This window comes from Schistocerca serialis, chromosome 2 (assembly GCF_023864345.2).
Source record: "Schistocerca serialis cubense isolate TAMUIC-IGC-003099 chromosome 2, iqSchSeri2.2, whole genome shotgun sequence".
NCBI lineage: Eukaryota > Metazoa > Arthropoda > Insecta > Orthoptera > Acrididae > Schistocerca > Schistocerca serialis.
The window spans coordinates 626,532,474-626,676,652 of record NC_064639.1 but is presented as its reverse complement, the minus strand read 5'-3'; positions in this window follow the sequence as shown (position 1 = coordinate 626,676,652).

Sequence of the window (144,179 nt, the reverse complement as noted above, 5' to 3'; positions counted from 1 at the left end):
TGCTGGTGACGTGTGGCGCCACCCTGGGAGGCTGGCGCTCATTGAATTAGCCCGAGATCAAAGCGGCCAGGCCGCCTACCTGCAAAGGACGCTCCCCCCCCCCCCCTGCACCCCCCAACATGCCGTCAAAGTTAGCCGCGGCGCTGCGCCTGGCCACTGGCCGCTACCTGTACGGCGAGGCGCCTAAAAACTTGGCCGCTCCTGCTTGTCCCGCGGCAGCAGCGGCAGCAACGCGTCGAGCGCAAGGAGACAGGACAGAGCTGTTAAGGTACGTCCCTATCAGCTGCAGGCGCTCGTTTGACATAAAAGGACCTCTTTAGGCGGTCGCCGTGATGAAAGGAAGCCCGAAATCACGCGATTGAAGCACAAGACAACATGCTGGTAGAACAAGTGGATCAATGCTTCATCTCAGTAAGGCGACTGTAAAGCTGTAACTTTTTTTTTAATTGCTTCGACAGAGTTTATCTTACCATAACTCCCTCACGGTTCCGTGATCGCACCCCAGTGGTTATGTTTCAAGCTTCCGAAAATAGGCCTAGTTCCAGACAGAATCTTTCACTTTTCAGTGGCGTGTGCGCCGTGTGGAAGCTTCCTAACAGATTAAAACTGTGTGCCACAATCTGTGAGGGCGCATCTTTAGTCGACACTATCCATACTGTGGACTAGTAAGCGAGATACTATCGTATAGAGGATCTTTGCAAATATCTGTCTCGATGAATATCTAATACATTCCAATACTTTTCTCTTTTTCACAACCATAGAGCTTAGCTTTTATAACGATTTCAAGTGTGCGGCATAGCCTGTCAAGCGGACGTACAGAAGTTTTGAATGCCGCACAAATATATTTCCAAACGGGTACACGGTCGGAATCGTGCAGAAGTGAAAAGGACAAAATAAAGGGATATTCTGGTCAAAGTTACGACAAGCAATGCGGGAGGTCATAGTCATTAAAAGTCGGCTGCTATGCCCTTTGCAATATTAGAACCCACTACACTGTACTAGATGAAGAATGTCACAGAGAAACGAAAGCAACTTCAAGTGTGTCCCGAGAAACATCTCTAACGTTCTCAGTACATACGAGGACTTGAAAAGTAACGTCTCAGAGTTTTTTTATGCGAAAACTCTTCATTGTTGCGCATTACTGTTATTAACATTCTACGTCTTTATTCTTTGTGTATATATATTTGAACCCCTCACCGCTAGAGGGCATGGCAGTGTGTAATGTTACTATCTGGGTGCGATAGACACAACGCAATATAATAGAATTTCGAGTATTAAGAGTTTGTCCATACGTGGAGCACGCTCTCCTTCAGCATTACAACGCCAGAGCACAAGTGAGCGCTGCGACATATCCAGCAATCCGACGCCTTGGTTGACTGTCATCGATCATCCTTCTTACAGTCCGAACTTGGCCCCATCCTATTTTCATCTCTTTGCAGAACTTGATCACCTTCGAGGACTTCACTTTTATAGTGATGGAGCGTTCCAAGCAGGGGTGAGGAGGTAGAAAAGCAACTACAATCGTTTAGTAGTGGAAACGCATCAGGACCAAATGAGATACCTATAAGGTTCTACAAAGATTATGCGAGAGAACTTGCTCCCCTTCAAGCAGCAGTTTATCGTACGTCGCTGGAGCAACGGAAGGTATCTAGCGTCTGGAAAAAAGAGCAGATCATTCCTGTTCTCAAGAAAGGCCATATGACAGATGCACACAATTACAGACCTTTATCATTAACGTAAAAGTGTCGTAGAAATATGGAAAATGTTTTCTGCTCAAGAATTATGGCGTTTTTGGCGAACGAAAACTCCTGCATAAAAATCAACATGTTTTCCACAAAGACAGCTTGCAAAGTTCAGCTCGCTCTGTTCGTCCCTGAGACTCACAGTGCTGTAGACAACGGTGCACAGGTTGATGCCGTACACCCTGACTTCAGGAAGGCATTTGACACGGTCCTGCGCTGTCGTTTAGTGAAAAAATAAGAGCTTATCGCAAATCGGACCCCGTTCATGACTGGATTCAAGACTTCCTTGCGGATAAATCTCAACATGTCGCCCTTAACAGAACAAAATCGACAGATGTAAAGTAATTCCCGGAGTATCCCAAGGAAGAGTGATAGGATCTTTATTGTCTAAGTGTATATAAATGATCTAGTAGTAAACGCCGCATACTCTTTAAGACTGTGAGCAGATGATATTATTGTCTGTACGTAAGTAGCGACGGCAAAAGATACTATCGGTTTGCAGAATGCCTTGCAAAGAATTGATGAACGGTGCAGGCTGTAGCAATTTGCCCTGACCGTAAATAAATTAAACATATGGCATGTTCACAAGAAAGAAAACAACTGCTCTACAATTTCACTATTGATAAGAAACTGCTGAAAACAGTATCTACGTAAAATATCTAGGAGTAACTATCGAGAGCGGCGTTAAGTGGAATGACTTCATAAAACAAATACAAAGTAGGGAAAGCAGGTGCCAATCAGATTCATAGGAAGGCTGTTAAGGAAATATTACCAATCCATGAAGGAAGTGGCTTATAGGCGCTTGCTGGACGTATTCTTGAAGACTGTTCATCAATATGGGATCCTTCCGGGTAGAACTGATAAAAGAGATAGACAAGATGCATCGAAGAGCGGTGCGTTTCGTCACGGGATGGTGTAGTCGGCGCGAGGGTGTTGCCGAGGTGTTCAGTAAACTCCACTGGCAGACGTTGCAAGGGAGGCGTTGTGCATCACAGAGAGATTTGCTATTGAAAATTCGAGAGGGCTCTTTCCGGGAAAAGTCGGACAATATATTAGTTCCTCCCTTATAAATTTCGCGTAATGAATACGACGAGAAAATTCGAGAAATTAGAGTCAATACTGAGGCTTACTGACAGTCAATCTTCCGACAGGCTATTCGTGAGTGCGACAGGTTCAAATGGCTCTGAGTACTATGGGACTTAACATTTGAGGTCATCAGTCCCCTAGACTTAGAACTACGTAACGTAACTAACCTGAGGACATCACACACATCCATGCCCGACGCAGGATTCGAACCTGCGAACGTAGCAGCCGCATGGTTCCAGACTTAAGCGCCTAGAACCGCTCGGCGAGTGGGACAGGGTATCGGAGATAAGTTAGTGGTACTAGAAAAACCCTCCGCCGCACATCATGAGGTGGCTTGCGAAGTATGGTGTAGTTGTTGTAGATAAAGAGGTTGTGGCTCCTGCGACGAAGTCAAACATTCTACAGTGACGGTATCCACAAATTGGTCTCTCGTTGGGAGAAATGTGTTCGTTGCCAGGGAGACTATATTGAGAAATAAGTATGTGGACAGGAGGGATAAAGAGTTTCACATAAGATATTTGAAGACATTCCTTTTCAGCAAGCCTTCGTAGAAACGATTTATCAGACACTATCAGCAGCACTATGACATTGTTCCTTGACAATCTTGTTGCATGTAAGACCATGTCATCATTGGATGATCAAGAAAAATTACAGAAAATCTCTGACAGTAATTCCGCTTTGTGTAGATATTGCCAGCTTCTTTAAATGTGAGTAGAACTTAAGATAATGCCCATAATAAAAATACAGAACACTTTCGTATCCGATTACAAGATTAAGGCTGCTCCAGCACTGTGCTCTTTTTGTAGAGGTACCACAGATCACCACCTGTCCTACTTTACAGAAGGGACAAGCCTCAGAATCCCGCGTTCTGTGAAGAGTCGTGGACGTCCAACCATTTAGCGACTAGTGGTACTTTCACCATCATTCTACCGTTTTCGGTAGATGCTCACGACAGTGGCACCTGAGCACATGAGCATTCAACAAGTTTCGCGTTTTCGAGATACTCGTTCACATACTCTGTGTAATAATAATCTGCGCTTTGTCAAAGTCGATTATCTCAATGGATTTATCCATTTGAAGTCAATATCTTCGCTGAGTGATCCCCCGTCCGTGTCTGTTATGCGTACATATTTTGCGAGGGCGCACAGGTTGCCCGAACTCTTACGGGAATCGTCAACTTAAGTTGGCGCGAGCAACGAGTGGATGGGCAAAGTATCTATTAGGAACATTACGTATGTAGATTGTGGACAGTTGGGAATGTGGGTCTCATGCGAAGTGTGCAAGGTATAAGTCCCTGCAGTGTCGCTATTCATCTGTGTCCTCGGTGGCTCAGATGGATAGCGCGTCTGCCATGTAAGCAGGAGATCCCGGGTTCGAGTCCCGGTCGGGGCACAAATTGTCAGCTGTCCCCATCTAGGTATGTCAACAACACCTGTCGGCAGCTGATGGTTTCAATTAACTATCATTTACATATTTTTGTTACCGGTACCGCATCACGTGACCGCAACGGCACCGGGCAGCATCCAACGTCACGGTAGGCAGTGGTCATAACAATTTGGCTTATCAGTGTATGTCGGAGGAGCTTTCGTTATTGATTCACGTCACTATTAGATACCTTCTGTAGTCAAGAATACGCGCTCCACTCACCACGGAACGCCGGTCGATGTGGCCGAGCGGTTCTAGGCCTTCAGTCTGGAACCGCGCGACTGCTACGGTCGCAAGTTCGAATCCTGCCTCGGGCATGGATGTGTGTGATGTCATTAGGTTGGTTAGGTTTAAGAAGTTCTAAGTTCTAGGGGACTGATGACCTCAGATATTAAGTCCCATAGTGCTCAGAGCCATTTGAACCATTTTTTCACCGCGGAACTCAAGAACCGTAATGTTTAATTATTTACAATTGACCTTTATAACCTAAATTAATGAACGTTTGAAATGAACTGTGTTATAATTACCAAGAGTGTGAAATTTGATTGTCAGCGGAGGGAACTATTGTTGGACTCAGTGATCCTTGTGACTGACTCACTTAAATGTACCGCCTAAGTACAGTCATCTTAAAGAAATTCGTAAGGACCGTGCTAATTGTGAACTGTGTCATTTTCAGATAAATGTGAACATTGATTGTGTGCCACAAATGAACATTCAGCTTCACCACTAGACAGTGACTGAAACGTTGTGAGTTCAGGCCAACAAAATTACGCTAATAATTTTTCGTGGTGGAAAGACAGGTCCCAGTGCTTAATAAGTGAACTTGGCATGGAACAAAATGCATGTTTTACGCTCATGTAAAATACGGTGTTGTGTACATCTTTCAGCAAATACCATCTCGCACTCATTTGAATTTTCAGCTTTGATGTGATCAAGGTTGGTGCTAAAGAGAACGAGACTACGAAATGCAGGTCAGTTTCGTCTCACGTCGTGCAGTGCTACCCAAAAAGGTAAAAGTGAATGGTCGTGCTGTACGTGATCCTGCCAATGTGTCAAGCAGTAAGAACGCAAAATTCAAAACCTGCATCTTATATGGCGCATCAGTGAAAGAGGTAGGAGGTCAATAAGAGTTAAAGTAGGGCATTAGTTATAAGAATAGGAATACGGGCTATTGATGCGGCTTTCCTTGGGCACGCGGTACACCTGTCACGCATTACCAACTGCTCCTACCAAGTTTGCAGTTTATGAACATATCACGCCTGTTGAAAGACCACGTATAACTCTCGAAACTTCGTTCTTCGCTGGTGCATTTGTCCGAATGTTAAACGCAGGATAATACACTATGTCTTACATACATCCTGAGAGCACATGTTTAGTGCCCTGTTCATTGACTCGACATTTCGTAATGCGGTTAGTGTACTCCCAAGGGTGCTTCGGTAATATGCAGTAGCCCTGTCTTCCCTAACAAAATGTAGAACTAGAGCCATAGTTTGCCAGAGAACCCTATGAGTCTTAAACCTTCTGCTACACATATTTTAAAATTAAGTTCATCTTGGAGGTATTGGAGAAAGACAAGCAATACGAAGCAAATCAACGTTTGAAGCTAATGAAGATAAAATTTCCTTTCTTCTTTAGCTTATATCGTCCATTATAGCGTAAAAATTACGGTAGCAGCATTTCGTAATAAACAGACTAGTAAGGAAAGAGATGGCAGAAGGAAGTGCGAAAGCGCAGTATGAATCTTGTAAAGGTACTGTCAAGCTCAATAGACGTCATTATGACAGACACTTATTACGTTTTCAAAGAGACGCACTAAAAGGCTCCTGTGAATAGCGCAGACCATTCTTCGGTATCCGACTGTACGCGGTAATGTTAATGCCGAAGCATTGTGTGTTTGTGTATTGTTTCGTCACCAGCTCTTGTGAGGAAAACACTGCAGGGCTCTCTATAGACAGTCCGAACAATAGTCACCGGTAGTCTATTAAATAACAGCTGTTAGCTCCCAGAACATTCGTGTTAATTATATATTGAGAGACACGTAAATAAACACCACCCTATTGTTAACGAAGATGCCATTAATTTTTGAGTTCAGTGTTATGACTAACTGAAGCAAAAACAGTAAGAAGAGAGAACGGATAAATCCTGCAGACTGCTGGTTAAATTACTGCGAGTGGAAGAGACTATTCAAAAGGTCCTCTGGTACGTCAGACGCCCCATGATTGTATTGTTTCTGTGGCAGCACATAGAACGTCAGTTATTTCTCCTTATGCCCATTTTTGTGCACTGCATCCAAGCGCGGTAACTGACGAAAAGCTGTAAGCTGTGTATCTACATGTGGTAATGATAATACAAAACAACTCTACTTTTCTTCACTGATGTATTGTAAGAACTTTTTATGAAGCTAAAAGACGTAGCCTTTAAATGTACGTTGATTTCAGAGTATGCCTAGAAATGATATCTCTCATGTAGAACAACTTGTCGAAAACTCCATCCTTACAACACAGATATCTGCATGTACATTTGTAGTATCTTCTCGTAGTGCCGTTGCCTTTCAAGTTCTTCACCCAAAGAACGTATAACATACCGGCATATCAAATCGAATGCAATGTGTTACAGCCTCCTCTTTAACATTCGAAACGCAACATTAAACTGTTTCTCTAGGACAGTCAACAATATGTTCCAGGAGTACTGGTCAATTGTAATAGTGTTGATCATTCACGTTATGAGCCATCGATTGCATTCCTTTCCTTCTGCGGCATTACATCCAGCAAAATAGGCAGAGTCCTGGGAAGACGAGACGTCAGGTCTGTTTTCCGACCTACTGAGAAGACAAAGCAGCTGCTACGCCCTATTAAGGACAGTCTCGGCCTCAGGATTTCTGGATTTTACAACATCCCATGCGAAAGAAATTACAGCAGTCAGTCCATCCGCATCGTTTCCGACCGCTGTGGGGAACATCAACGGCAAATTAAAAATCGTGAGCTGGAGAAATCTGCAGTTACTGGTCACATCCTCACAAACAAATATGAAATACTGTTTGAGGAAACAAAATTTTTGTCCCAGGCTAGCACATACTGGCACTCTATAATTAAAGAGGCTGTATAAACAAGAATGTGTGAGAAAACATGCAACCGTGACGGCGGATATAATCTTAGCACTGCATGGAAGCGAGCTCTTAATGCAGTGAAGAGCTGTAGATACCTGTCGCAATGTTTACGCTACGTCGGGAGCGGTGACGCAACCAGCGCAGACGTGGACCCCATCCGCGGCAGCTTGACGTAACTAGCGACCGATCAGAAGCCGTCTCTGGGCTACATAAGGCCATCACAGCAGAGACTTTGACAGTCAGTTGTTCCTGACGACGACGACGGTGGAAATCGTCGAAAGCTGGAGGTTTTATCCTGAAATAACGCGCCAAGAAGTCGGAGAATGTTTTGTGCAACAGTGCCGTCGCGAAAGACTTCGTTCTCAGGAACGGTCAATATTCAGTAATATAATATGAACGAGCATTCGAAGCAAAAAAGTAAACATGGGCTCTAAAATGCATACCTTAAGAGCAATGAGCACTTGTTCAATACGGGGTGTTTCACGATTCATATTATACACTTCCAGCGACTGTAGAAGGGACTTAATAGATCAAGTTTTACGCATGAAGCCATGTCCGAAACGACATCTAACTACGCTACAGAGCGTCGACCTTTTAGGGGCCGGCGCCTCTAAATGTGTGTACATTAAGGGTGACACCGTGATCATGTTGCAAACTTTCTGGGACGATGGAAAAGATGTGTGTATCAATTAGAGGTAAGGGTCCTTGTACCGGAAACGAATGAGTCGCAAGTTATAAGGGAAAACCGTTCTGGTACCTCTGACAGTGGAATACATGTATTAGCTCTGTCGTTGCTAATATTATAGGGTAGATAAATTTCAGAGGTTCTAGTATGGGCCAAACCAAGGAAAAATATGTCCAGTAAACAAGGGCTTTAAAATGCATACCTGAGGAGCTATGAGCACTTCTTCACCTTCGCTACTATGAAACACATCTATTGAACAAGTGCTCATAGCTATTAAGGTATGCACTTTAGACCCAATGTTTACTGGTCACTTTTTCTTGTTTTGGTCCATACTGCCATCTCTGGAAGTTCCTACCCTACAATCTTAGCAACAACAGTACTGGTACACGTATTCCACTGTCAGAGGTACCACCGGCATCTACGTGGATACTCCGCAAATGACACTTAAGAGCCTGGAAGAGGATTCATCGAACCACCTTCACAACAAATCTCTATTATTCCAATCGTTAACAGCGCGCGGAAAAAAACTAACACCTATATCTTGCGTGAGCTCCGACTTCCCTTAATTTATTGCCGGCCGCAGTGGCCGTGCGGTTCTTGGCGCTTCAGTCCGGAACCGCGTGACTGCTACGGACGCAGGTTCTAATCCTGCCTCGGGCATGGATGTGTGTGATGTGCTTAGGTTAGTTAGGTTTAAGTAGTTCTAAGTTCTAGGGGACTGATGACCTAAGAAGTTAAGTCCCATAGTGCTCAGAGCCATTTGAACCAACCTTAATTTATTATGATCATCGTTTCTTCCTGTGTAGGTCGTAGGTCGACGTCAACAAAATATTTTTGCATTCAGAAGAGGAATGCAAGACTTCTGCAAGAAGGAAGTCAGTACCAAGACTAAGTTATCTGTGCAACGTTCAATCTTTCGACCAACTTTGTTGTATGGGAGCGAAAGCTGGGTGGATTCAGGTTACTTTATCAACAAGGTTGAGGTTACGGATATGAAAGTAGCTACGATGATTGCAGGTACTAGTAGATGGGAACAATGGCAGGAGGGTGTCCACAATGAGGAAATCAAAGAAAAACTGGGAATGAACTCTATAGATGTAGCAGTCAGGGCGAACAGGCTTAGATGGTGGGGTCATGTTACACGCATGGGAGAAGCAAGGTTACCCAAGAGACTCATGGATTCAGCACTAGAGGGTAAGAGGAGTCGGGGCAGACCGAGGAGAAGGTACCTGGATTCGGTTAAGAATGATTTTGAAGTAATAGGTTTAACATCAGAAGAGGCACCAATGTTAGCACTGAATAGGGGATCATGGAGGAACTGTATAAGTGGGGCTATGCTCCAGACTGAACGCTGATAGGCATAATCAGTCTTAAATGATGATGATGATGATTATGATGATGATGATCAGAAGAGGAAGCTAGTGTTTGAACTTTCGTGAGAAGCTTCCGCCGCAACGAAAAACGCCTTTGTCTTAATGATGTTCACCCCAAATCATGTACTCGTATCATGTCAGTGACACATGACGTTAATACAACGTGTTGTTCTTCTTTTAACTTTCTCAATGCACGTCGTTAATCCTACCTGGTAAGGATCCCAGACCGAGCAGCAGCATTCCAAAAGAGGACGGACAAGCGTACTGTAGGCAGTGTCTTTAGTACACCTGTTACACTTTCTAACAGTTCTACCGGTAAAACGCAGTCTTTGGTTTGCCTTCCCCAAAACATTTTGTATGTGTTCTTTCCAAAAAATGTTCAAATGTGTGTGAAATCTTATGGGACTTAACTGCTAAGGTCATCAGTCCCTAAGCTTACACACTAAGGACAAACACACACATCCATGCCCGAGAGAGGACTCGAACCTCCGCCGGGACCAGCCGCACAGTCCATGACTGGAGCGCCTAAGACCACTCGGCTAGTCCCGCGCGGCGTGTTCTTTCCAATTTAAGTTGTTTGTAATTGTAATTCCTACATATTTAGTTGAATATACGGCCTTTAGATTTCAATGATTTATCGTGTAACCGAAAAAAATCGCTCTGAGCACTATGGGACTCAACTTCTGGGGTCATTAGTCCCCTAGAACTTAGAACTAGTTAAACCTAACTAACCTAAGGACATCACACACATCCATGCCCGAGGCAGGATTCGAACCTGCGACCGCAGCGGTCTCGCGGTTCCAGACTGCCGCGCCTTTAACCGCACGGCCACTTCGGCCGGCCGTGTAACCGAAGTTTAACGGATTGCTTTTAGCACTCATGCCCATGACCACACACGTGTCATTATTTAGGGTCGACGGCCAATATTCGCATCATAGCAGGTATCTTTTCTGAACCATTTTGCAATTTTTTTGATCTTCTGATGATTTTACTACACAATAAACTACAGCATCATCTGCAAACAACCTTAGACGGCTGCTCAGATTGTCTCCTAAATCATTTATATACATAAGGAACAGCAGAGGGCCTATAATACTACTTTGGAGAACGCCAGAAATCACTTCTGTTGTACTCGATGACTTTCTGTCAATTACTACGAACAGTTACCTCTCTCACAGGAAATCACGAATCAGTCACATTACTGAGACGATATTTCACGAGCACACAATTTCACTACAAGCTGCTTGTGTGATACAATGTCAAAAGCCTTATGGAAATCTAAAAATACGGAATGAATTTGAAATCCATTGTCAACAGCACTAAATACTTCGTGTGTGTAAAGAGCTAGTTGTGTTTCACAAGAACGATATTTTCTAAATTAGTTTTGACTATGTGTCAATAGACCGTTCTGTTCGAGGTAATTCATAATGTTCAAATACAAGATTGGAATGGTTTTCTCTTATAACTCTCGAATCGGGACCCTTACCTCAAATTGATACATTTATACTTCTTCATCATTCTAGAAAGTTTGCAACATCATCACGGAATCACCCTATATACACTCCTGGAAATGGAAAAAAGAACACATTGACACCGGTGTGTCAGACCCACCATACTTGCTCCGGACACTGCGAGAGGGCTGTACAAGCAATGATCACACGCACGGCACAGCGGACACACCAGGAACCGCGGTGTTGGCCGTCGAATGGCGCTAGCTGCGCAGCATTTGTGCACCGCCGCCGTCAGTGTCAGCCAGTTTGCCGTGGCATACGGAGCTCCATCGCAGTCTTTAACACTGGTAGCATGCCGCGACAGCGTGGACGTGAACCGTATGTGCAATTGACGGACTTTGAGCGAGGGCGTATTGTGGGCATGCGGGAGGCCGGGTGGACGTACCGCCGAATTGCTCAACACGTGGGGCGTGAGGTCTCCACAGTACATCGATGTTGTCGCCAGTGGTCGGCGGAAGGTGCACGTGCCCGTCGACCTGGGACCGGACCGCAGCGACGCACGGATGCACGCCAAGACCGTAGGATCCTACGCAGTGCCGTAGGGGACCGCACCGCCACTTCCCAGCAAATTAGGGACACTGTTGCTCCTGGGGTATCGGCGAGGACCATTCGCAACCGTCTCCATGAAGCTGGGCTACGGTCCCGCACACCGTTAGGCCGTCTTCCGCTCACGCCCCAACATCGTGCAGCCCGCCTCCAGTGGTGTCGCGACAGGCGTGAATGGAGGGACGAATGGGGACGTGTCGTCTTCAGCGATGAGAGTCGCTTCTGCCTTGGTGCCAATGATGGTCGTATGCGTGTTTGGCGCCGTGCAGGTGAGCGCCGCAATCAGGACTGCATACGACCGAGGCACACAGGGCTATGGTGTGGCATCATGGTGTGGGGAGCGATCTCCTACACTGGCCGTACACCACTGGTGACCGTCGAGGGGACACTGAATAGTGCACGGTACATCCAAACCGTCATCGAACCCATCGTTCTACCATTCCTAGACCGGCAAGGGAACTTGCTGTTCCAACAGGACAATGCACGTCCGCATGTATCCCGTGCCACCCAACGTGCTCTAGAAGGTGTAAGTCAACTACCCTGGCCAGCAAGATCTCCGGATCTGTCCCCCATTGAGCATGTTTGGGACTGGATGAAGCGTCGTCTCACGCGGTCTGCACGTCCCGCACGAACGCTGGTCCAACTGAGGCGCCAGGTGGAAATGGCATGGGAACCCGTTCCACAGGACTACATCCAGCATCTCTACGATCGTCTCCATGGGAGAATAGCAGCCTGCATTGCTGCGAAAGGTGGATATACACTGTACTAGTGGCGACATTGTGCATGCTCTGTTGCCTGTGTCTATGTGCCTGTGGTTCTGTCAGTGTGATCATGTGATGTATCTGACCCCAGGAATGTGTCAGTAAAGTTTCCCCTTCCTGGGACAATGAATTCACGGTGTTCTTATTTCAATTTCCAGGAGCGTATAAATATATTTGCAGGCGCCGACGCATACAACGTTAGCGTTATGTAGCGCCGTTGGATGCGTTTTCAGGTATGGGTTCCTAAGTAAAATATGTGCTACTAAGTCCCGTCTACAGCCTCTAGAAGTGTGTAACATGAATTGTTAAACATCCTGCAGAAGAGATGTTTTCACAATAGCGAAAATGAACCAATTCCGATTGCTTATAAGGTACGCATTTTAGAGACCGTGTTTACTGGAGGTTTTTGCTTCGAATGATCGTTTCTGTTATATCCCTGAATATCGACCATTTCTCCTGGGACAACTTGCAGAACCACAGGTTTAATGATGAACTCAAACGATGGTTTTGCTTATTCGCATTACCTCCGAACAGAAAATGTGCGCCGTAAAGACTAAGAATTCCAGAACTTGACTCATGAACTGACTTGAGTTGGACAAAACGACACGCAAGTATTCAACCAGGCAAAGTGCTTCCACTCCCAACTCCCACCCTTGCGCCCCTAAATTATCCTTTTCTGGAGCCCCGTTCCTTGGGAACAATCAGTTGTTATTTTCTTTACAACTGTACTAAAAGACTTAACTCATCTAAGAACTGTAATACGATGAGGAATTTCCACAGTGACACAACATTAAAATCGCGGTCAGGAAAGGACTGCGCAGTAGCAATGACAACGTTATTCCTGAAGAATTACCTGATACCATTTTCTATGCTCGTATGGGCCTTAAATACGAAACAACATACGAGTAGCCTTCTACATTCCTCACCAGTAATCTACCTCTCAAACAAGCGACCTCATAATTCTGTGAGAATGTCAACTGCTGGCAGTTTTCAGACATACCGTAGACACATCAATAGTAGGACCTCCATAAACGTCATTAAGTGGCTTGATGTACATTATACAGGGTTTCCGGAAATTCCCGCTAAAAACTTCTAGGACTTGTAGAAGGGGCTGAGTAGATACTATTTTGAACTATAATTCATGTCCAGAAAAGTACCATTTCCGTACTACAACCATTTGAAAACATGTTGGTAATGCGACCACTTTTACAAGTAATTTACTAGGCATGACCCCGTGCATCACTTGTTCTACAGTTCCAGTCACTGGTAACGAAAGAAACAAAAACTTAATCAGTTTTTGTGAAAAATGTTGTCTACAGTATGGCCTGTTCCATTTCGTGTGTGCTGTGTCTCCTTGGAGTACCACAGCCACGCCTGTTGACGGTGAAGTTACCCCTTGGTTGAAGGCGTTGCATAATTGCGGCGAAAAGGGTATGCGATGGAGTCAGATGTTGTGGATGGCGACCTTGAAATGGCGACGAGCAGCTTTTCCACTACTGTGAGCTTCGCCTTACTGAAGCATCATGATGGTGTATTCTGCAAATGTGTACTCAACCACGTTGCTCAAACACTCACATACACGTGAATGAAGCTCGCCCACGTCAGAGAAATAGGACAGACGTCAAATGACATCAGCGGATCCGACGTAAGCATCCTCCGTTACCCTGTTGCAGACATACCTAGCAAACATGTTTTCAAACGGCTGTAGCGCGGAGACGGTACGGTTCTGGACTTAGGTTCCAGATCGAAATATTGTCTTCTCAGTCCCCTCTGCAAGTCCTACAAGTTTGTAACTGGAATTTGCGAATACCCTGTACTCGTATCATTAGGACTCCATTTGGATGTACCGCTAGAACGGATACATAAGGATTTACCGACAGGAACAGACACAAAAAATGGTTCAAATGGCTCTAAGAACTATGGGACTTAACATCGGACGTCATCAGTCCCCTAGACTTAGAAACTACTTAAACTTAACTAACCTAAGGACATCACACACATCCATGCCCGAGGCAGGATTCGAACCTGCGACCGTAGCAGCAGCGCGGTTCCAGACTGAAGTGCCTAGAACCGCTCGGCCACAACGACCGGCGAACAGATGCAAAACCTTTCCCTGATAGGTCCATGTAATTGCAGAAAACACAACATGAATTGTATAAGACGAAACATCACGGAGTGGTATGCAGTCGAGGGCAGATCACTAGTGTGTGTTGCCTTTATTAACATGTAAAAAAGAAAATCACAATTTTGGTGTGAAGATTCCTTAAATAAATGTAAAATCAACAAATGATATACGATCTTCCAAAATTGTATACTTTCTCACGGATCATAAGATACCATCGATAAACATTATTAATACAATGAGACATTGAAACAAACACTACATGTTCGTTGGTTGCTTGATTTGGATGAGGGGATCAAACAGTGAGGTCATCGGTCCCATCGGGTTAGCGAAGAATGAGGCCAAAAGTCGGCCGTACCCTTTCAAAGAGAACCATGCCGGCATTTGCTTGAAGTGATTTAGGGAAATCACCGAAAACCTAAATCGGGAAGTCCGGACGCGGGTTTGAACCATCGTCCTCCCGAATGCATGCCCAGTGAGCCATCGACTGCGCCACCTCACTCGGTAAACATCGTACGTACCGAATGATAGATAACATTTCTACGTTTTCTTATTTTTTGGGTGTCCCAGAAACTGCCGACTATGTGTCAGTCACGTCGCTATATAGTCCTCAAACTTACTGCGTTTCTTTATATCTGCTTCACTCTTAAGCGACATAAATTTCGTGCTCTCTAATAATTGCTTGACTGTGTTACTGTTTTGACAAATGTGACTGTGAAAGATTCTAATTCGAAAATTTAACTGTACGTAATATTTTCACATGATTCACGCCAAAATTGCCTTTTGGGAAGCTATTTTCTGGTTTTAAACTTCAGAATATCCCAACATGTGAACCCCTCATTTGCCAATAAGAATGTGATGGAGGAAATATTAGATTATTTGTATATTCAGCAGGGAAATTGCTAGCACCAAGGCTGCACAGTAAGAGCATAAAACCCTATCTTCTCGGAAATGACGTCGTTCATTGTCCCTCGGAGCCATTTTATAAAAGCTCAATATACGATGTCCTGCCGTTAACCTACATTGACCAGAACAGCTAGTCGATCGTCGGGTTACCCGGCGTTTCGTCGCTGCTGGAATTACGCCAGTTCGCATCCTCAACTGGGTTTTCATGTAAATCATACACCCCACAGTTCCCACGAGCAACTGGTGATGAATTTGTTCCATTGATAACACAATATACTTTTCGTAACGTTCATTGTACATAATGTATTTTACACAGGCTTCCTTATTCAACCGTTGCCGCTTTATCCATTAAAATACTACGGTAGTATTCTCTTTCAACGGGCACTGTCACTGAAGGCTCAGAAGTGTTCTAGTTTAACAGGCGGCGTTTGTACAAATTAGGAAGTTTAATTTATGCTTTTACGTCGTTAATTGTAGTGTTTTCTTCAGGCGCACTAGTGGACTAATGATTGGATTTGAAGGATGAGGATACAATGATTCATTCCTTAATGTCATAATATAGGAATTTTATGCATAAACTGCGATTTATACACCCACAGCACGAATCGTGAAAATAATTTCCTTGTCGAAGTTGTTTCCTCATTATCCAGAGCAAAATGCGGTCCATACGAAAACGTCGTTAAGAAAGTTATTCAACTTACAAGGCAAGATATTATCACTTCAGAGAAAAGGTTAAAATCATTTTAATATTCATACGATTCAGATTTTTCGTGTGATAAGTGTCAGTGCACATTTATACATGGGCCTACCATCTTACAGCATGTAAATGAATGGTATCCTCTGATAATAGGTAAGTGCGCGCACAAAAAATTACTAAGCAAGCTGTAATAAATAAACAGCAGTTATGTAACATTTTTAGGAAAGAAACATCTGTTTTTTTTTTAACGTGGCTTTTTTTCTGTTAATTTTACTCAGTTATGTAATATTTTTAGGAATGAAACAATTGGTTTTTTAACTTGGCCTTTTTTCTGTTAATTTTACTGTGGCGATTTGTGCCAGCTGAAAGATAATGATAGCACATAAAACTAATTCTGTTTAGTTGGAAATGCCACTCTTAAGCTAATTTACTGTGTTCGACTGCCTTGTACCACTCTAGCTAGCATCTCCCAATTATTCTATGATCGCGTTGTTCCAGAATACGATGCGTGTGGCCTTTTTCTTGTTGACACAGCTCAGCCTGTTCGTCACTTATCAGTTGATTAGAATAACAGCACTTTTGCCACTCATGTCTGTACTTCCTGAGTAATTAAATGTGTGAGCCACTTCTGGACACTGTGTTCAAGGGATATCTGTGAACAATACGTCTCTTTGAGTCTGCAGTCGATTCTTTTTGAGTAGAGATGTGCTGTCCACTCCTGTCCTTAATTTTAATCACGTCTGACCACCATTACTGTGGACAAGAGTGACGTCAAGATTACGTAAGAAGAGGTGGATGTTTTTGGCAACGACCAGGACAGCCAGCAGGAATACTCACCGTTCCGTCACACCGGTCAGCAACGTCAGCAGTCGTTTTCACAAACGGACCGAGAATCCAACCTGCCGCATACAAGCCCAGTGTTTTGTTTTCTTCCACAGCTCTAAAGGTTATTGTTCATAATGGATCTAACAGAGTAAGACGAATAAATACACAAATGCTTAGTTAAAACCCTCGAACAAAACAAGCACATCTCTGTGTTCAAAAATGGGTCAATCAGCACCGACCGAACGCCGTATCATCTTTTGCCGCCGGCGTCATGCGGATGAAGTATGGAGCGACATGGTACTAGCACACCGCACTCTCGTCTGTTTCCTTGACTTTGGAGCCGCTGATTCTCACTGAAGCTAATATCTAATATTCACCTAGCACTCCGGTCCAGTCTTCCCAACAACCTAACATCCCTCCCACTACCGGGAACTGAACCCGAGTCTTCCGAGCTGTAGCCACAGTTTATGAGAAAGAAAATGAAGCACCCAGAACGGCAGGGCTTGAGAGCGCGTGCGGTGTCATTTCGGTGATCAAACTTACAATGAACTTGGCAGTAAAAGCCCAGTTATCAGTATGACGTTGCAACACCCCTGGAGTGGACACACACAAAGTTTTGGATCGGAAGGATATCGTAAGGCCGTTGAATCCTTTCTTAACATCTGAGGTCATCAGTCCCCTAGAACTTAGAAGTACTTAAACCTAACTAACCTAAGGATATCACACACATCCATGCCCGAGGCAGGATTCGAACTTGCGACAGTAGTGGTTACGCGGTGCCAGACTGAAGCGCCTAGAACCGCTCGTCCATAGAGGCCGGCCTGCCACGGAACTACCTCAATATCAAGCAGACAGTTCATAGAAACGTCTGCCACGTGTGGGCGATCACTGTCCTGTTGCAAAATAGCATCGCGATACTGTCGCGTGGGAGGTAATGCGGGGGGTCTTGGAATGTTCGTAACATACCGTTGTACCGTCAGCAGTCGTGACCTGAAGTTTGTACCTGAGAGCTTCACACCATGACGCTAGGAGCCTCTCCACGTAACTCGAGGAACGTAATGTCTCCCAGGGTCGCTTCCGTACTGCCCACGTTGATCATCGCCCACGTTGGTCGTCCCGACTACTGCATAACAAGAATACAACGACGAACACAGTGTGAAATCATTCTTCAACAATTCGTGCTTCCTCATCATAGCACCACTGCAAATGCAGCAGTTGTGTTCTGGTGTCAACAGCAGCCTACGCACGGCTCGGTAATTCCTCAATCTGGCTGCTGTTGGCATCTGTTCAATGGTCCAGGATGACACAGAGCGTTGCACGGAATCCGTTACTTGTTGTCGGCTGGCAGGAGAAGAAGTGAAGGGGTCGCGATCTGTTTAGTGCGCAGTACGGCGATTCTCTCTAATGGTGGTCAGACGTGGTCGAACACAACCTTGAAGATGAGTATGTCTGTCCTCGCGTTCACATGCATTCGCAATATCGGGCCACTGTCTTACGTGAATGCCCCACAAATCTGGGTGTTACACCATTAGACCAGCCAGCCCAAAAGGAGATCCACACAGTGAGGGTCCTTGCAAACCATGTTAGGTGCTAATGACGCTGTCTCACACACATACAGAGCAATCTCCGTGTCTCTGACAGTGATCATTGAACATATGACGCCCATATATACACTACCAAGCATCGTAACAACACGATGAGAAAACCACTCCACTCTGGTGGATGCTCTGTCACTGAGAATTCTAATTATTTACACTACTAGCCATTAAAATTACTGCACCACGAAGATGACCTGCTACAGACGCGAAATTTAACCGACAGGAAGAAGATGACCAGCGTTGCCTGGTGAAACGTTGTTGTAATGCCTCTTGTAAGGAGGAGAAATGCGTACCATCACGTTTTCGACTAGAATAACGGTCGAAGTGTAGCCTATCGCGATTGCGGTTTATCGTATCGTGACATTACTACTCGCGTTGGTCGAGATCCAATGACTGTTAGCAGAATATGGAATCGGTGGGTTCAGGAGGGTAATACGGAACGCCATGCTGGATCCCAACGGCCTCGTATCACTAGCAGTCGAGATGACAGGCATCTTATCCGCATGGCTGTAACGGATCGTGCAGCCACGCCTCGATCGCTGAGTCAACAGATGGGGACGTTTGCAAGAGAACAAACATCTGCACGAACAGTTCGACGAAGTTTGCAGCAGCATGGACTATCAGCTCGGAGACCATGGCTGCGGTTGCCCTTCACGCTCCATCACAGACAGGAGCGCCTGCGGTGGTGTACTCAACGACGAACCTGGATGCACGAATGGCAAAAAGTCATTTTTTCGGATGAATCCAGGTTCTGTTTACAGCATCATGATGGTCACATCCGTGTTTGGCGACATCGCGGTGAACGCACATTGGAAGCGTGTATTCGTCATCGCCATACTGGCGTATCACCCGGCGTGATGGTACGGGGTGCCATTGGTTACACGTCTCGGTCACCTCTTGTTCGCATTGACGGTACTTTGAAGAGTGGACGTTACATTTAACATTTGTTACGACACGTGCCTCTACCCTTCATTCGATCTCTGCGAAACGCTACATTTCAGCAGGATAATGCACGACCGCATGTTGCAGGTCCTGTACGGGCCTTTCTGGATACATGAAATGTTCGACTGCTGCCCTGGCCAGCACATTCTCCAGATCTCTCACCAATTGAAAATGTCTGGTCAATGTTGGCCGAGCAACTGGCTCGTCACAATACGCTAGCCACTATTCTTGATGAACTGTGGTATCGTGTTGAAGCTGCATGGGCAGCTGTACCTGCACACGCCATTCAAGTTCTGCTTGACTCAATGCCCTGGAGTATCAAGGCCGTTATTACGGGCAGAGGTGGTTGTTCTGGGTACTGATGTATCAGGATCTATGCCCCCAAATTACGTGAAAATGTAATCACATATCAGTTCTAGTATAATATATTTGTGCAATGAAAACCCGTTTATCATCGGCATTTTTTTTTTTTTGGTGTAGCAATTGTAATGGCCAGTAGTGTAAATACCCGCCGATGACGCATGCGCACACGAAGTTACATCGACATTCGCCCATGTTTTCTGTGTGCTTCACCTGCTTGTCGTACAATGTATTTCGATCACCGTCGCATGCTGTCGCACTTCCTGCGCCGTCTCTGTCCGTCATTCGCCCCCGTCCACATGTGGCACCAGCAAGTGCAGAGGCAGAAATGGCCACACCGCCCGCCGGAAGAAACGGCAGCGCGCCTGCTGTGCGCGGTCGGTGGAGGCGGCGGCAGCGGCAGCTGGCCGCGGCGGCCAGATGAATGTGGGACATGTACGGCGGCGCGGCCGAGGCCCACAAATCACAGGCGCCGCGTCACGGCCAGCCTCCTGGCGCTTGTCCACGCTAACACACGCCCTCATCCTGCTAGCGCTGCCACGCGACGGGTTGCAAATGCACCGCCGCCGGCCAGCGGGCTGCTCATCCGAGGTGTTCGGCACTTCTCGTTAACCGCCGCGGGACACAGAGTGAACGGGACACACACAGAATTGTGTGTGTATGTGTGTGTGTGTGTCTGTGTGTGTGTACTTGCGCGAGCGTGGGCTTGAGTTTGTGTGTCTCTCCTGAGAGTCGACAGCCGCATGTTGTCTGGTGTTTACGCACATTCTTTCACTTGAGTTTGCAGCTAGAGTCACCCCAAATGTATAAAGTGCCGGTCTTTTTTTCTCATTGCAAATAAAATTATTTTTAAAGTGGAATTTTAGGTGCCCATTCGATAGACTGTTTCCAAATTAGCCTAGTTGGATCTTTTTTATCGATATTGGTCCGAGGACGGGGCTCACAACCCGAACCACACGCCACTGTTAAGCACTAATGAAGGACTTAGTCCCTTACTTCGATTGCACATAATTTATTAAGGTCAATCCAACACATTTATTACAAATAACATACATGAAGTTACATTTGAATCTGTCTGACATTAAACAGGAATTAAAAAAAAAAAAGACAATTTCAATATCAGCTGATTTAGTGCGTGAAGCGCGAGGTAGCCAGTAACCAGATAAACTAAACAATTCTCCGTAATTCAAAAGAAAGAGGAGAACAAAATTGAATCAATACACCCCACTGACAAATATCCAAAAAACCTTACAATACTACTCAAAAGAATACACGGAAGTGAGGAGCAGTCATTCACCCGACAGAACACTTCAAAATGAGTTCAATAACACAGCTGCGTGCCCCAGAAAACTGCAAGACATTAAATACACTTCATTTGACGAATAACAAATATTCATTAACATTACGCCACTCCTGTTTGAACTGCAGTGTCCCAAAGAAACAGGCGCTTATTCTGAAAGAACAATTTTTTTTCGTATGATTAAATTACAGCATTAAGGAATTCCAAAAGATGTCCAATCGAACCCCCCCCCCCCACCACCACCACTTTCAGTTGAGTCACAAATATTTCCCCTTTCTAGGCGGAGGCCGAGCCAGAAACACAGAATGCCACAAAAGCACAGTTTTGCTGTGAAATCCTACAGGACACCCGGAAGCAGTAACAGACAAGGGGTCGGCACCCACAAATAACGCAAGCTAAGAGTCAGGCTGGGAGCACATCCTACGAGAACTTGTTCACACTATGCTCACCGCAAACTATAGACATTCCGGCCGAACATCCGCTTGCGGTGGCTACCAGAAGGACGAAGCAACCGACAGGCCCACGCGGTGCTTCTCACACAGGCACCTCAATTTGTACAAACATCTACGCCAACACCAACTCCGGACTCCCTCTCACTGCGAGGCTTGGCACAGTTCATATGAAATGCCTTCCAGGCAACCAGTAACCGCCGCAGGAATTTCACGATTAGCTAACAGCCCCAGCGTAACAGACATCACACATCTGCTTACGCCCGAGCAACAACTCCGCCAGTCTCATCGGCCGCCCCAAACCGCCTCTCGCCGTCCCGCGCGCCCCAGCCGAAAACGCAAAGATCCTCATGCCCGGGGACGCCCCAAAGATAACAAGCCGATCGCTGACGATCGACCAGCGATCTGCCTCAGATATGTGCTAACATAGACAGTAAACCACGAAGCATAGCCAGTACTACAGCAGCGACTGAACAGCCCTGCTTCGCGGCGGTAGGAGACAACGCTGCCCAGTGAGGTGCCTTTTCTTACCGTTTTTCTGTCGCTGTTAATACATGTCTCTAAACTGAATATCGCACTAGACTAAATTGGGGAGGTTAAATTGCGCCTTAAAAATCATTTTGTTTGTAACTGGTAACAGATCGACGCCTTCCCGTCGTCATTGGGCGTCACATAAAAGACGTGATGAGTAGTATTTGTTTGGACACATGGAAAAATCAAAAGTGCAAATATCTACCTAAACATCAGGGGACACCCTGTGTATGGGGTGTCCCAAAGAAACACCGACAAGCTTTAGAGACAAGTTCCTTACACCAAAACAAGAAAAAAAAGGTCTAGTAAACACAGGCTGCCGGCCTCTGTGGCCGAGCGGTTCTAGGCGCTTTAGTCCGGAACCGCCTGCTGCTACGGTCGCAGACTCGAATCCTGCCTCGGGCATGGTTGTGTGTGATGTGCTTAGGTTAGTTACGTTTAAGTAGTTCTAAGTCTGCGGGACTGATGACCTCAGATGTTAAGTCCCATTGCGTTTAGAGCCATTTGAACCATTTTTTGAAACATAGGCTCTAAAACGCATGTCTTAATAACTATGAACACTCGTTCAGTAGAAGAGAAGTATTTCACACTATCGAAACTGATCAAGTGCCCATGCCCCGTGCGGTTAAAGGCGCTGCAGTCTGGAACCGCAAGACCGCTACGGTCGCTGGTTCGAATCCTGCCTCGGGCATGGATGTTTGTGATGTCCTTAGGTTAGTTAGGTTTAACTAGTTCTAAGTTCTAGGGGACTAATGACCTCAGCAGTTGAGTCCCATAGTGCTCAGAGCCATTTGAACCATTTTGAACCCATGCCCCGTAAAAGGATGTATTTTGGACCCCATGTTTACCGGAAATATTTTTATTAGTTTGGTTCGTAACATCTCCCTCCCAAAACATAAAAAGCAGAACAACTGCTTATAGCCCTTAAGGTATGCGTACTGTACATTGTTTCTTGTTTTGCTGAGGGAACGTGAACCTTAAGTTTGTCGGTTTTTGTCCAGCAGCAGAATACAAACTGAGGGATTTTAGGAGCATGATTGCCTTTCTTGTAACTTTGCTCGTTACGAAGATTTGAACTGTGGGGTACACCTTTTATAAAGAGTGCCCTACATTTTTTGTTCGGTAATCCACTTCCATTCCTCAAGACCTGTTCAGTAACTTATCGCAGCGTACCTCTTATGTAAACAAGGCCTTATTAAAAACGTAACAAAAAATTGACTTCGCCTGTCTTGTACCGGCACTCATTCCAGGTAGAGGGATAACGTAACTCATCCTCGTGCCGGAGTTGACGGTAAACAAATTGAAACACAAACAAAAGGCACACCGATCATTCACTAAGTCATCAGTTGAAGAGAAATGGACTAACGAATAGAAGGTATAAATGCTACTCGTGTATGGAGAGCAATAACTGCAATAATATTTTCTAACTTACTATACTGGTACATGTAATACAGCACTGGAGTGCTTTTAAATGATATATTGACTTAACAGAGCACTTACCGATTTGTTAACTTTTAAAAAGACGTCGTCTTGTTCCATCTTCATAATGAAAGAAATTCCGAGATCACCCTGGTAACTAAACAATATTTGCTTCATTCATTTTTATTTGCTTCTTGGCAATAAGTTATTTTGAGAGGTCAATATAAATGGGACATCTTGTATATACAGGGAGGGCAAATAAAAGTAGCCCATAGAACGTAGTTCCAGGATACAAAGAAACACAGAAAAGAAAACGAAATACAGTACTAACCTGACTATAGAAGATACTGAAAGTGACAACCAATCATGTCTTGGCACTTCTGGGCCATGGTCAGTAAGATGCTAAAGAGGGATCTCAGGTGGACTGCTGGAATTGCTACAGTCTCATTCGAAATGTTCTGCTGCAGTTATTGAAGACTGTGATAGTTGCTGCTATACACCTTGGACTTGAGGGCTCCCCAGACAAAGTAATCGCACACTGACTAATCAGGTGACCTAGGTGGCCAGCTGGGGCCGCGACTAGACTGACCTCTGCTAATAACTCTGTGAGGTATGAAGATCGTGTAAATTTGCTACAAGTTTAGGCTGGCTGTACTTCCTGTTGGAAGTAATTGTAGGTCTTCTCCTCCTCCGTTAATGCAGCGTCCAATATGATCGCCTAGTCTGGGCTAATATTATTGCCCCAACCTGTACATACGTTATGCCCTCCAAAACAGTGTCGAAAGTCAACATATAAGAAGTATACTCAGTGAACTAACACTAACATGTCCTTGTGAAAATGGCTATACGAGACTTCTAAATGAATTAAAAGCACTGAATTGAAACGAAAGGATCCATGGAAAGAAATCAGTGAAGGTGGTACGTCATGCACAGTATCAGTGAAAACCTTCAAAATACTCCAAACCTGCGACGTTATGAATATGTTGTGGCGATAGAAAATTGTTTGGCAGACCGCTGCTCCAACAAGAGTTTCCTGCGTCTTCCAGCCTCACACGAACAACAGGTGGTAACATTAGAGACAGTGGCTTGGAGGCGCGTAATGGTTAAGGCGACAGGCCGTGATAATCAGGAAATCCGGTTCGTATCTCGGTTCCGTACAAAATTTCGGTTGTAACTGCCATATACATACTAGTCTTACAAACTCTGTCGCTAGTGAAAATATAATATAAGAACTAAACATTTCATCTTTTTATCAAAAGCAAAGGTCTTCGTCTTCTGGCTAATTACCGTAGAACTTTATGGCATAAGATATTAATACGCGATAATGTGCAAAATATTCTTTTTCAGTCTCTGACTTTTAAGGATAACAACGGGTCACTTCAATTTCCCCAAACCCGTCTCCAACTGCAACCAATCTTCGATGTTACATACAGCTTCTTTTACATTTTTAAGCAATTAGAAGCACGTAGTAACGGTCTGTGTTGTCTTGATTGCGTCGTGCTACGATTCAGACAGAGAAAAAGATTTAACCTCGTAAAGGCAATTACATGTATGTAACGTGGAAGCACATACTTGATACTTGATTAAAATGCGCAGCAAATATCAAGGTGGAATGCACACTAAAAATGCCATTGCACGCTCGAAATAGTTTCGTCAAGTAAGATAGTCGATCAGATCAATGAGTGATTGCTGCCATTATTCCATTACCTATTAGAAAATTGCGAGCAAGTCTAACCGCCCGCCGTGGATAAAATTATTACTGTTTTCGCGTCTTTCATCTGCTGAGTCGTTCATGTCCACCAAAGTAATTCACTGAACGTCGATCCGACGCCTCTGACAGTTCTCTGCGCTAATGGTCCCTCGTTTCCGCAGACGTAAACTCACCTCTGTGCGGTGGACGGGTGCGAAACTGTCTGTGCCAGACGTGCACCTATTTCTTTCTACGTTTCACGACCTCAAAATTGCAACGCGCCCCTCGTTCTACACATATCCACAACTTCCAACCTAAAATGAAGAAATACGTTAAGGGCAGACGCTTTTCCTGCGTCGACGAAGTCGGACAGGTAGTTTGCTATTACTGTACAGAGCACAAAAGTAAAGGTAAACTCATTTTCGGACCTAATAAACAGCGAAATAACTTCTCAGGTTATCCTACAAATAATAATCTTCTGTTATTGTTAAGCGAATATCGGGGAACCCAGCAGTACTTCCAGGATTCCCACCTGTCTGCTTCAATGAGCAACAAAAATTTTATTTTCATTATTTGGTACAATTATTGGCGTCATTTAAAAATGTAAAATTTTATCGTAATCTACTTACTCTGAGGTGTAATATTGTGTTAAAAGTCTGCCACAATAAAAGAAATATTATAGTTGGGAATTGTGTGTTTGTCTTGAGGAAGTATAGCTGACGGCGGGCAAATACCGGGACTTCATTCATGTGAATGGGAGTACTTAGCGACAAAGTTCACACGTAGTTTCAAACCTTTGCAACCTTTTTCTTTCAGTCGTTTCCACTTCCGTTGGGAAATCCTAAGTTGTCATGCAACCTCATTTTCCAAATATTATCTGAGAAATCTGATTGACTTTATTTTACGTTGGCAGTGAGAAGGATGCTCCTCATAGTGCAACGGAATAATTCAGAGGGGAGTTTAGTGGAAGTTGCACCAAGGCAAGGATGAAACCAAAATCCTTACAAAAGATAACATGCAGCTGCTAAGTATACATGTACATGAACTACGCAAAATAGGCTGACTTCGTGAAACGCAAATGTTTTTGCACTCTGTATTCCACAGCACTTACTAAACTAAAATATAAAATTTGAGCTGTTGTGATAGTAAAATATCGCAGTCTCCGTCAGTGCAATCATGTGCGTTGTTGTTCCACTGCAAAAGAAACTTACCTGGCTACCTGAAAACTTCACTTAAAAGTAAGGGAGTCTCATCTTTGCTGCAAGCAGTTTATTTTCTGTCTACTTTAAACATGGTGAAAACGAAACGTAGTTTGTTCGAGAACATAGTTCTGAAGTGAACCCAGTCAGAGGAATAAAAAATAAGTTCTTAAGAACCCAAAATTAAATGAATGGTGAATATATATTGTTATATTGTTCGGAAACGTAATACAAAAATCTCGCATAGAAGTGCTCTTCAATGGAGCACGTGGCTTTGCCACGATTACGCTTTTACAAAAGACAAGGAAAATGAGCATCTGTTAACATTAACGCCCGTAATACCAGTTACTGAATGGAAAATCAATGACATAAGCATCTTGAAACTCCGTATGACGAAATAAAATTTAGATATTGGTTTCGACACTTTCTAAGGAAACCTCGAATTCGAACAGAGAACGAGTCGACTGCAAAATATGTCGCATAATTAAATCTGATGTGCCATAAAATAAAATTAAGCGCAAGCGAGCAACCACAGCTCCGTAACCCCGACCGATGTCGCTTCATGTGCGCCCATGTCTTGATTATAAGGTACAAACAGGCCGACACGTTCAGACGGCAGCGAGGAGGTGGCCAGAGCGTGTGGCGCCTCTTTGTCCACCGGCCATGTAGCCATCACTAAGCTATTCCGCCTGAGAAGCAATTCTATTGGGTGGCTAATCACGTCAAGGTTTAGGCGACTTACTTAAGAATGCCCTTGCTGATCCCAACGAAAGACAAGCTATTCCAGCAGACGAATAAATAACGGGAGAGTTTTGAGACAGAAAACTACTCGAATACATAGCATCAAATGTGTCTACAGCAGAGGATTTTAATTTTATGTTAAGATGCTTTATATATTTTTCTGTCAATAAATCTGAGTGTGGTATCTGCCTCGAAGATAGCTGGAGTTACGATCCTCCCTTTCGATAGCATACATCTCCACGGAGCACAATATTTCCACAGGTTTCGAGTATTGCTACCACGTAAGACGTCGCCCAGTCAACTGAGATCTAGAGAGAACAGCATCGTTCGAAACATTTGAGGGACAAAGCTCCAGAGGATCCAATAATGCGGGCGCAGACACGTCTATCCGAACAGTCAGGCCTTTATTGTGAAATTAAGATGTATCGTAAGCAACAATTTCTTTTGCGTGTCATTTCCACAAGTAAATTCATGGATTTTCAGGCACCGAATTGTATCGTGACTCGTCTGCAGGTGTCCAATGCACGATCATTCCCCATCCAGCGTCTGCAGGCGCTGCAAGCGACCGAGGTCGCGAAGTGATTAAGGGGAGGTTTACTATCTTTGGCCAGAATAAAGCATGTACTTTGAGAACTTTTTTCTCGGTATGTTTTGTAGATATCAATGTCAAATTTGGTCAAAATGTTTATTAATATTTCCTATACAACTGAAATTTTTTCGACCGGAAATGTCGAATAGCAAAGGCGGAAGTACCGTCGGAACGAAACAAAATTTCGATGTAGACCTGCACGCGCGGTATGTCACAGATCAGCTGGCTCGTCTGAAATCAAAACTGAGTTGACGTTAGCGAAGTATATAAGATTATTTAGCAGTTGTACCTCGCTTAAGTTATTTGGACCATAGGAAAAAAAATGGCAGCCATTGGAAGAAAGGGTTTTTTTTTCATCGATTTTTCGAATTCTTCGGCCAAGTAAAATTATTTATAGTTGATGGATCGGAATAAAAGTGGTACAACTCCTAGATAATTTAATTAGCTTCGTCGGAAACAAAGAATCATAATAATCATTTCAGTAGATTTGAAGGTACCATACGGCGCGTTAAAAGAAACGCCATTTCGATGAAAACGCGTTTGAAGATTTGACTGCATATAAATGCAGCTAGTAATAGCGAATCACCCTGTTCAAGAAGCACAAGAGGAGGAGGTATACTTGGAAAAGGCCTGGAGATACGGGAAGATTTCAATTAGATTACATCATGGTCAGACAGAGATTCCGAAATCAGATACTGGATTGTAAGGCGTACCCAGGAGCAGATAAAGACTCAGATCACAATATAGTAGTGATGAAGAGCAGGCTGAAGTTCAAGACATTAGTCAGGAAGAATCAATACGCAAAGAAGTGGGATACGGAAGTACTAAGGAATGACGAGATACGTCTGAAGTTCTCTAACGCTATAGATACAGCAATAAGGAATAGCAGAGTAGGCAGTACAGTTGTAGAGGAATGGACATCTCTAAAAAGGGCCATCACAGAAGTTTCGAAGAAAAACATAGGTACAAAGAAGGTAGCTGCGAAGAAACCATGGGTAACAGAAGAAATACTTCAGTTTATTGATGAAAGGAGGAAGTACAAACATGTTCCGGGAAAATCAGGAATACAGAAATACAAGTCGCTGAGGAATGAAATAAATAGGAAGTGCAGGGAAGCTAAGACAAAATGGCTGCAGGAAAAATGTGAAGACATCGAAAAAGATATGATTGTCGGAAGGACAGACTCAGCATACAGGAAAGTCAAAACAACCTTTGGTGACATTAAAAGCAACGGTGGTAACATTCAGAGTGCAACGGGAAGTCCACTGTTAAATGCAGAGGAGAGAACAGATAGGTGGAAAGAATACATTGAAAGCCTCTAGAAGGGTGAAGATTTGTCTGATGTGATAGAAGAAGAAACAGAAGTCGATTTAGAAGAGATAGGGGATCCAGTATTAGAATCGGAATTTAAAAGAGCTTTGGAAGACTTACGGTCAAATAAGGCAGAAGGGATAGATAACATTCCATCAGAATTTCTAAAATCATTGGGGGAAGTGGCAACAAAACGACTATTCACATTGGTCTCTAGAATATATGAGTCTGGCGATATACCATCTGACTTTTGGAAAAGCACCATCCACACAATTCCGAAGACGGTAAGAGCTGACAAGTGCGAGAATTATCGCACAATCAGCTTAACAGCTCATGCATCGAAGCTGCTTACAAGAATAATATACAGAAGAATGGAAAAGAAAATTGAGAATGCGCTAGGTGACGATCAGTTTGGCTTTAGGAAAAGTAAAGGGACGTGAGAAGCAATTCTGACGTTACGGCTAATAATGGAAGCAAGGCTAAAGAAAAATCAAGACACTTTCATAGGATTTGTCGACCTGGAAAACGCGTTCGACAATATAAAATGGTGCAAGCTGTTCGAGATTCTGTAAAAAGTAGGGGTAAGCTATAGGGAGAGACGGGTCATATACAATATGTACAACAACCAAGAGGGAATAATAAGAGTGGACGATCAAGAACGAAGTGCTCGTATTAATAAGGGTGTAAGACAAGGCCGTAGCCTTTCGCCCCTACTCTTCAATCTGTACATCGAGGAAGCAATGATGGAAATAAAAGAAAGGTTCAGGAGTGGAATTAAAATACAGGGTGAAAGGATATTAATGATACGATTCGCTGATGACATTGCTATCCTGAGTGAAAGTAAAGAAGAATTAAATGATCTGCTGAACGGAATGAACAGTCTAATAAGTACACAGTATGGTTTGAGAGTAAATCGGAGAAAGACGAAGGTAATGAGAAGTAGTAGAAACGAGAACAGCGAGAAACTTAACATCAGGATTGATGGTCACGAAGTCAATGAAGTTAAGGAATTCTGCTACCTAGGCAGTAAAATAACCAATGACGGACGGAGCAAGGAGGACATCAAAAGCAGACTCGCTATGGCAAAAAAGGCATTTCTGGCCAAGGGAAGTCTACTAATATCAAATACCGGCCTTAATGTGAGGAAGAAATTTCTGAGGATGTACGTCTGGAGTACAGCAATGTGTGGTAGTGAAACATGGACTGTGGGAAAACCGGAACAGAAGAGAATCGAAGCATTTGAGATGTGGTGCTATAGACGAATGTTGAAAATTAGGTGGACTGATAAGGTAAGGAATGTGATAAGGTAAGGAATGAGGAGGTTTTACGCAGAATCGGAGAGGAAAGGAATATGTGGAAAACACTGATAAGGAGAAGGGACAGGATGATAGGACATCTGCTAAAACATGAGGGAATGACTTCCATGGTACTAGAGGGAGCTGTAGAGGGCAAAAACTGTAGAGGAAGACAGCAAATAATTGAGGACGTAGGTTGCAAGTGCTACTCTGAGATGAAGAGGTTAGCACAGGAAAGGAATTCGTGGCCAGCCGCATCAAACCAGTCAGAAGACTGATGGCCGAAAAAAAAAAAAAAAAAAAAATGCAATATTATGCAACGTACGTTCAATCTGCTTTTCCGGGTCCATACACTAGCCATTCCTCTTCCTCGCAGAGGGCGTTCTGCTCGATCTGGGCCATCCTGAGCCGCTCCAGAGACGCTCGTACGGCCGGTGATAAGCGGTTTTCGGCCGCTTGAATCCCGTGGTCGTCCATCGTTGTCATGGTCTTCAGAATTGCTGAATACCCTTCGGTGAACCTGCTCACTGACAGAAAATTCGCAGTCTCCACAGTCTTCGCAGAATGCAAATGCTAGGGGGGTACCTCCCAAACACACGCGTTCAAACTTTCGTTTGAATTTTATGTGTTTCCTCCCAACACCGGTACAATAACTCGTCCTCCGAAAGAAAAAAAACTGGTGCGTGAAGAAGGCCGATTTCAGGCAGTGCATTTATTTTTGTTCAACCGCGAATAACAAACATTTCCGTTCCGTATTCGGAAGAACCGTTTCAGGGGTGGATTCTAAACACTTCTATGGATCCAAAATTGCAATTTTTTTAAAAAAATTGATGTTTTGAACCAAAAGATAGTAAACCTCCCCTGAATACAGCGGTATTCGCATTCGGGGCAAGCGGTGTTCAGATCTCTGCCCGGCAAATTGTGGCGCCAATTTCACATAGTTTTCCTTGGTCAATGAAGGCGAACGGTCCCACTGAGAAGCACCTCACTGATACCCTTCTACACCGTTTCCTCTCCGAAATTACGTATAACGACATCGTCATCGACGAGTTCGTTCAGAGCCATGTTTGCTTCCTTCCTTCTTTTCTTCATTCCTTCCATCCAGGCACACATTTATAGCACACACATACTACATTCCTACACAGATAAATACTTCATGAAAACAATAGTGAAGAAGTTATTTTCCTATTGTGGCAACGGCTTCTGTTCTACTGCCACACTGCACCGAGTTAAATTGTTGCCGCTGGCGAGCAGCAAACATGAGGTAAAGCGTCGGCTGCGGCTGAAGTTGCTTGCAGACACCCTTGGCCTGATTTCGTCGTACGTATACCGTTATTTGAAAGCGCCTCCACGGTCGATGACTTACATTGTGAGGTGCGCCAATAGCGATTGCTGCCTCACGCTCTGTTCCTCCAGTGGCTTTGGTCGTCGCATATTCCGGCAAATCGCGTCACTGCGACGCTGCACAGACTTTGCGTGCATCGAAGCGAGACGCGCGGTCCCTGGAGTTCCAACTGATCACTGCCTGACTTGCAAACCACGTAAGTAGTTGACATGTCTATGCAGGTGTAACGCTATGTCTCATTTTACTGTAGTAATAGTTAGCCGTTCAAATTTAAGCTGTACCAGGTTCTGATTCATCCCACGCCATATCAGTACTTTTTGACACATATGTTAGTTGATTGCTCCAATACAAAACCGAGACGATAAGCCTCCATAAGAGATGTGTTTCGTGCAGGTGGTGCCCCTAAGTACATGAAAAATCACACTCAAAATCAGCTAGAGTTGCTGGTGAATTATAAGAGCTACTAGATGAAAACGAGAGAGATTAAGAAAAATTAAATAAACTGTTTATTATTTAAAAAGTAATCAAATGGCTCTGAGCACTACGGGACTTAACATCTATGGTCATTAGTCCCCTAGAACTTAGAACTACTTAAACTTAACTAACCCAAGGACAGCACACAACACCCAGTCATCACGAGGCAGAGAAAATCCCTGACCCCGCCGGGAATCGAACCCGGGAACCCGGGCACGGGAAGCGAGAACGCTACCGTACGACCACGAGCTGCGGACCAAAAGTAATCGCGATGGCAATACATATGACCCACTGTGAGACAAGCCGTTCAGCGCCTTCATGGAGAAATGTTTGCAATTGCCCACGGAAGCTGGCCGGAGTGGCCGAGCGGTTCTAGGCGCTACAGTCTGGAGCTTCGCAACCACTGCGGTCGCAGGTTCGAATCCTGCCTCGGGCATGGATGTGTGTGCTATCCTTAGGTTAGTTAGGTTTAAGTAGTTCTGAGTTCTAGGGCACTGATGACCTCTGAAGTTAAGTCCCATAGTGCTCAGAGCCATTTGAACCATTTGCCTACGGATCCATAAATGCATCCAGACGTGCACCTCTTCGTTCGAAGCGAATCGACGGCCACGAAGTCTTTCTTCAGAGTTCCAAAAATATGGAAATCACACGGAGAGGGATCTGAACTGTCTGTAACACGTGTAAGGGCTTACCGGCGACACAGCCTTGAAAACGTGTGACCTGCCACCTAGTGACTAACACGTGTTTTCACAATACCAGATTGTACGAGTACTCAAAGCTAATTTGGTTTCTTAGTGTTTTGCTGAGCTGTAACTTTAAACGCCTAAAATTAACATTTCTTGTTTTAAGAAGATATGAAGGAGTGCAGATTTGTCGAGCGTCACCCAGCTGCCACTACCGATAGTATGCCAGGGGAGTACCTGACAAAAACATGAAGGAACGTTCCTGGGCAGCCACCGCCCGAACTGCTACTGCTAGCCATCGAAGTCCGAGAACCTCAACACTCAAGTATCTTGTTTCCCCATCTAGGGGCTTTGTCTGTGAGACGTCACCCAGCTCTGATGGGTCCGGGCTTCGAGCTGGATCCACGGAGGCGAGACCACCCAATATGTGTCATCGCCTGACTGTCCAGGCAGCCTCTGAAGGGCCTGGAGCGTCTGCATGTCCCTGCCAGCCGTCTTGGACCTCGTGCACTACACAGTAGTCCAGACGCGAAGTCTTCCTGTGGAGTTCATAACCGACTTTTGTCGGCAAGGGCTTCGTCAACGAGAGCCGCTGTCATGCTGCTTCGGCACCCCGCTTCCTCAGTGTAGTCGCTCGCTGCCTGCTATCTGTAGTCGGCTCCTGCACAACAACAGCACTGAATAATAAAGAATGTTGTTACTGCGTAAGCACTCTTGATTCCCCACTGGCCAAGATACTGGAGACCCTATCCCGCAGCACTTTGGAATCAGGAGTGGCCGTCCTGCAACACTGCCCCCCCCCCTTTCTCCCCACGGTCGCTGTCTTATGTCAGCCCAAACCTGTTTCTACATTTACGCCTACATCACTAGTTTGCATTTCACACTTAAGTGCCTGTCAGAAGTGTCTCCGACTCACCTTCAGACTATTTCTCTACCGTTCTGCTAACAGCGTGCTGGGAAAAATGAAACACTAATCTTTCTGTACGACTTCTGATTTTTCTTATTTGATTGTTGTTGTTGTTGTTGTTGTCCTCAGTCCTGAGACTGGTTTGATGCAGCTCTCAATGCTACTTTATCCTGTGCAAGCTTCTTCCTCTCCCAGTACTTACTGCAACCTACATCCTTCTGAATCTGCTTAGTGTATTCATCTCTTGGTCTCCCTCTACGATTTTTACCCTCCACGCTGCCCTCCAATGCTAAATTTGTGATCCCTTGATGCCTCAGAACATGTCCTACCAACCGGTCCCTTCTTCTTGTCAAGTTGTGCCACAAACTCCTCTTCTCCCCAATTCTGTTCAATACCTCCTCATTAGTTATGTGATCTACCCATCCAGTCTTCAGCAGTCTTCTGTAGCACCATATTTCGAAAGCTTCTATTCTCTTCTTGTCCAAACTATTTATCGTCCACGTTTTACTTCCATACATGGCTACACTCCATACAAATACTTTCAGAAACGACTTTCTGACACTTAAATCTATACTCGATGTTAACAAATTTCTCTTCTTCAGAAACGCTTTCCTTGCCATTGCCAGTCTACATTTTATATCCTCTCTACTTCGACCATCATCAGTTATTTTGCTCCCCAAATAGCAAAACTCATTTACTACTTTGTCTCATTTCCTAATCTAATTCCCTTAGCATCACCCCACTTATTTGGTAAGGATGCAATACCGCACCGCAGTATTCTAGCCGAGGGACGACAAGGTGTAATGTAAGCAGTATCTTTAATGGACCTGTTCAATCTAAGTGCTCTCTCAGTAAAACGCAGTATTTGGTTTGCCTTGCCCACAACATTATTTACGTGATCCTTCTGATTTAAGTTGTTCGTAATTGTAATTCCTAGGTATTTAGTTGATTTGACAGCCTCTAAATTTGTGTGATTTATCGTGTAACCGAAATTTAACGGATTTCTCTTCTTACTTATGACATCACACTTTTCCTTATTCGGAGAAAACTGCAGCTTTCCACGCCATACAGATATCGTATGTAAGTCACTTCGCAAGTCGGTTCGATATTTTAATGACTTTACTTGACGGAAAATGACAGCATCATCTGCAAACAATCTAAGAGGGCTCTTCAGATTGTTTCCTAAATCGTTTACAAGACGAGGGGGAGCAGAGGTTCTGTAACACTTCCAATGGGAACACCAGATACCACTTTTTGCTTGATGACTTTCCGTCAGTTGCTGCGAACTGTGATCTTTCTGACAGGAAATCACGAATCCAGTAGCCGAACAGAGACTATGCTGCACAGACACGCAATTTGATTAGAAGTCTCTTGCGAGGAACGGTGTCAAAAGCCTTCTGGTAACCTGGAAATCTGAGGCGGAAAGCGAAAAGGGCCCTCTTATCGAAGAAATAAATTTTTCAGGACAAGCAGAAACATTCGACAATGTCTAAAATATCCACTTTGTTTCTTTTTTTGTATATTGTAGTAATTTATTTGACTTTGTAAACGCTCGTACCGATTTGAAAGCTGTCTCAATCCATCAAGAGCCAATAAATCATTAAAAGCAGTCGCTATGAGGAAATATCATTCACCCCACGAGAGGCCACTTTTCAATCTCGCAGCTGTGCGTGCTATTCTTCCCAAAGAGTATATATTAAATTTTATAGGCATTAATGAAAGAGTAGTTTTGTGTAAAACAGGAACGTTTTGTGAATACAGTAGCGCTAAAAAAGACGTATGCTCTCTTTTATATGAGAGTTATGTCACTGCAGCAGCAAAACCTACGCATGTTAACTCTGCTTTTGCTGTAAGAAATGAAAAAGGCGAAGTTGCTGTTAATGCAACGGTCTTGAAGAACGGCGATGCCAACAAAGTACCTCACACTCCTAAATATATTTAATTTGAGTTCCTCGTTAGTGTACATTACAAACTGGACAATGATTGTAATGAATTTGCGCACTGCGTCTTTCCCGAAGAAAATGGACCCTTTGGGTTTCCTGATGCAAGAATTCCAGTAGAACTGATAAAACATTGAAAATATTATCTCTTTTAGAATACATCATAACCTGTTGCAGAAAGGAATAAAAACACACTCTCTGTCTTTAAACAGAAACAGAAACTGAACCAGAACCTCAAGTCAGTGATAATGAGGATCCTTATAAAGAAAGTTATCAGCTAGATATTCCAGAACCAAAGAAGAACAGACGAAAAGCTGTTTTTGAACGCTCTTGGACCATTTCAACACTGGAAGTTTAGATGTAGAAAATCACATGCTTTGGCCACTATGAAACATGGAATCTCAGTAAGTTTTTCGGGGTTTTGTGAACTCAAAATTTTAGTTGGTTTTGAGCCCAATAATGGCTTCATAATAAAAATTTGGTCTGAAATATTTCATAACAAAGAGAAAAAAATACCAATATTTTTAAGGGGACAGAAGGCTATGCAGGGTATGCTGATTTTTCTCAATTTGGGACCAGTTTCTTTTGTTTTGAATTTTTGTACATTGTAATGTGCTATACATCTGAAGGGATTAACCGCGTAATGTGTAATCTTTTTTAAAAAAAGACTGTACGATTTGGCAAAGGCAATTTTAAGGGTAATATATACTTGCAGAATTTGTTTCTTAAATATATTACATTAAGAAATGGTAATAAAGTAAAACTTTAAAACGCAATATCTCAAAACACCTATTTTCCATACAAATATTCAGTCTGTTATAACTTACACAAATTTAGAGATAGATTTGAATTTTTTTTATAAATTATTCACAATTTAAAGTTGAACGTAAAAATTACAATAACTCAAAATCCAAACTTTTCTGAAGGAGGCACTTTTTCGCTTCCCGCCTCACAACAACCAAGAGCTAGTTGCGTTTCACAAGAACGATATTTGCTGAATCGGTGCTATGTGTCAGAATGTTTCTCTCTCCACATTGCTGTCTCGCAGGTGATGCCACAGTAATTACGCTCAGAGACGCATGGAGCCGTGCTCACCTTTGCATCTTCCACTTATGCCCTCTCCAGTGCAGCTGCATCGCACACTTTATTAACGAAGACAGGCTAGACAGCACACAGACAGACAGCTGCAACCGTTCTTCGCGCTTCGTATAGTGGGCTGAAAGAACGCTGGATTAATTGCTTCCGTACAGAACAAGGTGAGACAAGAATCGAGTTGTTTCGCACGTGTCGTCTAGAAGCGCAACTGGAGCGCAACAGCGGGGACACGTGTGCAAACGAGCGGGTGTTCTTGAATGCTGGCAGGTAACAAGGGGACACGCCACACGTCCCGTTGATTTATCCGCGTCGCTGCCGCCCCCGCGCAAACACGCGCCGCAATTACAAGTGGGAAGCGGCAGCAGACGCGGGCGAGGTGGAGGGCGCACGGCTCGTTCGCTGAGCGTGCGCGCGCACGCACAAACACACACACACACACACACACACACACACACACACACACACACAACAGTGTGGGAAAGCGGTGCCTTCGAAACGCACTGCACTCCGCTCTGATTCGTCTCAACTAAAGGAAACAGCAAGAATGACAATTTCTAGTGTCATGAAACTTAACCAAGTGCAGCACACACGACAGGGCATAGACAAAGTACGAAAGCACGCATTCACATGTAGAATCTGTAAAACAGACACGACAGTTTTTTCAGCGCAGAGATAAAGTATGAAAGCATTTATCCAGATGTAGAATGTGTGTTCGGACGCAGGACGATTTTGAAGAAGATAGGTACGCTAGTTTCGTATAGGGCACATAACGATTCTACATCCGTCAAGTTTGATGAAATGCGCCTTTATAAAACTGGCTACGCATGTTCAAATTCAGTCGGAGCACAAGCGAAGAGACTCGTCAAAAAGCACTAAGTAGCACACACACACTAGATTGTCTCTTTCCCCCGCCGCCCCCCCCCCTTTTCACCCCCTTCCCGCTGCACCTGGTGAACGTGAAAAACTGTGTCGTGCTGATCTATGGAAAAGTGCGCAAATTATTTACATAGAAAGAAGTGTACTTCAAGAAAAAAATTCTGAGGTGTACTCCAAAAGTTTCACAATTTGCGACATGGTCGGGAATAAACCAGTTACCCGAATATAGAATAAATTTCCTATACTTTACGTCTATGATCACAATTTTTTGTCATCGGACTACCGGTTTCGGTATATAATGACCATCTCCAGATCTGCTTTATAAAAACGTGTCCTAATGTACTGCAGCCACTATGGCTACATTAGGACATGTTTTCATAAAACAGATGTGGAGATGGTCATTATAGACCGAATCCAGTAGTCTGATGACAAAAATTTGTGACCATAGACGTAAAGTAAAGGAAATTTATACTGAAAATGTAGCACCCACACAGTCTTGTATGCACCATTTTGTAAAAAATACACTGCCTGTGAGAACTGAATTTCTCCCGGCGTATAGAGTGTTAAAATAAAGTACGGGAATGCAGCCAGGTGAGATGGATAAGGATGACTGCCTTCTCTTCCTTGATGTGTTGGTCAGGAGGAAGGTTGATGTTACCTTGAGACATGCTGTTTATAGGAAACCTACTCATACTGACGCGTATCTACAGGACGACAGTTGTGACCATACGACTCGGCGTGAAGGGGTACTACGCACCCTGGTTCACAGGCCAACGTCATTTCAGAGCCTGAGAGTTTGTCAGGTGAGTTAACCCATCTTGAAGTCACTTTCAGTCAGAACTGATATAGTGAAAGACATGGCAAACATGCGTTGCGCTGCCGACCAACCTTGCTACGGGTGAGTGACCACAATGCCGAGTTAGTACCAAGGTCTTCAGCCCTTCTTCGTGTCTACATCAGGACTGGCCGTATTTTGTGGAAATAGGATTTGTAGAGTGTTTTCCGATCTCCACCTAATTAGGATCATTTTAGGTACGGTTGAGGATGACCTTGGTCTGCGTAAAGCAGGTTATCATTATATTCCTTGCATCTGTGGCATCTCATATATTGGTCAGACTATCACGACCTTGGAGGACTTCTGTAAAGAGCATCAGCATTACACACGCTTACAGTAGCCGAGCAAATCAGCTGTTGCAGAACATTGTTTCAGCGGCTCCGGCCTTCCCATAGAATATGGCAACACGGAGACTCTGGCATGCACTTCCAGCTGTTGGGTTATTGTTATTAAGGGGACACAGTCGCGAGGGAACTCCCATAAGGAACCAAGGCTAAAACGAGCAAACGTCAGGTACACTTTCTGAAGTAACTAATGGAGATAAAGACCTGAAACTTTTACAGTGTACAGCTGAAACATCATTCTCAAATCACATAAAAATGGTTAATGTATTATATATATTTCGTGAGTAATCATTTTTTAGGTCTATAAGACAAAAAATTAAAACTTTTCTAAACACCTTGGAGCTTGTAAATCTGTTTTTTTATCATTACTGGTCTATTTTTATCTAATTAATCATCGTTATATTAACAAGAGATACTGTAAGTCTGATGTCTGTAGCAGTCATAGTCTTTGAGAAAAGTGTACCAAAAATGTAGTTTTGAGAAAAATGGTATTGAAGTTTTACATACAAGAAAGTAATGTACAATGTCATACAGACATGCTTTTAAAACATTCCAGGGCTATACTGTGGCTCAGCTTCTTGATCTTTATCTTCTTTTTTTCTTTTCTTTGGTCTTCTGTCTATCCTGGCCTCCTTGGTAGCATTTCCTGCAGAAATATCAGCATAACGGATACGGTCCATGTCAATCTTTTTCAGTCTGCTTTCACTATTGATACCATCCTTTGTTCCCAAGAGTCTTAATACATCAGTCTTCTTTGACACACCAGCATTGAAGCACATCACTGCATCATGAACACCAAATTTTAGTGTTTCTTTTATAACGAAAACAGTTTTTGGTAGCCTTGTCCAAATGACAGAATTCAAAATTTCATTTGCGTTTTGAGTTTTTCCATGGAGACTCTTTTTCAAGAGCTCTTGTTGGCTAAGGTATCTGAAAATGGGTTTCACAGCTAGCAGGATTTTTTCTGGAATTGAATGTTTGTGCTTATAGTTGGAAGATGTAGCTGGGTTGTTGAATTTGCACCAGCTGTCAGGTCCCCGTGGGTAAAGGTTATGTTGTGGTTCCTCATCTGTTGAAATTTTATCAAAGAATATAGCCCAGATGGCTCTCCTCATTGCTTCTACATTGTTGCAGTTATTTCTAATGGCCATACCATAATAAGTCTGGATCCTGTCTATTTCAGCCTTTGTCAGACCCCCTCTACCACCTAACTTTTTTTCCTTACATATCTTTAGAAGAAATGACCCCATTCTTTTCTGTACATGCCCTATACATTCCAGTTTATTAATTTTGACTCTAGGCCCATAAGGTTTATCTTCTACCACTTTCTGATAAGCCTTACTGTCCCCGTCCCCAAGATAGTCTGTATAGAGGATACCTCTTGACTGCACAGACCTTTTGAAAATGTTAGCAACACCAGCCACTTTCATGCCTCCACTAGAACCATCATAGTCCATTTTGCAACATGTTGTATAGTGGGATTTTTGCTACAGATGTCACAGAACTTAGTAATAATTTCAATATCCAGAACCTTCCCAGTTCCAAAAGAAGTTGCTGACACAATGCCGTTTAGGGATGTATGCCAACGTTTCTGCCAACTGCCATCAAAACCAGCAGAAATTTGCCTTGGGTCAGATTTCGTATCATTCAACTGAACTGCTTCTTTGGCTGCTTTCAACATTGTAGATTCACTTACCTCAGCTACAACTGCACCAATAGTCTTGGAGGTGGAGGTGGAGGAATGTTCATCACTGCAAAAAGAACAGCACCTGGACTTCGCCCTTTTCCAATAGATCTAAGTGCATACACTAATCTTATATTGTTTTCATACAATCAGCTTATTGTTACGTGGGATGACATTGTATTGGCAGTACAGCTACATTCCAAACATGTCAAAACTAAATTACAAACAATTCCCTTGGTTTTCACCACATCTTCGTGGAAAGTAACGTTTCCACCACGGTTTTTACAGTTTCTGTGTTTTTCGGTAAGTTCACGTAATAACCTGATGGAGATCAGAATGTTTGTGTCAGTAACAACAGAAACACTGTCCACACCACATATTGCATTGTCACGCATTTGAGAGGCACTTGGAAAACCGGCAGCACCTAGAAGTTTCTTGCTTGAAGCACTGTCGCTCGCACTGACTTCACTTTCAATATTATTTTCTGCCCTCTGTTCAAAACTAGCAGTTTTGGGGTTTATTTATACATATTTATTTCCACGAAACTTAGGCATATATCCAAACTTCCTTATTCTACCCATTGTGTTATAACGTTTCACAAAATCATTACATTTGTATCACCAAAACGTAAACAACTAGGATGAAGAAACTGACAAACGATAGTCGACAATGCAGACAGGCTGGCAAACATCAGAATAACAATTCTCTCTTGCAACCCAAATAAAGAGTATTTATATCCGTGGAACATAAATGATTGTTGTACTATAGTCAACGCTGACTACTGCGCAAGACACAGCAAAAATGGACGTGGCGCTAGCTACGACGCTTCACGAACAAATTAATAACTCCGAATCTAATAATCAGATTTGTATGAAACAAACGGCATTTTGTAGTCAAATAATTGGAGCATAGATTAAGACTAAAAAAAATTCGATTTTTTTGAGCCTGTTCGCGACTGTGTCCCCTTAAGTAAGCACTCGAGATGAAATTAGCAAGTAACCTTGTAAATAGAGATGTAGGTTTTGCTCAAATTTTTAGCAAATTCTGTTCCTACTTTGTCAAAAAGCAGACGGTCAGAGTTAGTGCTACCTCACCCGTTGTATAGCAATTTTCACTATTGATAACTTCTGGCATCGGTCATGTTCGGTCATGCGGTGGCGCCAGCCGCTATGGCCGAGCGGTTCTAGGCACTTCAGTCTGGAACCGCGCTGCTGCTACGGTCGCAGGTTCGCGTCCTGCCTCGAGCATGGATGTGTGTGATGTCCTTAGGTTAGTTAGGTTTAAGTTGCTCTGAGTCTAGGGGACCGATTACCTCAGATGTTAAGTCCCATAGTGCTTAGAGCCCTTTGATCCATTCGCGTGGTGGCGCTAGTGTTTACTGTGCGTGTTATCGTTCCGGAAATGCAGTGCCAACCGAGGTTTTAAATTCACTTGTACAACATTACATCCTGCTGTTTTGCCTTGAAAAGGACATGATGCTCATCTGTCGACATATCTAGGGTCTTGGAACATACACTACCTATCTGGACATCTATCATTCAACATTAATAACTCCGAATCTAATAATTCCCCTTGGCCTGAATCCTGCTGGGGAAACTTTTTCGCTGAGATTTCTGAATGGGTGATCAAAATGGCTGAGTGGCAGGGCCAAGGGATCTGGACAACTATTAGTCGACATTAATAAGGGATGGGTTCACCCTTCCTTCGCCCTCATGGCGTCCTGGCCCCCTCTTGAGAAACTTTCAAGGAGATGTATCAGTGGCTGTGGGGGAGCGGCAGCCCATTTTTTCTCAAAAGCTGAAACCAGGGAAGTTAATGACATTGGACGCTGGGATGTGGAGAGATATCGATATTCTAACTCTTCCCAAACGTGTTCCATCGAGTGCACTCTGGAGTCTGGGTATGTTAGTCCATTTCAGATCCATTATTATCCACAAACAAATTCCTCACAGATACCGCTTTATGTCAGGGTGCAGCCACTGATACAACCAGTCGTCGTCTCCGAACTGTTCCTCTGCTGTACGCTGTTCTCATTGTTGTGAAATGTGCGCATATGCTTCTGCACTTGGCGTTTTCTTAAGCTCTCTGACCGCGAAAATCGCCACCTTATCGTGACAACATCTCCACTGTACTTCTCTGTTGGCATTTGGCATTACACGTAATGGCAGATAACGTTCTCCATTCGCCGAATACAAAACTTTTGATCGGATTGTCGCAGGAAGAGCGTGATTCATCGCTACAAATCACTCGTCTCCATTCATTGTCCATTGGTGTTGCTCTTGACAACACCTGTCGTAGGAAGAGAGTGATTCATCGCTACAAATCAATCGTCTACATTCATTGACCAGTGGTGTTGCTCTTGACAACACGTGAATCATCTAATACCATTGTCTACAGAAATGTGTGGTTTATGATGAGCGGCTCGACCATTGCTCCCCGTTCTCTTTAACTCCCTACGCCCAGTCACTGTGCTGGAGGGACTGATCGTAGCATTTTGAAACTCACGAATGATTCCTTCTTCTGATTTCATATGGTTTTTCCCAAGTACCCACCGCGTCGCTCGACTGTCCCTGTCCGTCAGTGCATGAGGACTGTTTGACCTCGGTTTAGCTGTGGATATTCCTCCTCGTTTCCACTTCACAACCACACCACCAACAGTCGATCCCGCCCGGTTGACCGTGCGGTCTAATGCGCGGCTTTCCGGGCGGGAAGGAACGCCTGGACCCCGGCGCGGATCCCCCTGGCGGATTTGTGTCGAGGTCCGGTGAGCCGGTCAGTCTGTGGATGGTTTTTAGGCGGTTTTCCATCTGCCACGGCGAATGCGGGCTGGTTCCCCGTATTCCGCCTCAGCTATACTATGTTGGCGATTGTTGCTCAAACAAGTTCTCCACGTACGCGTACACTACCATTACTCTACCTCGCAAACATAGGGGTTACACTCGTCTGGTGTGAGGCGTTCCCTGGAGGGGGGGGGGGGTCCACCGGGGGCCGAACCGCACTATAAACCTGGGCTTGGTGTGGGACGGCGGAGGGGTGAAGTGGACTGCGGTAGTCGTCGTGGGGTTGTGGACCACTGCGGCTGCGGCGGGGACGGAGCCTCTCCGTCGTTTCTAGGCCCCCGGTTCACATACAACAACCGTCGACTTGCAGCTTTAGAGAGGTTGTAGTGTCACTCGTGCATTTGTACTGAGGTGACATCCAATCACTAGTCCACGTTCGAAATCACTGAGATCTCCTGATCGACTCACTCTGTTGTTACCGCTTTTCTACTGAGAATACAACATTCCCCATCACCTTTTACATTGGCAAGTCCGCGTCTTGTGACATCTAGTGGTCAGTTCCGCCTTACACAGGGCTGTCTGGGTACTTTTGATTAGGTAGTACCTCAGATTGTTACCACCATAAGGGATAGTTACACCCATCTTCCCAGTGTCGACATACTTGACCATGGAATGCAAGGAAGGGAGCACTACTGTTTAAGAAAACGAAACGTCAAATTGAGAATTAGCGTACCAGGAAAAGAAGGCAGAATGGTTTTTTACGTTTCTCAGATAAAAATTAAGCTCTTTAAAAACATTATAAAAGTGTATATGACAGAAAATTATATTCACAGAATTAGTGAACGTCTGTAAAGTAAATATAAGACATCAAATTTTCTCACAAGATATGTAATCAAGTATAAAAGCACCTTTTCGTGTTTGTATAGTGTGAGCTTGCATTTAATGTAAATGTATTATTTATTCGCTACAATTACACCGTGATATGTCATGAAATGATAAATAAGTCATAGCATAGATATTAAGTTGTATAAGCTGTCTTTTATAAAATTTTATGGGACACTCAACGCTCTCCGCTGTTAATCTCGCATCCAGTGTAAGGGGCGATAGAGAAATTTACGTTTGAGGGCAAGGCAAGGTATTATTAGTGTGCCATTCGTGCCTTTTCGGCCTGCATGTCGTAAATGCGGATATGTGAAATACGGCGATGTTATTACCAAATGCGTCCAAACAGGACGAACGTGCTCTTATTGTTTTCTTGGCCGCCGAAGGGCAAGCACCAGTAGATATCCATGGAAGAATGAACAACGTGTTGGGACAGCATGTCTGTGGAACATTACCGTTGTGGAATGGTGAACCAAGTTCTGTGTTGGTCACGAGTCGACACAAGATCGATCTGGGAGGTCAGTCTTAGCAGCTACGCCAACTCGAGTGGGAGACACTCAAGCTTCGGCCCTATACTTCTGGTCTCTGTCCACGCGATTATCACGCCTTGGCTCCTTTGAAAAGAGCCTTGAAGAATCGACGATACCTGTCGGGCGAGGAAGTACAGCAGGCAGTTGCGCATTCCTTCACGCAGCAAAACCCGGTGTTTTGCCAAACGGCTGTATTCAACCTGGTGCGTCGGAGAGTGATTGCCGCAATGCTCGAGTCGATTTTGCCTGATTGGCATATCGATTCTCGAATGTACGGCCTTTTCGACTGCTTCTTGTAGATTCGACGGGAAGAGATTAAATAAAAGTATTTTTGCCTATGTAAAAATTGAATAAAATGAAAAAGAAAGATTGAGACTAAGATGACTTTGCAAGAGAACAGAACAGAAAACTTGTTTGCAACTAGTTCAGAGGTTTTCTTGTGTGTAGTGCTTTTCGTTATCTTTAACTAGTTAAGCACCCACTGATTCCCTCGCGTGGATTGTATCGTCTGCATAGATTTTACTTTTTTGTTTTTCTTTAATCGAATTTGTATGTTTTTCATAAATTGCAACATCTCAACTTTTCACGCAAATTAAAGCCATAGAAGCGCGATCTTTCTCGCATGTACTGCTGATCAAAAAGGATTTCTGGTAGCTGTAGTCGGATATCTTTATTAACCCTGCGTACCGGCCGCGGTGGTGTCGCGGTTAAGGCGCTCCGTCCGGAACCGCGCGACTGCTACGGTCGCAGGTTCAAATCCTGCCTCGGGCATGGATGTGTGTGATATCCTTAGGTTAGTTAGGTATAAGTAGTTCTAAGTTCTAGGGGACTGTTGACCACAGAAGTTAAGTCCCATAGTGCTCAGAGCCATTTGAACCATTTAACCCTGCGTTTTGAGTTCTTGTGGTGATATTTTCATAACCACTATCTTCTCGCAACACATATTACCTCTGGAATCAAATATCATTTGACACAGATTTCGATTTGAATTCGTTTTAACATAGCTAAAATATTTTCATAAAAATTTTCATTACCTATTTCAAGCCCTTAGTGTTGAATTTCCAAAGAAAAAAAATCAAAAACTAAATCACTTCTTTTTATTTCTGACAAGCCAAATACAAACTTCCAGAGATTTGGCTTTAAAAATCCTTTCATAATGAAATAGTGTCATAAAAAATTTCGTCGCCTACATCATCCTCTTAGGGGATAGCTTTCCAAAAACAGTGCTTTAGTAGTACCTTAATAATGATTTATTTTAAAAATAAACTTTGGCACACTTTTTAACCTATTAATAGGTGAATTTCCAAAAAGTCTTAAGCAAGTGCTTTGTTATATCTGACCGAGAAACCAAATACCAGTACTCGTTGCCGGCCGTGGTGGCCGAGCGGTTCTAGGCGCTTCAGTCCGGAACCGCGTGACTGCTACGGTCGCAGGTTCGAATCCTGCCTCGGGCATGGATGTGTGTGATGTCCTTAGGTTAGGTATGTTTAAGTAGTTCTAAGTTCTAGGAGACTGATGACCTCAGATGTTCAGTTCCATAGTGCTCAGAGCCATTTGAACCATTTTTGAACGAGTTCTCGTTGCTCTAGTATCAAAATTGCCTTAATAGCGGTATTTTTCAGAACACCTTTCATCCCTTATTTCGCCCGCATCTCGTGGTGGTGCGGTAGCGTTCTCGCTTCCCACACCCGGGTTCCCGGGTTCGATTCCCGGCGGGGTCAGGGATTTTCTCTGCCTCGTGATGGCTGGGTGTTGTGTGCTGTCCTTAGGTTAGTTAGGTTTAAGTAGTTCTAAGTTCTAGATGACTGATGACCATAGATGTTAAGTCCCATAGTGCTCAGAGCCATTTGAACCATTTGAATCCCCTATTTCACCCTCTAAGTGATTAAATTTCGAACTACACAGCACTAAACAACGCCTTCAGCACAAGATCAATATCCTCTCCAAATTTCAAGTTTTTTATGTTTAGCAGGTTGGACTGGGCGATGATGAGTCAGTCAGTTAGTCAGGATATTTCCTTTTACACTTAGAGATTAGGTGACTATTCTAATCAGAGTGTACTGCTCTCGTACAAAGGTAGCACCAGTCCTGTTGGTGGGGAAGGCTAGTCTGTCATTTGCAGCAATGGCGCACCTTTTACCACTAGTTGCCTGTCTGCTTACCGTAGAAGCACCTCTGCTGAAGAGATATACCTTCGAAGCCCATACAGGAAAGGAGAGAATGTTATTGGCTCCGCAGCTTGCTGCACACCAAAGAGGTATAAGAGGCAGCATAAAGTGATTATGGTGGAGGAAGAGGTGATTAGTGTTTAATATTCAGTCCACAACGAGGTCGTTAGATGGAGAAGGAAATCGCCGTGCCCTTTCACAGGCGTTTGCCTGAAGCGATTTAGGGAAATTACGGAAAATCTAAATGAGAATGGTCGAACGCGGTTTTGAACTGACGTTGTCCCGAACGCGAGTGCAGTGAGCTAATCACTGCACCACCCCGCTCGGTGCTAGTATGTAACTGCTGTACACAATACTCACAGTGGCGTTGCTGCGTTTGATTTATTACCTGTTAGGTCTTCAACAAACACGGAAGACAAGGTTTGGTGGCTGCCGCCCCCGGGAAGAATCAGGTTAAGCGAGTTTATTGCTCCGGCAAGTGGCGGTGGGCAGAGTGGGTGTGCTCGGCCCGCCACCGAGCTGGTCTGCTGCCGAACTTGGCGGAAACACCAGCGACCGGGTCGGGTAAGGTTGGGTGGGTGTGGCGCGGCGTACCCTCATTGCCCAACTCGGAAGCTGCGGTCGTGTCTCGGCTATCCTCGACAGGCGGGAATTTCCTCTGCAAACAGGCCTGCATCCTCGTCGGTTCGGTATCTCTACTCAAACCCCAAGGAAGCGGGAAACAGTCGACAAACATAGGATCGTACCGACGTCACGGTGAGACAGACAGCAGCCTAGGGCGCAGGCGCAGCGTGAACCCCACTTCCTTAAAAAGACAGACGATATAAGAATTAACCAAAGATGTAGTGAGTTCTCCTACCACTCGTGTTCTTATCCTCTGCCTGCGAGAAGCATCCTTTCCCTCAGTCCGAGACTGTAAACGTGTACTGTTCTTACAGCGTTATTTCGTCCAAGTACCAACACAAAGAAATGACTACTATCGAACAGGTGACACATGGGCTGTGGGTCAACAGTGCACTTGGTTCATACAGCTACAGCCGCGCGGTGTAGCTGCGCGGTCTCAGGGCGTCTTGTCACGGTCCGTGCGGCTCCCTCCGTCGGAGGTTCGAATCCTCCCTCGGACATGCATGTGCGTGTCTTGTCCTTAGCATAAGTTAGTTTAAGTTAGATTTACTAGTGAGTAGGCTTAGGGACCGATGACCTCAGTAGTTTGGTCCCATAAGACCTTACTTCAAATTTCCAATATTTTTGAAACAGCTGCCGTCCAAACAGTTAACTCATTTTCAGAAATGGAGTTTTTGCTGCTACTTTGCTACCGTTTTGTAGGATATCAGTTTGGCGAGTGGATGCCGAAGCAAATATACAGGGCGTTCATAAATGACGTAAGGCAAACCCGAAAAGTTTGTCGGGGCGGTGGTTGCCTTCCATATTGTGTTCGAAGGTTTCGTTGCATGTGAGTATCGGACGTCGTCTGTATGAACCAGGCCACACACTGAGCTTTCTGCTGTGTTGTCTACATCTTATAAGATTTTCATGTTGAATTCTGCGTCACTTGGAAGTCAAAAGAGGCTTTATGAGTTACCTTACCACATGCTCAAAACCATTTGTTAATATCTAATATAGTTTTGAAGTTATTAAAGTCTAACTAGAAAAGGTAATTTATGGACACCCTGTACCATTCCATATAAGACTTCTGATTTTTGCCGCTTTCTGCCAACTGAGGACTGGAGTGAAAATGTTTAGGCTCGGATGCTTCAAAGTATTTTATACAATAGTAAGTGAACGGAGAAACAGGTCTCACATAAAACAAACCATTTCATCTCACTTTAATTTACTGTTGGGAACGCCTTAAATGACAATTTTGTATCTTATTTTCAAAAATTAACTACAGATTTTGGTGCCAATTACAGCAGAAATATCGATGCGGCTGAGCTAGTTAACGAAATAGTGGGTTACAAATTTTAGTAGAAAGAGTTGACGAAGAGTACTGACGCAGCTTCCCATATGGATACCATGATTTTTTTTCTTTTAATCATGCATGACGAAGTCCTTGTACAAACATCGAAGTAGATCTGACTATATTTATGACAGTTACAGTAATTAAAGCACGTTGCCAATGCAGTTTCAACTGATTAAAGATGATAAAAACTACTTAAGTTCTACTATACATGAAGCAGACTGTTAAATTCAATTATCTTGTCAATACGAGTAGAATACGACACGGCTTTTAAATTTGATTTCAATGATGTAATCAATGTGTTTGCTTCACTCAAAGGCAGAGGAAAGTAAAATTATATTAAAAGGTCAGTTCTTGGAAAGGAACGTGGTCTCAGAACTTAATTATGGCCCTTCCTCTTTCAATTCGATTTAATAATTTGTGAGGAGGAATTAAATATGTTCTTCATTATACATCATACTAAAATACAGTAGCTGCCATAAACAATAAGACACGTATTTTGTTATGCATTGATCTTTTTTATAAAGTTTATAAAATTTGTTATTTATTAAAGTGATACAGCTCATTTTTGTGATGAATACGTTTCATTTATACAACTCATTTGAGCAGTGTTATTAATAACGCTTCATTTTTATTAAACCAGCCTATAAATTACATAATTTCTTAAGTATGCGGAGAAAAATTTTTAGAATAGCAGATTTTCTGAGGGGGAGAGGGGGGGGGGGCAGCTTTGACAGCTCCGCCAAGGGCGCAGGATAACCTCCGTAACGGCTCTGGACAAATCTAATGTGCTGCGTGGGCAGCACCGGACACCGAAGAACACAGTGCTGCGCTCCAGAAACGGGATAAGGCAGCTGCCACCTTCGAAAATTGTACACCATAATTACTGACATTGCATTAATCGCTGTGAGTACCGTTTCACCGACTAATTAACCATGTTTAGACAGTTTCCAGTGTACGTGAGACCCTTGTGACTCCCGGCGGATACCTTGTTCAAATAACTTACGAGAATGCAGCAGGGTGACGTCGACAACTGTCGATATTTCGACGGGGGCACACATTGCCGTTTTCAAGGGAAAAAACTGCAGCAAGTAAGCGCTGTGCAGGCGATTCCAAATCCTCATACTCCATAAAGTTAACATACGTACGCACGCGGACACACACACACACACACACACACACACACACACACACACACACACATACTGTAAATACCAGCACCATCACAAACCAAAGATTACCGACGTCAGAGTTTATCAACAGAATAATCACCGGGTGAGGTAGCATAAACTGTCACTTCTAACGTAAAACGAATGGCGTTTTGGCTAGTTTCACTTTGTTACATACTGGAGCGCCAAATAACTAGTGTAGGCAGGCGTACTCAATACACAGATATGTAAACAGGCAGAATACGGTACTGAGGTAGGCAATGCCTGTATAAGACAACAAGTGTCTGGATCAGTTGTTAGATTGGTTACTGCTGCTACAATGGCATGTTATCAATATTTAATTGAATTTGGTGTTATATTGGGGCAGGAGCGGTGGGACACAGCATCTCCGAGGTAACGATGAAGTGGGGATTTTTCCATATGACCATTTCACGAGTGCACCGTGAATATCAGGAATCCGGTACAACATCAATTTCTCCAACATGGCCGCGGCCGGAAATAGATGCTGCAAGAACGGGACCAACGACGACTGAAGAGAATCATTCAACGTGACAGGAGTGCAAACCTTCCCCAAATTGCTGGAGATTTCAATGCTGGGCGATCAACAAGTGTCAGAGTCCGAACCATTCAACGAAACATCATCGATATGGGCTTTCGGAGACGACGGCCCTCTCGTGTACAACCTCTTGAATCCATGGACTCTGCATGTCAGCACGGGACTGTTCAAGCTGGTGGACTCTGTAATGGTGAGGGCCGTGTGCAGTTGGAGTGAATGTCTAGATACGACTCTGACAGGTGACACGTACGTAAGCATCCTGTCTGATCACCTGCATCCATTCATATCCATTGTGCATTCCGACGGACTTGGGCAGTTCCAGCAGGACAATGTGACACCCCACACGTCCAGAATTGCTACAGAATGGTTCCAGGAACACTCTTCTGAGTTTAAACAGTTTCCCTGGCCACCAAACACTCCAGAAATGAACATTAACGAGCATATCCGGGATGCCTTGCAACGCGCTGTACGGAAGAGATCTCCACCTCCTTGTACTCTTGTGGATTATGTACAGCCTGTAGGATTCATAGTGTCAGTTCCCTCCAGCACTACTTGAGACATTAGTCGAGTCCATGCCACGTCGTGATGCGCCACTTCTGCGTGCTCGTGGGGGCCCTATATTAGGTAGGTATTCTTTGGGTATTCAGTGTAGTTGAAGAAACATAATGGATTTTATAAATTTCGTGAGTTTGAGAAGGCGTTCGTGAGTTAAATACGGAGTTCGTGATCACTCACCCGTTGATTATTGATTCCACTATCGATGATTTCTGACGTCAGTCGTCCTTGGTTTTGATGGCGCTAGTGTTTACAGTGTGTGTGTATCTTATCTTTACGAAGTTTTTTTGGAAACTGAGGTTGTAAATTCGCTTACACAGCGCATACCTTCTGCAGTTTTGCCTCGAAAATGGCAGGGTGTGCTGCTGTCGAAATACCAGCAGTAGTCGACGATACTCCCGTCTGCATTCTAGTAAGTTTTCGAATTTCAAGGCTGGTTTCGTGTGTAGTATGTCAGTCCATATCTGCTAACTGGCGGCGTCCTACCTCTGTACATAATTACAGACAACTACTAATTATATGTGAGAAGAAGAAGACATGACTGACAGGAAATTTTATTGACTAACAATAACATCTGTACACAGACTGAAGCCTTAGTTACGATGCCATTTTACCATGACGCACATTGAGAATTGTAGAGCACCCATAAATACGGTTTGAAGATGGTGCCTTCAACAAAACACAACTTCTTGTTGCTTTTTCTTTCACCCATAAAAGGTTTTACAACATCATAAACTGGTTTACATTTATTTTACTGTCAGAAAATAAGCAAATGTTAGAAGAGATTCAGTATGAATTGGAATTAAAGTCATCACATTTCAAATTGACAAAAATATTTACTTAAACAGCATTTTTTTTTTCGTGTCACTGTCTCTCTTCTGCAGTAAAGCTGATATTTCATGGGCAGTTACCCATCTGCAGTCAACAAGGATTTCTTCGCTTTTTCTCTGCTTCTCTGCTTTATGTCTGATTTAACACAAGTGTTGTAATTTGCTAACGTAGCGTGTGCATAAACTGTTGCAAAGATAGGTGATTTGCACATATGACATACATACGTTTGTTACTGGAAAATTCAGGCACTATGTAGTATAGACGGTCTGATGATAGCGTGTTGTATTTCTGAAACCACTAATCTGTACAATACGTTAGAGATGAAATTAAAGCTGACGGTGCTCTTTTACATACATATTGGCTGTTGTCCTGCCATACAGAAAAACAGAAATGGCTGCACGTAACTACCCATTTAGCCCAACTGTTCTCCCAATCCTTTCCTGTTTCTGGAAGCGTTACAACGCCACGTTTCTTCTCCTTGAAGTATAATTTCCTTTCCAAATTTCTCCATGGTTTCTTTCATAGCTTTCTCGATGTACAAGTTAAATAACCAGTAATGGAAAGAATTTAATAATTTTGTCACCGTTTGTAGGTGTCAACGAAGTCAATAGACGCGCTACAATAATGTGACATGTGCCCCTGGCTTTAATTTTTACGTTATCTTATAAATCCCCACTTGAGTGAAACGCGTAATAAATAAGTTACAAAATTGCAACCTGCGACTGTTTTTAGAGTCAACTTATAATCCTTCAGCAAAGAATGGAATAGTCGTTTCAAATTTGTAACATAATCTATCTGCTTTCCTGACGCAAGCACATCTAATCATTTTCTTTATTATTAATTGCCATATGCTATACTCAAGTGTAGTAGAATTACAGTTAATGAATATAACTGTGTTCTCGTCAGCGATGAAGACGCACAGATATTTGATGTATTGATGGGTGTGGATGTTGATACGAGCAAAGTATGGTTTATTGCTGAGAGGCAGAGCCCGACAGAGGCCTCCCTGAGGCACCGAGGCCGCTTCAGGCGTCAACAGCGTGCACCAAACCCTGTGGTATTTTTTAAGTGGCCTATAAAAGTCCTCCACAGAGGATACCAATGAGTTTAGTTGTAGCGAACTACAGCCCGAGTTCTGCTTTAGTTCTTCTGATTGAGGACTTGAACTCGAGCACCGCTGTGTGTGACGCTGATTGTGTTGACTGAGGACTCGAGTCCGACCCGACCTTGCGGTACTCTCGTCCTGTTGATTGTCCACTTCGTGAGACGGTCGTCCTGTTGACTGAGGACTTCGACCATAGCATCACATTGTCGGACTCTTGTTCTGTTAACTTAGGACATTAAACTGTGCACCACATTTTGGGACTCTTGTTATGTCGTCTGCTGATATGAAACCAAGCGCCACTTTGCGGAACTCCCCGTTGTCTTGGTCGAGGACTTAAACTCACGCACTGATTTTAGGGTTACACATTCTACTGGTTAAGGACTTGAAGCCGATCTCCATTTTGCAGGCCTCTCGTTGTATTGATTGAGGACTTCAACCTGAACACTGCCTTGTGGGGCTATCGTTCGGTTGATAGTCATCTTGACCCTGAGTACACGCCGTGGGACTCACGTTCTGTTGATTGACGACTCGAAGCTGAGCTCCACTTTGTGCGAATCGTGGTTTGTTGGTTGTGAAATTGAACCTGAGCACTGATTTGTAGGACTCTAGGTCTGTTGATTGTGGACTTGGATTGATAGAGGAAACAGGTCATATCTAAATAAAAGAGGCACATTTGATATAGGCGCATTTAGCAAGCGCGAAGGTGACACTCCAGTGGCAGATGTTGCAAGAGAGGCATCCTGTAACGCGGTGTCACTTGCTATGAAAGTTATTTGCTGGAGGAACCAACAAATATATTGTTTGCCCCTTCGTATATCTCGCGAAAAGATCATGAAGACAAAATTAGAGAGATTCAAACTTAAACGGAGGCTAACTAATAATCGTTCTTCCCCCGAACCGTTCATGATGCCAACAGCAACGGGGACAAGTGCAATGGTGCGTAAAATAACCTCCGCCACACTCCATAAGGTGGTCTGCGAAGTACTGATGTAGATGTCGAAACCGAACACCACTTTCCTAGGCTTGAAATCAGACCTCGCTTTGCAGGACCTTCGTTCTGCTGACTGAGGACTTATACCCGAGTACTACACTACTAGCCACTAAAATTGCTACACCAAGAAGAAATGCAGTTGATAAACGGGTATTCATTGGACAAACATATTATACTAGAACTGACATGTGATTACATTTTCGCGCAATTTGGGTGCATAGATCGTGAGAAATCAGTACCCAGAACAACCACCTCTGGCCATAATAACGGCCTTGATACGCCTGGGCATTGACTCAAACAGAGCTTGGATGGCGTGTACAGGTACAGCTGCCCATGCAGCTTCAACACGATACCACAGTTCATCAAGAGTAGTGACTGGCATATTGTGACGAGCCAGTTGCTCGGCCACCATTGACCAGACGTTTTCAATCGGTGAGAGATATGGAGAATGTGCTGGCCAGGGTAGCAGTCGAACGTTTTCTGTATCAAGCAAGGCCCGTACAGGACCTGCAATATGCGGTCGTGCATTATCCCGCTGAAATGTAGGGTTTCGCAGAGATCGAATGAAGGGTAGAGCCATGGATCGTAACACATCTGATGTGTAACGTCCACTGTTCAAAGTGCCGTCAATGAGAACAAGTGGTGACCGAGATGTGTAACCAGTGGCACCACATACCACCACGCCGGGTGATAGGCCAGTATGGCGATGACGAAAACAAACTTCCAATGTGCGTTCACCGCGATGTCGCCAGACACGGATGCGACCAGCACGATGCTTTAAACAGAACCTGGATTTATCCGAAAAAATGACGTTTTGCCATTCGTGCACCCAGGTTCGTCGTTGAGTACACCATGGCAGGTGCTCCTGTCTGTGATGCAGCGTCAAGGGTAACCGCAGCCTTGCTCTCCGAGCTGATTGTCCATGCTGCTGGAAAAGTCGTCGAACTGTTCGTGCAGATGGTTGTTGTCTTGCCTCATCTGTTGACTGAGGGATCGAGACGTGGCTGCACGATCCGTTACAGCCATGCGAATAAGATGCCTGTCATCTCGACTGCAAATGATACGAGGTCGTTTGGATCCAGCACGGCGTTCCGTATTGCCCTCCTGAACCCACCGATTCCATATTCTGCTAACAGTCATTGGATCTCGACCAACGCGAGCAGCAATGTTGCTACAATCCGACCTTTATCAAAGTCGGAAACGTGATGGTACGCATTTCTCCTCCTTAAACGAGGCATCACAACAACGTTTCAGCAGGTAACGCCGGTCAACTGCTGTTTGTCTATGAGAAATCCGTTGGAAACTTTCCTCATGTCAGCACGTTGTAGGTGTCGCCACCGGCGCCAACCTTGTGTGAATGCTCTGTAAAGCTAATCATTTGCATATCACAGCATCTTCTTCCTGTCGGTTAAATTTCGAGTCTGTAGCACGTCATATTCGTGGTGTAGCAATTTTAATGGCCAGTTGTGTACTCTGGAGCGTGTGCAACGGACAGAGATTGTATCTTGTGCGATACAAAAACCTTCATTACAGTAAAAATTCCATCTCCACGCACTTTGTGCTCCACATACTCTCCGCCCGGACAGGCCTGGGAAGTCCCATCGGACCGCCAACCGCCGTGTCATAGTCGATAGGCATCACGGGAGGGAGGTGTGGTCAACACACCGTTATCAGTTTCCATGACGGGAGCCGCCACTTCCCAATCAATTAGCACCTCAATTGGCCGCAGAACGGCTGAGTGCACCATGATTTCTAACAGCGTTCGGCAGACCAGTACGGTGACCCATCCGAGTGCTAGCCAAGCCGGATAGCACTTAATTTCGGTGATCTGACGGGAACCGTTGTTACTACAGCGGCAAGGCCATTGGCTAGCGCCCAACATGGTGCTTTAAAAAATTCCACCACCACAGAGCTTTCCTAAGGACAAAATTTCTGTGTGGATAAATGTCTGAGGATGTGAAGTGAAAATCAGAATAAAGAGCCAGAATCAAAAACTGAATATGAACGGTAGTGACACAGAAGGAGCGAGAGAGAAAGAGGCAGAGACAGAGACAGAGAGAAAGGCGGAGAGGAAGAGACAGAGCGAGAGAGAGAGAGAGAGATCTGTTTCGTAAACGGCGCTAAGAGGGACCAGAAACTGGCAGGATGATGAAGTTTGTGGGAAATAAATTTGTGGATGGAGTCGTGCAGTGGCGAGCGTATCGGTAAATGTTGCCGACGGCCTGAAATCAGCGCCCGGAACAGCTTTGCCGGGGCGCGCGGTCGGCGCATCCACCGGGCGGCGCCAGTTTTGTTTCGCTGTTTTAGTTTCCGGGCGCTGGCGGGTAATCCGGCCCTCATGCAAATGCGGTTTTAAATCGCCGCGGCGTTTGTGGCGCGGGCCGCAGCCACTGCAGGGCGGGCGCAGCCGCGGGCAGGCGCCACTTGCCACAAAGCCCGCCCGCCCGCCTTACTGCAGGCGGCACAAAAATGAAACTCGTGTCGTTTTATTTATTGCAATGCCCCCGAAAGGACAGTCGACTAATTGGAGGGATTTTATGGCGCCGATAGTGACTGTTTTTGGTAAAAGCGTTCGGAACAAGTTTTCGATTCCGAAATTGCCGACCTACAAAGCTTGGTGCGGAAATGGAAGAATGCTCTGTGCTCGGGAACTTTGTGCAGTCGCTAACTGTTCCAGAAGTGCGCACCACGGAAGGAGATTCCGATCATTCCTGCACAATGGAACGAGGCGGGTACACGCACATGATTGCTCTGCAGTTCACAATTAAGCGCCTGGTAGAGGGGTCATCGAACCACTTTCACACTGTCTCTCGAGCGTTCCACTCTCTAACAGCGCGCGGAAGTAACGAACACTTACCGTGCGAGCTCTGTTTTCTGTTATTTTATTACAATGATTATTTCTCCCCATGTAGGACAACTTGGAAGAACGAAATTTCGTGAAATTTCTGCAACGGAAAACACCTTTGCTTTAACTCATTGGCTTATATAGCCAGCTCACAATCGGCCGCAGATTTCAAGTCCGTTATTACATTACTGGCTGTGAGACGGGCCAAGCTGCTATAGCTTCTTCTTAGTGTTTCTTCTTCTATGTTAATACATACATGACATATTATGTAACACTGGAAAGCTGGTATATCTATCTATTTAGTGGTGTATAACACACCCGATTTCTTTCGATATTTTGCGAGTTATAAGCAGTCGTTTTCAGGTTTTGTTAGGTTTATCCCCCCCCCCAAACCTCGTCAAGAAAACAACCTCCAGAAATTGTGTAGTGTGCAAAGCAAGGAAGGCAGAAAGTGATACACGATATGAGTGTGAGAAATGTTTAGTGGCGTTGTACAAGCTTGTATTTTTTCGGGTATACTACACCAACAAGAATTCCTAAAACAGTATTATATTTACTCCTCATCACTTCAATACATAGTAAGGACAGATATATACAGAATTCCTGTCAAAAAAGACACAAAATTTTGACGAGAGTTTGAAAAACGAAATATGCAGATTTTCGTAAGTTTAAATAATACATATATTAGTAAGTAACGGGTTAATGATCGTCACCTCAAATCACGTATTATCTCCGTGACACTCTCTCCCCTGTTTCTGGATGATAAAGTTGCCCTTCTTTGAACTTTTTCACTGCCCTTTGAATTCAATCTGGTAAGGATCCAATACTACACAGCAGCACTCTAGCAGAGGGCTAACAATCGTAGTGTAGCCAGCCTCTTTACTAGACCTGTTGCATCTTCTAAGTGTTCTGTTAATAAAACGCAATCTTTGGTTTGCATTCTTCAGAACATTTATCTATATGACTAATCCAATTTAAGTTGCTCGTAATTGTAGTTCCAGATACTTAGTTGAATTGTCAGCCTTTACGTTTGTGAGATTTATTATGTAACCGAAATTCATTGGATTCCTTTTAGTGCTCATGTAGATGACTTCGCACTTTTCGTTATTTAGGGTCCGTTGCCACTTTTCGAACCATACAGATACCTTGTCTAAATCATTTTGCCACTGGTTTGGATTCCTAATTGCTTTACTAGAACTAGTTGTGCTTCACAAGAACGATATTTTCTGAATCCCTGCTACGTGTCAACAGATCGTTTTCTTCAGGTAATTCATAACGTTCAAGCACAGTATAGGTTACAGAATTCTACTGCAAATCGACGTCAGCGATATGAGTCTACAAGTCATCGGTCACTCCTACTCCCTTTCTCGTGTATTGGTGTGGTCCCTGCTGCTTTCCAGTCTTTAGGCATGGGTCATCCGTCGAGAAAGCGGTTGTTTATTTATTTATTTACACGTCAAGTTGCGTAGGACCAAATTGAGGAGCAAATCTCCAAGGTCATGGAACGTGTCAGTACAAGAAATTACAACGTAAAAGTAATAACAGATAAAAATAAATGTTTATGAACCCTAAAAAAGTCGGACCACAAGTTTAAGTAAACGCAGTCAACAATACAAAAAGAATCAGCTTAATTTTTCAAGGAACTCCTCGACAGAATAGAAGGAGTGACCCATGAGGAAACTCTTCAGTTTCGATTTGAAAGCTCGTGGATTACTGCTAAGATTTTCGAATTCGAGTGGTAGCTTATTGAAAATGGATGCAGCAGTATACTGCACACCTTTCTGCACAACAGTTAAGGAAGTCCGATTCAAATGCAGGTTTGATTTCTGCCGAGTATTAACCGAGTGAAAGCTGCTTATTCTTGGGAATAAGCTAATACTGTCAACAAGAAATGATTGAGAGGCCAATGTCAAAATACCCAGACTGGTGAACAAAGGTCGACAAGAGGTTCGTGAACTCACACCACTTATTGCCCGAATCACCCGTTTCTGAGCCAAAAATATCCTTTTAGATTTGGAAGAGTTACCCCAAAATATAATACCATATGACATAAGCGAATGAAAACAAGCAAAGTAGGCTAATTTTCGTGTCGAACGATCACTCACTTCAGATACAGTTCGGATAGTAAAAATGGCAGTATTAAGTCTTTGAACAAGATCCTGAACGTGGGCTTGGAGGGCTTGCCACGACAGCTTACTATCTGAACACCTAGAAATCTGAACTGTTCAGTTTCACTAATCATACGTCCATTCTGTGAAATTAAAACGTCAGGTTTTGTTGAACTGGATGTTAGAAAATGTAAAAACTGAGTCTTACTGTGATTTAGCGTTATTTGATTTTCTACAAGCCATGAACTTAGGTCATGTACTGCATTGTTTGAAACCGAGCCAATGTTGCACATAACATCCTTTACTACCAAGTGAGTGTCATCGTATACACTACTGGTCATTAAAATTGCTACACCACGAAGATGACGTGCTACAGACGCGAAATTTAACCGACAGGAAGAATATGACCGGCGTTGCCTGCTGAAACGTTGTTGTGATGCCTCTTGTAAGGAGGAGAAATGCGTATCATCTCGTTTCCGACTAGAATAACGGTCGGAGTGTAGCCTATCCCGATTGCGGTTTATCGTATCGCGACATTGCTGCTCGCGTTGGTCGAGATCCAATTACTGTCAGCAGAATATGGAATCGGTGGGTTCAGGAGGGTAATACGGAACGCCGTGCTGGATCACAACGGCCTCGTATCACTAGCAGTCGAGATGACAGGCATCTTATCCGCATGGCTATAACGGATCGTGCAGCCACGTTTCAATCCCTGAGTCAACAGATGGGGACGTTTGCAAGACAACAACCACTTGCACGAACAGTTCGACGACGTTTGCAGCAGCATGGACTATCAGCTCGGAGACCATGGCTGCGGTTACCATTGACGCTGCATCACAGACAGGGGCGCCTGCGATGGTGTACTCAACGACGCACCTGGGTGCACGAATGGCAAAACGTCATTTTTTCGGATCAATCAAGGTTCTATTTACAGCTTCATGATGGTCGCATCCGTGTTTGGCGACATCGCAGTCAACGCACATTAGAAGCGTGTATTCGTCATCGCCATAGTGGCGTATCACCCGGCGTGATGGTATGGGGTGCCTTTGGTTACACGTCTCGGTAACCTCTTGTTCGCATTGACGGCACTTTGAACAGTGGACGTTTCATTTCAGATATGTTACGACCCGTGGCTCTACCCTTCATTCCATCCCTGCGAAACCCTACATTTCAGCAGGATAATGCACGACGGCATGTTGCAGGTCCTGTACGGGCCTTTGTGGTTACAGAAAATGTTCGACTGCTGCCCTGGCCAGCATATTCTCCAGATCTCTCACCAATTGAAAACGTCTGGTCAATGGTGGCCGAGCAACTGGCTCGTCACAATATGCCAGTCACTACTCTTGATGAACTGTGGTATCGTGTTGAAGCTGCATGGGCAGCTGTACCTGTACACCCCATCCAAACTCTGTTTGAGTCAATGCCCAGGCGTAGCGTAGAGTAATTCCGACTCACAATCATTTCTCCTTTTTCATGTTCCATTCGCGAAGGGTGCAAGGTAAGACCGGTTGTCGGCAACCTTCTGTATGAGCTCGAATTACTCTATTTTTTCCTTCGTTCTTATCTCGCGAGGTGTTTGTGGGAATAAGTACTATTGGTTATATTTTACATGACTCTTCCTGGAAGGTGCGCTCTTGGAGTTTTAACCGTAAGCCTCTCCACAAGGCACAACAATCTATGGAGCTGACACCACTGGAATTTGATGAACAGCTCTGTAATGTTCTCGTCTTTCCTAGACGAACCCATCATGAAATGTGGGACTCTTCTTAAGATATTCCCTATTTTCTCTGTTAACTGTCTCTTGTAATAACCCCAGATATAGTAGTGATCATTGAGGTGAATTGGAAAGAAGACAAGTATTTCTGGTCAGATGGGTATAGAGTAATATCAACAGCAGCAGCAAACGGTATAACGGGACAGGGATTCGTTATGAATAGGAAGGTAGGGCAGGGAGTCTGTTACTTAGAACAGCTCACTGATAGGGTTGTTGTTGTCAGAACCGACAGCAAGCCGACACAGAAAGCTGAAGATGAAGAGATAAACTATTTGAGGATATTTAAAGAGTAATACAGTACGTAAAAGGAGATGAAAATCTAATAGTCATGGGGTACTGGAATGCAGGTGTAGGGGAAGGAGTAGCAGATTACAGGAGAATATGGACTTGGGACAAGGAATGAGAGAGGAGAAAGACTCATTGAGTTCTGTAATAAATTTCAGCTAGTAATAGCGAATACTCTGTTCAAGAATCGCAAGAGGAGGAGATATACTCGGAAAAATGCTGGGTGATACGGAAAGATATCAGTCAGATAATATCATGGTCAGACAGTGTTTTTAATTCATATACTGGATTTTAAGGCGTACCCAGGAGCAGATATACGCTCAGATAGCGATGTAGTAGTGACGAAGAATAGACTAAACTTTAAGTAATTAATCAGGAAGAATCAATATGCAAAGAATTGAGATATGGAAGTACTAGGGAATGATGAGATACGCTTGAAGTTCTCTAAGGCTGTAGACACAGCAATAAGGAATAGCTCATTAGGCAGTACAGTGAAGAGGAATGGACATCTGTAAAAAGGGCAATCATAGAAGTTAGGACGAAACACATACTTTCAAAGAAGGTAACGGCAAAGAGACCATGGCTAAGAGAAGAAACACTTCAGCTGACTGATGAAAGAAGGAAGCACAAAAATGTTCAGGAAAATTCATGAATACAAAAATACAAGTCGCTAAGGAATGAAATAAATGAGAAGTGCAGGGAAGCTAAGACGAAATGGCTGCATGAAAAATGTATGGGAATCGAAAAGGAAATGATTGTCAGAAGAACTGACACAGCATATAGGAAAGTCAAAACAACTTTCAGTGAAATTAAAAGCAAGGGTGGTAACATTAAGAGTGCAGCGAGAATTCCACTTTTAAATGTAGAGGAGACAGAGGATAGGTAGAAAGAGTAAATTTGAAGACCTCTATGAGCAGAAGAGTTGTCTGGTGTGATAGAAGAAGAAATAGGAGTCGATTTAGAGGAGATGGGGGACCCAGTATTAGAATCAGAATTTAAAAGAGCTTTGGAGGACTTAAGAACAAATAAGACAAAGGGGAAAAATATCATTCCATCAGAATTTGTAAAATCATTGGAGGATGTGGCAATAAAACGACTATTCACATTGGTGTGTAGAATGTATGAGTCTGGCGACATACCATCTGACTCTCTGAAAAATATCATCCACACAATTCTGAAGATCGCAAGAGCTGAAAAGTGTGAGAATTATCGCACCATCAGCTTAACAGCTCATGCATCCATATTGATGACAAGAATAATATACAGTCTAACGGAAAAGAAAATTGAGGATGTGTTAAATGACGGTCAGTTTGGCTTTAGGAAAGGTAAAGGTACCAGAGAGGCAATTCTCACGCTGCGGTTGATAATAGAATCAAGACTAAAGAAAAATCAAGACACGTTCATAGGATTTGTTGACCTGGAAAAAGCGTTCGACAACGTAAAATTGTGCAAGGTGTTCGAAATACTGAGAAAAATAGGGATAAGTTGTAAGGAGAGAGGGGTAATATGCGATATGTATAAGATCTAAGAGTGAATGAGTAGAGTGGACCACCAAGAACGAAATGTTCGGATTGAAAAGGATGTAAGACAAGGATGTAGTCTTTCGCCCATATTGTTCAGTCTGTATATCGTAAAAGCAATTATGGAAGTACAAGAAAGCTTCAGAAGTTGAATTACCATTCAAGGTGAAGGGATATCAACGATACGATTCGCTGATGACATTGTTGTCTTGAGTGAAAGTGAGGAAGAATTACACGATCTGCCGAATGGACTGAACAGTCTAATGAGTACAGAATGTGGACTGAGAGTAAATCGAAGAAAGACAAAAGTAATAAGTAGCAGAAATGAGAACAGCGATAAATTTATCATCAGAATTGATGGTTACGAAGTAGATGAAGTTAGGGAGTTCTGCTACCTAGGCAGCAAAATAACCAATGATGGACAAAGCAAGGAGGACATCAGAAGCAGACTAGAAATGGCAAAAAGGATATTCCTAGCCAAGAGAAGTCTACTAGTATCAAACATAGGCCTTTAATTGAGGAGGAAATTTCTGAGAATATACGTTTGGGGCACAGCATTGTATGGTATTGAAACATGTACTGTGGGAAACCCACAACAGAAGAGAATCGAAGCATTTGAGAAGTGGTGCGACAGATGGAATTGGAAATTACGTGGACTGATAAGGTAAGGAATGAAGAGGTTCTGTGCAGAAGCGGAGAGGAAAGGAATATGTGGAAAACACTGACAAGGAGAAGGATCACGATGATAGGAAATCTGTTCAGACATCAGGGAATGATTTCTGTGTTACTAGAAGGAGCTGTAGAGATCAAATACTGTAGAGGAAGACAGAGATTGGAATACATCCAGGATATAATTGAGGACATAGGTTGCAAGCGCTACTTTGAGATGAAGAGGTTGGCACAGGAGAGAAATTCGTGGTGGGCCGCATCAAACTAGTCGTAAGACTGATGACCCCCCCCAAAAAAAAGAAATAAATAGTTCCAGACTGACGACCAGTAATTTAGAATCCCTCGAACGAGTGTTTTGAAAGCCACGTAAATCATGGATGAATTACATTCTTTAACATTCGCCAGGTCTTCATAGACATTCCGCAGGTGCGTCTGAATATCTGCGATGCTCTGGTTTTGCGCAAAACGAAACTCAATGACAGCTCTCTGGCTGGAACGCATCTCCGTTACGGACGCCATTTTGAAGGCTACGTGCAGTGCCACAACCTGTCGGATCTTCATGAAACTATAGTGGCTGAAGTGGAAATGTTCCACGATGTTGCACAAGAAATTCTATGTTTTTCAAGCGGAACTGGCCGAGAAAAAAATGTGTTGCATTATTTACTGAAGGCCCACCGTAGTTTGGCGTGCGGACATTTGCCACGCCGGACATTTGGCACGATTTTACCTGCTCCGAAGGGTTGGGTCCCTTGTCTCCCCCTCCTCCTCCTTATCGCTGTCGCGCAGTAAAGGTACAGAGCCTTTCCGCTGGATTACTTAACATAGGACCAGAATCTCTTTGGATTTTCCGCAACATTTCTAGAGAGACTTTCGTTGCGGAAACTATTAAATATATCTCGCATGGAAATCCGCAGCAAATTTCGGCGCTCCTGCAGCAGCTTTCTGTCGTGTTTTGTATACCATGGGGGATCAGTTGTAGTAATTAAAGTAGGTAGAAATGCAGTGATCAAAAAGAAATAATTAGAGAAGATTCGCATTGTCTTTACGTCGTTTCTTTCTTGTTGCTCCACTGCCGATAGACTGTTTCTTTCGCAATCAGTAAGCGTGAAAGAAAACTACCGTACAGACAGAGGAATCTATATTTATACTTGGTAGAACTAATTACATATTGACATAATCGTCGGTATTGCTTTCGTTTCCCAAAAGTTATGAATATTTCGATTTCGGAAACGGAGGTCTGTATTTCGGCAAGATGTCGAAGAAGAAGTCGCCTTACGTACTGGTTGTATTGTTAGAGGCTGTTTAGGTTTTTATATTGGTAACGCCAAGGAGTATATAGAAGGTCTATACAAGGGCGATGTACTTGAGGACAATATTATGGAAATGGAAGAGGATGTAGATGAAGATGAAATGGGAGATACGATACTGCGTGATGAGTATGACAGAGAACTGAAGGACCTGAGTCGAAACAAGGCCCTGGGAGTAGACAACATTCCATTAGAACTACTGACGGCTTTAGGAGAGCCAGTCCTGATAAAACTCTACCATCTGGTGAGGAAGATGTATGAGACAGGCGAAATACCCTCAGACTTCAAGAAGAGTATAATAATTCCAATCCCAAAGAAAGCAGGTGTTGACAGATGTGAAAATTACCGAACTATCAGTTTGATAAGTCACAGCTGCAAAATACTAACGCGAATTCTTTACAGACGAATGGCAAAACTGGTAGAAGCCGACCTTGGGGAAGATCAGTTTGGATTCCGTAGAATTGTTGGAACACGTGAGGCAATACTGACCTTACGCTTATCTTAGAAGAAAGATTAAGGGAAGGCAAACCTACGTTTCTAGCATTTGTAGACTTAGAGAAAGCTTTTACAATGTTGACTGGAATACTCTCTTTCAAATTCTAGAGGTGGCAGGGGTAAAATACAGGGGGCGAAAGGCTATTTACAATTTGTACAGAAACAAGATGGCAGTTATGAGAGTCGAGGAACATGAAAGGGAAGCAGTGGTTGGGAAGGGAGTAAGACAGGGTTGTAGCCTCTCCCCGATGTTATCCAATCTGTATATCGAGCAAGCAGTAAAGGAAACAAAAGAAAAATTTGGAGTAGGTATTAAAATACGGGGAGAAGAAATAAAAACTTGTAATTCTGTCAGAGATAGCAAAGGACTTGGAAGAGCAGTTGAACGGAATGGACAGTGTCTTGAAACGAGGTTATAAGATGAACATCAACAAAAGCAAAACGAGGATAATGGAATGCAGTCGAATTAAGTCGGGTGATACTGAGGGAATTAGATTAGGAAATGAGACACTTAAACTAGTAAAGGAGTTTTGTTATTATGGGAACAAAATAACTGATGATGGTCGAAGTAGAGAGGATATAAAATGTAGACCGGCAATGGCAAGGAAAGCGTTTCTGAAGAAGAGAAATTTGTTAGCATGGAGTATAGATTTAAGTGTCAGGAAGTCGTTTCTGAAAGTACTTGTATGGAGTGGTAGCCATGTATGGAAGTGAAACATGGACAATAAATAGTTTGGACAAGAAGAGAATACAAGCTTTTGAAATGTGGTGCTACAGAAGAATGTTGAAGATTAGGTGGGTAGATCATGTAACTAATGAGGAGGTATTGAATAGGGTTGGGGAGAAGAGAAGTTTGTGGTACAACTTGACTAGAAGAAGGGACCGGTTGGTAGGACATGTTCTGAGGCATCAAGGAATCACAAATTTAGCATTGGACGGCAGCGTGGAGGGTAAAAATCGTAGAGGGAGACCAAGAGATGAATACACTAAACAAATTCAGATGGATGTAGGTTGTAGTAAGTACTGGGAGATGAAGAAGCTTGCACAGGATAGAGCAGCATGGAGAGCTGCATCAAACCAGTCCCAGGACTGAAGACCACAACAGCAACAACAACGCCAAGTAGCGCTGTGTATGAAAATCACTGGCTGTGCTGTGTGCAGTCTGTGTCTGGTTTGCATTGTTGAAAAATTCTCTATTGTAGTGGGCAGTTAGATGTGAACAGCGCGTATCGTTGGGCAGTTGGAGGTGAGCCGCCAGCAGTGGTGGATGTGGGGAGAGAGATGGCGGAGTTTTGAGAGCGGATGATTTGGACGTGTGTCCATTAGAGACAGTAAATTTGAAGGACTGGATGTTATGAACTGATATATATATATATATATATATATATATATATATATATATATATATATGACTTTTGAACAGTATTAAGGTAAATACATTGTTTGTTCTTTATCAAAATCTTTCATTTGCGAACTATGCCTATCAGTAGTTAGTGACTTCAGTAGTTAGAATCTTTATTTAGCTGGCAGTATTGGCACTCGCTGTATTTCAGTAGTTTGAGTAACGAAGATTTTTGTGAGGTAAGTGATTTATGAAATGTATAGCTTATTGTTAGTCAGGGCCATTCTTTTGTAGGGGTTATTAAAAGTCAGACTGCGTTGCGCTAAAAATATTGTGTGTCAGTTTCAGCACAGTCATTTATAATTTTTCTAAGGGGACGTTGCAGTATCGAGTAAGATGTGGAGATGGCTGTTTGAAAGCGGACATAAATAGTATGAGGAAGGGCGTCCCTTACCTGAGGGATCGCTACCTGGCAAAAGGGCAAGTGTGGCAAATGTCCGGCGTGGCAGGTGTCCGGCATTCCTGTACTTTGAGTAGGGGCACTGGGGGAGGGGGACGCTATTGTGAGGAAGGGAGGGAGAATGCTTTGTCTTCGTCGTGCGCCCGTTGTTGCAGCTCGGCCAATGGTGAGAGAAGAGGTGCTCGATTCCCAACAAGCTGACGCCGCCCCGTATCGCATCTGCCTAAGCAAGCAGGCCCGCGTGCCCCGGCGAGTGATACGCGCTGCCGAAACCGTGTGCGGGCGCGCAGCCTGTGCCGGCGACTCGCCAGGTCCGGACCGTGGGCGGCCATTGAATTGCTAATGGAGCGCCTTTCAGCGGCGGGCCCGGCTGCAGCGCGCGACACGCATTCACAACGGCGACCTCGTCCCAGCGAGGCACGGAGACGCGAGGCGAGGCTGTGTGCGCCCGCCTGCCTCCCACTGCCTGCTGCCGCGCAGCTCCCCAGAGCTTCCCCAGAGGCCGCAGCCCTGACTGCCTGGCCGGTGGCCGCGGCTGAGCTGGCGGCCGCACTGCTTCCGTCTCCAGCTGCGGTAGTCACAGCAAGCCGTTTGTCTGCCAAGGGCGCCTTTGTTCCGCTGGCTACACTACCCGAAAAAATAACCGCACCAGCCTCGTGTAACATATCGTTTCGTCGCCAAGCCGGTGTGCTCGTCCTCTGTCTGTCGTGGAAGCCAGCAATGTTTCCCCCTGTCCGGCGTCCACACATACTCACAACGCCGCTGACATCGGCGCCCAGGCTGACGCCATCTTCCATGATTTCGGGAAAGCATTCGCTCTGTCGTTTAGCGAACAAAATACACTACTGGCCATTAAAATTGCTACATTATGAAGATGACGTGCTACAGACGCGAAATTTATCCGACAGAAGAAGATGCTGTGATATGCAAATGTTTAGCTTTTCAGAGCATTCACACAAGCCTGGCGCCGCTGGCGACACCTACAACGTGCTGACATGAGGAAAGTTTCCAACCGATTTCTCATACACAAACACCAATTGACCGGCGTTGCCTGGTGAAACGGTGTCGTGATGCCTCGTGTAAGGAGGAGAAATACGTACCATCGCGTTTCCGACTTTGATAAAGGTCGGATTGTAGCCTATCGCGATTGCCGTTTATCGTATAAATGCTGCTCGCGTTGGACGAGGTATGCAAATGATTAGCTTTTCAGAGCATTCACACAAGGTTGGCGCCGGTGGTGACACCTACAACGTGCTGACACGAGGAAAGTTTCCAACCGATTTCTCATACACAAACAGCAGTTCACCGACGTTGCCTGCTGAAACGTTGTTGTGATGCCTCGTGTAAGTAGGAGAAATGCGTACCATCGCGTTTCCGACTTTGATAAAGGTCGGATTGTAGCCTACCGCGATTGCGGTTTATCGTATCGCGACATTGCTGCTCGCGTTGGTCGACATCCAATGACTGTTAACAGAATATGGAATCGGTGGGGTCAGTAGGGTAATACGGAACGCCGTGCTGGATCCCAACGGCCTCGTATCACTAGCAGTCGAGATGACAGGCATCTTATCCGCATGGCTGTAACGGATCGTGCAGCCACGTCTCGATCCCTGAGTCAACAGATGGGGACGTTTGCAAGACAACAACCATCTGCACGAACAGTTCGACGACGTTTGCAGTAGCATGGACCATCAGCTCGGAGACCATGGCTGCGGCTACCCTTGACGCCTGTGACGGTGTACTCAACGACGAACCTGGATGCACGAATGGCAAAACGTCAGTTTTTCGGATGAATCCAGGTTCTGTTTACAGCATCATGATGGTCGCATCCGTGATTGGCGACATCGCGGTGAGCTCACATTGGAAGCGTGTAGTCGTCATCGCCATACTGGCGTATCACCCGGCGTGATGGTATGGGGTGCCATTGGTTACACGTCTCGGTCACTTATTGTTCCCATTGACGGCACTTTGAACAGTGGACGTTGCATATCAGATGTGTTACGACCCGTGGCTCTACCTTTCATTCGATCCCTGCGAAACCCTACATTTCAGCACGATAATGCACGACCGCATGTTGTAGGTCCTGTACGGGCCTTTGTGGATACAGAAAATGTTCGACTGCTGCCCTGGCCAGCACATTCTCCAGATCTCTCACCAATTGAAAACATCTGGTCAATGGTGGCCGAGCACTTGGCTAGTCACAATACGCCAGTCACTACTCTTGATGAACTGTGGTATCGTGTTGAAGCTGTATGGGCAACTGTACCTGTACACGCCATCCAAGCTCTGTTTGACTCAATCCCCAGGCGCATCAAGGCCGTTATTACGGCCAGAGGTGGTTGTTCTGGGTACTGATTTCTCAGGATCTATGCACCCAAATTGAGTGAAAATGTAATCACATGTCAGTTCTAGTATAATATATTTGTCCAATGAATACCCGTTGATCATCTGCATTTCTTCTTGGTGTAGCAATTTTAATGGCCAGCAGTGTACGAGCTTACGGGTACAGAACAGATTTATGATAGGTTTCAGGACATAGTCACAGATACTCGTACAATGTAACACGTCGCTCTTAATGTAATTTGCTTCTGATCGGCGAGTGGTAAAATGTTTGCTTACCATGCAGCGCTCCCGGGTTCGATTCCCGGCCGGTTTGGGGATTCTTCTCCGCTTCTGAACTGGGTGTTGTGTTGTTTTCATCATCATCATAACCTCATTATTACAGACGCACAAGCGACCAAATGTGGCGTCACATGAAGTAAGACTTGCACCCGGCGGGCGAACTTCCCCGAAGGGGCAACAATGCCACACGATCATTTTTTTTTTTTTCCTGAACGGCCGTGTAACTCTAAGAGTTTTATTGAAGCTTACACAGATCTTATAAGAAACGTGAATTCTTAGTAGGATGAAAACTGTAATACAATAGGGATAATTCTTGTAAAATATTCTGATATATACTTAATCACGTTAGTTCACACGTTGTCTTTATTATTTTTTGTGAAGATCAATAAATAACAATTTTATATTCCGACACATACTTGGAATGCATACACCGAATACCTCACTTATATGCTTGAAACTTTAACAACATCTCCATCTAAAACGTCCGTTACAGTCATAGGACTTCAACCACAAGTTTTTATTCTAGAAATAATTACATCTTCTTTATTTGTAATTAATCGTCGTGTATCTTCCCTCCTGCTGATAGTACGTCAGCTTCTGTAGTCTATTTTCCTCCAAATATCACCGTGAAACATCCTGAAAATTTTCACACATATACCTGAAATAGATTTTTTGTGCGTAAAGTAACAATGTCACTAAATTTATCTCTCGAAAAATTCAATTCTAAGTTATACTTCATTTATGACTCGCCTCTATTGTTTCTAATACGCTTTGATCGCATAAGCTTCTTGATTCAGAAATGGTTCAAATGGCTCTGAGCAGTATGGGACTTAACTCTTGAGGTCATCAGTCCCTAGAACTTAGAACTACTTTAACCTAGCTAACCTAAGGACATCACACACATCCATGCCCGAGGCAGGATTCGAACCTGCGACCGTAGCGGTCGCGCAATTCCAGACTGTAGCGCTTACAACCGCTCGGCCACTTCGGCCGGCTCTCTATAGGTCGCTTTGGATATATCGTCAGTGAATGTCTTTAACATGGTCCATTGGTCTTCGTGTCTGAGCAAGCGTCATATGCTCCATGAGGCTGTTCTCAGACGCTACAGGTGTCTATAAGAACATAGCAACGCTAGAAACCTACACCGAATTACAGGAAGACCTGCCAAGGATAACCGCCTGGATTTGCCAAGCAAGTCAACGCCTCGCTTCCGGGACAGTGAGAGGCAAACCTGACCCAGTTACAATCCACCTCATGGATTAGCGACGAGGGTCCAGCCAGTGAGGATGTGGGAACTGTCTTTATTCCGCTGCTGATTCTGGATCGTTGAATGGCGTGGTTGCTGAAACAATTTCGTGGAGAGGTTTTGGTGCTCGTGGAATCGACTTGCAGCCCACGTGAGGGAAAAACGCGAGCCGTGTGTCCTGTGGAACGCAGGTGGTACATTTGAGTATTGCGAGTACGAATTCGAGAGTGAGTGATTCCTAAAGTTGTCCTGGCAGTGCGGCAAGCCGTGGAAGACGTTCGTACCTGCGCTCCAGTGTGCGAATGAAACATTCTAACCGAGTTTTTCCGGCCATGTATGTCAGCGTTCCGGTTCTATGGCGGCAGGTGGTCAGCAGGCAGTTGCCTTTTGTCGCATCACGGGAATACTAGCTACCTGGAAGGTGTTGTTCAACAAACGAGGCGGACTTATTGTTGTGGAGATCATCGGCACAATTTTACTATGAGCAAGCTGGAGGAAATTTGTTAGGGGCAGCGCTGTCATTTTCCGATCCAATAGACAGCTCACGGAATCTTCCTGAAAGTAATTTACAACAGGTGGTCGAAAACAGCTGCCACCATGGAAAAGCCACAAGCCTTTAAGCCAGCCTCAAAGACCTTGACCACAATCCATTTCGGAGGTTCACCGAAGGAGCGGCACATCGCATTCGTGCAGGGCTAAACCGGAAACCGACTCCAGTATGCATAATTGCGAACATGAAACACACACAGGTTAAGTCAGAAAAACAAATGTTTTTTATTCCAGTGTTTGATCACAATATCAATTCTTTAGATGATGACCGGTTTCAGTCCGTAATGACCATCCTCAGATGGTGTGAAATACATCTGAGGATGGTCATTGCGGACTGAAACCGGTCATCGTCTAAAGAATTGAGATTGTGGTGAAAGACTGGAATAAAAAACATTTGACAGTATTGGATCACTGTTTGTTTACGCGACTATGTCGCAGTTTGTGGAAGTCAGAAAATGATACGTTACAACCCTTGTCAGAGATGAGAGTAGCAATTACATTTTTTCCGTTTAGAACGTGGTTTTCCGGAATTCTCTAAGCTGAGCAAAGACGCGGATTCTGGGAAGTTTCACATACTGGAGATTACTGGTTATCAAATAAATACTTTTAAACACTTAATTTGACACTCGGAAATCCGACATAAATACAATATTGCTGATGAGCTTCACATCACTATTAGTGCTTTAAACTTTCAGTGAATGTAATTTGATAACTTACAAGTTAACCAATATTTGGCGATGCAGTCTGCATGAGAAATTACTAAAGCTCACTTCAAGTAGTATGTACACAAACAGAATCACGTTAAACTAGTAACCTCCGCAAACATAAAAACCTTTTCATATTTAAAAATGTATTAAACTGATTTTTCCACAAGTTGGAATTATCTTTAGACAAATGTGGTAAAACAAAAGTATATATTATACTGCAGAAACTTCAATAAAGACTTTTATCATAAACAGGCTTACGCCCAATGACAACTTTCATGTACATATACGTTCTGCCTTTAGCATTGACCTATAGGATAAAAATTTAATCTGATCTCTTAATATCTACCCTCCCTTCTTGATCGGTCCGGTTCACGGCAGTTCTAGTATAGTCTCTCCCTGGTATTAACATTAACGAGGTGTATTAGTTCAAATGGTTCAAATGGCTCTGAGCACTATGGGACTCAACTGCTGAGGTCATTAGTCCCCTAGAACTTAGAACTAGTTAAACCTAACTAACCTAAGGACATCACAAACATCCATGCCCGAGGCAGGATTCGAACCTGCGACCGTAGCGGTCTTGCGGTTCCAGACTGCAGCGCCTTTAACCGCACGGCCACTTCGGCCGGCCGGTGTATTAGTGAATAAGACCCAAAGTTCGGAGCAGGTCGTCTTACTACCGGTCTTAATTGTTCTTAAACCGAGCGCACTATTCTTACACTTCTATGGAAACACGTCCGTAATACAATTCAGTTACGTTCTCGAAAAGAAACACTTCCTACTGGTGCGACGTAACATCCATACCCTTACTTTAAATCTTTTTTTGTCAAGTTGAACGTACTGTTTGTTTACGCAGCGTAGAAGATCATCAACTTCAATTTTCATCATTGATGGTGGATACATTCCATATCCGTAATCTGGACCTGTGGCGCCTCCCCCAAAGGACAAGGCACTTGCCTCGCGTCCAGTCGCTGAGTCCACACCTTGGCCTCTATATCTACGCGCAGAGGGACGGCTAGTCTCGCAGCGGCACGCTCTCTGTCGGTGACAACAGTTACTTCCAGAGCACCACTTCTCACTCACTTCACGCCGCTATCTCACCCTGCGTCTGACCGCCTCCTGTTACTCTGTCCAGTGATTAAGAAGCAACTGTACACACTTCGTGGGTCTAATTTAAGCATCAAAATGAGAGTAAAATGTTAAACAAAGTTTTGTCTGAAATGGCTTCATTTACGAGTTGTGATGCGTAACGTCATTTGTGGTACATCGCGGCGACTGCAGGCTTTTGGCGTGTCGTGTTCGCCAGTACATCGACTGATGTTGCTTTGTACACTCCTCTGCACTACTCGGTTGTTTCTGGCACGAAATGTCTTTTTTTTACCTGACTTCAAGGTGATCTGTTGCACTCTATGGCGCTGATGTAGTGTAGCGGCGTTAGACTTTCTACGTACATTCATTCTGTCAGTAGTTCATAGACTGCAGTCGATGTGTACGGTGCGATGACAAACTCAAATGGTGAATACGCGGCAATGCACCTATTTTACGGCGCAGCATACGGCAACGCACGAGCAGCCAAGATGGCGGTATATGGGACTTTTTCAAACAGAAGGACACCAAAGCATCAGACTTTCACAAGTGCGGACAGGCGATTAAGGGAATACGGCATTCGTGGTTCGACACGGTTGGGTCGGAATCAGTTGGATAGAGTTAGGTTGAGAACACCCTGGAAATGATTGATGAAGATACGACCATAAGATGTGCTGTATAAGTGCTGCTGTGGGGGCTCCTCAACAACTGTATGACTCCTGCTTCGGAGACAGCAGTTCCACACATTTCTCCTGCAGAAGGTACTGGAGCTGACCTCTGTAAGGTACCTACTAGTCAGAATTTTTGCCAGTTACTACTCGGGTGTCATGCTGCTGAACCACGGTTTGTTGTCGGGTACCGTTTATGGATGAGACCCTCTTCACCTGTGCGGGTATCGCGAACCCTCATAACAAGCACATATGGACGTGACATTAAAAGCAACGGTGGTAACATTAAGAGTGCAACGGGAATTCCACTGTTAAATGCAGAGGAGAGAGCAGATAGGTGGAAAGAATACATTGAAAGCCTCTATGAGGGTGACGATTTGTCTGATGTGATAGAAGAAGAAACAGGAGTCGATTTGGAAGAGATAGGGGATCCACTATTAGAATCGGAATTTAACAGAGCTTTGGAGGACTTACGGTCAAATAAGGCAGAAGGGATAGATAACATTCCATCAGAATTTCTAAAATCATTGGGGGAAGTGGCAACAAAACGACTATTCACGTTGGTGTGTAGGATATATGAGTCTGGCGACATACCATCTGACTTTTGGAAAAGCATCATCCACACAATTCCGAAGACGGCAAGAGCTGACAAGTGCGAGAATTATCGCACAATCAGCTTAACAGCTCATGCACCGAAGCTACTTACAAGAATAATATACAGAAGAATGGAAAAGAAAATTGAGAATGCGCTAGGTGACGATCAGTTTGGCTTTAGGAAAAGTAAAGGGACGTGAGAGGCAATTCTGACGTTACGGCTAAAATGGAAGCAAGGCTAAAGAAAAATCAAGACACTTTCATAGGATTTGTCGACCTGGAAAAAGCGTTCGACAATATAAAATGGTGCAAGCTGTTCGAGATTCTGAAAAAAGTAGGGGTAAGCTATAGGGAGAGACGGGTCATATACAATATGTACAACAACCAAGAGGGAATAATTAGAGTGGACGATCAAGAACGAAGTGCTCGTATTAAGAAGGGTGTAAGACAAGGCTGTAGCCTTTCGCCCCTACTCTTAAATCTGTACATCGAGGAAGCAATGATGGAAATAAAAGAAAGGTTCAGGAGTGGAATTAAAATACGAGGTGAAAGGATATCAATGATACGATTCGCTGATGACATTGCTATCCTGAGTGAAAGTGAAGAAGAATTAAATGATCTGCTGAACGGAATGAACAGTCTAATGAGTACACAGTATGGTTTGAGAGTAAATCGGAGAAAGACGAAGGTAATGAGAAGTAGTAGAAATGAGAACAGCGAGAAACTTAACATCAGGATTGATGCTCACGAAGTCAATGAAGTTAAGGAATTCTGCTACCCAGGCAGTAAAATAACCAATGACGGACGGAGCAAGGAGGACATCAAAAGCAGACTCGCTATGGCAAAAAAGGCATTTCTGGCCAAGAGAAGTCTACTAATATCAAACACCGGCCTTAATTTGAGGAAGAAATTTTCGAGGATGTACGTCTGGAGTACAGCATTGTATGGTAGTGAAACATGGACTGTTGGAAAACCGTAACGAAGAGAATCGAAGCATTTGAGTTGTGGTGCTATAGACGAATGTTGAAAATTAGGTGGACTGATAAGGTAAGGAATGAGGAGGTTCTATGCAGAATCGGAGAGGAAAGGAATATGTGGAAAACACTGATAAGGAGAAGGGACAGGATGATAGGACATCTGCTAAGACATGAGGGAATGACTTCTATGGTACTAGAGGGAGCTGTAGAGGGCAAAAACTGTAGAGGAAGACAGAGATTGGAATACGTCAAGCAAATAATTGAGGACGTAGGTTGCAAGTGCTACTCTGAGATGAAGAGGTTAGCACAGGAAAGGAATTCGTGGCGGGCCGTATCAAACCAGTCAGTAGACTGATGACAAAAAAAAAAAAAAAAAAAAAAAAATAAAAAAAAATGGACGTAGGAGAATCTTCGCGTAACTACAGTACGAGGACATCAACATCGTTTTGCAGTGAATTGTTGGAGTGCTATAGTGGACAATCCGTTACTCGGATAACATCTTATTTCATAGTACCCGACTGTCAGAGTATGGGAAGTTTTTGAAACATGTATTGGATGGTCTGTTTCATGATGCCTCACTCGTTACACTAACCAACTTACGGCTTATGCACGATGGCACCCTTGCACATTTCAGTCGAAAGGCAAGAAAGTATCCCAGTATTGCTTATCCCTGTAAGTGGATAGGTCGTGCAGGACCGTTTTCGTGGCCCGCCAGATATCCGGATGTTAATCCTATGGACTTGTACCTTTGGGGTCGTTTCGAGGAACTCGTTTATGATGTTGCAACTGAGAATGTGGCACAATACCAGCAGCGAAATGAAAATATCTGTGGAACTGTGCGGAATGAGATGAGGAAAAAATGGTTCAAATGGCTCTGAAAACTATGGGACATAACGTCTGAGGTCATCAGTCCCCTATAACTTAGAACTACTTAAACCCAACTAACCTAAGGACATCACACACATCCATGCCCGAGGCAGGATTCGAACCTGCGACCGTAGCGGTTGCGCGGTTCCAGACTGAAGCGCCTAGAACCGCTCGGCCATAGCGATGAGAAGTCTGCAACATTCCGAGAGCAGTAAGACGTCGAGCATGTCACCTTCTTCCTCTTTGCGGAACAAACACTGGTGGCAGCTATTTCTGTAAAATATCTGAGAGTATGCGTGCGGAACGATCTGAAGTGGAATGATCATATAAAATTAATTGTTGGTAAGGCGGGTACCAGGTTGAGATTCACTGGGAGAGTCCTTAGAAAATGTAGTCCATCAACAAAGGAGGTGGCTTACGAAACACTCGTTTGACCTATACTTGAGTATTGCTCATCAGTGTGGGATCCGTACCAGGTCGGGTTGACGGAGGAGATAGAGAAGATCCAAACAAGAGCGGCGCGTTTCGTCACAGGGTTATAGCGTGATAGCTTTACAGAGATGTTTAGCAGACTCAATTGGCAGTCTCTGCAAGAGAGGCGCTCTGCATCGCGGTGTAGCTTGCTGTCCACGTTTCGAGAGGATGCGTTTCTGGATGAGGTATCGAACATATTGCTTCCCCCTACTTGTACCTCCCGAGGAGATCACGAATGCAAAATTAGAGAGATTCGAGCGCGCACGGAGGCTTTCCGGCAGTCGTTCTTCCCGCGAACCATACGCGACTGGAACAGGAAAGGGAGGTAATGACAGTGGCACGTAAAGTGCCCTCAGCCACACACCGTTGGGTGGCTTGCGGAGTATAAATGTAGATGTAGATGTACATGGACATGAGTTTAAACATGTTCTGGGTAAATGTACAGTACGTAGTTGTGTTGCATTTTAGGTCCATTCGTGTCGTTGCTTTCTGAGAATAATTTAACTTTGTGTTGTTTGTGATCCTTAATCTACTGCATACTTCTGAAATAAAGCAATTTCAAACAGAAATTTTATTTAACATTCTACTCGTATTTTGATACGATGGTAATCCCAAAAGTAATGTCTCCTATTTTTTATGAGTACATAGACCTGTCTGTTTCTGCAATGGTTTACATCAGTTTACAGCTTGAGCATTTAGCAAGTTTTCGACATAATCACCGTTCCTGTCGATGAATTTTTATATGCCCATGTCATACCAGCTCGCCGCCATGCTGTTCAGATCGTTATGAACCTCTTCTTTCACCTCGTCATCGGAGCTGAATAACTGGGACCACAATTAACGCTGACAGGTACTATGACACTCTAAAACGAACTCAAACGGGCAATTCAGAACCGGAGAAGAGGAATGTTGAGCAAGGGCGTACACATTCTCCGTGACATCGCTCGGCTAACCGTTGCGTAATCAGCCACCCACCCTATAGTCCTGACTTGGCGCCCAGTGACTATCGCCTGTTCCCTAGGTTAAAGGAACATTTGGCCGGAAAGCGATTCAGCTCCGACGACGAGGTGAAGGAAGAGGTTCATAACTTTCTGAACAGCATAGCGGCGAGCTAGTATGACATGGGCATACACAAACTGCTACAGCGTCTACAAAAATGCATCAACAGGGATGGTTATTATGTCGAAAAATAGCTAAATGTTCAAGCCGCAAACTGATGTAAACCATTGTAGAAATAAACAGGTCTATGGATTTATAAAAAAATAGGAGACCATACTTTTGGGATTACCCTCGTACAAGCATTACACCCACAAAGTATGTACAGTTACTTTTGAATGACCCTGTATACACACACCGATTAATTCATGTCTTTTAGAACAGCCGAATGACGACTGGAACGTAACTTAGCTTAAGGGGGGTAGGACGTCAGACAGGCCGACATGGAGCAGGAGAGGCATCACAGGACATTTTAATTTCCAGTGTCTATACTTTTACAAATAAATTCATAAAACTTTGTCAGCATCACCAGGAAGGATTCAGGATTCACCCTCGTTGCAGTGGAAGTTCGAAAATATAACAAAATAATTTTTTTAAGTGTGAAATTTCATCATTTTTTCACTTACTAATGGCTGCATTTGTTGCTATAGGTACACATTTATTCATAAGCAAGAGAGATTCTTCGATGAATTTTGCAGAGCATTAATACCATACTTTCAGTTGTATGAAACTAGAATTTATTTAATTTATGAAAAAACGAATGATCTGTTTTATTTTAAACTTCATGTTTAGAAAAAAAAAAACACAAATTTTGTAGTTAAATACCTCAATTTTTACCACAATTTTTAATAGATTAGGAAAATTCTATAGTTTCATACGCCTTTAAGTATGGTTTTTATGCTGTGCAAAATTCATCGAACCATCTCTCTTGCTTATTAAGGAAAATGTACCTATAGCAACAAATGCTGCCATTAGTAAGTGAAGGAAATGATGAAATTTCACATGTAAAAAAAAAATTACTTCGTTATGTTTTCGAACTTCCATTGCTATGAGTGTGAATTCTGAATCCTTCCTGGTCATGTTGACAAAGTTTTATGAATTTATTTCTAAAAGAATAGACAGTGGAAATTAAAATCTCCTGTGGTGCCTCTCCTGCTCCAAGTCGGCCCCTTTGACGTCCTACCCCCCTTAATCGCTAATGTGACACAGGTAATTCTCCTGGAGTAACTAACAGAAAGTATTGTTTAATCTTTCTTCATTAGTCACTCCCAATTGCGGGTGAACAATCCACCCCTCAGGCTTAAAAGTTCGCCATTGTTATTTGCGTTCTACATTAAACAGGCAGCAGTGGCAAGCATGTACTGAAGAGCTCACGTATATAGTCCGCAGCTACGGCACAAAACCATTACGAATGCAGGAGGACGGGGTTGCTGAGGGGCGCCACAACAATCCCTGTCCGTTGCCGGGCAGCGGACGGTTCGCTGGTTTGCCGCAAGCCGCCTCCCGCAGCAGCAGCAGCCTCCACAAACATGGGCTTATCAGAGAGCCGGTGGTATTCCGGTCGTCAGCTCCAGAGCGCCCGCGGTTGTCTGAAGGTCAGCCGCTTCCGTTAGCCGCTATCTAACTGGCGACTGGCAGTCGACCGCTGTTCTCATTTAGAACCGCCTCCGCGCTACTGCTGCTTGGTATATTTTGAGAAGTTTAAAACTTCAACCGCTACACTTCCCTGTTGATTTCTTTGAATTAGCTTCGCGTAGGTGATGTTTGCTAGCATACAATATCAAAAAGTCAGTATAAATTTGAAAATGTAATAAACCATGGAATAATGTAGGTAGAGAGGTAAACATTGACACACATGCTTGGAATGACAGGGGGTTTTACTAGAACAAAAAAAAAAAAAAAAAAAGTTCACAAAATTTCCGACAGATGGCGCTGGACAGCAAAACGTCAGTGACTGCGCATGACAATCGTGTATAAAAGGAACTGTAATGAAAGAGAGAATCAGATGCGCAAGCAGTCGCAGCATGTTGACGTTACCTGAAAAGGCACTTTTAGTGAAGCTATATTATCAGAGTGGGGAATGTGCTAGTTCAGCGTTACGATTCTATCGCCATAGGAAGGGGATTCGAACGGGTAAAGGTCAGTTGACAAATGCGGCTGTGGCGAGAGTGATTTCGAAGTTCAAGCCACGGGTTGTTTAGACGATAGACCCCGTAGTGGCCGACCGAGCACAGGGCGTAATGCTGCTGAGACAGTTCAGGAAGAAACGGAGACTGATTTCGAAGTTCAAGCCACGGGTTGTTTAGACGATAGACCCCGTAGTGGCCGACCGAGCACAGGGCGTAATGCTGCTGAGACAGTTCAGGAAGTAATGGAGACTGTAGCGGGTTCGTCTATGCACGGGGAAGTCAGCGCTCGTGCAGTCGCACGTAGCACCGGCAATCCATACACTACAGAAGTAAAGCTGTGAGTACCGGGCGTGAGTCGTGCTTCGGTAGCTCAGATGGTAGAGCACTTGCCCGCGAAAGGCAAAGGTCCCGAGTTCGAGTCTCGGTCGGGCACACAGTTTTAATCTGCCAGGAAGTTTCATATCAGCGCACACTCCGCTGCAGAGTGAAAATCTCATTCTTCTCCATACACTACTGTTTGGTTGGCACTTAGGCGTACCCTCCAATGCTATCGGCGTCATGATCTGTTACCTGGCGATTTAGTGAAGCGGAGGGCAGAAGATGACGATTGGTTGAGTAACGTGTTGTCGGCAGACGAAGCCCATTTCACACTCTGAGGGTCCGTCAGCGCCCACAGCTGCAGAATTTGGGTTACCGAAAATCCTAGGACTGTCCTGGAAACTCCATTGCACGACGAGAAAGTCACGGTATTGTTTGGATTTACCACATCTACAGTTATCGGGCCTTTTTTCTTCGAGGAAATGCGTGATTCTGGTTTTGTAACTGCTACCGTGACGGATGAGAAGTACGCCGATGTGTTACAGAATCGCATCATCCCCAGCCTGGCTGATAAACACCTGCTGGAACGTACGATGTTTATGCAGGATGCCGCTCCACCCCATACTGCTAGACACGTGAAAGATCTCTTGCGCGTGTCGTTTGGTAATGATCGTGTGCTCAGCCGCCACTTTCGTCATGCTTGGCCTCCCAGGTCCCCAGACCTCAGTCCGTGCGATTATTGGCTTTGGGGTTACTCCAAGCCGCAAGTGTATCGTGATCGACCGACATCTCTAGGGATGGTGAAAGACAACATCCGACGCCAATGCCTCACCATAACTCCGGACATGCTTTACAGTGCTGTTCACAACGTTATTCCTCGACCTCAGCTATTGTTGAGGTACGATGGTGGACATATTGAGCATTTCCTGTAAAGAACATCATCTTTGCTTTGTCTTGCTTTGTTATGCTAATTATTGCTATTCTGATCAGATGAAGCGCCATTTGTCGGACATTTTTTGAACTTTTGTATTTTTTTGGTTCTAATAAAACCCCATGTCATTCCAAGCATGTGTGTCAATTTGTACCTCTCTATCTACATTATACCGTGATTTATTCAGTTTTCAAATTTATACTGGCTTTTTGATCACCCAGTACATACATTTGTAGCTTTGCAGGCCAATGAAAACGGGACAAATAGAAAATTAAAAAGTTACACATGTTTGCTTGCGTAAGTGGCGTGTAATGGAAGGAAGGAAGGAAGGAAGGATGAGTAGAATTAAATGTCCAGTTAAGTACACGTTAGGGCAAATAAAAGTGGCCCGGAGAACAGAGTGTCATAGTAAAAAGGAACACAGCAAAGGAAAGGAAATACGGTCCTAACCTAACTATAGCAGATGTTGAAAGAGACCATCATTCATATTTTGGCACTTTCGAGCCGTGTCAGAAACTTGCTGAAGGCGTACCGAAGCTGGACTGGTGTAACTGCTGCAGTCTCGTCCGAAATGTTCTGCTGCAGTTCTTCAAGAGATGAGGATTGTTGAGATACACCTATACTTGAGGGCTTCCCACACAAAATAACCACTCACCAGGGGACCTTTGTGGCCAGCAAGGGCCGCAGTCAGATTTACCTCTGCAGACAACTGCCAGGCGTGAGGACTGTGCAGCCGGCCGGAGTGGCCGAGCGGTTCTAGGCGCTTCAGTCCAGAATCGCGTGACCGCTACGGTCGCAGGTTCGACTCCTGCGTCGGGCATGGATGTGTGTGATGTCCTTAGGTTGGTTAGGTTTAAGTAGTTCTAAGTTCTAGGGCACTGATGACCTCAGATGTTAAGTCCAGGTAATCGACCGCGCGCTTTCACAGGAAGCTTCTTTGATATTTGCCTTAAACGATACGACTAAGTGAATGTAGGATTCGCGCTTCGACGATTTTTTTCATGTTATCGACATTGATTCTGGCAAGATATCGGTCCGGGAATTCCGAGACTTTCGAGAATATTCTAATTTTAAATTCCAAGTCAAATAAAAAAATGAAAAAAGAAATTTTTGTGTGATGTAATTACAAGCAAACAGTTTCGGTATTTTTTTCCTTTACTTGTACTGTGAAACGTCTTGCAAAATTTCATGATTCTAGGTCAATGGGAAGTACCAAGTGGGTTTTAATGAGTGAGTTTGCGAATATCGAAATATGTGACATACGTAGTACGAGGGTCACTCCAAAAGAAATGCACACTATTTTTTTAATCCATCTTTTATTCTACATGTTTGAAAGTTTTACAGTGTGTAGATGCATCCTTTAGGAACAGTATTTTCATTTCTCCACATAATTTCCATCCCTCTCAACTGCCTTATGCCAACTTTGAACCAGCACCTGTATAACCACACGGTAAAATTCTGGACAAACCTGTTGAAGCCACTGTTTGGCAGCGTGCACAAGGGAGTCATCATCTTTAAACCTTGTTCCACGAAGAGAGTCTTTCAGTTTCCTAAAGAGATGATAGTCACATGGAGCCAGGTCAGGACTGTAAGGCGGGTGTTTCAGTGTTGTCCATCCGAGTTTTGTGATCGCTTCCATGGTTTTTTGACTGACATGTGGCTGTGCATTGTCGTGCAACAGCAAAACATCCTGTGTCCTCACATATGCATCAGAATTTATGGCAGTTCGCCTTGGCATGATGTCCACAAGCAAGAGTCCTTCGGAATCGAAAAATACCGTAGCCATAACTTTTCCAGCAGAAGGTCTGGTTTTGAATTTTTTTCTTGGGTGAATTTGCATGATGCCACTCCATTGATTGCCTCTTCCTCTCTGGTGAAAAATGATGAAGTCATGTTTCATCACCTGTCACAATTCTTCCAAGAAATTCATTTCCACCACTCTCGTACTGTTCCAAAAGTTCGCTGCATACCGTTTTTCTTGTTTCTTTCTGAGCCACTGTCAACATCCTGGAAACCCACCTGGCACAAACCTTTTTAACGCCAATACTTTCAGTATTCTGCAAACACTTCCTTCCCCTATCCCAACGTAGCGTGACAATTCGTTCACTGTGATGCGTCTGTCAGCAGTCACCAATTCGTTAACTCTCTGCACATTGTCTGGAGTGTGTGCAGTACGAGGCCTGCCGCTGCGAGGACAATCCTCAATATTGCCGTGCCCGCTTTCATCACGTAACCTGCTTGCCCACCGACTAACTGTACTGCGATCGACAGCAGCATCTCCATACACCTTTTTCAACCTCTTGTGGATGTTTCCCACTATCTTGTTTTCACAGTACAGGAATTCTATGACAGCACGTTGCTTCTGACGAGCGTCAAGTGTAGCAGCCATCTTGAAGACGGTGCCACTCACGGGAACAGGTTGAACTAAGTTTGAAAACAAGCGGGAAGGATGTATCTACATACTATAAAACTTTCACAAATGCAGAATGAAAACTGTATTTTTACAAAAATAGAGTGCATTTCTTTTGGAGTGACTCTCGTATATTTCGTTGACTTGGATGCTTCAATATTTTTGACGGCCGAAAGACTTTAGACTTTAGTATGTGTCATCAATACCAACTAGATACTTCTACTCGTCCCTGAGAATGATGGATTTTTAACAGTCGGGCAGACAGGCAGATATGCAACAAAGTAATCCTAAAGGGTTTCGTTTTTAGCGATTGAGGTAAGGGACCCTAAAAGCAATTAAACTACTTATTATTTCAAAAGAAACATCCATAACTGTCAGTACATTTATCCCATTATGAGACCAGACAATTAGTGACTTCGTGGAAAAATGTTTGCTGTTGCCTACGGAACCATGATTGTACCCAGGTGTGCACCTCTTCGCCCGAAGCAAATTGACGACCACGAATGTTTTTCTTCAGGGCTCCAAAGATATAGAAATCGCATGTGTAAAGATCGGGACTGCATGAAGGATATGTTAGGGCTTCCCAGCGAAACGTCTGCAGTCAAAACAATCTTGACAACATGTTGGCGGGCATTATCCTACAACAGAATAATGCCGTCCGTCAGTTTTCCATGGCGTTTGACGTTGACAGCGCTCGTCGATCTTTGTTAAGTGTCCGCCTACCACTGTGCGTTAATTGCGGGGCCGTGTTTCAGAAAGTCAATGAGCAGCGGGACCTTGCAGTCAAGCAAGAGTTTCCCGGAGCTAGTGTGCAGGGCTTTGAATTATTTTCGGTGGGTTTGAGCCCATGTGCTTCCATTCTTGGCTCTGGTGCTTGCTCTCCGGGTCAGAATATCATATTTCACCTCCTGTGGCAATATGCTCAGGAAACGGTATTCTCCATCGTGCTACCGTTCCAGGTGCTGCAGTGATGAACGACATTCTGCTCAACTTCTTCTCCTTCGTCAGGCTGTGGGTTATCCACTGCGAACAGATATTCCGAAATTTTAGGTCCTCTGTTGTAATGGCGTGAGCGGAATCGTGGCTGATGCCAAACGTGAGGCGATTGTCGTCCACCATCCATGGTCAGTCTTTTTTTTTTAATGGCAGTATCCACCGTAGCAATGACAGATGGGATAATGACATGGTGAGCGTGTCCTGGCCTACTGCTATCTTCCAGTGACAACCGACCTGCTAGAAGTAGTATAATCCACACAAATAAACACACACACGTGACATACTTTGCTCGCCATGTATAGCAGACACTCGAGCATTAATTTTACTTCCTCGGAGTCTTTTCACAGTGAGAAACAACACTACACCTCGCTATTTCTCTTTCCTGGTCTCCATAGCGAAGTCGGGCGCACACACCACTCATTGACCTAACGTCGACCACGTCCAACAGACAAATGACACATCGGTAAGAATTTAAGCTGTTCCTTCCTGATTCCCAATAGAGGTCACTTCTAAGAATATTAAAATTATCTTTGGTGTATAGCATGTCGGGATCGTTTCTGTCACTGTTGCCGCTATCCTTCAACACAACGGTGATGAATATGCGGAGTAAAATACATCAACGTTTCGGATATCAGCAATACTGTCAGATGTGCCTATAGACTATTTAATGCGGCATTAAAGCAAGCAGCAGCTAACAATATAGAATCCGAAATCCATAAATCCGGCGGATGTACCTTATCTTGTAGTTGCCGGCCGAAGTGGCCGTGCGGTTAAAGGCGCTACAGTCTGGAACCGCAAGACCGCTACGGTCGCAGGTTCGAATCCTGCCTCGGGCATGGATGTGTGTGATGTCCTTAGGTTAATTAGGTTTAACTAGTTCTAAGTTCTAGGGGACTAATGACCTCAGCAGTTGAGTCCCATAGTGCTCAGAGCCATTTGAACCATTTTTATCTTGTAGTTGTCTGTTGTTCAGGGTTGCAGGTCCGCGGTTTTGTAAGCCGTTTGAGATGCCTTTAATTCCATAAATACAAATGAAAATTTTTCAAGATATTTGTTTATGTGGCTTCAAAAAAAAGAAGGGCAACATCAGTCAGGCTCTCTCAAATTTCTTGCTGCATCAGTGTTGCCACCTTCACGCAAAGCAAAAACAATAAAGCGCCATCTAGGAAAAAATACGCACATTTATGGCTGTCGAAGCGTCTGTTTTCAGCCCCTATCAGTATGGTCTCCAGACGTCCGCCTTCAGCCCTGGCTGTTGCTTTTGTTGTAGTGGCTAGCGACTCATTGCCCTCGCGTCCAGCAGGCTCACCGTCAGAACTACTTCGTGTCTTACAAAATACTTTACATGTAAATTTAACAAGTGGACCGCGCCTAGTCATTCCCGACTTCGTCCACATGTATGATACATGCAGGGTTTTGCCAGAAGTGAAACTGACAGAGGAGAGAGTTCCAGCTGGTCAAACGTTTCGAAAAAATACCATTTGGAGAGCTTATAGAACGGTAATCCGAAGGTCATGCGGTAGAGTCTCTATATGGAAACTATTTTTTTTTATTTTCAATTTTTACGTTACTTATTCTGCAAATAAACCGAAATAATGCTCAATATATTGTATTATCAGTATTTTCGTGAAGGATGTGAAAAGGAAAGACAAATAAATTTTGGTTTGCAGATAAATTTCCAAGAAAGAAATGTACTCACAGTGTCCACGAAACCTCTGAAATACACTCCTGGAAATTGAAATAAGAACACCGTGAATTCATTGTCCCAGGAAGGGGAAACTTTATTGACACATTCCTGGGGTCAGATACATCGCATGATCACACTGACAGAACCACAGGCACATAGACACAGGCAACAGAGCATGCACAATGTCGGCACTAGTACAGTGTATATCCACCTTTCGCAGCAATGCAGGCTGCTATTCTCCCTTGGAGACGATCGTAGAGATGCTGGATGTAGTCCTGTGGAACGGCTTGCCATGCCATTTCCACCTGGCGCCTCAGTTGGACCAGCGTTCGTGCTGGACGTGCAGACCGCGTGAGACGACGCTTCATCCAGTCCCAAACATGCTCAATGGGGGACAGATCCGGAGATCTTGCTGGCCAGGGTAGTTGCCTTACACCTTCTAGAGCACGTTGGGTGGCACGGGATACATGCGGACGTGCATTGTCCTGTTGGAACAGCAAGTTCCCTTGCCGGTCTAGGAATGGTAGAACGATGGGTTCGATGACGGTTTGGATGTACCGTGCACTATTCAGTGTCCCCTCGACGATCACCAGTGGTGTACGGCCAGTGTAGGAGATCGCTCCCCACACCATGATGCCGGGTGTTGGCCCTGTGTGCCTCGGTCGTATGCAGTCCTGATTGTGGCGCTCACCTGCACGGCGCCAAACACGCGTATGACCATCATTGGCACCAAGGCAGAAGCGACTCTCATCTCTGAAGACGACACGTCTCCATTCGTCCCTCCATTCACGCCTGTCGCGACACCACTGGAGGCGGGCTGCACGATGTTGGGGCGTGAGCGGAAGACGGCCTAACGGTGTGCGGGACCGTAGCCCAGCTTCATGGAGACGGTTGCGAATGGTCCTCGCCGATACCCCAGGAGCAACAGTGTCCCTAATTTGCTGGGAAGTGGCGGTGCGGTCCCCTACGGCACTGCGTAGGATCCTACGGTCTTGGCGTGCATCCGTGCGTCGCTGCGGTCCGGTCCCAGGTCGACGGGCACGTGCACCTTCCGCCGACCACTGGCGACAACATCGATGTACTGTGCAGACCTCACGCCCCACGTGTTGAGCAATTCGGCGGTACGTCCACCCGGCCTCCCGCATGCCCACTATACGCCCTCGCTCAAAGTCCATCAACTGCACATACGGTTCACGTCCACGCTGTCGCGGCATGCTACCAGTATTAAAGACTGCGATGGAGCTCCGTATGCCACGGCAAACTGGTTGTCACTGACGGCGGCGGTACACAAATACTGCGCAGCTAGCACCATTCGACGGCCAACACCGCGGTTCCTGGTGTGTCCGCTGTGCCGTGCGTGTGATCATTGCTTGTACAGCCCTCTCGCAGTGTCCGGAGCAAGTATGGTGGGTCTGACACACCGGTGTCAATGTGTTCTTTTTTCCATTTCCAGGAGTGTAATTTTCCAAGAAGGGTTTGTAATTAAATCATGGAAGATTTCCTATTCCATCAGTTTCATTTTGACATTCGAGCAACTCTTGGCAGCTACACGTGAACAATAGGTCCACAATGCAGGTAAAACCGGTCCATCAAGAGAGAAAATGAAATCGCGTCCCGAGAACACTGCATCAAAATACATTCCCTTGTACATCACCAGCTGTCCTTGCCAATTTTTGCGAAAGGATGCGTTATGCGTGATGTGCTGCCGAACCGGACAACGAGGGAGAATCTGTTATGACCGTAACCCGAGTTTGTTTTTCTGTAGAAACTTTGTAACAACCATGTAACTGTAAAAATGTGGCGTTTATAACGTGAGCAAGATGCCGAGACAATTACTGCTTCCCCTACGGTTACAATGAATATCACCCACGCAAATGAAAGTCATTAACTGACTAAAGCTAAATTCCACCCGTCCATGGCCAGTTGGCCATGAAGGTCTGACTGTATCGACCGGTCGCCATGTCATCCTCAGCCCATAGGCGTCATCTGATGCAGATATGGAGGGGCATGTAGTCATCACACCGCTCTCCCTGCCGTATGTCAGTTTCCGAGCCCGGAGCCGCTACCTCTCAGTCAAGTAACTCCGCAGTTTGCCTCCCAAGAGCTGAGAGCACCCCGGTTTTCCAACAGCGCTCAGGCAGACCTGATGGCCACCCTCCAAGTGCTGGCCCAGCCCGACAGTGCTTAACTACGGTGATCTGACGGGAACCGGCGGAAGTCTATAACTACTGTAAAATAATAAAAGTATCTAATTGTATATGTGAAGTTCTCGTGTACGCATTACAGTCCCTTCCTGGAAATTTATTTACAATTTCAGATTTTCTGTTGCCTTTCCTTTTCATACCCTTTATGAAAATATTAGTAAATACAACATACTGAACATTGCTTCGGTCTATTTGCAGTGTAAGTAACGTTTGCGTGCAGTGTAAGTAACGTAAAAATTGAAAGTAAAAAAAAAAAAAAACATTCCTGCACAGGTATTCGATCCCAAAACAATCGAATTACCGTTCTGCTATCATTCGCTGTGCCATCCGCTACCTGGCAACTACGATAATATAAATAGCTCAAGCCCCACCCGTCCCGCACCAAAAATGCTCTTTCTTCTAAAAGCTTGACCATCTGGTGCTCCCACTTTTGTTAGTTTCATTGCTGGCCAAGCCCTGTATGTATCGTAATCCTGGATGAAATCGATGATGACGACTAGACGCAGTCTCCTTGTAAGGTACGTTTATCATTAATTATACTGATAATTCAGTGCGTAGAAGTGTTCAAATGGTTCAAATGGCTCTGAGCGCTATGGGACTTAACATCTGTGCTCATCAGTCCCCTATAACTTAGAACTACTTAAACCTAACTAACCTAAGGACATCACACACATCCATGCCCGAGGCAGGATTCGAACCTGCGACCGTAGCAGTCGCGCGGTTCCGGGCTGAGCACCTAGAACCGCCCGGCCACCACGGCCGGCCGCGTAGAAGTGTCATTAGGAGTCTATCGAGAAGTCATGGTTCTTCGTGTTTATAACAGACTGACTGAGCTAGTTGAGATAGGGTGGAAGCCCTCAAAGCGTGAGAAAACAAAAAGCAGCAAAATACACTCCTGGAAATGGAAAAAAGAACACATTGACACCGGTGTGTCAGACCCACCATACTTGCTCCGGACACTGCGTGAGGGCTGTACAAGCAATGATCACACGCACGGCACAGCGGACACACCAGGAACCGCGGTGTTGGCCGTCGAATGGCGCTAGCTGCGCAGCATTTGTGCACCGCCGCCGTCAGTGTCAGCCAGTTTGCCGTGGCATACGGAGCTCCATCGCAGTCTTTAACACTGGTAGCATGCCGCGACAGCGTGGACGTGAACCGTATGTGCAGTTGACGGACTTTGAGCGAGGGCGTATAGTGGGCATGCGGGAGGCCGGGTGGACGTACCGCCGAATTGCTCAACACGTGGGGCGTGAGGTCTCCACAGTACATCGATGTTGTCGCCAGTGGTCGGCGGAAGGTGCACGTGCCCGTCGACCTGGGACCGGACCGCAGCGACGCACGGATGCACGCCAAGACCGTAGGATCCTACGCAGTGCCGTAGGGGACCGCACCGCCACTTCCCAGAAAATTAGGGACACTGTTGCTCATGAGGTATCGGCGAGGACCATTCGCAACCGTCTCCATGAAGCTGGGCTACGGTCCCGCACACCGTTAGGCCGTCTTCCGCTCACGCCCCAACATCGTGCAGCCCACCTCCAGTGGTGTCGCGACAGGCGTGAATGGAGGGACGAATGGAGACGTGTCGTCTTCAGCGATGAGAGTCGCTTCTGCCTTGGTGCCAATGATGGTCGTATGCGTGTTTGGCGCCGTGCAGGTGAGCGCCACAATCAGGACTGCATACGACCGAGGCACACAGGGCCAACACCCAGCATCATGGTGTGGGGAGCGATCTCCTACACTGGCCGTACACCACTGGTGATCGTCGAGGGGACACTGAATAGTGCACGGTACATCCAAACCGTCATCGAACCCATCGTTCTACCATTCCTAGGCCGGCAAGGGAACTTGCTGTTCCAACAGGACAATGCACGTCCGCATGTATCCCGTGCCACCCAACGTACTCTAGAAGGTGTAAGTCAACTACCCTGGCCAGCAAGATCTCCGGATCTGTCCCCCATTGAGCATGTTTGGGACTGGATGAAGCGTCGTCTCACGCGGTCTGCACGTCCAGCACGAACGCTGGTCCAACTGAGGCGCCAGGTGGAAATGGCATGGCAAGCCGTTCCACAGGACTACATCCAGCATCTCTACGATCGTCTCCATGGGAGAATAGCAGCCTGCATTGCTGCGAAAGGTGGATATACACTGTACTAGTGCCGACATTGTGCATGCTCTGTTGCCTGTGTCTATGTGCCTGTGGTTCTGTCAGTGTGATCATGTGATGTATCTGACCCCAGTAATGTGTCAATAAAGTTTCCCCTTCCTGGGACAATGAATTCACGGTGTTCTTATTTCAATTTCCAGGAGTGTATTACAAGAGTTCTTTTTCCTCATAGCGAGTACCACAGTCATGAATTTATTAAAAGAAGATGGCATTTTCCACTTTTCCTGTATTAATTCTATTTATGACTAGTTTCAGCCTTCCAGGCCGTTCGAAAGCAAATTTGTGGCTCTAAAAAGCTTAATATATTATGTCACCTCAACGAATAGGAATGTAATGATGTGAATGTACACATATTTGAAATTTATTTACCTGTAATTGAAAACTGTGCATTTAATACTGAGATGTCGGCGTCTCTAAAGTTGTGATTACTAATCGTTTTGGTTCACAGTTGCTGTCTTGTTGGTTTGACAGCTGGACATTTACAAAGAGTGAAGCTAAGCATAGAATAAATAGAATAATAGTTGTAAATGCCATGACTGTATATTCACGCGCATAGTTGAGGAAAGTTTAAAAAAGTAGATATAAAATAATATTGAAAATAGAATATAGACAAATATTAAAAATACAATGATTTCATTTTATTGTACTGACGATTTCGGATTGGTCATTGATTTATCTTTTTTGATGTTTTAATTAAATACTAACAATTACAAAACCATCTTTTAAGTAAAAGTAATTATCAGAGGTATTTTGATCTCGTGTTTCGACTGAAGTAGATAAATTGCACCAAAATAATTTTCTGAAAAAGAGTCAAAACTAAGTTGAATAGTGCTCTGATGTCACACGTATGCGGATCACTTGATAGAAGCTGTCCATAAGAAAACCTAATACGCCGTGGCGAATAATAGGTCGTTCGTTGTTAATATAGTTGGAGATCATTTCTAAACGACAAACAAACCCGAAAACATGAACCACACGAAAAAGGCTGATATAGTAAATGTAAGTAAACATGTCGATCTGGAAAGTGATGGATAATTTGAAGCTATTTCATGTAGCGGCCGAAAGCATGAGTAATGTTACATTAGAAGAATTTTTACGACTAATTAAGTTATACTGTACAAAGCAGTTTTCATCTGAAGCAAGCGATTTGGGATAGCTCGAGTGGTCGATCTCGGATGCATGAAAAGAACGGCGAGCACGACAGAGTTTATCGCAACTGGTAGACAATGAAGTGGTGTGCACGAAGAACAATCTTGTTGTTTAAAATGATTCAAATAATGCTGTAGCAGTGTGTGGAAACTACTCGGACACGAGCATTAGCGGTCCGTCTTCAGGTGTACTACTCGCCATTATCTGCTACCCGTTTTTCGGCGTTTTGCGTGTTGACGATTATGATATGCTGGATGCCTATGTTGGTGGAGCGTACACTGTCATAAATGCGTTAATCCTATTGTGAGGTTGCTGCAGACGCCGAATGTCAAATAATTCGTGTGCAGCTAAGCCTCAAAGGAGGTTCAATCATGGTATTCAGATGCAAATGCAGGCAACCTTTCAGGAACGGTAGTGGCATAACGATTAGAGAAAAACGTGGGAAATGTCTGGCATAAATTTCCAGATCGTGTTATAATAGAAGGACATTTTAAATTTACCAGCAACACACTGGGAAACTCGCATGCTTAAAACATGCGCCAGCGAGAGGGATTTGAGTTATAATGTATTAAACATATTACCCAAAAATAACGTTGGACAGTTTGTTGCAGAACTGACTTGTCAAGGTGGCGTCTTAGATCGCGAAGTGACCAAACGACCCGAATTTTCTGAGTCAGTTAACATAGACCGGGGAAACAGTGACCGTGAGGTTGTTGTAACTTCCGTTTCTACAGGTACTGAAACGAATGGTAATAAATTCAGGCAAGCGTGTATGCTAAGAAACTGCAAGAAGAAACAGACTGCAGTTTACCTGAGTAATCGACGGCAAAACTCTGTGGCTTAAGTAGTGAGAATATACGAATAAAATTCAAGAGAATTTTGTAATGTGCTTTGGACATGTACAGGTATGTACCGACCAACATTGTGAGGGATACGAATGAAGACGCAAAAACAAAACGAGCTTTAGCACAGATTTTAGTGACTGCTAAGATTATTGATAATAGGTAGATAAACCAAGGCTGGACGAGACCACTTACGGCTAAAAATCGTCATATATGATATGGATTCAGGTTTAGCCCAAATTAGAGTTCTAGAGCCGGTACTAATTACGGCACATATGAATAACCTGGTGGATGACGTAGAATTCCCCGTGCGCCTGTTCGTGCCTAATGCCGCTGAGTACAGTGAACTCTAAACGCCATACCGGTGCTAAAAAATTTGTTGAAATCTAGGAATATGGAGTCAAAATTTGATCCCTGTTGATAGTACTCATTACTTGATATGAGAAAGAGCCAATTGCGTTTCACAACGACGATGTTTTCTAAATCCGTGTTGGTTACGTGTCAATATATCAAGGTAACTGTTAATGTAGGAGCACATCTATGTTCCAAAATCCTGCTACAAATCGCTGCCTATGATTTGGTTATATGATTCATCGGATTACTTCTATTTTCTTGGTATACTGATATGACCAGTTCAACTTTCTAGTCTTCAGATATTGTTATTTCATCGAGAAAGCTGTTGGATATGATAGCTGAAATTGGAGGTATTTCATCAATATACTCCGAACGGCACGTAAATGGTCTGCAATCTGAACCAGAAGACTTGCTTTTATTAAGTAACATAAGTCGTTTTGCTTCGCTGAGGGTATCAGTTCCAAACCACTCATGTTGTTAGCTGTACTTGATTCTAATTCTGGAATATTTACGACATCTTCTTTAGTTTGGTAACCCGCTGTAGCACTTCTGCCATAAGTAACATTAAAATCGCTATCGTGCATTGAACATTTTCTTTCTGTCTTGCCTGTGGTATATTTTACATATGACTCTGGATTTTTCTACCAAATTTTAAAACAGATTTTCGTTGTGAAAACTATTTAAAGCATCTTGCATTGTAGTTCGCGCTAAATTGTGAGTACAGTGACACATCTCCAACCTCGGAGATTTTGCATTTCTTTTGTAAACTTGGCGTGCTTTTTTCGTTGATTTCGCAAGAGTCTTCTCACATATATATATATATATATATATATATATATATATATATATATATATATATATATATATATATATATATATTCTGGTCTTCGCTTACAAAGTCAATTTGGAATGAGTGGAGACTGTCTGTCAGGAACTGTGAAGCGAATGTTTATGTATTTTAAATACATATATTTTGCATTTTTTTATTTTTGATGGGTTTGATTGTTGTGGTATTATTTAGTCTTGGTACAACGATCTCGTGGACACTAACGCGCCGGCCGGAGTGGCAGAGCGGTTCTAGGCGCTACAGTCTGGAACCGCGCGAAAGCTACGATCGCAGGTTCGAATCCTGCCTCGGCCATGGATGTGTGTGATGTCCTTAGGTTAGTTAGGTTTAAGTAGTTCTAAGTTCTAGGGGACTGATGACCTCAGAAGTCAAGTCCCATAGTTCTCAGAGCCATTTTTGACGCTAATGCCTGTATCAGTCTTGATGTGCCCTATTTTCCCAGAACTATTTGTTGCTGAGAGGTCAAGTACGTTTCGCAACCATTTGCACTTAAAAGTGGGTTTCTGAACTAATTGCTCAAAATAATTTTCGGAGAAAGAATTCAGTACAGTGATATTTCATGCCTACATAAGGCTTTGAACATTTAGTTGAGCCAGCATGTCAAGGATAGATTGAAGTCACCAGCAACTATAATAGTATTACTGGGGTCTCTGTTTGAAATGAGACGCTTTGAACTGCTCAACAACTGTATCACCTGTACCCCGCGGGGTAGGTAAAAGAAACAACTGTGCAACTGTTTTGCGTCCGACGGACGAGATGAGCTCAGAAAACATCACAACCCTTGCAGCTGATGTTTCACCGAAGCAATTTACATATTTCGTTGCATCATCCTATTTATTTATTTGAATCCTGTAGTGCAGTGTAATAAAAAGCAAATTTATCAGAAATTTGGACGAAACAGTTTGTTGATGAGCAGAGACACACCAGACATTCCAATCAAAATGAACGAAAGTGTAATGCCAGTCTTTTCAGAAGTGTATACTACCTACCTCATGGGTAAAATCCGCTTTCATACTAGAAAGTTTTGAGATGTGAGACTGGACTGGGTTTCTTGCCGGTGGAGAAAGCCACTTCTTCTTAGGATTCAGATAAGTGATCGCGATCGCCGCGGGAGATTCGTCAGTGAGACATCTGGGACGCGGATAGAGCCGGATAAGCCGAACGAGCGAGGGCAGACAATGGACGCGCCGCTGATTGTACTTTGTATGCAGATCTGCGGGGCGTGCCCGGCGCTCTAATCAGGTATGCCGCCTCTGTGCTTCTCCTTCCTTTCGCCTCTGGTGTCGCGTGTGATGCAGAAGCTCCACGTCACTTGAGGCGCATGCGCCGTAGGCGAAGGGAAAACAGACAGGAGACAGCTTGCGCTGTATATGTAAATGGAGGTGAAAGTGAACAAAGTAGTGTGACACACCACTAGAGCTGTAAAACTACCATAGGTACCGTAGACTGTCACAAGTAAGTGTAGACTAAGGTAGTTTTCCTAGTAGCGTAGGTCAGTTGTGATCGTAACTGCATTACCTGTAAGTTAGGTGTGTTGTATACCTACCGGGTGTACCTCATTTCGATCCTCTAGTTTCTGTATGCAACCGGCGTCTTATTACACTACTGGCCAATAAAATTGCTACACCACGAAGATGACGTGCTACAGACGGGAAATTTATCCGACAGCAAGAAGATGCTGTGATATGCAAATGATTAGCTCTTCTGAGCATTCACACAAGGTTGGTGCCGGTGGCGACACTTACAACGTGCTGACATGACGAAAGTTTCAAACCGATTTCTCATACACAAACAGCAGTTGACCAGCGTTGTCTAGTGAACCGTTGTTGTGATGCCTCGTGTAAGGAGGAGAAATGCATACCATCACGTTTCCGACTTTGATAAAGGTCGAATTGTAGCGTATCGCGATTGTGGTTTATCGTATCGCGACATTGCTGCTCGCGTTGGTCGAGATCCAATGACTGTTAGCAGAATATTGAATCGGTGGGTTCAGGACGCTAATACGGAACGCCGTGCTGGATCCCAACGGCCTCGTATCACTAGCAGTCGAGATGACAGGCATCTTATCCGCATGACTGTAACGGAACGTGCAGCCACGTCTCGATCCCTGAGTCAACAGATGGGGACGTTTACAAGACAACAACCATCTGCACGAACAGTTCGAAGACGTTTGCAGCAGCATGGACTATCAGCTCGGAGACCATGGCTGCGGTTACCCTTGACGCTGCGTCACAGACAGGAGCGCCTATGATGGTATACTCAACGACGAACCTGGGTGCACGAATGCCAAAACGTCATTTTATCCGGATGAATATAGGTTCTGTTTACAGTATCATGATGATCGCATCCGTGTTTGGTGACATCGCGGTGAACTCACACTGAAAGCGTGTATTCATCATCGCCATACTGGCGTATCACCTGGCGTGATGGTATGGGGTGCCATTGGTTACACATCTCGGTCACCTCTTGTTCGCATTGACGGCACTTTGAACAGTGGACGTTACATTTCAGATGTGTTACGACCCGTGGCTCTACCCTTCACTCGATCCCTGCGAAACCCTTCATTTCAGCAGGATAATGCACGACGGCATGTTGCAGGTCCTGTACGGGCCTTTCTGAATACAGAAAATGTTCTACTGCTGCCCTGGCCAGCACATTCTCCAGATCCCTCACCAATTGAAAACGTCTGGTCAATGGTGGCCGAGCAACTGGCTCGTCACAATACGCCAGTCACTACTCTTGATGAACTGTGGTATCGTGTTGAAGCTGCGTGGGCATCTGTACCTGTACACGTCATCCAAGCTCTGTTTGACTCAATGCCCAGGCGTATCAAGGCCGTTATTACGACCAAAGGTGGTTGTTCTGGGTACTGATTTCTCAGGATCTATGCAACCAAATCGCGTGAAAATGTAATCACACGTCAGTTCTAGTAAAATATATTTGTCCAATGAATACTCGTTTATCATCAGCATTTCTTCTTGGTGTAGCAATTTTAATGGCCAGTAGTGTATGTTCCCCTAGAAACTGGAAGCGGTGAATACTGTACAAAATGATGTGTTATGACCCGTGGCTCTACCCTTCACTCGATCCCTGCGGAACACTGTAAAGAGCCACGTAACATATGGAACATTTTTGTTCTACGTACTTATCCGCCTGTCTGTTACTTAAAAATAAACAGTATTTATAGCAAGATTGAAACTGTCAATGTTTAATTCTGGTTTTATCCGAAAATTGTTGATTTGTAACTTGAAACAGAGGAATGTTGTAGTAAATAAAAGGAAAACAGACTTACCATATAGCGCTAGCAAACGCAGTTTCCCAAAAAAAGGTGAAATTAAAAAAGGAAATATGCAAAACAGTATCAGACATCGCCCAGTACTTCGTCGAGCTTATATAAAACATGTTTCTGCTATTCATAAACAACTTTCGCACTTTTCAAGAGTGACAGAAATCTCTTGCCCTTGATCTTTATGACTAATGTGCTATTGAGGACAAAATAACTACACTAATTATACGTTTGTGCTTGTTTCAAAAATAATTGCTCTGGTTACGTAATAGCACAGAAGTTACACGATCGACTAATTTTTATTACTTATATAATGCAATTTATGTTTTGTAAGGATGTAAAATATATAAGTGACTAACAGTGAATAATATCCGGACCTTATTGTGTGCAAAAAAAAAACAACAAAAAAACAAAAATTCGCCGATTCCAGAAAAGAGCCATAAGAATCAAAACCAACAATGGTAGTCGACTTCATTGTAACGATCTCTTCAAAACACAGGGGATTTTAACTGCTCCATGTGAATACATTTATCAGTCAGTTGTACTCATAAAAAATAAATTGGTAATTACTGCACAAACAGTTCTGTCCATTACCATGGAACAAGAGCTACCCTCAACTTACATTTGTCAAGAAAAAAATAAACATAAATCTCAAAACAGCATTTTCTACGAAGGAATAAAACTGTACAATAAATTATCAAAAGAGATAAAAGAAATTGCAAAAATACACTTATTTAAAAAACAGCTAAAAGTACCTGTTATGCAATACATTTTATTCATTGAAGGATTAGTTAAATAAAACAGTGTAGAGGTTAGTTAAAAAAAAGTTTTACAAATAAATAATAATAATGATTATAAAACATCCAACATTCCACATAACACCTTCACACTGTTTTTTTCCTTCTTTTTTACTATTCTAGAAAAACTTATCCCCAAGCTATGCATTGCACAATACTAACACCTCTTCCTCTTTCTGAGCTCAACATCTCACTCATTGCAGAAGGATTCTGACTCAGTTTTTCAAGATAGTAAATCGGAAGTTGCGGTACAGAAAATGGCCCAGAGATCACCAGTGTGTTCGTGTTTGTGTGTGTAGTGAGTGAAGTGTTATGAAACAATGTGTGTAAAGTGTGTACAGTGACTGCTAGTGAGATATGAGTGAACAGTGTGGGTAAATCTAATGATTGTCTCTAACTAGAAGTCTGTAAATGTATGTGCATACGAATGAGCCTATTTTAAATTGGTCTAAACTAGTCAATACTTTGACATGTCCTATATCTTGGAAAAAGCGATCTACGGGTGAATAAAGCTACTGCTACTACTGCTACTGCCACTACCAGCAGTTTCTCCCTCAAATATCCATTCATGTTTCTTTCCCTACCAATGCTACCAATGTTAACCGGGGACCTAGAAACTACGGGGAGGCTCCGTCCCCGCCGCAGCCGCAGTGGTTCACAACACCACGACGACTACCCAGTCCACTTCACCCCTCAGCCGCCCCACACCGAACCCAGTGTTGTTGTGCGGTTCGGCCCCCGGTGGACCCCCCCCCCCCCAGAGAACGTCTCACACCAGACGAGTGTAACCCCTATGTTTGCGTGGTAGAGTAATGGTGGTGTACGCGTACGTGGAGAACTTGTTTGAGCAACAATCGCCAACATAGTGTAGCTGAGGCGGAGTAAGTGGAACCAGCCCGCATTCGCAGAGGTAAATGGAAAACCGCCTAAAAACCATCCCCAGAATGGCCAGCACACTGAACCTTGACACAAATCCGCCGGGCGGATTGCTGCTGGGGACCGGCGCACCTTCCCGTCCGGAAAGCCGCGCGTTAGACCGCACGGCCAACCGGACGAGCAATACCAATGTTACCACTATTATCGGTAATCTAACATTTACTACGTTATTTATATAATGCACCAAAAATGCCGAACGGTAGTTTTGGTAGAGCACAACTCTACACAGCACATATAACACAAATATTGGGCACAGAGAGAGATTGAAACGTAGTGGAGTAGCTGCACAATTCGATCGTTTCCTTTCTATTTTTCGTGATTAGTACCGTTCATCATCATCATCTTCTTAGAGTTAATCCCATCTAGTTATGGGCTCAGCTGTACTCAAGTTCTGACAAACCTATTTTATTTAACTTTGTGTCCGGGTGCTCTCCCAATCGCCACATGCGTCACTTACTTAGGGTAGGGAAGCAGTGTACACCACCTGTCTCTGAATCGGGTAAACTTTGATCCGTGTCTGATCGTATTTTAGACGTTTCTGCATTGCATTCTCTGAATCGGGCGTAACCCAGCTGTAGTGTCGGCAGACTTGCCAATACTACGTACACTAATAGAAAGAGGCGGCCAAGATGCACGCGCTAACTCACGCAGGGTGGCGTGAGGTCTGAAACAGGATACGTAATGAATGCTATAAAGAAAAGTACGTAGCTGCTGGAATACTTAACTTTAATCCATCATTTGTATACAGCGTTCTTGATGATACAAGTGAGACTCTGTAGATTCATGCAATGTAATGCTAATGGCGCCTTGCTAGGTCGTAGCCATTGACTTAGCTGAAGGCTATGCTAACTAGCTGCTCGGCTAATGAGCGATGCTTCGTCCGTGTAGTCGCTAGCAAAGTCGTCCGTACAACTGGGCGAGTGCTAGTCCGTATCTCGAGACCTGCCTTGTGGTGGCGCTCGGTCTGCGATCACTGACAGTGGCGACACGCGAGTCCGACATGTACTAATGGACCGCGGCCGATTTAAAACTACCACCTAGCAAGTGTGGTGTCTGGCGGTGAAACCACACCAGCAATAGCCTAAACGAGTATGTGAAACCGCGAAAACACCACACCCATAATCAGGCTCGCTGGTATACCAACCGCGGTCGTCAGTCCGCCACGTGAATTCAGTCCAGGCCTACTGGGCAGTTGTGGCTTTCGAACTCGCGAGCTGTGCGTTAAACCATACGAAAAAACGAAAGCACATTAGATTTACACGTCCCGCCGACAGCGAGGTCATGAGAGACGGAGTACAAGCTCGGATTACCAAAGAATGGGGAAGGAAACCGGCCGCGCCCGTTTCAAAGGACCCATTTCGGCATTTTCCTGGAGCGATTAGGAAAAATCACGAGGAACATAATTATAATGTGAAACTTCCCCTTTGAACAATTTATATACGACTGTGCTTAACCTGACACACAATATTTTTAGCGCAACGCAATCTGACTTTCAGAATTCTCTACAAAAGAATGGCCCTCACTAACATTAAACTATACCTTTCACAAATCACTTACCTCACAAAAATCTTCGCTGCTCAAGCTACTGCAATACAGCGAGCGCCACAACTGCCAGCTAAATAAAAGATTCAAACTACTGAAGGCACTAACTACTGATAGGGATAGTTAGCAAATGAAAGATATTAATAGAGAACGAACAATGTATTTACCTTGACATCATCACAAGTCATAATATATATATCAGTTCATGACAAATTACAAATCTCCGCCATCTCTCTCCCCACATCCACCACTGCTGGCGGCTCACCTCCAACTGCGCAACGCTACGCGCTGTTCACAGCCAGCTGCCGCTGCCCAACACTACAATGGCAGACAACAATGCAAACTAGCCACAGACTGCACACAGCACAGCCAGTGATTTTCATATTGAGCGCTACGTAACGTTGCCAATAAGAAAACATAAACAGCCTACTTACATAGAGAAAACATAAACAGCCTACTTACATAGAGAAAACATAAACAGCCTACTTACATAGAGAAAACATAAACAGCCTACTTACATAGCCCCCATGCTCCCCACAAAAATTTTTACAAATGGTGTTGGGCACTGGCCAATACAGATTTGACAAAAAATTTTCACAATTACAGTAACAAAGATATAAAATGCACACACTTATTGATACATTGTTGGTCAAAAGCTAAAAATTTCTCACAGTCCATAAAGACAGTCCACATTGTTCATCACAGTGAAACTGCCGTTTCTTTTCTCAAAGTCTGAGCAGTAAAAGAAAATGCACACGGAAGTAGTGGATTTCCACGGAGTCTTGAAGAAGCAGTGTTGTCCTCCCAACGGAAAGACAGTGCTGACTCTTGACATGCATACAGGTAATGGGCCACAACAGAGCAAACCCACAGCAGAGTCAGTCGTAGTTTGGAAGAATATTGGTAGGTAGGTCATCACAGAACAGACCCACTGTAGTCCTGGTAGAGATTACGGTATTGGTGGGCCACCAGAGGTGCAGACCCACTGCAGTCCTTGTAGAAATAATGGCATGGTGGGTCATCATAGATGCAGACCCACTGTAGTCCTTGTAGAGATAATGGTACTGGTGGGTCATCAAAGATGCAGACCCACTGTAGTCCTTGGAGAGATAGCCAGCAGCCATCTGTTGTGACTGTGCAGGTGCACAATCACCATTGAAGAGTCTTGCGGATAATATAGCAAGTCCATAAACCACCACTTGTGCACTCACAAAGTTTTTGAAATTGTCCTTAGAACCAGCAATGCTGTTATCCAGTCCCTTGCTGAGTTATTAACACACGTGCAAACACTAACAGTCTCTACTTCTCACATATTGTCCACATACTATGACCAACAGAACCGTGTGCAGTGAAATGTAACTAACAAGTTAATAATGTCATGAACTGGTGACAATTACAATTTTATAACATAAGAATACAATTACAAAGGTACAAAATACATCATTAAAAACATAATAATACAGATAACCTTTGTAGTACAGTCTTTACAAAAGAATAGAAATAAACATATACATCAGTGTTACAAAAATAGTGACATAAGTACATACATAAAATAATGAGAATAGTTTTCGAAACATTAATTTCACACATGAACATTGAAACAGAACAGAATTGTAAACAACTTTACAAAGAAAATAACATATTATTAATGCAACTTATATTTGAGGATAACAGTATTCCTCCTCATAGTGAATGTAGCTTAATATTAAAAGAAAAAAAATTCTATGAAACTACACAGAGACAGGAAGAAAACAAATACACAAGGGTACACAAACACATAGTGGGATAACACCAATAGGAAAGGACAGGGTTCGTTTTCAGTGTAACATGTGGTACTGCAGTCCAACCCAAAACTTCATATATCTTTCCTCTTATTTCATCCTTTGTTTCCACCCAAAAAAATTCTATCTAAGCATGCTTTCTGTATTTATATGTTCATACATTTCTTACCTCAACATTTATTTCCAAGAAAATCCTACCTAAACCTGTTTTCTCAATGCATTTCTTCCAATTCATCGCAACTCATTCTCTTAGAGGCTGCCCCCTCTTAAGCTAACTTAAATCTACTGAGCTCAGATGCTAAACTAAGGGACGAGGCAATGCAGCATCACATAACAAATCAACACAAACAGCAATGCAAAAAATGCAAATTGGCAAAGCTAGCAGCATAAATGAGCAAAAGTCAAATTCAATAACACTATGCCTGGCAAACAGCAGCAACTTATACCTAAACATGACATAGCGTAAGCAGAAAAAATATTACACTAAACAACAATGCAGATAAGGGAAATGTATATTCACATCTTAATGTCTATGTAATTAAAGTGGTGCACCACAAGAAGTTATTCTACCAAAAAGTTACCAATTACTTGAAAAGAAAATTATGAATGCAGTTACTAGTTCCTTCTTATTGTTCTTTCCTTTCCAAGTGCTCCTTTTTTAAAGAATGTGGATCATAAAATAATTATTTAATAGATCTGTTGACAGAAAGTGTTCACATTAGCAAATGCATTTTATTTTATAAAAGCAATGCTGCAACACAGCTGGAAAACAGATGTCAAATGAAATAAGCAACTATGAAAAGCAAAGCATAAAAATATCATTCAGTAGTCATGTGACATTTCGTAAGTTAGTAGAAATTCTCTCAACTCTCATAGAAAGACGCTTGTCATAATCAGGTGTGCAGATGTAAAAATATTGCTTGTCATTTTATTAGGCATTTCAGTAAATATCGTAAATTAAGAGCTAGTGTAATCATATGTTTTCAAGTTCGACCGTGTCGTTTTTGCGATGCTTTCTCTAAAGGAATGACAATGGCCAGGATAATGGCCTTCCCTTTCCTTTTTTTTTCTTCCTGTGCTCTGAAAGGCACGCGCTAATGACTTTTTCTCCAGGCGTCTGACACAGCTGGGTGCCCGCGACGCATTACGTGCAGGTGGTCACTTAACTTTCGTACGGAAATATTTACGACAGCAATTTTCGCTAAAGTGACAGTCTCACATAAAAATACTTCACAGGTCAAGAATTAGCGTTGCAAATCTGTAGAAACAAAATCCTATGAATATAACAGTGTACAAAAAATGTTCAGTGGCATTGTGATACATTCACACATGATTCACACATGTCATAACTCTTAAAGTACGATTCTTGGTTTCCAACATCCTTTTTCACAAGTCAAGAGTCCCTACCCACTATTCATTACTCCTTACCTTATTACACATATACGTATCCATCGACACTCGTCAATATTTCGTCATTATAAATATGAAGCATAATCAAATAACTCATATAGCCTCAGCCTATTAATCGTAAACATACCTCAGCAGCATAATACACATCGTCGTCGTAAAAATAACATCATAACACCTCACTCAAATCTCAAAATCGTTGTAGCTTCCTCCAATAATTTCCAAGCCTAAAAAAATTCTCTGCTCATGTCAAAAGTGTCAGCTGCCTCAAACGTACTTTAAAAATCATGATCCCTTTACCAAATACATCATTCAAAGCTCTCATAGTATCACAATGGTTCCGAAAAAATATGAACAGTTTCACAAAGTACAGACAAAATACAGTTTCATAAGTGTGAAGTTATCCAGCTGTGTAATTACGTAAACATCTGTCACTGACGTAGTAAAAAAATGTTTATCTCTCAGTTAAATGATCAGATAGCTGTGTAATTTGTGTGTTAGAGAAATATGGTACCGATGTGTAAAGTTGTATAAGCAAATACCATATTAGCTAGGGTTCCTTGTGGTTGCCACACACATGGTACACAAAGTAGGCATGTACCCCCCTGAGGATTTATGTAATTATATCCTCAGGTGTTACAGATTACAGCAATGAAATGAAATATATCACGGAAAACTTTCTTTGTAATTCAAAAATCTTAAAAAATAAATGTTTTAAGTATAAAATTGATCACTGGAATGCGTGTCCTGTAGCGCTAAATGTGCATCTTGTTGTAAGATAATCTCTGTGGAAGTGTCGTAGTTATTTTCCTCCGAAAGCTAAGTTCTGCAGAAGCCAATGTACTTACCTCATGATAAACAAAAGTGAAATGCTTTGCGTATAGATATCGTAGTTATTATGCTTATTGGCGTGATGAAGAAAGTACTGTACAGTAACGTATTGTTGTGCCACGAAAAAAGGCTGTCTCATTGTTGCTATACCACAAAAGTTACTACTAAAACATGTTTTTCTTTCCAGAAGAATTCAGAAAACTGTGCAGATATAAAACAGATACACCGCAAAAGCAACATTGTAAATTGTCACTCATTAGTAGCGTCGTGATAAAAATCGTGTAGCTGTCACATAAACTAACCTCTGTGTCATCTGGTATCTCTCAGAAAGCACTTTAAATTCAGAATGTATTTTCAAATAAACCAAAATGTTGCATTAAAATCTCATTAGCAGTACTGGTATGTGTCCTAAGTATGTAAGCCTGATAGTCGTTACGTAATCGTGCAACTAACAAGCAAGAATGTACAATTAACAACACTGTGTCGTCTGTTCATTATAACAATGCATTCGTAATTTCTGTTTAAATAAGTTCTCTTGGTTCTTGACTGGATATTTCACTTCAAACATTGTTACATGTTACCAGATTCTAAATCTGACAAAGCATACTAGAAATGTGAAGTGAAAAGTTTGATGGCAAAGACAAAGTTAAAAAGCATATTATCTTTCAGTAAGCGGTTTTACATGTGAAGTGTGGTGCAATCCTTTACTCTTCCTAGTACGCAGACTTTCAACTTCAAAGCAATTATCATGTTGTTTACATCGGTAAAGAATACTGGAGTTTTTCTCAAGGTTAGCGTCTATGTTATTTTTCTCTGAGCCACCTGGCGCACGCGGCTGCCTGCTGTGCGAGTCGTTGTCTGTCTCTTTGTTGGCGCGCGTCGTTATTGGGATTAGGAGACCTAACTTCTACAAATTCGCCTTGCCGAGAGGGCCCAGCTCTGTTTAAAGCTCGCCAGTTCTGATGAAATTCACGTCTGTCGTTTTGACGGTAGTTTACATAGTTTCTTTCTTGTCGGTCACATGGTGGAGAATTTCTCCCTGAATCGTAACTGCGCGCTGGTCCGTTGCGTCTAAAGTTATTCTGTCTCCCTTGATAGTATTTATTTTGGTTCCCATATTGTCTGTTTCTCTTATTGTCTCTGTGATAATCATTACCACGGAGAGGTGATCTTTCCCTGTAGTTATTACTACTCTGCCAACGGTTGTCATACGGGTGTTGTCTATTTTGGTCACGATTTGTGTTGTGAGAATAGCCTTGTCGTGTCCAGTTATTACTTCTTTCATCGCGGATTTGCGACGGATGTGACCTGTAATTGTTGTGTTCCTGGTTTCGCGTTCCGCGATTGTCAGTGTCAATTTCTAATTCTTGTAACAGTCCCTGAAAAGCTTCAATGTCGTCTTTGCAACGTCCTGCTAAAATAATGTGTCGTAAATGTTCAGGTAATTTGATTAAGCAAATGCGGATGAGTTCTGAGGGGCTGTATGGATTTGACAGGTACTGATTCTTGTGCAACATGTCTTCAAAATATTTCACAAGACTGGAGAATTCAGATTGTTCGAAATGTTTCATCATTATGATGCCATGTTTTACATGGTCTTGTGTAGCTTGCGACCAATATGCTGAGAGGAAGGCATGGTAAAATTCTCCTTCACTGTGGCAATCGTGAATGACCGATCGCATTCTCACAGCTGGTTCATTCTCTAAGTAGCCACACATAAATTCTAATCTGTGCTCCAATGACCAGTTGGGAGGAAAACAATGAGAAAATTGATGGAGCCATGCTTGTGGATGAATGTCGTTGCCAGAATTCTTAAATGTTTTGAATTTACGTGTAGTAATGAACAGCTTATAGTCAAAATCGTCATGTCGGCGAGTCGCATATCGGTCATTGTTAGGTCGTGTCGGCCGTTCCATCTCAAAATTCGGTGCACATTGCCAATTTCTTTCATAATTTCCGAAATGCCCTGTGTTATTATTTTGCGGCTTTTCCGTGTTTCTAAGTCCCTCTTCCCGTGTTGGAGCGCGAGTGTCCTCTGAAATACGTAATTCTTGTATTACCTGTGTCAGCTGATCTTGTACTTCCCGGATTTCTCTTTGGTGTTGTGTATTAATTTGATTCTGATTTTGTTTGAATTTTCTTATTTGTTCATACTCTTCTGTGTCAGTGAAGGCTACGGGTCTTGTGTCATTCAGATCATCATCTACCTTTGTAGATAAGTTAGTGACCTGATCCGAAAGTTCGGCTACTTTCTCCGATAGTGTACTTATTTCTTCAGTGTGTTTTTCTGAACCAAGTTTCAGAGTATCTACTGTGTCCTTAAAGTTTTCCTGAGTTTTTGCAAGTTGCGTAACCGAATCGGTAGATGCAACTGAGTCAAATTTAGCTTGCAAGGTCTCATGATTTTCATGAACAATAATTTGCAGTTCTTTTATGGCTGCTTCGTGATTCTGTAATGCATTTTCATGCCGCGAAAAAATAGGTTGAAAATGCTCACAAATTTGTGTTTTTACGTCATTACAGACTTTTTGACATTTAGATTCAATGTTATGTAACTCAGTAGTTAAATCTTCACGTGTTTGTTCAAGAGTTTGCTCCAATGAGTCTAACTTTTTAAGATTTTGTTCCACTGTGTCTAACTTTTGAAGCTTTTGCTGTGTTTGTCTCTGATTTTGTTCCACTGTGTCTAACTGTTGCTGTGTTTGTCTCTGATTTTGTTCCATTTGTTGCATTAATTGCAATAATAATGTATTAGTGTCTGGAATCTGTTTCTCTACGCTGTTCGGCAGTGCATTTGCACCGGCAACATTCACATTTTGACAAGCAGAAAATGTGTCTTGACTTATTTGAGAAAACGGTGAGGATCCAAAACCTGAATCTACAGTATTTGCGAGATTGTTTCCTGTCATTTCGGATTCCTGAGGCGAGCTGTTGCCGACCGATCGATCGATAATGCTTCCCTGTTCTCTACATGTTTCAATGTCTACACCATTATTTGACGCCCGCTCCATTTCCCTATGCACAGTTACCAAATTACTACTTTGAATATTTGTTAATTCATTACATGGTGGCGTTAACACACTGCTTTCGTCTTCACTGTCATTTCTCAGTTTACTTTGGAGCCTAGTATTACGTTTTTCACACGCCATTATTGTCAGAGTATTTCACACGATAACAAAGAAAAGCACAATTTGAAGATCAAAAATAAGAGAACACATTAACATAGCACTGAAAATAATATCTAGTTAATTACCAGCGCAGCTGCGAAATACTTGGTGCAAATCTACATGCATGCCACAACTGTTTTACAGTACAACAATGAAAGACTGCAACTACAAAGGAGATTCTCTCTACAATTACGCGCTAGCAATAAACAAAAGCTACACTAAATACACAAACTACAAGAAAAAAATCAGAAGATTCCAGTGAGGTATCCTAGGCTAAGGGTCGCCATATGAAACGTCCCATTTGAACAATTTATATACGACTGTGCTTAACCTGACACACAATATTTTTAGCGCAACGCAATCTGACTTTCAGAATTCTCTACAAAAGAATGGCCCTCACTAACATTAAACTATACCTTTCACAAATCACTTACCTCACAAAAATCTTCGCTGCTCAAGCTACTGCAATACAGCGAGCGCCACAACTGCCAGCTAAATAAAAGATTCAAACTACTGAAGGCACTAACTACTGATAGGGATAGTTAGCAAATGAAAGATATTAATAGAGAACGAACAATGTATTTACCTTGACATCATCACAAGTCGTAATATATATATCAGTTCATGACAAATTACAAATCTCCGCCATCTCTCTCCCCACATCCACCACTGCTGGCGGCTCACCTCCAACTGCGCAACGCTACGCGCTGTTCACAGCCAGCTGCCGCTGCCCAACACTACAATGGCAGACAACAATGCAAACTAGCCACAGACTGCACACAGCACAGCCAGTGATTTTCATATTGAGCGCTACGTAACGTTGCCAATAAGAAAACATAAACAGCCTACTTACATAGAGAAAACATAAACAGCCTACTTACATAGAGAAAACATAAACAGCCTACTTACATAGAGAAAACATAAACAGCCTACTTACAAATGTACGAGCAGGTTCATAATTAATACTGTAAACTTTAATAACACAACCTCAGTATTAATTGTAACGTAACAAAAATATTCAAGCACCAGAATGAAAAATGCTCCTATCGTAGCACAAAAGGAGACGAATATGCCCTGGGCAGAGTTTGGCATATAGTAGAAGGGAACTAGCTTTTCGGCTACCTAGCAGAATTTGGTAGGACATGTTCTGAGGCATCAAGGGATTACAAATTTAGCATTGGAGGGCAGCATGGAAGGTAAAAATGATAGAGGGAGACCAAGGATGAATACACTAAGCAGATTCAGAAGGATGTAGGTTGCAGTAAGTACTGGGAGATGAAGAAGCTTGCACAGGATAGAGTAGCATGGAGAGCCGCATCAAACCAGTCTCAGGACTGAAGACCACAACAACAACAACAACAACAACATCATTAAAAACATTTAAATCAAAACAAGTCGACATATTCGCGCCTTTGTACTTGTTAATACTACTAACCATGTTATGTAACAAAATGCACCTCGTCAAGTAAAGTAATGGTTCAAATGGCTCTGAGCACTATGGGACTCAACTTCTGAGGTCATCAGTCCCCTAGAACTTAGAACTACTTAAACCTAACTAACCTAAGGACATCACACACATCCATGGCCGAGGCAGGATTCGAACCTGCGACCGTAGCGGTCGCGCGGTTCCAGACTGTAGCGCCTAGAACCGCTCGGCCACTCCGGCCGGCAAGTAAATTAACATGATACATGATGTCACGTCGTATAACATGACACGTATCATCATGTCGGTATAACATGACACGTATCATCATGTCATCAACATGCTATTTCTCGTGCAATATAACATAACGTGTCATTCAAGTTTCGGACGCATGCATCCCCGCTCTGCGATACTTCCTATTATAGATGGACCTCCACTCTCGGATAGTTACACCTTGAGAGGCACCCACATGCCTTGCTCATACTGTGGCATCAAGCAGTCAGGCCTGCAAGATGAGTGGTCTGCCAAGCGAGTGGATTCATTCTTATTTATCGAGTAACATGAACTCTCGTACTCAGAATTAAGTTACAAATTATCCTCCTGTATGAATATTACGCAACGGATAGCGCACATCTGACTGTTAGTAATTTACACAACTCTGACTGTTCACTACGCACTGGCAATACCACATTTTCTTTCTCATTCAACGGCTTTGAACAACACGTGGCCATCTGGGTATCATGACAACATACTATTCGAAGGAAAAGGCCACCAATCTTTTCCTTTCACCATCTTATTTATTCCGATAAATTCTATAACCTAAACACACAAATTCTATAACCTACAACAATAACACATGAGAAATTCCGCCCAGTGGGCATGGCTTTACATTGATGATTCTCTATCTTATGGTCTCGTAATTATTTAACGCTACAGTGCACTTTCTGGATAGGATGGTGGATCTTTTGCTATATCTCACACTTCGACTCTCACACCCATTATCACGAAACTTCCCTCCAGACCGAGTGGTACAAAAAGGAACATGCATAACCCACTGCCTCTGAAACTATCTTGTTACTCTCCCATGCCAACCACACATTCTTAAATTTCATAAAATGCATCACACTGGCAACATACAATACAAAGAATAGTCACAACGTTATAATCACATCACTTTTAGCTTTCCCACTTCAGTTAAAATTCATCCCAGTTTCACACGACACTGCCCCACTTGGTAACTTTTCTTTCCTACTACGAACTCTGGAGGATATATGCACGTCTTCCTGTGCAATGCAAGCCAAGTGGCGTTCCTGGATAGACGGCTGACTCACCTTGCTTCACTCTCAGAGTATTATAGTTTGAATCAAGCGTCACACGGAAACATATCACGCAAAGTAATATTAAGAACATATTCATCACACTCACGAGTCCTCAACTGATACCATCTGCGAGTACTTCTCTTTATCCTTTGTCTCATACACAGATTGAGACTCACACAGTACTCACCACGTGGAAGTACTCGTCTCTAATTTCAAGTCCTGCACACGCCATTTCTTAAATATTTCCAACTTATAGTACACACGCCACTAATTCAACTTAACTTAAGCACTCGGAAGTATTTCAACTTATTGCTACACTTGGTTTCATTGTGACTGTTGGTCACTTCAGAAGATTACTGCTATCCCATTAATATTACCTGCCTGACATTTAATTCTCCCCACAAAAGTTCCTGAAATAGAGAAATTATTGTTCCAAACTACTCTTAAGTATTTCGCATGCATACCATGTCTCCGCTCTTTTGTCTTTACGGAGCACACCTAAGACAGGTCTTACCAACACTAGATCCAGCGGCAGAGTGCTGAAACATGGCCGTTCTTCAGGTCATCTCGCACCTCCATCGAGCTGGGGGGAAGACCATGCTACCCATTCGTCAGCCACATTTCAGGCGCTCAAAGCTCTGGTAAATTTTACATCTTTGGTTCCACCAAAGGTGACCAAAAGATCGTCTCAAAGATGATCATATATTCACATTCACTATCTGTGGTTATCAGACGACCATACATTCAATCATTTCACAGATCTCACCAAATTGGCTGTAGGGATTTATTTTGTGGGAGTGCACATGTGATCAATTAAATAAATAAATTGTCATTCTTTCCCACACTGGTATCCGGCTTCGCTGTATTAATTGAAATTGAGTTATTATTAGAAAAAATATGTTGTACTGACAAGAATAACGAAGAATGTTGTACCTATTTTCAATATCGGGCGGTACTATACCCTTTCAACCTCTCACCATACTTGTAACAGTGGATGGGTCTTAGAGAGCTCACTGCGCTGAGGAAATAGGGTTAACTCGTAAAAAAGTGTGAATATCCTAAAACGTTTTGTTTTAAACATCTTTGAAGCATGTTTTTGGCTACAATAGAAGAATTTTACATTCTAGTTCCCAGCTTTTACTCTACCATAATTTTGACATTAGACCGCCATAGCTTAGGTTTTTTATTATCTTTCGAACCATGTTGATTACATCGTGATAACAGATAAAGCGTTCACAAAACAATAGGATGATCATTAATTGCATGTTTTTGTCGGCCTTCTTACAGAATTAGAACTGATTCGCACAAATTTGAGACACAGAACTGGCTCGTGTAAAAACCTCATAAACACGTAGTTTTTGCACGTAAAATCCGACTGAAGTTATATGTTTGAAATAGAGTTTTTATTGGCTCGTGTAAAAACCTCATAAACACGTAGTTTTTGCACGTAAAATCCGACTGAAGTTATATGTTTGAAATAGAGTTTTTAATTTTATCGTAATAATGCATTTTTCTTTCATTTGATTCACTTTAACCGTTTCCGCGTATTCAGTTCACGTTGGATCGAATTTGAAGAGCTACATTTAGCTCGATTTTAAGCCATCGTATCTCAACAATGGAAAAAGATTACTGGATAAAATAAAAATTCGTTTCGACTTTATCCATTATCTACTTTCGAACAAATTTTGAACCGTTTTGTACAAGTTAAACAGGATAGAAGTGGCGTGCTTCAAAACCTCCCAGAAAACGTGTTTTTTGCACGTAAAACCTAAACGAAGCAAGATTTTTTCGTACGGTTAAAACTTATCTTAGACTAAGCTCTGGTACACAGATGGAACAAATTTGAACCATCTTTCCTGCCTCCAGTCCGGAGTTATTTCAGGTGAGTGTTAGCATTATTTTAAAGGCTGTCGTAAATCTCAACAGTTTACCCTGAAAGATCAGATCTGAAATTAAAAGTAGTAAAAATTACAGGTAGATTGTGATACTGTGTTTAAATTAACGTTCCACCACAATATTAGTAACTAACGTGAAATTCTATGATGTTAAAGAAGAGGTGCGACGAAGACCGAAATGCGATGAACTGCGCGGCTACACTGCCGGATCTTCTTTCCTTTTATCCCTGTACCGAGGTCGTGTACGGGAAGAATTATTAATAAACAAGAGCGACGATTTTCTTTTTCTTTCCTCTTTGTCATACTGTCTGTAGAAGTCGTTAGAAATGCATTAAGATAATCTGAGCCTTATCTGATTTCAGTTGTTTCACGAGAGAGAATTTCCAGAAGCTATCACGCACAGACAGTAATCTGAGACGAGGGTCATTACTCACTTCCATCGGTGTCCGCGGGGAACACTGAAATAAGGAAGTTGGTCCCTCCATCAAAGTAGCTGAGTAGTATGTACCGTGCGAATAACTGTGGTGAACGTCTTTGCTGTATAGGAAGAGGCAGCCGAGACAAACCTCCACAGAGATTTACAGAACGAATGAATTTTTCCTACGTGTTGTCTGGCAAAATTTTGGACCTTCGCATTTAAATTTTAACGTTAATTGCTGCTAAATTATACCATTAATTTAGTTTCTTTAATGGAACTACATACTCTTCTTCTAGCGCAAACTGGAAAAGTCTTCAACGACACAACATGTATTGAACATGATCAAATTGTAACAACTGTCCCGGTGTCTAGAAAAGGTCGCAGAGATGTCTGCCCTACAGTATCAAATACACTAAAGAGCCAGAGAAACTGGTACATTTACCTAATATCGTGTAGGAACCCCGCGAGCACGCAGAAATGCAGCAACATGACGTGGCGTGGACTCGACTAATGTCTGAAGTAGTTCAGGTGGGAATTCTCACCATGAATCCTGCAGCGCTGTCCATAAAACCGTAAGAGTGGAGATCTCTTGTGAACTACACTTTGCAAGGCATCCCAGATATGCTCAATAAGATTCAAATCTGGGGAGTTTAGTGGCCAGCGGAAGTGTCTTAACTCAGAAGAGTGTTCCTAGAGCCACGCTGTAGCAATAGAGGGCGTGTGAGGTGTCGCATGATCCTGTCAAAATTGCCCAAGCCCGTCGGAATGCAAAACAGACATGAATGGATGCAGATGATCAGACCGGATGCTTACATACGTGTCACCTGTCAGAGTCGTATCTAGACGTATCAGGGGCCCCATAGCACTCCAACTGCACACGCCCCACACCATTACAGAGCCTCCAGCAGCTTGAACAGTCCCCTGCTAACATGCAGGGTCCATGGATTCATGAAGTTATCTCCATACCCATACACGATTCTCTTCAGTCTCTTCAGCCGTCGTTGGTCCCGTTCTTTCATAATCTTTTTCCGACCGTAGCGATGTCGGAGATTCGATATTTTACCAGGTTCTTGATATTCACGATACACTCGTGAAATGGTCATACGGGAAAATCCCCACTTCATCACTACTCGGAGATGCTGTGTCCCATCGCTCGTGTACCGACTATTCACCATGTTCAAACTCACTTAAATCTTGATAAGCTGCCATTGTAGCAGCAGTAACCGATCTAACAAACGCGCCAGACACTTGCCGTCTTACACAGACGTTGCTGACCGCAGTGCCGTATTCTGATTGCTTACGTATCTCTGTATTTGAATAAGCATGCCTATACCAGTCTCTTTGGCGCTTCAGTATATAAGCAAATACGTAACTCGGATAGTTCGTATGTTTATTACTAAGACATATCAAGGCTCAAAATACTGGCCATGAGCACTGATTAATACTATTAAGCGATTCCGCGAAGACAGTACCGAACGTCGAATTTCATCCCGTCTTAAATGCAGCACAGGCCCGTTTTACAAGGCAGGCCATTGTTTCGGGAGTCGTCGGTGTTTCTCCGTAGAGCTCCTGTTTTAATTTTCCACAAAGACAGAAATCCAGAGTAGTTGTTAAGACTGATGAGCGTGCAGAGCATTTTGTGTTTCATGAAAGACCGAGCCAATGATCTCCAGATGTCTATTAAAAAGGTCACCTGTTACCTATGTAGAACAGGTGGGAAATATGTCATTGATTGCCGACTGTCCAGTGGGATGTCACCCAATAACTGTGGCAGCTTACACGTCAGGAACTGTAGATACCTGAAGCTATTCAGAGTCACGACGCTCATTGGCAGATCGAGGTTATTGAAATTCCTGTCACACTGAAACTGTGTGCCCGACCGGGCCTCGAACCTCAGATCTTTTCATTTCGCGCGCAGGTGGTCTACCGACTAAGCTATCCAAGCACGACTCATGACCCTTGAGTCATTCCTGTGCAACACAGTCTGTAGGGAACTTCCCGGTTTGGCATACAGTTTTAATCTCCCAGGAAGTTTCAAATCAGCGCTGCAGAGTGGAAATAGATTCTGGAGACCACTCCTCTTAGCGAGCGTAAATTGCGAACTGACAAGTAGCGCTTATTGCGAAGATTGTTTTTCTCGTGGTTTGTAAATAACGCTTTATACTGAAACAAAATCTGGAGAGAAATGCAGCGTCACTTTGCTGACTTCATAGACACCATTCGAAGAGCTGCAACCGATTTTGAAAACCATTGCCACAAAGCTGTTGAGGGAGCTAAATGAGAAAAGATGAAATACATTGGAATGTTACGTTCGAAGAAAGGCAGATTGCACTCGTAGATTCATGTTTCCATCGTAGCGACCTGTGGATGTTGTGTGCTACCGCTGCTAATAAGTCAGCTACATTTCTCTCATCAGCTCCTATTCGTTTTTTCCTCACCATATTTTGTTAGTTATACTTCCAGATCTTCGCTTTTTTGTTTTCTTTAAATACGAGGCTACTATAAATGATTCCTTCGCTTTGAAAGTTCTATATTTTTGACAGTATTGCGTGTACAAATATGATGGATGCATGAATAAAACCATAGACACACCAGTTTGCATTGTGCCCACCAGTTTGCGTTACGAGTGGAATGCCTTGACAAAATAGCGGCAAAGCAGAAAATGAGTTTTTGTGTGTTGGATGTACGCTATGTTTATCTGTTACAACAGTGCAGCTTCCCTACAGAAGGAACTGTGGAAAAGTACCGTCGTGTAAATAGAGCATTGGTATCGACAATTTAAGGACACTGGTCTTCTCTGTAAACAGAAAATTACCGGTCGACGGACTGCGCCAGATGAAACAGTGGAGAGGGAAAGGGAATGTTCCGAAGGCAGACCAAAAAATATCAACAGTCCGCGCAAGCTACGAACCTGGAATGCAGTTAGTTGGTTGATTGATATGGAGGAGGGGACCAAACAGCGAGGTCATCGGTCCCATCGGATTAGGGAAGAATGGGGAAGAATGTCGGCCGTGCTCTTTCAAGGGAACCATACCTGCATTTGCATGAAGCGATTTACGGAAATCACGGAAAACCGTCGTCCTCCAGAATGCGAGTCCAGTGTGCTAATCATTGCACCACTTCACTCGATCTGAAATACCGTAACAAACTGTGTGGGAGATTTTGCGACGGCGGTTAAGTTTCAAACCGTACCGTCTGCAGTGTCGCGCAACAGCTTAAACCGGAAGATAACAGCCAGCACATGGCGGGAAGTACTTGACGATGAACACTTCGTTTCCAAGCTAACATTCGGCGGCGTGGAAAACTTCAGTTTGTCTTGAAAGGTTAATCTCCAAAATGTGAATAAGGGACAGCATGGTATTGTGGCGTATTCACGAGATTCGCCGAAGATTAATGTTTCCTCTGCAATGTCACAGGCGAAGCTCTCTTGGCCGTTTTCTTCTGTGAGAAGACTGTGCCCGCTACCTAAACGATGGACTTCCGCATCGCTTGAATGGGCGCAGTGTGGAGGGTCGTGTGACTCTGTTCCCATGGCCCCACAGGTCGTCTCACATTTCGTTTTGTGACTTTTTCCTTTGGGGTACATTAAGTACCGTGTTCACTTAGCCCCACTGCCAAGAACACTGGAACAGCTCAGAGAATGCATCAATGCTGCTGTGATGACCAAAAACAGTGTGTTGCTGCGTAAGGTATGGAATGAATATGACTATCGCATGGACGTACGGTGTGACCAGAGAGACAGTGATGAAAATTTTTAGAGTGCAAAATGCAAAACTTGGTGACTCAACCGCTCTGTTCATGCATAGGTTATATTTGTACACGTAATACTTCGGAAAATGTGGAGCTCTGAAGACGAATACATCATTTACAGTCGTCCTGTAACTGCAATGAAAGACTGTTAGGGTTTTACACGAACAAGAAAGCTTGCAGCGTGTAATCCCACCGCGACTCCAACACTTTGGCGACACTCGTCGCAAACGTAAACCACATCAACATTTTCGGCTGTCATATACACGCATCAAAAACAGTTTTCTATCACCTCGGTTGCCAGAACTCCTGAAGATAGACGTTTACTCTGTATATTGTATCACAGACACAGTCCCTTTGACTGTTCAGACATATCATTAAACACGCTCAAAGATGTAAACAACCATGCATGAGCAGCGCCTATTAGACGGAGGGGGTCCAACAACCAATCAGTTCCACTCATTCCACCAGGAAGGAGGTACACGGCTCGTGTTGTCTGTAGTTCAACCATGCCTAGAAGGACAATACTACGGTTCAATCGTGTCTGCATTGTTACTTTGTGTCAGGAAGGGCTCTCAACAATGGAAATGCCCAGGCGTCTCGGAGTGAACCAAAGCGGTGTTGTTCGGACATGGAGGAGATACAAAGAGACAGGAACTGTCGATGACGTGCCTCACTCAGGCCTCCCAAGCGCTATTACTACAGTGGATGACCGCTACCTACGGATTATGGCTCGAAGGAACCCTGACATCAACGCCACCATGTTGAATAATGCTTTTCGTGCAGCCACAGGACGTCGTGTTACGACTCAAACTGTGAGCAATAAGCTGCATGATGCGCAACTTCACTCCCGACGTGCATGGCGAGGTCCATATTTGCAACCACGACATCATGCAGCTCGGTGCTCATGGGTCCAACAATATGCCGAATGGACCGCTCAGGATTGGCATCACGTTCTCTTCACCGATGAGTGTCGCATATGCCTTCAACCAGACAACCGTCAGAGACGTGTTTGGAGGCAACCCGGTCAGGCTGAACGCCTTAGACACAATGTCCAGTGAGTGCAGCAAGGTGGAGGTTCCGTACTGTTCTGGGGCGGCATAACGTGTGGCCGACGTACGCCACTGGTGGTCATGGAACGCCGTAATGGCTGTAAGATGCCTGAATGACATACTCCGACCGATAGTGCGATCATATCGGCAGCATATTGGCGAGGCATTCATGTTCATGGACGACAAGTCGGGCCCCCCGTCGTCCACATCTTGCGAATGACTTCCATCAGGATAACGACATCGCTCGACTAGAGTAGCCACCATGTTCTCCAGACATGAACCCTATCGAACATGCATGGGATAGAGTGAAAAGGGCTGTTTATGGACGACGTGACCCACCAACCACTCTGAGGGATCTACGCCGTATCGCCGTTGAGGATTGGGACGGTGTGGACCACAGTGCCTTGATGAACTTGTGGATAGTATGCCACGACGAATACAGGCATGCATCAATGCAAGAGGACGTGCTACTGGGTGTTAGAGGTACCGGCGTGTACAGCAGTCTGGACTACGACCTCTGGAGGTCTCGCTGTATGGTGGTACAACATGCAATGTGTAGTTTTCATGAGCAATAAAAAGGGCGGAAATGTTGTTTATGTTGATCTTTATTCCAGTTTTCTGTACTGGTTCCGGAACTCTCGCTACCGAGGTGATACAAAACTTTTTCTGATATGTGTGTATATTACGAAAGTCTGAACAGCTTCACGAACAAGTTGTTTAGTCGCTACGATGGCAAGGCATCAACCGATGGGCTTCTAGTACACGGTTAAACACACGAACGAAAGTAAGAGACTAAATTCGTTTCTCGGTCTGATACAAAGTGTTAGAAAATGTCTTCCGACCTACGTCTAACGTATATGCGGAAATACATTCATTTAAAACGTGTCATCTGATAAACACGCAATTGCATGCTCGTTCATTCCATATTGACCGGCGCTGCGTTACTAGTGAAACCATTTACGGGCAGCGCCAGTAGCAGTTTCTTATCTCGACACCGCAGAGTAACGAGAAAATCATCTGGGGCGTTTACGGCGCTGCGGAAAACTTATTCGGCACAGAACAATTGTTTCAGGGATGCAGTTTAGCCAGAGTGAGGCTGTAAATCTGAAAGCGGGCGTCTGAAGCGAGATCTCACGGCAGATCGACAAGTACGCTCTGCCTTACCCTCTATACAGTCTATTGTTTATCCTACTGTTTCACTTCAAGTCCAGTTTAGTTACTTACTTAAATCTTTTTTACTGCTTTCAGTAGCATTGAGGATCTCTCTATCATTCTACTTGCATTTGCGGCAGCTGCGTGTCCTGTTAACCGACACTGAATTATCTAATTCCATTTTACACGCCTTCGGTTAGTACTTCCTCATTCCGTCCATTAATTATGCCCTGATGTGCTAAAATATTATGACTACCAATCATTTTACCGTGGTCTGGAGCCAAGTAAAATAATATTTTTTAAATAAATGTTCCGCCATTTGACTGTATAAATCGTTTATTCTCCTGTACAATACTGATATCGACTACCGCCATTTTCATGTACCACAATGTAGTACAGGGTCAACTTCTATAAATGAACTCATCGTCTACATATATCAGAATTGGTTGTATAATGCAGATGTCGGCGTGAAAACGAGAAAATATTAAGAAAGTGTCAGGTAGAAGTAAAACAAACATGTACGTCATACATTTGTTATATGTACCATGAGATGGTCACCGAAAACAGTCATTACGTGTGCAGGAACCATTACGTCATGCTACGACGTCCAATCTTATGGCACAATTATTCCGTGTGTGGTGTACATGTTTGGTTTATTTCTTCCAGATACTTCGTGAACTTATTCTCTCTTTTATGCTGTGACACCTGTATTATACGACCAAGTTATATATATATATATACCTACACACAATATTGTGGTACTCGAAAATGGCCAAAGGCCGAAGTCATTATTGTACAGCAGAGTCGACGATTTATACACTTAATTAACGGAACTTGCATCTAAAAAAAAGTACATCCACTGTCCACAACGACACTGAAAGCCGCATGGTGACTTTACGATCACAGGACGCAGTAATGAAAGCATAAAGGCGGAGCAGATATGATTGAGGAATCGTTGTAGCGCTGATACGGGCCCGCGTTTTTAACAAAGGGCAGAATATCACGGCACAGCAGCTGGGAACCAGCTCCTCGGAAATGGCAAAACCGGTAGGCATTTCGCGTGCTGCTGTCGTGAGCATCTATACAACGTGACTGAAGGACGGTGAATGATGGGCTGCAGGCCAGTATACCGGTCTGGCAAACAGGTACTTTTGAAGTGCAGTTCACGGTTCACAACGTGATGTCTTTTATCGAAATGTTTAGTACTTTCGTAGAGAGCTATAATAGGTCAATGAAACGTTATGAAACTTCGTCCTTACTATTGCCGAGACCTCCATACACAAACACCACATGTTTTCGCAAACGACGTGAAAATGGTCTGTCAGACAGTATTAGCGTTGTCCAATAACACCGAGTGCACCAGTCAGCACAGTGAACACAAATTCAAGCAGAGCGGCGTACAAATTCTGGTACGGCCACCCTGCTTGATGTTTCACGTGGTTATCCTAAATCAGTTAAGACAATTGACGAAAGAGGTACTTTGGAAAGGACACGGCCGGTTATCTTCCCAATCTCCATCCCATCAGAGCTTACGTACCATACATGCCTCAAGATAAGAAAAAGTAACGCACCACGAAGAAATTGGGACGGAAATCGCTAGATGTAATGTACATGAACAGACAAATAAATGATGACAATTCCAGAAAAACTGGATGATTTATACAGGAGGAAGGGCTTCACAAACTGAGTAGGTCAGTAACGCGTTAGTACACCTCTGGTCCTGATGCAAGCAGGATGCCGTCCTGTGGCATATCGTGGCAAGTTCAGTCGAATATGGGCGTTAGATCGTCAAAAACCCTCTGTGGTTTGAAGGCCATGTCTTAATGCTCCAAATGTTCTCAACTGGGGAGAGAGGCAGAGAATTTGTTGGCCAAGGCAGTGTATGGCAAGCAGAAAGACAAGCGATAAAAACTCTCTCAGGGCTGGCAGTATCTTGCTGAAATGTAAGCTCAGGACGGCTTTCCATGAAGGTCAACAAATGGGGCCTAGAATATCGTCGAGGTACCGCTGTGTTCTAAGGGCCCCTCGGATGACAACCAAAGAGGTCCTGCTATGAAAAGAAATGGCTCCCCAAACCATCACTCCTAGTTGTGGGGCCGAATGCCGGGCGACAGCTAGGATGGTATCTCACCACATCTTTGCACTGGCGTTTGTCCTCGCCATGGCAATCACTAGTTCGACTATCGACTTTACAACAACTTCAGTGGAAAGAAGCCTGCTGCCTCATCTTTGCAGCGGCATCCAACTTCACCATGGCAACCAGTGGTTCCCAATGGTTCACTAACGGGACCTAAGAGGGCAACCCATGTACTGCCAAACCGAAGTTCATTTTTCCTACACATTTAAATATTTTTAACGCTTCTTAATTGACAATATCTGTTTAATAAGCTAAGTTTAGTGTGTATTTATTTTTAATTCTTCACAATGTTCTTTTAAGTAAGAAATTTTAAATTGTAATTCGACTTATAACTCATTGGTTAGTGATGACATCATGCAGTCAGAAGTGGGTGGAGCCTCCATTATATATAGTAAGACGTGCACTGGTTTCTCCAGTAGTGATTCTCCAACAGAAAGAGGCTCCTACTCAATGGTAATTCATCGTTTTATAGCTTTATAACTTTATGTATTTTCTTTAATGTATATAGCCCCCTAATTAAAACTTTGTATACAACTTGTATGTTTGAATATGACCACAGTAGTGGTCGAAACCGGTCACCTTGATAAATAAATCGTGATCAAGACTGTTTTTAAGAGCAAATAATAGTAAATATCTTACCACTGTTCGGAGAGTCTCCCGACTTGACTTCAGCCTGGAACCTAATTGACTGGAGTAGAATTGTCTTCACTGATGAGTACAGCTTCGAACTGAGCCACAGTGACCAGCTAAGAGGACTATGGAGACGACCTAGGCACCGGTATGATATCAACCTGACTGTTGCCTACCATATGGCCCGACGAACAGGAATGATGCTCCATGGTGCCATTTAATTTCATACCACGACCCTTGGTACACTGGGAGTGTTTATTTTCTACTGTATTTGTCAACACTGCACGGAATCAGTATTGTATTGTATAGAACTGGGGATCTAGAAGCGACGAAGAGGCTTCGTCCCCGCCGTAGCCCGCAGTGGTACACAACCCCACAAGAAGCTATATCAGTCCACTCACCCCACTGCCGCCCCACACCGAACCCACGGTTATTGTGCTGTTCGGCCCCCCGTGGACCCCCCGGGAACGTCTCACACCAGATTAGTGTAGCCCCAATGTTTGAATGGTAGAGTAATTATGGTGTACGCGTACGTGGGGAAAGTGTTAGCGCAGCAACCACCGACATACCGCGGAATCAGTAACTAATATAAGAAACCCCCACAAACACAACTACGTAAAGCACCACACGCTGCGCTGCACTACTAGACGGGAAACTCATTCTTAACATTCCTGTACAGCAGTTATAGCTTTCTTTGGAAAAGGCTATTACCCCCACAATTATTGCTGCGCTGCTCACACTTCAGTTTACAGACAGACTATAGTAACAGTGGCCTCAGCCACTATACAATCTAATTCAATCGAAACCATAGCCAGTTTTGTAAAATAAATGTGTTTTGTGCCGCTGCTTCTGAAATTTGGCCTTTAATCCAAGCATCAATCCTAAATACAATAGATGAGTTCAGACTGCTGGTATCAGATGCCAGCTTTCACGCATGAGATAATAAAGTTGTGGTGTTTTAAGTCATATGTTTGCAATCAGAAATACAACAGAAAAGTGACCTCATGTCAGATGACGAAGCCATCTGTAGTTCTGAAATTTCCTGGAAAATTAAAACCTGGACGTGACCCAGAAGGCCGCCTTTCATGGCCAATGCTGAGCTATCCAGTGACAAGTGCACTCCGCTGTACAATAAAAGACTCATTCAGGAAACTAAAATTCTTGTTACGAAGCATATTCTGTGCAAAGTCTGTTTCAACGAGTAGGTTACGCGCGATGTTTTTAATACTTCATCACTCGTAGCAGAACCTGTCGGTACAGCATAACACGACACACAACGCACTAGTTTGCGAGACGAAATGGTGAGCGAGACCCGGATCAAGTATGAGTCACATGTTGCGGGTTGCATACGTCACAAACCATAGCGTCGCTGTTGCATTGGTGTTAACGGGCTTCCGTTCCACCCGCTGCATTTCGGCGAGTATGACGAGTCTGAGAAATGTGGAGCTGCGGTCGCTTCAAACTCTTACTGAAGCGCACAGAAGTATAAGGCTTGTTATTAGTACGGAAGATGCGTGCACGACCTTCCTGCTGTGAAGCAGCACTGACAAGGCGAAACGACCGACCGCCGCGTTCAGATGGCCTTTAACGAAGCTTTGTCTTCTGAGAATAAGGATGATGTAAGACAAAAAGTAACTGACGCAAAGAACATAACTGAAAATGTGTTCCATTAGAGGAGGAATGGTATCTAGAATAAGTTTCATGCTATAGTCCACGTTTCAGGCGAAAAACACAAAAATTTCGTCCACGGCAAACAAAATGGTTGCATTCTTCTTTATTCCACATCCACCATGAAAAACATATGTGCCACGTCAAACGAAAACTGGGCACAGAGTGACGTCACTGCGACAAAAAGCGTGCAGTTTCTTCATTAATAAAGGTCATGGCACCGTGTGTCTACGGGCTAACAGCGTTTTGTGTATCCTGTCATTCATTTCAGTAATTTATTTCGATAATTTATCACCATTTAGAAATTACACTTCATCCCCATGTCACGTTTTTCGGTATGTCGTTACAGACTCTATAACTGCTCGGAAGTGGGTATATGTCGACGTAATTGTTGGACATTCTCTGAATAGATATTAAATATTAAAATAAATCTACAGCAGTCTTCGAAGAAGTTATATCTATATAAACATATGCACAAACAGAATAACATTCGCAGATAGCTTATCAGTCGTTATATTGGTATAGCTTGCTTGTGTCACTTAGGCAGTTCAGGCATTTTGTGACATTTCAGCTTGCACCTGAGAATGGCAACAAAGCCAAAATGATGGTTGTGTGAAACAAATGAATAACAATTTATACTTTAACGGGGAAGAGCTCATTGAAGACGGTTGTGTGTGTAGCGGGAATGCCACGGGTCCGCGGCTATATTTACGAACACGTGTACTCACTCTCGTTTCTGAGCGAGTCGAGTCACGTTGTACCCGACAACAGACTCTGGTGATCACTGGCAGCGGCGGAGACTCGCGAGTCGAGTCTACAGGCACACTGAGTCGGAGTGTTCGGAAGTGACGTCATAAGACTTCTGAAATTTTTTTTTAACTTATTGGCTTTCGGATCGTGCCTACACAGCCATCTCGGAAAAGTGGAATGTTATTTATAGCGGTAAGAACGTAAGGACAGCACAAGACCTAGTTCCTGAGCGGAGAAAATGTCCGTCCCGGCTGGCAATCGAACGTAGGCCTCTTCGTTTAGCAATCCGTAGCAGATTTCTCATTTTTAAATCGAATCTGGGTGGCGGATTAACGTCGTTGGCTAGTGCGCCGGTCAGCCTGCGTGTTGCTTTCAAGAACTTTCCCAACCTCGTTTAGAAAAACAATGGGCTGCTCGCTACTTTTCGCCTCAAAATATGCTAAACAAAAACAATTAAAATGTGATCACACACAAAAAAAGGTTACACCATTGACTTGCATGTGGCGCGGACTATTCCCTTTCTTGGGGAAGTGACTACTGAGGCAACAGGTACGGTATCCGGCTGCAGAGATAACAAAAATCAAATTGTCAAATCTTGCGTACAGCACAGCCCATAACTAGTAAAAAAGGTAAAAGCAAACAATAAGAAGAGTATGGATCGTAGCAGACAGGTTCAATATATTCAACGTGTTTCGTTCAATAAGGACAGAAGATGAAGTAACGAATTAAAATTATGCCACTGTCGCCGACTTGACCTCGGGGCTCCTACTCAATAGGCACATGCGCTAAACAATACACCACTGCAGCACTGTGGCTACCACCCCTGCACGGACTTCCCTTGTTCAGTGACCTCCCCAACACAGACTTCAGTTCACGCCTTTAGCCCGTTTTCCCCTCGTTAAATCGTCAGTTTTGCCGAGGCTCTCCAATATTGGAATAGCAGCCCTGCTTCGTAGTTAGTCTGGAAATCTCACCTGTACCTGAGACATGGGGGATCTATTGATTTGATAAAATCATATTTTTCTCGAGACATGTGAGTCCCGGCCGTGGCACAAATTTTAATTTGTTACTTCAGCTTCTGTCCTTATCGGAGGTCAAGTTGAGGCTCATATGTCTCCAGGAAAATTTAATCCACCAGATCGTGTTTTGTTCAGTTGTGCTGTCCTGAACATTGGCTCCATTTTAATCCCAGGTGACGCTTACACCGTCTTCCACCTTAGTCGGAATAAAACAAAATACTTGCCTGCCGGTGTGGCCGAGCGGTTCTAGGCGCTTTAGTCTGGAACCGCGCGACCGCTACGGTCGCAGATTGGAATCCTGCCTCGGGCATGGATTTGTTTGATGCCTTTAGGTTCCTTAGGTTTAAGTAGTTCTAGGGAACTGATGACCTCAGATGTTGAGTCCCATAGTGCTCAGAGTCATTTGAACCACTTGAACAAAATACTTTTGTCCACTTTGCTGGAATTTTTCGGAACGGTTAAACAAAAATTGAACCCTCGAGAAACTGAGTCACGGGTACTGCCGGAATGCCGAGAAACAGCTAGACAACCGTCGGCCGTAAATAGCGAAATGAGTGCGAACAAGAAGCGCGTCCCTAACTAATTCATAAAGAAAAACGAAACGTAAATATTATTGCTACTCCGTTAACTGGAGAATTGCCCCGATGTCAATGCGAGGCGGAAGGCAACTCAACGGGGGATGCCTGTAATTGTTTCAGAAATGCTCCCAGCAGAGGTACTCTTGATGCCACTCAGGAAAAGCAGCGAGCCGGAAAAACCGTCGCCGGCGTAAATAAGTGGGCTGCGTGCTTTGCCTTGCCGTGCCGTGTGACAAACGCGTTAGGCGGCGGCAGCTGTGCGGTGCGAGAGACGTGCGTGGCGACCCGACCGTGCCCGGCGGAGCGGCGTAGTCCCGCAAGGAGGGCGCGGGTTAAGATCTGTAGGGCCTAAGAGCGCGACCTCTAATGAATAACGCAACGCACCATAAATATTTTATGACGGCTGAGACGGTCGCGGAGTTTATTGCCTGGCGGCTAGGGGCGGCCCCCGAGCAGTTTAACGCTCTGCCGTACCGCGCCCGAGCGCGGTCCGTGTTTACTGCCAGATGTATGCCTCGTATATCAAGGACCGGCTGTGTGTGCGAATCTCCCAATCCTATATTGCGCCTATAGCGGGTCCCTGTTCTCCATAGCAGCCCGCTTGGCCCTTGTTTCCAGGGGGAACTTTCTCCGAACAGTAGTACAACACACCCTATTCAAGACCCCCCCGCCCCACGTTCCCCCTTTCTACCTGTCTTCCTAACGAGCGTTAGGGAAAAAAAATCCAGGTACTTTCCAAGGTTGTTCAGAAACTAAACGAAAACACGGTATTGACAAAAATTTAACCCTTTGCCTTACGATTTAAGTTCCGTTAGCATGAGCCGGAAGTGGCTGCGCCTTACGATTCCCGGCGCTTACACACGCTAAGGCTGCGGTGCACTACGACTGGTGGCGTCGGAAGTCGTGCAGACGCCCTCGGGATTTGCAAGTAATTGTGTGAGATACCAGTAACGTGACATTTCTACTGGTATCATAAATAATGACGATTAGTTGCCCATTGGAAACCAAACATTCATTGTCTCAAACGCAACGATATATTCACAAACGTTTTATTACCCTTTATAAGCAAACATACATTGATGAAATACATCTTAATAATAATGCAATGATCTAAGACTGCATAATATTTTGTTAAAAACATTTTGGGACCTGTTACGTTGGTACGTTGGCAAACATATTTTGAAACGCTACGTCTTCACAATGACATGCTCTTATTCGGCACGGTAAACGTACCACGTCTCTGATACGTCCAGTTGATGTTCGACCAGGTCGGCACGCTACGTCTGTCATACGACTTTGTAAGCTAATGGGTTAACCATTATATTAGTCTTGTAAGGGTGTTGTTGTTGTTGTTGTCTTCAGTCCTGAGACTGGTTTGATGGAGCTCTCCGTGCTACTCTATCCTGTGCAAGCTTCTTCATCTCCCAGTACTTACTGCAACCTACATCCTTCTGAATCTGCTTAGTGTATTCATCTCTTGGTCTCCCTCTACGATTTTTACCCTCCACGCTGCCCTCCAATGCTAAATTTGTGATCCCTTGATGCCTCAGAACATGTCCTATCAACCGGTTCCTTCTTTTAGTCAAGTGGTGCCGCAAACTCTTCTTCTCCCCAATTCTATTCAATACCTCCTCATTAATTATGTGATCTCCCCATCTAATCTTCAGCATTCTTCTGTAGCACCACATTTCGAAAGCTTCTATTCGCTTCTTGTCCAAACTATTTATCGTCCATGTTTCACTTCCATACATGGCTACACTCCATACAAACACTCGATGTTAACAAATTTCTCTTCTTCAGAAACGCTTTCCTTGCCATTGCCAGTCTACATTTTATATCCTCTCTTCTTCTACCATCATCAGTTATTTTGCTCCCCAAATAGCAAAACTCCTTTACTAGTTTAAGTGTCTCATTCCCTCAGCATCACCCGACTTAATTCGACTACATTCCATTATCCTTGTTTTGCTTTCATATCCTCCTTTCAAGACACTGTCCATTCCGTTCAACTGCTCTTCTAAGTAAGGGTATAGGTATCGATACCTCTGTGGTGTATCGACTCCCTCGTTGCTCTCCAGAGCCTCTGTACACACACCACCCTTTAGTGCAACGAATCCAGGAGTGCCTTCACTCGTTCGCTAATGCTGGCACCAATGTATCTTTCGTATGGGTTCCTGGACTTGCCGGCTGTTGGGAAATGAAGCTGCTAACGCTGCTGCTAAGGCTGCAACTCTACTACCCGTACCGTTCAGCATTCCGTTGGGTGCGGTTGCGCTCAGTAGGGTGAATGGTGGCGACAGCGGGCTGGGAGGCCCAGAGGAAACACTGCTGACAAAAAAAATTATTCCACAATACATTGTTAGCTCAGCGAGGCAAATACACCTCACTCCACTGACCCTGGCCCGCGTTGGTTCGTGACCGGATGCTTCTGTCTGGTCAGGCGATGCTCACGTAGGCACTCTGCGGCGCTGCCGACAGGCAGCACCAGTAGACAATGGCCGTTGCATCAGTGACGATACGTATTGTGCTGAGATGGCGTTCCACATGAGGAAGGCATCTTCTTGTGACTCATCGCGCACACACCCACTGCGGCAGCGTGTAGTGACTGCTGTACGCGAGGATGTTACTCTGGTGGGAGTCGGACGGCGGCTGGCGCTGAGGCAAGTCCCGCAAGGAACTCCGCAGTGTTGGCGAATGTCCCAACCTCGACTCGAACTCGCATCTGTTATTGATAATGCCAAGTCGTCTCACCATCTGGCGTGGTCCTGGCATCATGGTGGTGCAGCTGGACTTTGAAGAAGAAGTGCCTGCGCCTCAAAATTCGGACCTATTTACACTGCTCTGGCGCAATTTTTTTTTACACTAAAACCTGGCAGCTAGTCACTTAGCCCATAACAAGAGTCTTTCCCCTGTGTAGTGACATCAACCCATCTGCTACAGCCATTACTGCTGCATAGTGCAGTTTTCCATTCAGTGTTCACATATCTTCTGCGTACATATTATTCTGACCTACATGTCGCCACACTGTGGCTACCAACCCCGGCTGCTACAGCAATAATCCACGATGGCTTTCGTACCACTTCTCATGAATTTCACCAAACCCATGTAGCAGCACTACACATTGGACGATCTCAGCATTGCTATACCTAGGAACACTCTATCACTCTGGCACTAACAGTGGTCACCTTCTTGAGGGAACCAACTCAAAACTCAGAAAGATAAACCCATCCCTATGTCTTTGGTGACTTCTTCTCTTCCATTTCGTCATGAGGAGATAATCTCAACAAAAGTACGCATTGGACACTGTCTTCTCAGTCACCGTCATCTGTTAAGCAGGGATTCTGCACTTCTTTCTTCTCATGTAACGAACCATTGACGGTGCTCCACTTTCCAACACAGAGTTACTTTTTTAACCCCTTACACTTTAATGGTCTGCTTCCGTGGCTCAGAGGTCAGCGTGTATGGCTGCTACGTGGAGGACCCGAGTTTTTGATTCCCAGTACTGCCAAGGATTTTTCCCAGGAGGGAGGACTTGAACGGTTATACTCAGCCTCATGATGCCAGCTGGGGAGTTACTTTGGTGAGAAACAGCGGCTCCAAGGCCAGGAAAGCCGACGACGACCGGGAGAACGGTGTGCTCGTCCCGCGCCCCTCTATATCGCATCCATTGACGCCACTGACAGATGTTGACGTGGAGGTCCGTCGGTCCCGATTAGTCCCTCATTGCCAGGATGTGGTACTTTCCTTTGGTACACTTTAATATGTTTTTGTTGTCTGAGGCACCTGAGGTTTTAGCAGATACAGCACAGACCGTAGGATGCTTTCTATCCTTTACTCACCGTAGCAACATGACGGCACAGGGTTAATTTTCGACCATGGACTCTGGTTGTCCTAGAAACTCCTACCAAACGACCTCTAAACTATCATTATTCATTACACTCATTTCACTTGAATCTGGCTACTACTATAATTTAGACTCAAATGTGTTACCTAAATTCAAGAACCACGAGCACTTTCCTTAAAAAACGGTCCATTTTCAGTCACGACATGGACACTTACGACCTCAGATTTTTTGCACCCTAAAACTTCACCAAATGAACCAAAAAGGCCTCTTTTGTACAATACTTATTGAGATAAAATATAAATGAATTCTTTTGCGATTTTTCTCTTCTTTTTTTCCGTGTGTAGGGGCCGAGGGGTTTCCATTCTTCTTTTCCTATTAAGCCCAAATGACACGCAGCTATTTTTTTAGTGTAATATATCCTGACTGAAAGGTGGGGAAGACAAAGAAAAATAAAACTTGAAAAATAAGAGCTACACACTATATAGGATGTCCCAGTAGAAATGATCGGTATTGAAGGCTATGACAGGAACGTTCGTTTTGAGTAAAAGACTTCGTATGGGAGTAAAACACTATTCCGAATGGTTTCCGAAAAAGACTACATATAACATAAATATTTTTGCGGGCTAAAGGCACTCACGTATATATCTTGCCCACTAAACCTGTTTGACGTTTTATTCTCACCCATCCTACTTAATTGCTTTCAACCCCTTTGCTCTAAATGTCTCTCTGTCATATATCTTGCCCACTAAACCTGTTTGACGTTTTATTCTCACCCATCCTACCTAATTGCTTTCAACCCCTTTGCTCTAAATGTCTCTCTGTCATTGAGTTAGCCCGTTGAACGCACAGTTGTCCACGATGTATTGTGAATAAAGCAGTTCAAGGGATTGCGAGTGTGTCAGAGAGCAGCATCGTTTAAGGGGCTCCGGAACGCCCTATACTTGCAATGTTAAAATAACGCTTATAAATTACATCTTTCCTCACAAAGTATTAGAGGTAGGAAGTTGAACTTTTTACAGATTATTTGTTGGAATATGGGCTACAACATAACACATGGATTTTACAAAATTTTAGTTCAGTTATTAAAGATGATTTTTTTTCAATTGTAATGAAAATTCACAACATTTTTTTGCAATTTTTTATTTATATATTCAAAAATATACAGTTTTTTGGAAAAGGGCTGTGTTAAATTATGCAGGAGGTACTGTGTAACATTTACTGAAAGTTTGTAACAAATATGTTTGGAAGGTCCTTAGAAAACATGTAGTTAGTATGAGAAAATAAAAGTTTTGGGAATCGAGCGACAAAGATTGGATTAACTTTTTAGTGGTTCAAATGGCTCTGAGCACTATGGGACTTAACATCTACGGTCATCAGTCCCCTAGAACTTAGAACTACTTAAACCTACCTAACCTAAGGACATCACACAACACCCAGTCATCACGAGGCAGAGAAAATCCCTGACCCTGCCGGGAATCGAACCCGGGAACCCGGGCGCGGGAAGCGAGAACGCTACCACACGACCACGAGCTGCGGACAACTTTTTAGTGCATTCCAGGTCCATAGTATGGATTATCTTCATCCTCTGCAAACTTCTCCTCCAGCTTCCTCTTGTTCCTCCTCCTGTTTACTCTTGCTTGTATTTCTAGACTCTTTACAGCCCTGTCTGCAGCCCGAAGGCGTTCCTTGTCTAAAGCAAGCATCGCTCGTACCATGTTAGAACCTATCTTCATTCCCATATTTCTAAATACCTTGCACCTTACAATGTTGCCATCATTAAAAGTCGCAACAGCATCATACACACCAAAGTGAAGTGTTTCTATTCCAACACTTTCATTGGGGTTTTGAGTTTTTCCGTGAATACACTTTTTCAACAGTTCAGGTGCTGCTAAGTCTCTGAAAATAGGTTTTATCGCCTCCATTATTGCATGAGGCAGACTATGCTTATGAGTGTACACTTCACCAGTTAGCAATCCTTTGTTACATTTACATCTTTGGGACACAAGCTATGTTGGGGATTTTCATCGGTTAAAGAAGTATGAAAAAAAAGAGCCCAAACAGCCTTCTTCATTTCGTCGATACTTTGTGTATTTTGCCTAATAGCTATTCCATAATAGTTCTGTATTTTGTCAATTACACTGTCAGTTAACCTTCCCTTCCCATCCAACCCTTTACCATCACTGAGTTTTTGTTTTTTGTACGAAGCTTTCAGTTGCCGAAGTCTTGTTCCCATTCGCTTCTGTACGTGTCCAATACACTCAAATTTCTGCACTACAACATCATCACCATAGGGCTTCAGTCCTTAAACATGTTTGAAACTTTTAGAGTCACCGTCACCAAGGTAATTAACATATCGCACTTTATCACACGCCTCAGAACGCTGGAATATATTGGCAACACCAGCCACTCCCATTCCTCCACTACTGCCACTATAGTTAGCTTTGCAATTATTTTCATGTGTACCTTTATATTTTTGTGGACATCTACAATACTTTGATATTACTGCTACATCTAAAACTTTCCCTGTATACATACTGGTGGCAGATACTACACCATGAAGAGATGTGTGTCCCCGTTTATGCCAGGTACCATCGAACGCTGCAGTCAAATCTCTGTTACCATTATTTTCCATTACTGCCTCTTCCACAGCGTTCTTCATAGATTCTATACAGACATCTTCTACTTTAGACCCTATTAATTTATTATAGGTCGTAAACTTGGTTGGGGGATTTGGAAGATTCATGATGCCACAGAAAATTGCACCTGCAGTAGCACCCTTACCAACTGAACGCAAGGAATAAACAAATCTAATGTTGTGTTCGTAGATTTTGCTACCATTTTCTTCAGTTGCAGTTACTGCAACACTGTTCCAAAAGGTGGTCATGTATGAACACTTATCACATTTCAGTTGTATTTCACTAGCAAGTCCTACGTGCTTTATTATGGAGAGTTCCAGACCAACTTCACTACAATGAATACATCTTACACAGTTTGAAAAAATTCCTTTGAGAACCGACATATCAAATATTTCATTGACATCCGATTCGCCCATAAAACATTCATATTTTTCACTCATTGAACCAAGCTTCTTCTGTGAAGTATTTTCTTTCCCACTTTGACTGCTATGGGCAGGTGTACTTGAGAGGTTAGGTTCACTCACTTGGTTATCGTCTTTGTTGTTTACAGTAATAACACATACCTTTGGCTTTCCAACATTTCTCCTTTTCTTAAAAGCCTTCAGAGGATTTCTAATAACTTTACTTTTACTCATTATTATACTTCAACAAAACAGAGACTCAAGAAACAGAATTAATTACGAATATTCTCGAGATAACGACAGAGTAAATAAATATGAAACAATCGACAATCACACCAGCGATATATATTGAACCATCACAGGTTAGTCACAACACATACTTTATCTCACATCACTAAAATGTACCTGATGAACACGGACGTTAATAATAACACCATTTGACAGCAGTTTAACAGCGCCACAGTGGGTCACGCCCATGTAGAACACATTTCAAAAAAAAATTAAAAATAGTTGTAGTCTTCGGAATTGAATAAATTATATATCTATTAAAAGGTAATAGTCTGCAGATTCAGAAAACGCAAAAAAGTAAAAATTGAACTTTTCATGATTTTGAGCCTTTCCGGAGCCCCTTAAATGAGTTTATACGTGCGCTGGGTAAAATGACACACATGTACACTAAATTAAGAATGTACAGCTATGTTGTGTGTTTACGTCTTATGCGAAGGCAGTGCTCCTGTTGCTGTCCAAGAACACCGTCCGCGCTCTCCAACACATCGAAGTCCTGGTCGTAGGGTGTTCACCAAATTTTTCAGAACATTGCGTAAAATAGGTAGTCTTCCAAGTTCCCATTTTGGTTCTCGACGTTGAAACGTCCCCTTAGAAAAATTTATGAATGATTGTGCTGGTAAACCCCTTACGTTGGTTGATTTTCAAACAGCTGAGCAAAACTGAAGGTACTCAGACATTTCTCTCTTTACTTATTCTGATCATCACTAAACTGACACACAATATTTTTAGTGCAACGCAATCTGACTTTCAAAAATCCCTACAAAAGAATGGCCCTGACCAACAATAACCTATACCTTTCATGAATCACTTACCTCACACAAATCTTCGTTACTCGAACTACTGCAATATAGCGAGCGCCAATACTGCCAGCTAAATAAAAGATTCAAACTACTGAAGTCACTAACTACTGACAGGCATGGTTACGAAATGAAAGATTTTGATAAAGAACAAACAATGTATTTATCTTAATAATATTCAAAAGTCATCATATATATTTAGTCCAGATCATCCGCTCTCAAAACTCCGCCATCTCACTCCCCACATCCACCACTGCTGGCGGCTCACCTCCAACTGCGCAACGCTACGCGCTGTTAACAGACAACTGCCCAACACTACAATAGCAAATTCCAACAATGCAAACCAGCCACAGACTGCACACAGCACAGTCATTGATTTTCATACAGAGCACTACATGACGTTACCAATATAAAAACCTAAACAGCCTACTTACAACGTGTAGTTCAACAACACGTACACGGACAGCAACGCGTTGTCGAAATGGTACAACGTAGTCTGCTACACGCAAAGGGCTACTTTCTGCACGTATCAGTGTCCCACGAACAAGTGTATGGCGAACATTTCACATATAGCACGTCGAGAATCTGCACATTGGCGACAATGCCACACGACTTGAGTTTTGTCACTGATTAAATAAGAATTGTCACTTGCTTCCATTAATTAAACGTGTCCTGTCTCGTAAGACATTCAGAATGGGGCATATGTCCATACGAAGATTTCTGCTTCAAATGATCTTTCCTGTTATATCCGTGAATATTGACGTGTCCTCCTGTGGCACCCTGTATGTATTTTACCCCAGAAAGGACAGTTGTTTCGGAACCTTGTCATTGTCTCCCACTGCAACAGGTAAGTTAGAAATTTGGCTCAGAGCTTTCCTTAGCAATGAAGCAAAAGCGTGGCGCTCTGCGACGTAAGCCTCGTGTTCGGTGGCGCCTCAGGCAGCAGTGTGTCGGTACATGCAAAAGAAAAGGCCACAACTCAGAAGTTCATCTGAGGTCTAAGGTAGGTTAATTATGTCACATTGGCACTAAATTTCACCACAATTCCAACTATTGCCGTTGTGAACGTGTCACATGATGAGAAGGTCGTGAGGCCCCCGTCCTACCCACGTTTCACCACTTCTCTTGATGACTCTGCAATGGTGGTTGAACTGCGACACGCAGCGTTGAAATGACACGGTTTTCTTACGGAAGGCCGAGGAAAACATTGCAGAAACACCGCCACTCAGAATCGACAAGAGAAGCCCTCAGTAGGCGGCATAAAGGGTGTCAGTGAAACCACCCCTTTCCTTCAGGAGTCGATTTCCACTCATTTCACAGTCGAATATGACGTTTCGCAGTGCGATGAGCAACACGACGAAATTCTTGACAACTTTCGACGCTGCTGATGATTTAGCACTGCTCTGAGGACATCGTGAGAGTATAACTCCATTTACCGTGATCTGACCGCCTAGGTGTGTAGTGCGATCGCAATTTTTGCTCTAGTATACAGGCTAGAACCACTAGGGACCGTTAAAAACCATTCGACAAAATTTTAAAACTGATCAGAAGCAGCAAAGGTTGTTTATGTTATTTCAGCCCTCCTGTTTCATGCATTCCTGTGACGTGAGCAGGGAGGGGTAAAACATCGGCATTTGCATGAATAAAACAGCAAATGGCCCCTCTAAGAACCCTCAGTTCGGCAACATCCTCGGAGCCACTCACGCACCTTCGTTGAACACGTTAAAAAATGTGCCTGTCAGAGTTGTTGACACCCATTCAGCTGAGTGGTGCTCGCGGGTACTGTAGCGCCTGAGAGCAAGCAAACGCACAGTGACTTGTCGAAGGTGTTAGGCAGAATTGGGGTGAAACTTGGTGCCAACGTGACATCATATACTCATCTTACACTTCAGGTGAACTTCTGAGTTGCGGTCTATTTTCGCTTGTGTCGACATCTTGTTAGCAGCGTCACCGAGCCCGAGGGTGACATCGCAGGGTGCCGTGCTTTTGTAACATTGCAGAGGAACTTTGAAGGCATCTTTAAGCCAAATTTCAAACTTATGCGTTGCAAAGCGAGACAATTACGGAGTTTCTAAAAGGTGAGGCTTTTTGTTCGCCGTGTAGGTATCTACATCTACATCTACATCTACATTGATACTCCGCAAGCCACCCAACGGTGTGTGGCGGAGGGCACTTTACGTGCCACTGTCATTACCTGCCTTTCCTGTTCCAGTCGCGTATGGTTCGCGGGAAGAACGACTGTCTGAAAGCCTCCGTGCGCGCTCTAATCTCTCTAATTTTATATTCGTGATCTCCTCGGGAGACCACATTTCATAGCAACCGAAGTAAGAGAGGAATTAAGATCGTGAGACACTGATGCACCCAGAAGACATTCATGTAAATATAGTGGTAATGCGCTCTTCTACTTTTCTGTTTTGTTGTGCCTGCAAGAACGTTATCACCGGGTTATTGCAGGCAGCACACTGGATCACAATAGGAGCGCTCAGGCAGACTACGTACGAGCAGGTGGGCTACAAACAGCGAGATATGCCGAGAGGGAATGGGGCAGAACGGCTCGCATCGATATGCACATAGCAAGTACGGGGCGCGCTTCAAAACTGCGCCGCTTGCTAATTTATGCGGGTAATCCAAACAGGGTGCCTTGTTGTCGCCGTTCGGGCCGTGTGATTTATCCACGGGCGATAAATCATCGACCGGCAGCCGTACAGCCATACAGAGGGACCGGCCATCGGCCACTTGGAGATTTATGTCAGGCCAGCCATCGAATTTATCGCCGCTGGATACGTTGAGAGGGCAAACGTTTCCACGGGGATTGGACATAATTGATCAGTCCTGGCTGCGGGAACAGTGGTTCAGCCCTTTCGGCGGCTGCATCAGCCGTCCGAAGCGCTTATTATGCTTTTCTCTTGCCGCTGCTGATTCTCCGCTCCAGTTGTGAAGAGGCTCTTACGTTCACGTGGAGGTCATTCATTTGTCAGCACTCTCGTCTGCGTGGTATAGTCGTTCTGTTTCCGATCTACCCGCGTTAATACACGAACGGAAAAAAATCGCAACACCACGAAAGAGTTGTGCGGCATAAACGAAAGTTGGTAGGTGAGTTTCCACATCTGAAAAATTACATGCATTCAGATTTTGTGCTAGTCGTATAAGAGTGGCACTTGTATTGCCACTATGAGCATGCAAATCAGATTTGCGTGAAATACACGGTGTAATGGTCGTGAGCGTTAACGATCTCTGAGATTGGACATGGTGAGTTGATGCTATTCAAGAATGCCTTCCGGTGACAAACACACCATTATCGAAGCCTCACTGAGTTTGAACAAGAACGTGTAATAGGGCCACAAGAAGCTGGATGACCTTCTGCGATATTGCAGTAGGACTTGGCAGGAACGTAGACTCTGAAATGACTGCTGGCAGTGGTGGTCATGAGAAAACCAGACTCCGGACGGCCACGTGGCACTACCGAGAGGGAATACCATCGAGTTCGGCGTATGGCTCTGGCTCATCGTACTGCATCTGCATCAGCAATTTGAGCGGAAGTTGGCACCACAGTGGCACAACGAACGGTTAAAAATCGGTTACTTCAAGGACAGCTCCGAGACAGGCGCCCTGTATCGCGCATTTCATTGACCTCACATTACCGCCATTTGCGACTTCAGCGGTGACAAGCGAGAGCTTATTGGAGGGTGGAGTGGAGATCGTTTCTGTTTTCTGATGAAAGCCGGTTCTGCCTCGACACCAGTGATGGTCATCTGTTGGTTGAGAGGGGGCTAGTTGAGGTCCTGCAACCATCCTGTCTGCGTGCTGGAAACACTGTAGATACAACTGGAGTTATGGTCTGGAGTGTAACAGCAGGAGCACGCTCACTGTAAATTTATACGTCAGTTTGATGAATCGACTTGTTGTGCAGCCGTTCATGAGCAGTATTACAGCGGATATTTTCCAGCAGGATAACGCTCGACCACATACCGCTGTTGTAATCCAACATGCTCTATAGAGTGTCGATATTTTGGCTTGGCTTGCTCGACCACCAGATCTGTCTCCAATCGAGCATATGACGTTATCGGACGAGGATTCCAGCTTAATCCGCATACAGCAGTAACCGTCCCTGCATTGACAGACCAACTGCAACAGTTATGGAGCTCCATCCCACAAACTGTCATCCGACGCCCCATGTACAGCGCAATTCATGCACGTTTGCCTTCTTGCATTCAACGTTCTGGCGGTTACAGCGGATAGTAATGTACCAGCATTTCACAGCTGCAATGGCATAGCTCGATCTTACCTAGACAAACGTACTCCCGAATTTTCATTACTCTGTAGCAACAATTTTTGGTGTTGCGATTTTTTTCTGTCAGCGTATTTCTTACCGTCAACGATACGCGTCGCTTTAACCTCCAGTTTTCTTCGTAATGTTTCTCTCGTTGTGTCTGTCAGAAGTTCGGAGCGATAACTCCAATGTGTACGAATTCGTTTCCAAATAAATTTTACATATACCGTATGACCAACAGATCATAGAACATGAAGGACAGCCGGCCGGAGTGGCCGTGCGGTTCTAGGCTCTACAGTCTGGAACCGAGCGACCGCTACGGTCGCAGGTTTGAATCCTGCCTCGGGCATGGATGTGTGTCATTTCCTTACGTTAGTTAGGTTTAATTAGTTCTAAGTTGTAGGCGACTGATGACCACAGAAGTTAAGTCGCATAGTGCTCAGAGCCGTTTGAACGATGAAGGACATAGACAAGTTTTTCCCTATTCCATCTATAATGAAGGCAGCTTTAGTGGAGATTAGTGTGAATTAACATTTCACTGCTGTCGTCAGAGGTTCATGATGCAGTTGTGATAAATGAAAAATGAACACACTAAATATGTAGTGTCGTTACGCGATACATCTGTTTCTAGTTCTGAACATCTACATGGTGTATGATAACTAACAGTAAAAACTGACAGATGAATGCATACAAGCGACAATAGATGATGATATTTGGTTTGTTGGGCGCTCAATTGCGTGGTTATCAGCGCCCGTACAAAATCCCAACCATTACACAGTGCAGTCTCGCCACTTTCATGAACGCTGATGAAATGATGAGGCAACACGAAGACCCAGTCATCTCGAGGCAAGTGAAAATCCCTGACCCCGCCGGGAATCGAACCCGGGACCTCGTGCTCGGGAAGCGAGAACGCGACCGCGAGACCACGAGCTGCGGACAAGCGGTAATAGAAGCACAAACATTCCACTAAACGTGGATCACTGAACTAGCGTTTGCGAGCAAACTTACGAATGTCTCGTTAGGAGATCACAATTGATTTCAGTATTAAGTATTGTCCTAACTAGTACAAAGTATTTTAAATTTAAAGTTTTTTATTAAGTCCCTATTATTTGGTCTTATATCTCAACCGCGTGAAATGCCTGAGGAATGTGGCTAGACAACGTTACATTTTGCTTTTGCTGTATCTAACGCGCGAGTACAATCCTACATGCATAGATCGGACAGGGCCCGTACCTTCGCGTTTCTATCTGTAGATGTATGACCCTGTGATTATGATCATATCAGTGTACAGCACGTAGAATATCTGAGAATGATATCATTTATTGCGACCATTGCTTCAGGAGGTAGATATATATATATATTTTTTTTTACCTTTTTCCCTGCTGCATTTGGCTGCTGCCTTCAGTACTACCATTTTATGATGGAGATGCTACTGTTGATAGGGCCACACAGGCAGGAAGTTCTTACGTCGCAGTGAAAACAAATATTAAGCAAGCTTCACAGCCCTGTCGCCTCGTGTGTACTCACTATAAAGAAACAGACTTTTTTTAAAAAGAATATTTTACAACTATTCACCTCCGTAGTCACAAACTGTGGTAATTCAGAGCTGCATCCAATTTATTGCAGGAATGCGACATCTCTAGTAAATAGAACGTGATGAACAACCTACTTCACACATCTCTCACAGCTAAAGTGTTGATGTTTCACTACTATTAGATTTTATGCTAACAGCAGAAGCACTGCAGAGCAGGAACTTTGATCGCGATACTTCATTGCAAATCTGAAATTTCTTCGTGTACTGTTGTGTACTGTCTCCAGTACAAGAGTGGCGGGTAGAGAGTTTATACACGTGACATAATTACACTCGCATTTCACATCCGATGATTCCTGTGACTGCACCTCCTGAGAAGCAGTGTCAGTTTTGGATCAAGAACATGTTATTCAACTACCCTCAGCACGGCATTTTGTTCTCGGTATCTTCTCCATTCTCCAGTTTATCGACTTGCGTTCGTCTCACACACACGTTCACGCCTCACATTAATACCAGCTCCCCGTGCTGTCCCCGACAAGCCAAATACACTGTAGAGCCAGAGAAACTGGTACACCTGCCTGATATCGTTTAGGTACCCGCGAGCGCGCAGAAGTGCAACAACACGACGTGGCATTGACTCGACTACTGTCTAAAATAGTTCTGGAGGGAAATGACACCATGAAACCTGCAGGGCTGTCCATAAATCCATAAGAGTACGAGGGGTGGAGGTCTCTTCGGAACAGCGCATTGCAAGGCATCCCAGATATGCTCCATAATATTCATGCCTGGGGAATGTGGTGGTCAGTGAAGTGTTTAAACTCCGAAGAGTGTTCCTGGAACCACTCTGCTGCAGTTCTGAACGTGTAGGATATCGCATTGTCCTGCTGGAATTGCCTAATCCGTCTTAATGCATAATGGACAGGAATAGATGCAGGTGATCAGACACGATGCTTACGTACGTATCACCTGTCAGAGTAGTACCTAGACGTATCAGGGTTCCCCTATCACTCCAACAGCACACGCCCCACACTATTATAGAGCCTCTGCCATCTTGATCACTCCTCTGCTGACTTGCAGGGTCCATGGATTCATGAGATTGTCCCCATACCAGTACATGTCCATCTGCTCGATACAATATGAAATGAGACTCCTCAGACCAGGCAACATGTTTCCAGTCATTGACAGCCCAATGTCGGTGTTGACGGACCCAGGCAAGGCGTAAAGCTTTGTGTAGTGCAGTCATCAAGGATACCCGAGTGGGCCTTCGGCTCCGAAAGCCCGTATCGATGATGTTTCGTTGAATGGTTTGCATGCTGACACTTGTTGTTGGTCCAGCATTGAAATCTGCAGCAATTTGCGGAAGGGCTGCATTTCTGTCACGTTGGACGATTCTCTTCAGTCGTCGTTGGTCACGTTCTTGCAGGTTCTTTTTCCAGCCGCAGCAATGTCGGAGATTTGATGTTTCACCGGATTCCTGGTATTCGCGCTACACTGGTGAAATGATCATACGAGAAATTCCTCACTTCACCGCTACCTCGGAGATGTTGTGTCCCATCGCTCGTGCGCCGAGTATAGCACCACGTTCTGACTCACGTAAATCTTGGTAACCTGCCATTGTAGCAGCAGTAACCGATCTAACAACTGCACCAGACACTTGTTGCTTTATGTAGGCGTTGCTGACCGCAGTGCCGTATTCTCCCTCTTTACGTATCTCTGTATCTGAATGCGCATGCCTATACCACTTTCTTTGGCGCTTCAGTGTAGTACTGTCTCATGTTAATAGTACTTAAGCTCGCTATTAAGTATTTACATCCTCTTAAGAGATCCGCAAGGCATCCGTTTTCAAGGGTAAGTGTAGCTGTTTAAGTACTGACAGAAGAAGTCTGCTGTCAGCAGCGTCCAGTTGAATGTAAATACTGTGACCAGAGGCTGCATCTTGTATACTACATGTTCGCTCCTCGGCAAAGTGTAGCTTGTAGACGGTGTGTGGAGTAAGAGACACCCAGGAGCAACTAGAAATCGCGTCATAGTTTGATCAATTTATTTCTCCTTCTTTGATATTCGTTGCAGTCCTGTTAATAAGAAAGGCGTTAGAAGAATAAGTAGCTAAATATATACGCTGTTATTAAGGTCCCATTTTCAATAGAGTTCCAACAAAAATTATGAGCGTGAAAGATAAGTGTCACATTTTGAAATGAGAGCAGGAACGTCCCCTGATACTAGCTGTGTCTACTGTGCCCAACATAAGCGATGTTGGGGAGGGGTGAGAGAATAAGATAGAGTCGTAAGGAGGGGGAGAGGTTGCTATTGCTGCATGATTTAGACCCCAACGATACCACTCACCAATGAGGACTGAGATTGGCTCGCAAGTAATGGAAGTGGCCCTCATGTCGAAATAATTGTCCTAGGCAATAAGTCACACAACAATTCGTTTATTTTGGTTACGAGGATAAGGAGACGTGCGTACCCTCTAAAAAATCAAGGACGCCGTTATCGTGAACATGAGAAATAACTAAGAAGAGAAAAGATCTCGGGAGAGCGCAGTGTCATTTATGAAATCTATATTGTAATAAAGCTTTTTAAGAACCAGTTATATCAGTGGAAAGCAATGCGTATTATCGAAACCTTGGAAGTACGAAAAAAAAGAGAGCTGGGAAGTTAGAATTCCGTCTGTACTGAGCAAGAAAGAGAGCTGGAAAGAACACCATTTTCAAGCAGCCGCAAGTAGTGATACAATGAACAAAGAGAATCCAAGGACAGGCTGCAACGAGCGAAAGGCATTTACGGCCTTTGGCAAGGAGGCATTCGACGAGAGCGCTGGACAAGCTCTCAAAATGACCTACAAGAAAAAGACAACGAATAACTGAAAAAAATATAATGAAACAGTCCAAGGTGGAGACATGTCGGTTCCAGAAACAGGAGTTAGTCATTGCTGGAAATAAATGGTATTGACTAAGGCAGTAAAGAGGACGACCCTAACTAAGAGAGCTGGCTCTTTGTGGACTTGTAAAGAATATGGAGTGAGCAGCGACAGAAGTATGACAGGACAGCGGTATTAGAAAGCGGCGTTGCTGGCAGTCCAGAATGTGCTGCCTCGGCGCTCTGTGCGATTCGTAGTTGCGTGCCGCCAGGATAGCAGCGTTCCGGGCCGGGTGTTCGGTGTTGCAACTCCGCCAAGTTGCCGTAACTGCCGCGTTTGGAAATCTGGGACTCAAGTTTCCGCTACTGTCCAGCGAACTGTATTTGTTAGCAGCTTTCCGAATTACTAGCCATCGACCCAATAAGATCACCTTCGCTTCAGAGGAATAAGGTTTTAATTATTATCTCTAAAAAGAAAATCAGACAGCGGCTATTAGAGTTGGGTTTAGTCTTTGCTCTCTTCTATATCTTCACCCTCCAATGCGACACATCTTTCCCAGTACCGATGACTTTGTGGAGGCCTTGGTTGAACAAGTCTGCATTTTGGCTTACATGACTGCCTGTGGAGTTCCACTTGCTTGGAGATAATTTTTATTATTCTCCTCTTCACAAACAACTGTAAACTCAAGTTGTTCTTCTTGTTCTTGATATTACTGCTTTTAAAATTTCCAAGTATTAGATTCCACACTAAATTTAAGAGGTCTCATAGCAGCTGAGTCATAACGTATGTGACGTAAAACATGAAGAACTCATTATTAGATCACACTTAGAGCATTATGCCCATCATATTGCTAGAACAAATAAATGAATAAACATGCTCAACAACTAAATACATGGTACATGCGTTAGTTTCCAAACGTTTAGGCTTCTGTTCGTCAATCAGTTTCTGGGGCAGAAATGGGGGACAGATCTTCCTTTTAGTCACATCTTTAATTTATGATATTAACATTATGGTCTGCCCTCACGCTTGCAGACGGTATCTCCGAATCTGATAATTTTTGATAGTTTCATTTATCTACCGGAAGCGTTTGAATCACTGACAAAACTTTGCTCGCGGTTTCTGTTCCATACACATGTATCTGTGTTATCATTTTCGTTAATCTGTAACAAACAGTTCTTGTGTTTCTAGAATGAAATTTTCACTCTACAGCGGAGTGTGTGTGATTTGAAACTTCCTGGCAGATTAAAACTGTGTGCCCGACCGAGACTCGAACTCGAGACCTCTGCCTTTCGCGGGCAAGTGCTCTACCAACTGAGCTACCCAAGCACGACTCACGCCCCGTCCTCACAGCTTTAATTCCGCCAGTACCTCGTCTCCCACCTTCCAAACTTCACAGAAGCTCTCCTACGAACCTTGCATAACTAGCACTCCTGAAAGAAAGGATACTGCGGAGACATGGCTTAGCCACAGCCTGAAGTTTGGAAGGTAGGAGGCGAGGTAATGGAGGAATTAAAGCTGTGAGGACGGGGCGAGAGTCGTGCTTGGGTAGCTAAGTTGGTAGAGCACTTGCCCACTAAAGGCAAGGGTCGCGAGTTCGAGTCTCGGTCCGGCACACAGTTTTAATCTGCCAGGAAGTTTCAGTTCTTGTGTTGTTCCAGTACGCTATTATGCGAGTGTTCACGGACACAATATACGTTCAACTGAAGACAGATTTGCGACGGTTTAAGTGAATTCGTAACTTCCTATATGAAGTTATTTTCTGGAACCGGGTCCACTTAATATGTTCATCACTGCACGGAATTTTTCGACGGATTCCTCCCTACTCATGTGGGTGTACCGATTTTTAACATACCATGCCATTTAAGTAAGGATCCTTCCACCAAAAATTTTAGCTTGCCTTGCAGTTTCAATATGAACAATATTAATGAGGCCTACAACGCAGGTAATAGTTCCAGGTTATGATGAAGATCATAGACGAATTCCGTCACCAGGTATTGCAGGGCTCGCTCTGAATAAGCAGCTGAATATGGGGATAGTAGCGCGCGAGGCTGGGGAACGGAGCGCTTGGCCAATGAAGGCAATTTCTCGCTCGTTTGAGCCATTGACGCGGAATGAAGTGGATTTGAATTGCCTTCCTCTGACTCAAGGCCTAACCAAATGATCTCTATGTGCACGAGAAACGATGTTCACATTGTTCTGTTTGCACCAGCATACACAGTTTCTTTGCACAGTGAATTGCGCGCAGGTGTATATACTGATAAAGTGATCTTCGTGTGACTCACGAATTTCCACATTCTTATAAAGCTGGCAGTCAAGTCTGTCTACATACACAGTCAGCAGAGCCTAGAAATTCGTATAATGGAACAGTAAAAAGTTTATTTACAACTATCGCTGTTTCGGCCTAATATAACATTTTCAAGTGGTAGCTGTAAGAACAAAAATTGCTTAAACAACAGTATACGTTTGTGAATACATTCTATGC